General features: G+C 34.2%; 2 protein-coding genes across 2 annotated transcripts; one reads left to right on the forward strand and one right to left on the reverse strand.

Annotated features, from left to right (window-relative positions):
* Window positions 1-25,114: 25,114 nt before the first annotated feature.
* On the reverse strand, window positions 25,115-86,244 carry LOC124537606 (G-protein coupled receptor dmsr-1-like). Its single transcript, XM_047114482.1, has 7 exons — window positions 86,121-86,244; window positions 50,507-50,874; window positions 40,408-40,566; window positions 34,231-34,367; window positions 32,747-32,849; window positions 26,039-26,610; window positions 25,115-25,440 (listed from the first exon to the last, which is right to left on the reverse strand). The coding sequence occupies exons 2-7, from the start codon at window positions 50,822-50,824 to the stop codon at window positions 25,419-25,421; spliced, it is 1,311 nt and encodes a 436-aa protein (XP_046970438.1). The 5' UTR covers window positions 50,825-50,874; window positions 86,121-86,244; the 3' UTR covers window positions 25,115-25,418.
* Window positions 86,245-103,761: 17,517 nt separating this feature from the next.
* On the forward strand, window positions 103,762-104,367 carry LOC124537568. Its single transcript, XM_047114442.1, has one exon. It carries the CDS (start codon window positions 103,762-103,764, stop codon window positions 104,365-104,367), a length of 606 nt encoding a protein of 201 aa, XP_046970398.1.
* Window positions 104,368-136,253: the final 31,886 nt, after the last annotated feature.

Consider the following 136,253-nt stretch of genomic DNA (forward strand, 5'->3'; position numbering starts at 1 on the left):
ATTTATTTTATTAATTAAAATTTTAGAAAATGCCAAGTTGAAGCGTTATACTAGCAACACCGACATAAATTAAGTGGGAAATGGGTCAATGGCACGGAATTTAGCGAATTGACACTTTTTTGACGTTTTATATAATTATAAAAAAAAGTTAAAATTATGAAAATAATTTTTAATGTAACAATATTTAAATATAATTAAATTAATAAATTTTTGTAATATCTGAGAATATAATTTTGTGTTCGTTTTGTATTTTTTTTTAATTAATTTCACTTCTGGTCGATAATAATATCATTTCGACTTCCAAGTGAAAATCCGCTCCAAACGAGATGTACAATGATCTCTATTGGCGAGAAACCATTTTCAAAGTAACTGCTTATCACTTTCTCACCATTTCAGACAATGGTTAATAACATAAACGTAAATATTAGCCGCATAGCACTACGACGGAATTCCTGCTGAAAATTGGATCACAAAATTTCCATATAAATTTCATATGTTTTCGGCAACGGCCTAATTTTACTTTTATTAAATTTAACAAGCTGTAGATAGTGTGTTTGTCTGTGAAAGATTATTTTTATTAATTCTTCTTAGGGATTCAATTCAGAATAATTTACAGCAACGTGAAATGTAATTGATTATAAAATATTCTTCAGGAGATAAACATTTCCTTAAGATTCTTTTAATCTACAATTGAATTATTTCAAATACAAAACACATTGAAAATCAAAATCAAAATAAACTTTATTCAAGTAGGCTTTTAAAAGCAATTTTTTTGAATCTTCATTTAACAATTAAGTGAAGCTACCACTGGTTTGGAAAGTAGATTCACGCACGATTCAGGCACGAAACTCAGTAGTTACTCTTTTTCAACATTTAAAAAATATAGTATACTAATGTATCCTGCCTTGAAGTTAACAGGTATTAATTTTACCCTTTTTTATTATATATAAAATCCTGTAGCGAATAATATGCCTTTTTTACCAATGTATTTTTTACAAACGATTTGAATTTACGAAACGGCAAAGTTAAAAAGTTTTAATTTGATTTAGTGTATTCTATAGAATTTAAAATTGAGTGATACATTAGTATTGTGACAACGCGAAACATACCCCAATATGTGATAAAGAAATTTTAATAAAGAACATGATTACAAACAATGACTAAAGAATCAAGTACGAAATTACAAAACTATAATATTGCGTTCTGCTGTCGATAGTCTCTGCAAATGGATGTGGACACCTGCAGTAACAATTATCTAACAATGAAGATCTCAGACAGACTACGGGTGAGAACTACTACGTGTTTTCGCAAGGATATTTTACCTCTTTATTTAATTTTACTAGGTGGTAGGGATTTGTGCAATCCCGTCTGGGTAGGTACCACCCACTCATCAGTTATTCTACTGCCAAATAACAGTACCTACTCAGTATTGTTGTGTTCCGGTCTGAAGGGTGAGTGAGCCAGTGTGACTACAGGCACAAGGGACATAACATCTTAGTTCCCAAGGTTGGTGGCGCATTAACGATGTAAGGAATAGTTAATATTTCTTACAGCGTCATTGTCTATGGGTGATGGTGACCACTTACCATCAGGTGGCCCATATGCTCGTCCGCCAACCTATACAATAAAAAAAAAATTCTTTATGACAGAAGTAGAAGGAATAAAGGCTAACTAATTATAACTAATAGTACCTATAGACAATGGTACTCTGTAAGAAATATTACTTATTCTTTCTTACATAAAATCAATGCACCACCGATCTTGGGAACTAAGATCTCGTATATAATTTAGCTTAATTTGTCAATCCTTCTCAGTCAATATTTTAATTTTTTTATTTTTATTAATTGGTTTAAGGTATGTTGAAACAAACATTTAATGTTAATATCTAATAGCACAAGATTTTCAATTATTTAAACGATTTTCTACATCATTAAAAATAATTTGAGCTTAATTTTTAATATCAGCTGCTACTTAGTTATATGAAGTGAAGTCCAATGTGGATTTGAGTTTGAGGTTACTTAAAATTAAAGAAGCACACACAAATACAAATCATATTTATTATGTGTGAAGTTACATTAACGCTTCAGTAGAAAATATTACTTTTGTATGATATGTATGCACAAAAAAAACAACAACAACAGCCTGTAAATTCCCACTGCTGGGCTAAAGGCCTCCTCTCCTTTTGAGAAGAAGGTTTGGAACATATTCCACTTCGCTGTTCCAATGCGGGTTGGTGGAATACACATGTGGTAGAATTTCTATGAAATTTGTCACATGCAATGTATGCACATTATCTTCGAGATTGGATTCAATCTCGATTCGAGATTGAATCGAGTTCCATGAGTAAACATTTATAAGTGTGAGTGACATTCCCATCACGAACTGAATTCGCACCCTGGGCACGGGGCAATTTACATTTTCTTCAATTTAGTCAACTCCGACTTGAATTTCTTATTGATTCACTTAATCGGAAACAGAGCAACATGCTTAGAAAATCACTGATATGGAAATTAAAAATATCGATAAAAAAAATTTTATCGATATTTTAAATTCGAAAAGTGACACTATTATATGAAAGACTGCCTAGTCTTATAATATGTTTCATCACGTTTAATTAACTTATATAAGGGTGCCATTAAAAACTCAAAACAGATTTCATTATAGGATGATACACCTGTGGCTGAAATATAATACTTTAAATAAAAAATATACGAAAGAATGACATTTATCGATAGAAAAGGGACGTAACGTAGCAACCGGTAATACAATTTTTTTGTTTTTTTTTTTTTCGATGATCATGGCCTGGATACTAGGACGTTTTTTTTCTTTTGTTAATGTTCAAGTTTATGAAGTCTCCAAGACGGTAAAAATAATCTCGAAAGATTCCGAAAGATACATAGATAGATAGGTCAATAATTACAAAAGAAAGTAATTTCTCTCGTATATTCAATTTTAAGCATATAGGTAACAAAGTGGATATTAATTAGTCTTCAAGGATTTTATTCGTCATTAATTTCTAATGCAATTCATCCCGTTTCATCCGTTGTGGTAAAAGGAAATATCAGTAAGAAAAATTCAATCGTACATAATCGTATGAGCCATAAGACGTTCCCTTGTTGTCTTATTTTCCCCTCTTAATAAGCTTTGGTTTAATTTTAATATCCATTTTACTGTACATATTTGCAAAGTATACTTATATTATGGGATTTTTTGTTGTTTATACTTTGGATTTATAATGAATATATATTAAAATTATATTTATTCGTATAAATTCAGCAGTATTGTTACATTCTTATGTAAATACGTAGGATGTATGTATTTAATATTATTAAATATAGTTTGTTAAACATATTCTGTGATAAAAAAAATATGTCGTCATGGAGCGCTCTGTTGTATTAAAAATGATTATTATTAAATTAATTTATAATGAAACCGATAATCACATAATATGTAGTAAAGAAACGTGTATGTGTGTTCATGTACATGTGTGCGTTGAATTTTTTTATCATGTCTCTTTTGATGACGTATTTTCGTTTCAAATCACTACCATTCCAAAGAAGTCTTACTTTAAAACTTTTAAAATAAAATTTTATTTTCTCATTATTCACGCAAAAATTTTTGTAAAAATGTGTGACATTAAAATAGATAAATAATATTCAAAAGACAATAACTACTGAAATGGCTTGTGCAGTTCAATAAAAGTCAACGCGAAACAAAGTAAGAAATCTTTTCATAAAGAAATTAAATCCAAACAAGACGATAAATCTAACAAATTGTTGCCAAGAATATAATCATTAAACTCAGTGATTCAATGCACTGAATACTTATTAAGTTTGAGATCGTAACTTAATATAACAGACGATTCAAAGCTCGAGGATTACTTATGTTATTGATTCAGTAATAAAACGCCGTGTTTTATCATGGTCCATAACTTTTGGGGAATAAATACGCAATTTGGGCACATTTATTGTTCGTTTCGGGGTAGTTACCTGTCTAGGTGCGGCATAGCTCTAATAAATTGTGGTTTGGCTGTCACCTCAGAGTTCTATTAAAATGGCATTCAATATGCTTTATAGTCCAAACTATTACAGTAATATTTTGAAGAAAATCATATACGAGTACAATGTCGACGTTAGATAACTATTATATATGCTTGTTTCAGAAAACTATGGATTATTGTTATTGTTGAAAATATTTTCCATACTTGTAAATGAACAAATAAACAGTCAAGTACAATTACTAACATTAATACTGCACATCTTAATTAATATGCACTCTAGGAAATTTTAATTAAAGAATAATAATTGCTCACTTATGATCATTTGAAAGTTTGTTTGCTCCGAAATAGTACATTAATTTAGTTTCAATTAATTACAGACAAACAGTTATAAATAAATAAATATATATTTGTAACAGATATTAATAGTTAATTAATTTGTCTTATATATTTTTCTTCGTTCGTCTACAACAATAAAAAATTATAACCCGGAATTTCCCGTGAGTACAAAATTTAACCTTTTTTTATCCTCTTACTTAAAAGTTTATTACCTATTGTGTAAACTATTTACAAAAATATATTTTATGATGTAAAAAACGAGTTAAATATTCCTATTATGTATTATTAGCATAGCATGAAATAATAATAAAATATATTTTTTACTTGCTGATATTATTTTGGTTATATAATTTAAGGTTAGGTTAATTTTATTTGAAAAAGTATATAACGTGTCATAGACGTATACATATATAAAAATGAATATTAATGAGAAAATATTAGAAAGAATATACGGAAAAGGAACCTACATCGAAAACGCAACACAAATGCCAATAATAGCTGTAAAAAGTCTCGACTCCTATAAAATATTTAACAACTTATAAATAATAAACAACCAGTACAATTTTTGTATAACATTTTATCTTAGTAGTTTTTCACAGTATAATAGTCGTCTCACATTGGAACACAGCATTATAAGGCATCTTAGTTTTATAGAAAAAAGTCGTATGACCTTAGATTTAAGTCTAACAGTAAAAATGTTTGATATTATATACTTATACGGGAATGATTAAACTTTGCATGTATATTCTAATTTGCGCATACAAACACTTGACTGACGGTAGAGGTTTTTTCTGTTGACTTCGACACAGGATATATAACATATATATATAATTGTATTTAAATAACATGACTGTATTTTTAAATGTCGAAAAAGTGTAACTACTAAGTTTCTTTTACTTTCCGGTGGTAGCTTCACTTAATATAGTTTTATAATAGTTGAATGACGATTGAAAAGTGCTTGTAAAAGTCTACTTGAATAAAGTAGACTTTTACAAGCACGGGAGCCAAAGTTGCTCACGTTCGTAGGTCTCACCAAAGAAAGGTTTCATCCCTCATTACCCTACACGTGGCCCCTGGGTAGCGCTAATCGAGCAACATATTCTAGGTGGGAGGCTCCGGCCGTAGCTAGCATTACCACCCTGCGAACAAAGCCGCACCATCATTACATAGCGATATGTCAAGTGGCTTAATTCACATTGTCGCGCAGCATTTCGTGTTCCGATATGAAGTTTGCAGCAGCTGACCATGGGGGATTGGGTCTGTATAGTTGTGCTCTGCATTTGGTGACAGGTTCTGACCGTAGTCACAGTGACGCCGGGTGGCTCAATCTGGAGGGCAGCGGGATCCGAAGCACGGTGCACCGCTGGCCGACCGCAGTTAGTAGGGGGCCCAATTAGTAGGTTCGCCATCTACGAAAGGCTGCCACGCCAACTTGCGAAAAATCCTGGGATAGGAGAGGTCCCGGTGGCGATTCCCAGGGGGTTCGGGCGTCGCCGCGGTCTCCAGTTGAGTCTACCATCTCCGTCTCTGCGGTAAAAGTCACGGTGTCCAAAATGCGGCACCTCGTACAACTTCCATTTCCCCATACCTATTCACGCCCACAATCTCTCTCTCATTTTCAGTGCATCTCTCTAATATACAAGGTTTGCACTCCAAATCTTTGCGGTCCACCACCACCTTGAGACCGCTATGCCGCACTTGCTCTTTCTCACGGAGACACAAATCACCAGTCCAGCAGATATAGCGTACTTACAGTATCCCGGATATACTCACGAGCACAACTTCAAACCTCGTGCTGGGGTCTGTATGCACGCTCGTAATGATGTCTGCTGCCGGCGTCTCCGAAACTTGGAGGTACCCGATTTTTCGGTAATGTGGTGCGTATCGGATACAGGTTTGGTGCAGATTGTATACGCCTGCGTCTATAGGTCGCACAAAGGTGACCAGGAGACAACTCGGATGTTTGAGTATCTCAGCGTGACGGCTGATGCCGTCCAAAGTCGTTACCCGACTTCTCAAATGGTATTTCTGGAGGATTTCAACGCTCACCACCTAGATTGGCTGTTTCCATACCAGAACACCGACCACGCCGGGAGAGAGGCGCTCAAATTCGTAATATCCCTAAACCTCTCTCAGCTGGTACATGAAGCAACTCGGGTACCGGACGTGGACGGTCATAACTAATTGTCTGGACCTTCTGCTGACTACCGTCCCTGACCGGTTTTCAGTGTCAGTTGCAGCTCCCTTGGACACTTCTGATCATTGTGTGATCAGGTCGGTTTTCAACTTCCACCCTCTGGACTCGGGTCCCACTGGAACCAGACGGTTGTGTCGATACAAGTTGGCAGACTGGGACGAGATGCGACACTTTTTTGCATCCTACCCTTGGCGGCAGATATGCTTCTCTTCCACTGATCCGTCGAGCTGCGAACAAGCCATATCTGAAGTGATATGTCAGGCTATGGAGTTCTTTATTCCATATGTTGACGTATCACTGGATGGCAAGATCCCTAGGTGGTACAACGCTGAGTGCGTCACAGCTGAGGTCCGTAAAAATTCAGCGTTTGTAGCGTGGGCAGCAGCCCGCACCACCAAAGCTCCGGACATTGCGACTAAGAAGAGAGCCTTTAACTCTGCTGCCAAGTCCTACAAGAAGGTTATCAAGAAGGCTCGTTTCAACCGAACTAGACGTCTTGGAGCCAAATTAGCTTCCTACCCCCGTGGTAGTAAAGCATTCTGGTCTCTGTCCAAGTCGGTTGAGACAAACTTCTGTCGTCCATCGCTGCCTCCACTGCTGAAGCCTAACGGATCCTTGGCCTTTACGGCAACTGAAAAGGCTAACTTATTAGCGGCCCTGTTTGCCGAAAATTCGCGTCTCGATGCAGGAAGTGCCTCACCGCCAAATATACCACCATGCGACTCAATGATGCCAGAGTTACAAATTTGCCAAAGAGAGGTCCTAAAAATTGCGCACCTTGAACGTGAATAAGGCCAGTGACCCTGATGGGATTCCAGCAATAGTCCTGAGGAATTGTGCACCTGAGTTGTCCCCTGTTTTAACACGCTTGTACCGCCTCTCTCTTAAATCCGCTCAAGTCCCTAAAGCCTGGAAGATTGCCAACGTACAACTAGTACCTAAGAAGAGTAGCCGTACTGACCCAGCCAACTACCGACCCATAGCAATCACCTCCATACTTTGCAAAGGTTTGGAGCATGTATTAAATAACAAACTTCAGGCGTACCTCGAAGAAAACGATCTCCTATCGGACCAGCAGTACGGCTTTCGTCGGAATCGATCAACAGGAGATCTCTTAGTATACGCTACTCACATCTGGGGCGAGGCCATGGACAAGTATGGTGAAGCGTTAGCCGTTTTACTTGACGTGTCCAAGGCTTTCGACCGGGTCTGGCATGCGGGCCTTCTTAGCAAGCTTCCTAGCTACGGGATATCTGTTGGCCTTTGCAACTGGATATCAGATTTCCTGAGTGGACGATCGTTTCGAGTTGTCCTAGATGGCTTCTCGTCTTATCTAATGGCGATTAATGCCGGTGTTCCTCAGGGTTCAATTCTCTCCGCCACACTCTTCCTGCTGCATATAAACGATCTGCTGAAACCCGGTATCTTTGGGTACGCAGACGACAGCACTGTCACAGAGAGATACATATCCGGTCCCCGAGCTAGTGCCACAGAAACTCGAGAGCACAGGGAGGCCTTGGTAGAACGCATCAATTTGAGATTGGAAGAGGTTTCGAATTGGAGCGATGATAACAAAGTCAAATTTTATCCTGCCAAGACTCAAGCGTGTTTGTTTACTACCAAGAGGAGTCCATTCCACCTGACTCCGACTTTCCGGAATGTATCTGTACCCATCACCGACAGTATTGAGCTTCTAGTAGTTACATTAACATCCAAACGCAACTTTGGACAATACATTGAATCCAAAGCTAAAACTGCTGGTAAAAAACTTAGCATCCTCAATAAGGTCAAACAGTACTTCACACCAGAACAGCTTCTGACTCTTTATCAAGCCCAAGTCAGATCGTGCATGGCGTACTGCAGCCATTTATGGGACGGCTCTGCCGAGCCAGCTTGATACTTTGGATTCAGTGGATCGTCGTGCTAGAAGACTCATTGGCGACCTGACACTGGTTACAAAACTCCAGACCTTAGAACATCGTCGTAAGGTTGCCTGTCTGTCGGTATTCTACAAGATATATTTCGGCGAGTATGTTCAGGAACTATTTGATTTGGTTCCCCGTCACCTTTTTACCAAAGAACTGCGAGGCATCGAAAGGATCTGCACCCGTACGTGGTTGACGTATTTAAGATACGTACGAAACGTTTTGCTTCCTCGTTTCTGATACGCACCGCCAAGGTCTGGAATACCCTCCCGACCTCCGTTTTGCCCACCACCTACAATATGGGTACCTTCAAGTTCCGAGTGATTAGGCACTTTCTAGGCAAGCGCGCTCCATCTTAGACTGTATCTCACTTTCCATCAGGTGTGATACAGTCAAGCGCTAGCCTATACATAAAAAAAAGTACATTTTGATTATAGTATAGTATGATTTGATTTGAATTGCTGTGCTGTTTATTTTGTCTCTATCTCACCAAATTATTTTGTAAAAATTACATTCATTAAGAATATTATATCTTGATTTGTACGGTACGCAAGCTTCTATATTATTTTAATGCAAGAACTTACCAATCCTTTTATAAAATAATAGATAGTAGTAAAGCACTCTAAAGCAGTCTTGCAAAACACGTCCTGCGTTATAATAACATCTTACAGTTCACTCAGCCAATCAATTCAAAGCCTCGTCTCGCCTAATCTATTATATTAATATTATTAAATACTAGTTGCTACGCTCCAGTGTAAGTTATACGTTATACGTTAAGTAATGTTATTGAAATTTGAAACATCTATTGGTTTAATACTCACATCGGCATTAGTGGGTTGTATTGATAATTTTGGATGCTTCATGCAAATGACTAACCCTGTCAGTATGTATGATTGAAAGACAGGAGAAATTAATACCGTATCTACGTTTCGACTAAATTACGTATTAGTTCCTAGTTAAAATGATGACATACACAAACATATAAACAGATGACATGTGTTATTTCCATTAGTAAAAGTGTTTGCACTTAAAACGAATAATGTTATATTGTTGAACACCCATCCCACAAATTCGACGTTATTGGTACAAGCCTCCTCAATGAGTTCCTTGAAAATGTTTTAAAATTTCTCCACATACCATTGTTATATGTAATTTCAGTAGTTCGGAATGGCAGTATAAAATTATGTTTTACAATGATGCTCCAATTTCTCTATCTTTTGTTACAATCCCCGCAATCGTCCAACTGTTTTTCTAATCACAGCTCAATCATATTTAAAATAAGAAATAGTGTTATATGCCAGTATTAAATGCTATGCCATATAAAGTAATATTAATTACAGTTTTATAAATTATTGATGAATTAATTACAAACTCAAACTCAAAAACTCAAACTCTATATTCATAATATGCTACAACAATGTGATACAGTCAATAATACAGAACCAAATGACACAGCACCGTATCGGACGCTAGGGTTACTCTCTAAAATATATAACAAGTTTTTTTTTATTATTATGTTATAGGGGGCAAACGAGCAGGAGACTTACCTGATGGAAAGTGATCAACACAGCTCACCGGGGGACTTGCAGGTGAAGTTTAAATATGATTTTGTTATTTTGATGAGGCTGCTTATAATTGCCAGGCAGTAACACTATCCAAAATTTGGACTTTTCAATTGATCAAAAAATTTGCATTGAACTAAGGTTTCTTCATTGACTCGATGTTTGTCTTAGTTGAATGGATTATCTTCGTGTTATTAGTCTGTATGGGATTCTGAATTAATCAGCTGCACTGAATTATATATGACCATAGACTGATCATGTCTATTATTGATAGTTCATTATGAGATTGTAATCCAGAATCTCCATTCTACTACTAATGTGGATTGATACATTGGATACACATGCAACTGAATTTAATCCATAATTAATTAAAGTAGGAAGAATTATAACATATTTTAGTACCGAAGAGCACGAGATTTTATCAAATTTTTAAAACCCTTTTCTTCTCTGTTTGTCGATCATGTGAAGATTTGTAAACGCATCAAAAATCTTGCAACCGTAATTTTTTTTTATGGTGTAGGTTGACGAGCATATGGGCCACCTGATGGTAAGTGGTCACCATCGCCCATAGACAATGACGCTGTAAGAAATATTAACTATTCCTTACATCGTCAATGTGCCACCAACCTTGGGAACTAAGATGTTATGTCCCTTGTGCCTGTAGTTATACTGTATGCAAAAATATGTTCAATTGACGTAGATTCGCCGGCAAATGTTTATGGGTTAGTACTTTTTGAAATGACCCTTCCTATTTTATTTATTTAATGCCCAGATAAGGCGGGCGACCGCTAGTGATTTATAAGCACTAATTAGGCAAGTTAAAACTGAGATGCCCAGCTTGAACCCACAATCTACGGTTAAGATTTACGCGTTACTAGCCAGTGAGGCAACTTCATCGTTATTTATCTGTGTTATAAATCTGGTAAATTTATGTGGTGGTACTGATTTCCAGCAGTATTTATCACTACGATTTCATAATATTTAATGGCGAAGAGTCTTTGATCATTAAATTGATTATTCTATTCTAATTTCTAGTTCAACCCCAGCAGGAGCAGTTATAAGTGGCAGATTTTTGAAGTATCTCATGTTATATTTATAAGTATAGGTAGGTACATTCATATTATATATAATTGAATATAAGTAGCTATCCATACAATTAAGTCATAAAGTAAAAGATAACTCTATCCTAATATTATCAATGCGAAAGCATTTTGTCTTTTTTTCTATTGCTCTTTCACAGTCAAATCACGACCAAATCAGATGAAATTCGGTCGATGTCGAATGAATGACTAGAGCATGTAAGTGAGTATAAGTACTTTCTATATCGGCCGAGCGGCGGGTGCTTCAGAAAGGACCATCCTAGAGCACAGCCTCAAGACATCTATACATAAACGCGACATCAAAGTCGCCGAGGCTGTACTCTCTCTCTGATCAAGCGCGGGCCAGGACCCGCTTGATTGTAGTAACAAGAATATACTGCCACATATTTTTATTATATATATTATTTATTATAGATTATGTATATATTATTTTAAAATATTAAAAAAAAATAAGTCAGTGTGGGCCACGTCTTCCAAGAAGACGAATGAAATCCAGCGAAGATCTGCTGATGTTTAGTATAAAATATAAACGCCAAAATAGAATGTTGTGGTGTGTTGAAAGGCACACAGGATATTGTAAAATAAATAAAAAAAGCTACTTTTATACTTTACAACCAAACCCTGAAACGCAAGCGATACCACGGGCAACAGCTAGTATTTTATATTTACACTATTATGCCATTATTCTTCGTTTTATTGTTATCGCTGTTCGAAATATAAACACAGTAAGACTATTTTTATTTTTTAATGTGTTCATGTGTAGTTGCTAGTCAGAATTTTAATGTTACGCTTATTTTCGGATCAAGAACGTAAAATTGACAACTATCATATGTTTTTAATTTAAAGCGAATGGTGCTACACAGAGCAGCCAGTAATCTTAAAATATTTTACTAAAACCTTCTTGGAATGCGCTGCATCTTCGATATTGGTAGTATTTTCCAGTTAAGCGTTACAACGAGACTTCCTATGTTAGCATAGATTAACTTCACAATATTTTAATGGGAAGGTTAAACATATTTGTTATTATTTTATCTGTATTTTCTGTCTTTTTTTTCCACTACTCGCAGACATTAGTACTGTAAAAAACAATTATGTCAGTACTTAAACAAATATTTTCGCATGCTCTGCCACTGGGAACTAAGATTTCATGTCCTTCCTGCCTGTCGTTAGAACAGCTGACTCGTCCTTTAAATCGGAATACAACAGTACTAAATATTGCATTGTACCTACCCAGACCTCTTACATAGAGATTTATCAACAAATAGGTATTTTATATTTTAAAGTGAAAGAGATGACATCAAAAAGAAATATCATTTTAAATCTGACACGAGTAATCCTTATTTATATAATAAAAAAGATTGCCCGTATTAGACCCTTTGGTCCTTTGTCATATGAAACTATATGATAAAGTTTATAAATCTTTTTGAGTCATAAAAAAACTAATATTAGAAGAGTATTCGATTATAGCATAGAATATATTTTTGTATTTAAAAAGAATGAAAATTTGTAAACAAAAATTATAAAAAATAATAGTACGTAAAAGAAGATCTTATCGCTTAGAGACCCTTTCAGACATCGTTTAGATACACGATATGAGATTGAAAAAGGCGTTAAGTACAGTACAGTTCAAACAATTCTGCGACTTTTGTTTTATATTATGGACAGGCAATTGGGCCATCTAATGGTAAGTGGTCACCGCCGTCTATAGACAATGGCGCTTTAATAAAAATTAACTATAACAATATAAGGGGCGCCACCAACCTGCGGAACTAAAATATTACGTCTTGTTGAGTATTGTTTGGAGGTATATGATGAATAGGTGGTACATTTTTCTTGGTGTTAAAAATACCAGTGGCGTAAGGGTAATTTAATTGTTATGTATATTAGTGTTCAATAAAAATAGTAACAATGAACATATGATGATTGTTACAAATGCTAATTGCCGTTTTAAAACAAATATATTTATTATTTCTTAAATGATTTGGATATTAGGTCCTTACATATGACCACTTTGATCCTACCTAATATTACGTTCAAATAAAAATGTACTTTGGCCATTTAGATGGGGATCAGAACCAAAGAATTGTGTAAATTTTCAGCTTAAACTTTTATACATACTTTTATAACCTAAAACTAAGTTGCTAGACGTAACCCACATATATTATCAGGTGAAGTTAAGTGCAAGCTTAAAAAATGTATGAAAGTTTTCTTAAACAGTGCTTCGTTTTTCCCAGACACGAGGGTGATGCTTACTCAATTGAAAGACTAAGCCTCGAGATTTTGAACCTCACTAGCGTAAACGATTCTGTTTCATAGAATATCAGGTTGTAAAATAAAAGGCAGAAGCGACGAAAAAACGCGTCTTTTTGTTAATACGTCAAAAGTGATACAATTTTAATTGTTGTTGTTGTTGACTTATTAAAAAATTGTAAATGATTATGCACACGACTGGAAATTCGCTTTTGTTTTTGTATTTTTCTTTTGCTTCTGCGTATTATTTTATATTTTATAATCTGTGCTCAGTAAAACAATTTTAATGCCATAACAAATTGTCGTATGTCATAAGTTCTTATTACATAATTTATATGAATAAGATCTTTTTAAACCCTACATTATGCAAAATTTAAGTGTTATTTTTATCGATGAAAAATATTCAAAAAATGTATCAAGCTTGGCGGGTAATAAATCTCCCTATCATATTTGACACATATTGTATGACATTGGAATTTTGACGTGTCGAAAGTCATTGCATTCGTGGAATTTATCCACCGAAGCGGTTCAATACATAATTGTTTTTCTTTGTTCTGCTACACACAGAGCCAATCAATCAAAAAGTTTTCAATATATTATCTAAATAACATTATTTTATTATTCTACCGCCAAACAACAGTACTCAGTATTGTTGTGTTCCGGTTTGAAGGGTGAGTGAGCCAGTGTAACTACAGGCACAAGGGACATAATATCTTAGTTCCCAAGATTAGTGGCGCATTGACGATTTAAGGAATAGTTAATATTTCTTACAGAGTCATTGTCTATGGGTAATGGTTACCACTTACCATCAGGTGGCCTATATGCTTGTCTGCCAACCTATACAATAAAAAAAATTAGTTAAACGTTATTTTTTTAATGCAACACACATATAACCTCTCATAACCTTAAAACGAGGCGTGACGATGAATCTTGCGGGCGGCATGGCGAGGGCGACTAGTTCGGCTCTTCGCGTTTGCACTCTGGGCTTCAATTAACATTAGGTGGAGTGGAGTTAAATGCCCCGGAAAGCAGAAACTAACTCGGTTTAAAATATCATTTTCTTATTGTTAAAACAAATTACAAATGTAAAATAAATTATATTTACATTCAGCTAATGTCAGTAATACACGTCCTCGGGCACGACGGAGTGACGACTTACGCAAGACGGCTGGCAGGAGCTGGATGCGAGTAGCCCAAGAACGATCTCAGTGGCGTGCAATTGGAGAGGCCTATGTCCAGCAGTGGACGGAAATGGGCAGATGGATTGGATACATCCAGCAAAATATTTTTACTCGCTCATTAAGACAAGCCTTCATCGACAACAAATTAATGTGATACTGGTTGTTTCCTGCGGTTTATTTTTAGGAATTAAGAAAAGTTTATATCCTTCATTGAAGTTAACTAACATCCTAAATTGCTTTCGCATTGATTAGTTTAAACATTAAAAGTCCGAAAAAAATTATCTTACTTAATTCTCAATCAATGTTTTAAAGTTACCTTTTTTGTTATTTTTCTACACACACAAGAAAATTAAGAGTAAAATACTGAAAATCAAAATTCGTATCGTATCGTAGCATTAGTAGATTTTTAACCTAGGTTTTATAAGACTTTTTATATATACGGCACAAGTCACATTTATCTATCTTTTTTATCCTTCTTGATTGTAGAGTACCATATGTAATCTATTCGAGATGCGCAAGCTTTTTAATACTGTAGCATTTTTGTTTCTATCATTTTCATGTATGGTAATTCAATAACGTGCTAATAAATAAATAAGATTGATATCAGAGACTAACCTTTTCATAAATGAACAGGTTTATTTATTAGCTGTGCGCGTTACTCGCGTTAAATTTTTATTATTCATGACTCTTTCAGAGCATGCCAAGACTTTGCAGGATTGGCCGACGTTTATGATTACCGCTCCTTTCCTAAGGGCCGTATCGTGAAGTTATATTGGCTATAATGTTATCAATAAACGGGCTATCTAACAAAAAATGTTCATATCGGACTAATATTTTAGGACTAATTTAAACATATTATAAACTCGTTCAAATAGCTGCGATGGCCCAGTGGTTACAATGCTTGCATCTTTAACGATGATTTCGGGTTCAAACCCAAGTAAGCACCGCTATATATATACAGGCTGTTACTGTTACTATTGTAAACTCGTGAGCTTACGTATTTAGAACTTCCGATTCGATTGAAATAAATCTTCAATATCATTATACTATTATTGTTCGGATATTTTTACACCAATATGGTAGGGGTTTGATTATACTCGTATGGATCTACCTATCCATGTTTTTGTTTGAGTCCCGGGTTTAAAAGATAGTAGATGAAACCATACGTTATAACTGTTTAGAATTGAATCTATGTGTGATTAACCAGAAGTTGAGATGGCCCAGTGTTTAGAACGCGTGCATCTTAACCGATGATTGCGGGTTCAAACCCAGGCAAGCACCGCTGTTTCATGTGCTTAATTTGTCTCTATAATTCATCTCGTGCTTAGCGGTGAAGGAAAACATCGTGAGGAAACTTGCATGTGACAAATTTCATAGAAATTCTGCCACATGTGTATTCCACCAACCCGCATTGAAACAGCGTGGTGGAATATGTTCCAAAACCTTCTCCTCAGAGAGGAGAGGAGGCCTTTAGCCCAGCAGTGGGAATTTACAGGCTGTTGTTGTTGTTGTTGTTGTGTGATTAACCAATAAAAAAAGTAATTCCGGGACTTCGAAATTGTCGAAATATGCCCAAGGCTTTTAGTTACCATCTCACTTATCACATACCTTCATATACCCTTATATTATATAACCAATTACAAACATCAATACTTACAGTATTGTTTCACTTTAATGGGTACGGAGCCAGATTATTATAATTACGAGGGACATAAAATTATAGTTTCCAAGGATAATAGCGGAATGCCTAATAATTATTACAGTGCCAATCAGTATGAGCAGTAGTGAACATTTAAAATTATGTGACATGACCATTCTACCTATGCATGTGTAAATATAAGACCTTTTTTTAATGTTTTTATATTTTTTATCCTTTGTTATATTACAGTAATGTCATGTAAAAATTCCTATTCAGGTTATCTGGTGTACACGTGGCCACGACTCCATCATCCTTACTCACACACGAATTCCTCATCGTGTAATTTTAAACGTATATTAAAATCTACTTCATTTCAGAAGGTTATTATCAAAGCTGTTAACAATGAAGCTACTAGATCGACTTTAATGAAACGTACACTGTTTCTTAGTATAACGTAATATAGATTAAAAATGATCATGAGATTAACATACAAATACACATACAAACATACACTTACGATATTCAGCACATATGCTTGGAAGCCTAAATCATCATACTCAAATAGAATTTATTTCTAACAATGTTACATTGTTAGACTTTGTCATAAAAAATATATATAAATGTCGAACTGGTAAGCTCCTATTTTAGAAGTCGGTTAAAAATCACGTAATTAATTTTCTCGCTTCGAAATCGTTCGGAATGTACAGTCTAGGATAAGAAAAAGTTCGTCACCTTAAGATCTATTTTCGTATGCTCAGTAAGAGCGATAATCTGCTTTACCGATCGAGAATGACATATCCCATCACAATAATTTGATGTTTAGATTCAAAAGGTTTAAGACTTGATTAAGGAATTAATTTGGAAACTGACGAAAGTTTTCTTACTCTGACTGTACATTCTAACAAGACAAATATGGAAGAAATTCAATAATTACTCTTTTCCAAGAGTTGAAGTGCTAAGTTATTTTAATAAATAATAATTATATTTATTAAATATTATACCCTACTCGAAACTCGACAAGTATTAACTCCAATATTTGTATAATATTGTGTTTAATTATATGCCTTATTTATTGATGTTTTGTTTACAAACAATTTTCGAATTGGCAAAGATGAAAGTATATTATATTAATTATATATAATTTATCGTTTATAGATGGATGCTAAATTTGAAATATGTTAAATTTGTATGTTTATTCAAATCAAATTATTTAGATCCAAATTAGTGTTAATTTTCGTTTATTTTAATTATATTATACATATACTATTGACAACTAATTATCGCCCGTAGGTTTTTCGTTTTAAAGGTAGATCGTCAGGTATATTATATAAAAAAGTTCATGACCATAATCTATACATATAATAAAATTGGAGTGTCTGTTTGCAATATTAAAATAGCTCTTTTTTACTCAATGCATATGTATCTACATAATATGTACGGTACATATACCAAAAGAACATTTTTTACATTTTTTTGTCGGTCTGTCTGTCTGTTTGTTACGGCTAATCTCTAGAACGGCTGGACCGATTTTGACGGGACTTTCACTGGCAGATATATGATATAATAGGGAGTAACTTAGGCTACAATATTATTATTTTTTGTTAAATTCCAACGCGTACAAGGTCACGGCCACAGCTTATATATTTTTAATAGCTGCATGTCTCAACTTAGTCTGGTTGAAGTATGAATATTATAAATATTTACTTAGTGATCGCATAGACTAAACAGCTATAACTTAATCCATTCCAATCTATTCAGGAATCCTCTTAATAACACACACAAATAATCACTTCGAAATCGTTTAACAATGAATGTATAATGCTGCTTAATAATTAATGAAACAAATGACAAAATAAATCTATTACTACAGTCACGTTATCTAGTTTCACGGTAATCCGAAACAACAAGGTGGCATCTCAATAATAATAATAGAATTCCGAGAATTCATTAGCTGTTGTATCAGTAAAAAATGAAATATAATATTTCACGTTTTTCTGATTAATTGCTCACAAATCTATATCAGGCGTTTTTATATATTATTTTCAGTGTGTGTTTTAAATAGTTGTAAAAGTCAATCCGTGATTAATAACGTATATCTATATATTGTGTGTTGCATATGAAGGAATTGATCATAATCGCCACGCTGGGCAGGCGGGTTGGCGATCGCAGGACGTATGTAGCTTCTCGCACCGGTGACGCTGTTGCCCGTCACCGGTCTGTGGTATTTAGCTATTTTATTTGATGGTTATACCGCCATCAGTCGTTACAGGAGCTGGATGCGAGTAGCCGGAGAAAGACCACAGTGACGCCACTTGGAGAGGCCTATGTCCAGCAGTGGAAGGGTACAGGCTGATGATGATGATGATCTATATATTTGTACATAGTTTTTTGATACATCTAAGGGTCATCTTCACGTGAAAAAGTAAATTTTATATATATTTTGTTACAGGATAACTAACTATATGGCCGTGATTCGCTCGCGTTTTAGGGGTTTGATTGTCATGTGTTAGGCAAAAAAGTACCCTATGTCCTTCCTTACTGTTCAAATTTGCTTCATACCAAATTTCATCAAATTCAGTTCAGCGGTTTGGTAGTGAAAGAGCGACAGACAGACAGAGTTACTTTCACAATTTAAATATTAGTAGATTCAATAAGTCCTTATAAAGCCAATTTATGACCTAAAAAAAGTTATGTTATATAATATTTGCATACTTTTCAACCTACTTATGATGCTTACTATTATGATCATGCCAATTAAAGTAGAGTCGTGTGCGAGGAAGATGAAAATTAAACTATTCTACCATCGACATAAAATTTCGACCATCAACAAACGATTTTATTTTTTTGTTATTTTAGTTTTTAATTTAGTATGTTTTTTTTTTGTTGTTTTTGTAACTTTTCTCCTTTTGTATGATTTTGCCTGTCTACCTTTTGACTTTTCTGTCTATGTTTCTTCTTTCTCGGGTATACTGGAAGAAATCTCTTCTAGGGATAAGTATACCTTTTAAACTTATTTTTCCTCTTTACACATTTTCCTTTTCAATGTATCTGGCAAGTTTAATAAATGGTTAAATAAAATTAAAATAACGATAAACACTAAACACAAATACGCTCGAGCGCTGCCAAAAAAAAGAGCGCGATGTATATTTTAATGATACTGGCATGTAAGTACGTTTATATTGTAATCGAGTACTAGGGGCTCAGTTGAATCTAAACAAGAGCAAAACAAAAAAACAATAGTCCTGCCCAGTCTGTCTATTCTTGCGCCTCCGAGAGTCTACGCCCTGTGCCTGGGCATCGGTGGCACCGCCCAGTTTACGCCGAAGAGCCTATTTAAATAATAAGATAAAAGGTTTGAATAAAGGTTATTAGACAGTAAGGATCGTAATTACACATCAACCTAACCACAACTTCTAAATAATCGATTTAATCTGTGCACCCACCATTGATTCTTATCAAAGGGTGAATGGTGAAATACATTTCTTTAAGCGTGTTTGATAGTTAAGACTCTTCGGTTAGTTTTTAAAACCAGCCGTCAGATTCTGTAAGAATTCATTACACGTGAAAAGCTGACAGCTGACTTATATACATACATATGCCATTTTTAACTGATTTCTAAAATAAGGAGGATTAGTTCGACTCTAACATACTATGGTATAATACATCTACATACTACAACTATTAATACTATAACGAATTCAATTTTAACAATGTTATATACATATATATAGCATTGTTAGAATTGAATTATATTTGAGTATGATGATCCATTTAGGTTTCCAAACACGTGTGCTTAATTTGGTAAGTGTGTTGGTGTGTATGTTTGTACACCGATTTCTCAAAAACTGAAAGTCTTGTTGAGGTGATCATTTTCACTTTGAGTTAGGTAAACTTCAACATGGGAAAAAGTGTATGTTTCATTAAAGTCAGTCAAATTTCATAGAAATACTTTTTTATTTTTACTTCACTAGCTGATTCTAATTGTAAAGTCAGTTTATATTTTTTTAATTATAACACGTGTTCTATGTATTTTATAATTATTAAAATCTATGTCACATGTAACATTCTGACATTTAATTCTAAAACGTTATAACTTTTAATATCATATGACCTAATATATTCGTCAATTTGACACGTCGATTTATATGCACTTGTTTCCTAGGGTTGAACTGACGCAAAAATCTATAGCGTCGAAGAGCATCGAATGGCGCGATAGGGAACTATTTCTATTGGTTGTATAGTTAGGCAGTAATCGGATTTATTGAGTTTACCCATGCTACATCTAAGTTGTGTCTTGCTATACATTATATAGATAATTCGCTGTTACTTATAATAACGACGTCCGTGGTCGAATGGTGTGTACACCGGTTTTCAAGGGTACGCCACTCCGAGGTCCCGGGTTCGATTCGACCCGACCGAGTCGATATATACATTATCATTAGTTTTCTATATTGTCTTGGGTCTGGGTGTTTGTGATAGCGTCGTTACTTCTGATCTTCCATAACACAAGTGCTTTAGCTACTTCCATTGGGATCAGAGTAATGTATGTGATGTTGTTTCATATTCATATATTTATTTATTAATATATTTAATAAAAAAAAAACACATATTTATTTTATTAACGAAAGTATATTACATTCCATATTTATGTATTGGTTTTCATTATAATTATATTTAAATTTTCATTATTAGTTTAAAAATATATGTACTTAGAAGTAATATTTTATTTTAATATAATGACATACATATCGCTCAGTATCATAGATATCTATGCAGGATAATCTCTGAATATTGCTTGAAATTAAACGTCATAAGAACCCAGACAAAAGGGGATCAATATCGGGCTTTCAACAAAGAACTCATTATTCTATGTATTTTTTTCAAGTTCAGTGACATGTATACAATAATTAAATACGAATTAATAACCTACAATTTATCATAGCACTTAATTTAATTAGGTTTATATAATCGAAAATTACAAATATAATGATAATTTTTGTACATTGTTCACATTAACTTACAAAAGTATTTTTTTTTAAATTTTAATCAAATTACTAATGCGTATTTCTTATAAATAACTTTGTTTATGATATTTTTCGTGGTGAAAGTTAGTACATAATTAATTTTCATGAAACATTTATAGTCCCGATAGATAAAGATATTCTACCGCTAAACAACAGTACGCAGTATTGTTGTGTTCCGGTTTGAAGGGTGAGTGAGCCAGTGTAACAGGCACAAGGGACTTAGTATCTTAGTTCCCAAGGTTGGTGGCGCATTGACGATGTAAGGAATAGTTAACATTTCTTACAGCGTCATTGTCTATGGGTGATGGTGACCACTTACCATCAGGTGGCCCATATGCTCGTCCGCCAAGCTATTCCATAAAAAAAAAATCTCAGTCTATTGATATACGATATACATCGAAGTGTATCTTGACAGTACTCGACTTTGTACATATTTTCACAATGCCTGAAGCGTGATTCCTCATATTTTATTAAAAAGTATGACTAATACTCCAACAGCGATATATGTATATACTTGTAGGTTCAAAAACTATTTATCAAGTGGTAGTGCCACGCTGTATACCTTTGGGTTACAGCCGAATGGGCCGGCACGCCCGGGGAAGTACCACTCTCTCACTTAAAATCGGCGCAAAGTGGTGGCTATGCTACCGCGTTTCGTCCGGTAAGTGAGAGTTCCGGAGGCCCAATCCCCCTCCCCCCCAAAACTTGATGGTTGTGCAGAATTTGGTTAAATTACCCCAGGAGGGTACCATCAGCGACAGCGGTGGAGAATCCCTCTCTGGGCATCCATGCTCAGGACGTACACCGCCTGAGCAGGGATGCCCAGGCTGCCCTCCGAATTCTGGGGGGGGCAATTTTGCGCTCGCCACTGTTCGGGGCAAGCGGAGCAGGCATCATAAGGCAACCCCTACCACCCTCGCTGTGGACTTCTGCAACATAAGGGGACTCAACTCCAACCTCAACGCCGTTCACTACCATCTGGAAACGGCGAAGCCGACCTTGCTCTTTCTAACCGAGACCCAGATATCTTCTCCTGCCGATACGACTTTTCTCTCGTACCCTGGGTACAAATTGGAACATTCTTTTATACCACGAGCTGGGGTATGCGTTTACGTCAGAGATGATATCTGTTCTCGACGCCTCGGCAGCCTTGAAGGACAGGACCTATCGATTATCTGGCTACGTGTAGACTGCGATGATCATCCGCGAATCTATGCGTGCCTTTATAGGTCCCATAGCGGTAATGCCGAAACCGACCGACTGGTTGAGCACGTCCAAATGGCTACAGATTCCGTGCTTCAGCAGATTCCATCCGCAGAGATCATTATTCTGGGTGACTTTAATGCTCACCACGCAGAATGGCTCGGCTCACGCACCACCGATCATGCGGGTAGATCTGTTCTGGACTTCGCTCTAGCATATGATCTGACACAACTGGTCAACTCGCCAACGCGAATACCGGATGTGGAGGATCATACACCTTCCCTGTTGGACCTTCTGCTGACTTCGCATCCGGATGGCTATCAGGTTATCGTCGATCCCCCTCTGGGCTCGTCTGACCACTGTCTCGTCCGGAGTACAGTGCCGGTTGTGCGGTACTCACGGCCTCGCTTTGTTGGGTGCCGCCGAGTATGGCACTACAAGTCAGCAGATTGGGATGGGATGCGGTCTTTTTTTGCATCGTACCCATGGGGGCAGATTTGTTTCTCGCCGGATGATCCGAACGCTGCTGCTGACTCTGTTGCCGATGTGGTGCTTCAGGGTATGGAACTATTCATTCCTTACTCTGCAGTACCCATCGGTGGCAAGTCCCAGCCTTGGTTTGGTCGTTTCTGCAAAACGGCATCACGCCGAAAGTGGGAACGCTATCAAACCTGGGCTAATGCATCTGCGTCTCGTGATGTAAATACCAGCGCATTCAAAAAGGAATATAACTCTGCCTCTAGGTCCCTCAAAAACGTGATTGCTAGGGCGAAGACGGAGTACATTGGCAGAATTGGCGAGAGACTGGTGCGTCTCCCTTCAGGAACACGAGCGTTCTGGTCTCTCGCTAAGGCTGTCTTAGGGAATTTCTGTCAGCCCTCTTTTCCATCTCTGCACAGGGACGGTGAGTCATTGGCCCATACCGCGAAAGAGAAAGCTGATCTTTTAGGCTCTCTCTTCGCGTCGAACTCGACTCTGGATGACCAAGGAAAATCTCCACCAACAATTCCGCGGTGTGATACCACGATGCCGGAAGTTAAATTCCGGCAAAGTGCAGTTCGTAAAGCACTTCTTTCCTTGGACATTCATAAGTCGAGCGGACCCGATGGTATCCCTCCAATCGTGCTACGGACATGTGCTCCCGAGTTGGCACCGGTCTTAACGCGTCTTTTCCGGCAATCCTACACATTAGGCGTCGTCCCGAATTCCTGGAAGACAGCTTTGGTGCATCCGATCCCTAAAAAAGGCAACCGCTCAGACCCGTCCAATTATAGGCCTATAGCCATCACCTCCTTGCTCTCCAAGATAATGGAGTCCCTTATTAACTGCCAGCTCCTGCGGTACCTAGAGGAGAATCAGCTGATTAGTGACCGCCAGTACGGTTTCCGTCGGGGTCGCTCAGCCGGTGATCTTCTAGTTTACCTTACTCATAGGTGGGCTGAAGCAGTTGAGAGCAAGGGGGAGGCATTAGCAGCCAGCTTGGACATAGCGAAGGCCTTCGATCGCGTATGGCACAAAGCGCTTCTTTCGAAGCTTCCTTCCTATGGGCTTCCCGGGAAATTATGCAATTGGATTACCAGCTTTTTGGCAGATCGGAGCATCAAGGTCGTTGTCGACGGTGCATGCTCTGACTTAAAATTCGTCAATGCTGGTGTTCCACAAGGCTGCGTTCTATCACCCACTCTGTTTCTTCTGCATATCAATGATTTGTTGCAAATCGGGAACATTCATTGCTATGCAGACGACAGTACCGTTGACACCTTATACACCGGCCGCGCTAATATTTCTCGGGAAAACGTCGAAGAGAACCGGAACAAACTTGTGTCTGAAATCGAGTCTTCATTAAACGAAGTCTCGAATTGGGGCCGGCTAAATCTAGTCCATTTCAACCCCAAAAAGACGCAAGTTTGCGCGTTAACCGCTAAAAAAACACCATTTGTCGTATCTCCACGATTTGAGAACATTCCGATAGCCGCTACAGGTAGTTTTGGAATACTTGGCGTTGATATTTCGAGCCTCGTTCAGTTCCGCGGTCAATTGGAAGGCAAAGCCAAATTGGCTTCAAAAAAGCTGGGCGTGCTCAGCAAGGCGAGACAGTATTTCACGTCGGCCCATCGCCTAAAACTTTACAAGGCGCAAATTCGGCCTCACATGGAGTACTGCTCTCACCTCTGGGCGGGTGCTCCCCAGTACCAGCTCCTTCCATTTGACCGCATCCAACGTAGAGCGGCTCGAGTTATCGACGATCAAGCCCTTTCCGATCTCCTTGATCCTTTGGCTTTGCGTAGAGATGTCGGATCACTCTGCATCTTCTACCGAATTTTTCACGGGGAATGTTCCGAGGAATTGTTCGGATTAATCCCGGCTGCTGAATTTCACCTTCGGACATCTCGTCAAAATTCTAAGTTTCACCCGCATCATCTTGATGTCCGAAAATCCACAACAGCGCGATTTCTTAGACATTTTCTGCCTCGCACAACCACTTTGTGGAACCAGCTTTCGCCGGCGGTTTTTCCGAACCGATACGACATGGGAACCTTCAAGAAAAGAGCCTACTCCTTTCTCAAAGGCCGGCAACGCACCTGCAAGCCCCCGGGTGTTGCAGATGTCCATGGGCGGTGGTAGTCACTTTCCATCAGGTGAGCCTCCTGCTCGTTTGCCACCTATGCCATAAAAAAAAAAAAAAAAAAAATCTTTGATAATATTTGTAGTTACGCACCACACTGTTGTTGGAAATGAATATTTACATTAAAATTTTAAGACATTTATTTAACATTTTGTACTTAGAAATAATTACGATCTACGACTAGATTCAAACTTTCCTTATTCTAGAATAAATATCAACACACAAGATTGTCTTAAACGATTAATTACATACTTAATTTATATTTTAAACCCAATTTATTTTAATGTAAATTTGTAGTAACAAGAATTTGTATCTGATTTTTTTTCATACAAATTGTTGTAAAACGTAAGCCTGCCTCTCTTGTGTCCTCCTGTTTCAAGGAACCGATGTTTTAGCTCTGTAACAAAAAGAAATAATAATCAATATTTTATAATATGTATACACTACACATTAAATAGCTCAACGTATGTCGTATACCGGTGTAAAGTCTATTGTCTTTGAACATTTCGACTACTCTCTTTAGGTAAACCTTTCTTTAAAAAAAGGGATTGCTGTGATGAAAAAAATGACGCAACACTAATTAACTAAACAATCATATTACGCATATTTTTTAATCCTGTCCTCTAGACAAGGTCACTTAGTTTTGGCCGACTTCAAAAAATTAGTTTTCAAAGTCTGTTGATTTTATTTTGTTTTCACCTTTGCCGCCTTTGTGAATAAACAAAAAAATGTAAATTGATTGATTTAATGAGTATTTTTCGTAGTTCGTGTTCAAATTAAACTTTAGGATAATAAAGTTTTTTTTTTAAAACATATATATATCATAATATTTTTAACCTTACATTATTTTATATGTAATTGTCGTAATCAAAATATAAAGGCTCTCATTTTAGAAAACTGTACTGAAGTATTATTAATAATTACAATAAATTAATAAATACAGTTTTTTAAAAATGATCTAAACTCTGTAAATATTAAGTCGTACTTATACTTACGTATTCAAACCATCCGAATGAGAAGCCTGCGGTGGCGGCCACCGATGAAGATGCGCTCGCCACATCATCTGTCTAAACGTCATCCGAAACTGTCTTGACATGGAACAGTACAGCACGAAATTAATGGCTCCATTCAGCAACGCCAGCGCGTCCATTAGCTCGCCGAACAAATCGTAGCAACGCTTAAAGAAACATCGACCTAACGCTCCACTCAGAAGGCCCAAAATCCCTTGCGGCAGTTCTGTCACCAGAAATAATAGCAATACAGCTACTAACATCTTCGTCGTTCGATTTGTTCTTTTGTCTCCTTTGCATTGACGTTTCAATAATTTGTCGTTTGTAGGGCACGTGTTGTAGACTCGAATCCTTTTCTGGTGTTCATTTGCGCTGTATACTTCTCTTATCAACCACAAGCTAATTACTGTTAGTATGAAGCAAGGTAATAACTTTATAACTACAGCGTGTACCCAAAAGTTTATCTGATACAGCTGACCTTCTTCATCTGAATCCACGTGGTACAGGATCATAGGTCCATTCGGTTCTAAGACGACGGCCGTGTGGATGTCAAATACCTGCACAATGTATAAAAGAAAACATTAGTTATTTACGGTGCACATAACTTCAAGTTAAGGCTTGTCAATTGTTCAATTTATAAAACATTTATTGGTCGTTAGTGAGTTTTATTATATTTTCTAATACTTTGTACAGTGAAAATATAAAAATACAGTTTTATAGCGACTAGATCTTTATCGGAATCGTTTTCATATTAATAGTATCATATTATTTTTATTACATACAGCATGGAATAAATAAAATATGAACAACTGTGGTACATTGAGGAAATTGTGTGTAATCAATTGAAAAATATCTTTTGTTTTCGTAAGTATCGTTATACTGTATATATATTTTTTGTTTCTTTTAAGTTACATAATATAAAAGCTACGTTACGTTATAATAAAAATGGAAAACATTTACAACCTGTAAAATGTATCGTGTTTGCGTTTTAATTCTTACAAGGTAGTTAATTTATTAGTTTATTTTAAGAAGTAAATCCATTGACTATTTATTGAGGAGCTGTTAAACTGTCCAGTTTATTTAACGACTTTTACTTTTCTGTACTATTAAACCCAGGTGAGAGAAGAAATGAGTTTGCCCAGTGGTAAGAACGCGTGCATCCTAACCGATGATTGCGGGTTCAAACCTAGGCAAGCAACACTAAATTTTCATGTGCTTAATTTGTGTTTATAATTCATCTCGTGCTTGGCGGTGAAGGAAACCTGCATGTATCTAATTTTATAGAAATTCAGCCACATGTGTATGTCACCGACCCACAATCGAACAGCGTGGTGGAATACGTTCCAAACCTTTCAAAAGGAGAGGGGCCTTAGCCCAGCAGTGGTAAATTTACAGGCTGTTGTTGTAACATTAAAACGGTCATGAGAAAGAAATCCAGTTTATCGTTATTGCGATAATATACTCACATACAATGTGGATAATATATTACATTACGATATCTTAAGATGCAATATTAATTATCTTAAGATATCACATTCGTTGAGATGAGAGAGACGTAAGTCTTATTTAATCCAAAATACTTACAAAGTATTAAGTACTCAAATAAAGAATTATTTGCCAAACAATTCAAAGGAAGATCACAAATAATAAAAGAAATATGAAAATATACATTAGTTTCGCAGTATTTTAGATATAGTATAAGGAAATTTTATCTCAACATGCAAAATAAATCGTCGATACTTATACCTCATATACGTTTAAAATAGGGTAAGCACTGAATAATATTCTAGTTTAACTATCTAATGTATATTTATGTGTTATGTTAAGGAAAACTATAAAAACTATTCAGAATTTGTTGTTGTATTAACCGATCTGAAACTCAAATACTGAAAGATATATTTAAAAATACATGAGCACAGGTTGAAACCTGATCTTAATTACAGATAAGAACTTTTACACAAAATGACGAGAAAACTTACAAAGATATCAAAGAGTAATAGAAAGGAGAATGAGAGGAATAAGAACAAAACTAGGAGACAAACACACAAAACACGTGTAACTAACAACGCTACAAGATATAAAGAAAAACAATTAAACGAATCACTAGGAAATGTTCTGGAATTGACACATTAAGTGACGAAAAGTAAAGTAAAATAACAACATCATGGTTTCCAATGGAACAATAAACAAAACGAGAACGACAATATAACAGATGGGGTGATGGAATCGTTGCGGTTGCAAGGAAAACAAGGACAACGGTAGGACAGGGGATAATGGAAACCATTTAGGGAGGCCTTTGCCCTTAGGTAAACAATCAAATGTATTGTCCACTGGTCGTCACATGTAAATCTTTGCACAATAATACGACTATGTACGAAAGCCTTTTATTGTAGACAAGGCTTCTTAAATAGCGCGTATAAAGTATTGTTGGCTATACAATTTAAGGGGACTACATGAGCTAAATGCAAGTTTTAAAATGCCAAAAAGTATATAATCCAATGCAATAAACCAAATGAAAAAAATATATGTTAATCTTCAGGATAGATGCTAGTTATTAATTGTGTTGAAAACATGATGTAATTAATTTGGTACGATAGAAAAAAATCGCAAAGTTACCTCTAAAAAAGTCTTTTTTGTTTTTTAACTACACTTATATACCTTCAATAATTTTGGTCTTTTGTCAGATTTTTCTACAAACAATATACTAAAAATTTATTATCTTAATTATTTAGTAAAATCAATAGATTTTTTTTAAATCAGATTTTCTTATTTTCGACCAAAATGCGTAAGCATGTTTGCGTGAGCGCCTCGTACAGACATTGCCGGCCGAGGCCTGTTGCTATACAGACGTGTCGCTCTTTTCACCGCATCGTTGCGAATAAAATCTCGTAGATTTTATTTTTGTGTAACTTTAATTGTAAATGAATTGTCGAATATTATTCTTTTTTGTAAATAAATATATTAAGTTATAATAGTCTAGTTGTAGTTAGCCATTTATTTTTTTGTTAAGTTATTTTTTATAAAGTTTAATTTTGTACACATGGGAAATAAAGTACAATCTGTGAAGAAAACTAAAAAACGTTCATATAAATTAAAAAGCCGAACATATGAAAGATAATATGAAAAGGTAAGAGTATTTAATTTGTAAACATATATATATATATTTTATAAATAATGATTTTTGGAAACATTTATTAAAAACAATGCAATTAGTTCGCATAGAATCAGATTTTTCGACAGATTTCTTACAGTCACCATGGAGTATTTGGTCAATGCAAGCAAGTCCAAGAAGAATGTGCGGGTTCGATCCTCGCACTCTGAACTAAAATTTAATTATTTTTAAAGGACTATATTTAAATATATATATATATATATATATATATATTTTATAATTATTAAAATTTAATTCCTAACAACTATGCATTTATTTTTTCAGAATTAAGAAAATCGAAAAAAATAACACGGAAGCTATTTCTATTACGTTAGAGTTTAATTTTATCAATTTTGTTTATAATAGGAAATATAGTTATGTATGGATGAAATTTAATAATAAAAAAATAAATAAATACAAATTAGCACATCACATGAATATTTAGTGGTGCTTGCCTGGGTTTGAACCCGCAATAAGATGCGCGCGTTCTACCCACTGGGCCATCTTGAAATATGTAATTGTTATGAACCAAAGAACTAAAATATTTAGAAGTGTCATATACGTAATTCAATATTTTTTAAAGATTGGAAATAGTATCGATTGAAAAATTTTAGCTCGTAGCTTCAGTGAAAGTGGGTGAAATATTGATTGCAAGTATCCAAGATATTTTAATAACGAACGACGACGAACGAATAATTAAAAAAAATATTTTAATAAAAAAATTGAAACGAAATTTATTTGTATTTTTTTGTTAAACCAAAAATAAATAAAAATATTTGAATTTAATTGAATCAGTTTTATTTCAAATATCAGTCAAAAACTATACAAATAATTCTAATATCCAAACTATTTTTATGAGATTTATGACTAAACCCACTGTGATTGACCGAGTTAACCAATAATTCTACTAAACCGACTTGACGATATTATTTTTATAGTAACTAGTTGATGCTGACTTTTTTAACTTAATTTTTTTTCTTTGTGTACCGATATTAGTAAAACGAACAAACTCTACGCTTTTTGTCAATGTACAAATTACGAACAGTTCCAATTTTATTTAATAAATCGCTTAACAAACTTACAAAATTTAAAAATAGGTACGATTTAATATTTAGTATTACAACTAATTGAATTGATACAGTAAAAATTAAAGAAAAAAATGTTTAAATTAACTATTTTTTGTACATAAAATAATAATAATTTAAGTTTAATTAATTCAATTTAATTTTATCATAATTTTTTAAATGACACAAAGAAATTAAAACAATTCTGTTGTCCTGTCTATTTATATGAAATCTATGATTGATAGAATTGATAGAATTGACTTCGCTTTGCTTTCGCTCGGCGCGGCGCGCGGCGGTTCGGCGCCATCTATTGGAATATTCAGGCGTAACCTCGCCGCCTCGCTAAGCGTAGTGCGCGCGGGGACATGCCGTTTTTGTCGTTAGTGTAAGTGTGTGCGCGTGATTCTCAAGGGCAATTAGCTCCTGTAGTCCCCTTAATGGTACTTCTCAAACGGTAAAGGTTATTTTATAATGTACTTTAATCCTTCAGTATTTTAGATATAATATATGGAAATGTTGTCTCAAGATATGAAATAAATAATCGATACTTATACCTCATACGATAACAGTTAAGAATTAATTTTAAAAAAAATGACGATACAAACAAAGACGTCTAAAACAAAGGCTATTATTATTATTATTATTTAAATCGAAAGCTGTTATTGTTAAGTTTCGCTAATGTTTTATTCAATTATATTCCATATATTATTATCATTTATTACAAAAATTTATAAATGTACTAAATAAGCCACAAATATATTTTTTCAAATATGTCCACACACTATAAACCTAAAGAAATATTTATTTAGTTACTTAATATAACATTAAGTTCTTTTTCTCTCTAAAATATATTATATTACTTAGTGTCGCACCCATAAACATTATGAACGAAGATAATGAAAGAAGACGCTAATTGCGTCTTGCTAGACAGCAACTAGACCAGTAACTCGATACCTATTTTATAAGAAAATATCTTTTCATATTTCAAAAATATCTACAATGAAATGCAAAACAATTATAAGATTTATTTTTCAATATTAAACTGTACAAAGTTGTATTTAGTTTTAATTTATTTCAATTATAATTTTGAGATGAGACGATCCAGTGGTTAGAATGATAACCGATGATTGCGGGTTCCAACGCAGGGAAGCAGCACTGTTTATTCATGTGCTTAATTTGTGTTTATAATTCATCTCGTGCTCGGTAGTGAAGGAAAACGTCGTGAGGAAAGCCTGCATGTGTCTAATGTTATCGAAATTCTGCCACACGTGCATTCCACAAACCCGCATTGGAACAGCGTGGCGGAATGTTCCAAACCTTCCCCTCAATGGGAGGGGGAGGCCTTAGCCCAGCAGTGGGGAATTTACAGGCTGTTACTGTTTACTGTTTGCGTATAATCCACAAATATAATTGCCTTAAATAAAATAATTATATACATAACATTTTATATCTCATAGGATTTGATAAAGGTGTGTAATAAATGATACAATACATTTATTAAGTACTTGACATCTTCTTATGGTCGTATTATATTGTATATTATTAATATGTTTAAAAAATAAATATATTAATATGTAAACCGTTACAATGGATATCTTTACTAGATAGTAATATAAAGAATACTACAGTAAATTGAAAAAATAACTAATTTTCTTTTTAAATAAGGTTTCTTTCGCCGGTTATTCGCACGTCTAAGTACATCTTTTCGGTAGCAAATATTATGTTTATTTTGACTCTCAATAAGTAAGCTTGATACTCAATGAATATTTGAATTTAAATGGAAATTTAGTACCTAGTTGTATGTTAGAACACAACAAAGTTGCCAGCATAATTAAAATCTCTCAATAAATGTGCCAAATTTCATTAATCAGTCAAACGACGTTGAAGCCGTTGATTAATGAATCTCCAAAAAATGTACCAACATACATTATTATAAATATAGCATACATTATAGATTAGTTATCACCCACGGCTACGCCTCCCATTTTAGGGATTGTTTATTGTCTACTAGATAAAGAGTACTCACGCAATTCCATTGAAGTCAAACGTCCTTCAAATTTCATCAAATTCAGCTCACTAGTTTTGTTAGAAAGAGAAACCTTCTCATTTATAATGTTAGTATAGTAAGACACAAATTAGATGTAGCATCGGAAAATGCAATGGAATGAAAATAAAACCGATTAGTGCCGATTTACACAACCAATAGAAATAGCTCACTCTCGCGCCATTCGACGCTATTCGTCGCTGTAAGTTCACACGTCAGAGAAAGCAAGTGCATGTACATCGACGCGTCAAATTGACGAATATATTAGGTCATATGATATTACAAGTTATTACGTTTGTGCAAAGATCATATTCGCGTGAGAAATAAATATTGATAATTTGGGATAGCGTACTTAATTCGGATGTGATCGGTTTTACGAATTTTGCCGATGCGACATCTAAGTTGTGTCGTACTATACATTAAATTTTGCTCACCATAAACGTAGGAATACAAAGGATGGGCGGTAGAATGAAGCTGCTCAGTATGGCCGTGCTGCAACGTCTCTCGGTGCAGAGAACGTGGTTTCTGTCCGAATACCTGTGGTCAATGAGTTATTGTGTGAATTATACTGAGTGGAATACTAATAAAGCTAATGTAGCTGAGTGCATAGAATGTATTTAAGCCGAAGCTAATGGGTTCACACGCCATAATATTTGCTTTACAATTACTTTTGTGTGAGAGAAATTGTCGTTATAATAATTAATTATAATACAGATAACAGTGTAATAGAAGTTTGTGGAACGAGATCTTTTTAAAATCGTACCAGGAAGAAAATGCTAGAAAAGTCTGAATATTAATTTTATTTTTTAATCAACATTCCTTGCGCGTGTACACTAGGAGTTGACCTCCTAGTGTACACTCCTCCTTGTTTAAACAATACTTTTTTTGAATACATATTTTTTTTAATTTACTCTTTATATTTCTAATAGCAATAATGTTTGTGTTTATAATTTTTTACCATATTAATAATATACTGTAACGAACTTATGATACGGTTGACGATGAATAATATTAAAATTTAAATACAGTACTTTTCGACCTGAGCTATAGAAGAAAAACAATTTAGTTTTATAAAGCGTTATTATTATTAATAAGCATTTATTTATTACCAGTGTTAGTGTAAAACTGGAAGAAAAAGTATTCTAAACTATTTTGATTTTATACTTGAGCTTTGAATTAAGTTAACAATAAATTGTATTGTACAAAATTTGTGCAATATACGTTAGCTAAATCAGTTGTGTCGAAATTGTTTAAAATTGCATACAAACGGATGAATTTTAATAAAAGTTCGTAAAACAGGTTTTTTTTTAAAGGCTATTCCTACAATGCTCACAATTTTGTATTTTCGCAATAAAAGGTTCCGACATGTTATGTGATCGTCACAATTCCACTATTGACGAATTATTTATTTGGGAAATGTTTACGTTATTTATATTGAATGGTGTGTTTCAGATGGGATGTTTGCATTGAGATTCCCAAAAATGATGTGTACTGCATTCAAAATATACATTTTTAGTTTATCATAAAATTAAAGGTAAAAATGATAAATAAATTGACATACATCACTAACAGCTCAACAAATGCTGTATAAACAAAGTATGGCATGTGGACGTTTGCATTGAGATTCCCTAAAATGATATATACTGCGTTCAAAATACACATTTTTAATTTATCATAAAATTAATAGTAAAAACGATAAAGAAATTGACATATATCACAAACAGCTCCAAAAATGCTGTATAAACAATGTATGACAATATACTTTTCGGTCTGATCGGATAGACCAGCTTAAAATTAGTTAAGAATTTACGATGAAATTGTTACCATGTTCTTTGCCATGCCAATAAATGCAACAAGAAAATTCAACTCAATTTAATCAATGACGTAATCGAAGGTTTGGTTTCCAATTGATACTTACTTGATTGCAACGTATCTCCAAACCGCTAAAGAGAGTGTGAGGCATATCGACGCTGTATGGAATATCTGAGCAAAGTGCATATGGAAGAGTAAATAGGCAGCCCACTTGTACGGCATTTCACGCTGTCCCGGTAATATCTGGAGGACAAATGTATCGAATTAGAATCTGAAACATAATTAAAAATACTTGAAAATTTTTCGTTACAAAATAATCACTCATAAACAAGCCACATGTACACGAACAATTGAATATTCTAGATATATTGTATTGTAATCAAAACGAAATTCTGGTTACAAGACAATAGATGGTGTGGCGAAATTTTACCTGAATTGATCGAATAGATTTGATACATGATTGAATTGCAAGAGTCCCATGAATATATGAAGAGGAACAATGATTCTTATTTTGAAATTAACATGTATTAAATAAATCGAGCCGAGATGGCCCAGTGGTTAGAACACGTGCATCTCAACCGATGATTTCGGGTTGAAACCCAGGCAAGCACCACTATAGGTATATATGTGCGGTGGTTTCGGCGGTGAAGGAAAATATCGTGAGGAAACCTGCATGTGACTCATTACATTGAAATTCTGCCACATGTGCATTCCACCAACCCGCATTGGAACAGCGCGGTGGAATATGTTCAAGTTCTCTCCTTAATGGGAGAGGAGGTCATTAGCCCAGCTGTGGGAATTTTACAGGCCGTTACTTTACTTTACTTTATGAATCAAATAATATTAACATAAATGAAATGAAATGTATACACTTTTATACGGAGGCTTAGGTCATCCCTCTGTGTTACGTTCAGACATTAATTGTCAGACTTAATGGGGAGGAAACTAATGCCTTGTAGCCCCCTCTTTCCACAGCCTTTCCGATTTCTTGTCCTCAGTAAGTTAGTAATAGCGATAAGAATCTCCTCAACCCTTAAAGTAGCGTCCCTGATAAACAAACACATTTGTTCCAAGGAGAGTCTATCGTCCAGAAGAAAGTAAAGTAATTGACAAATTACTATGGTCTCACAAGTTTTAGTAATTTACGCGGTCAACAAGATGATTACTATTACGAGTCTTTCTATACTGATGCTGATGATGCTTCCGAAAAATGTTTAAAAACTTTTGGACAAATAATTAACAATAGTGGATTTTTTTTTTTTTTTACAGAGTATACAGAAAATTATATAAATGAAAAATGTGTACATAGGGATAACTTTTTCTACTTATCTACTATTATATAACTTTATCTACTATTTTCTACTTTAGTCAAAATTAAAAGCGTCAACATTTCAAGTATATATATATATATACTTTACTACGCAAGTTTATTATTAAACATAAAGCAAAATATAACCAGTACTCCTGTCAAAAAGGCCTGCATTTGTGACAGAAGTACTGGTTATTATTAAGATACTGGTTAAAATTAACGCCTCTAATATCAGAATATTCGAGCCGAATTTCATAACGTACTAATAAGCTTCAAATGCCTTACCCAGAGTCATAAATAATTTATTGAAACAGCAATAGCCTATAAATTCCCACTGCTGGGCTAAAGGCCTCCTCTCCCTTTGAGGAGAAGGTTTGGAACATATTCCACCACGCTGTTCCAATGCGGGTTGGTGGAATACACATGTGGCAGAATTTCTATGAAATTTGTCACATGCAGGTTTCCCCACGATGTTTTCCTTCACCGCTGAGCACGAGATGAATTATAAAGACAAATTAAGCACATGAATCAGCGGTGCTTGCCGGTTTGAACCCGCAATCATCGGTTAAGATGCACGCGTTCTAATCACTGGGCCATCTCGACTAATATATTGAATGATGATCGATAATATTTATATTTATGTACAGTTTATGTTATTTTGTAATGGTTATAACGCGGCACATTAAAGTCATTAATCTAATATGACGTATTTGATAACGTGCTCATCCAGCGGCTTTATTCAACACAAAGGCTAAACCTACTTTGAAAGTATTTATTATCTTAATATCGATTCAACTGAAGTACTTGATGAGTTCCAATGAAATTTGGCTTGGCGTAGACTTTAGTTATTTAGCATATATTGTATGATATAACTTTAATTTTATAGCAGTTTATTATTTAATAAGTTTAAAATACCTTTTATACCAGTGATTTTTTTTTTTAGAATTAGATAATTTGTTGTAGCTACCTACATATAAAAATACCTTCTCTATAATATTAGTTAATAAGGATTTCTCGAGAGCAAAACCTACATAAATTTATCTTTTGGAATTCGAATTCAAAAAAGGAAATTAATTATCCGTCGTGCACCCACTTATTACGTCAAAATAAGCGTCTAAAATATAGGAATAATAAATATAGGAAGGTGTCTATAGGAATTTGCGTTTTTATCACTACCTTTTAAAGATTAAAAAAAAAGTTAAACATTAAACTGAAAATTGATATCGAAACGCCATTTTTGTACTTTTAAAATAAATAAGAATAATGGCATTCCACAATAATTTACGATCTGGACACATTATGATGGAATAATTGAAATGAGCTGATACCTTTTGTATCGAATACAGTAAAAATCACTGCATTGGGAATATTTCATCCTCTGTCTTAATAAATTTACAGTAAACGAAATATAAAATTGAAGTATCGTGATTTTAAACGTAAATTTCAAAAATATACACAGACTATTATTTAAAGTAGCGATCTTCAGCGAACAATAGAAGCTGTATATATAACTTATATAAAAGTAAATTTATATGTAGCGTAAAATATAGGTTGCATATTTATTAATTGAATGGATATAAAATATCAATTAATCTGTCAGTTGCTTCACTGGTGTAGTGACTTGTAATGCCGCAGATTCCGCAGTCCTGAGGTCAAATCCTAGGTCGCCCTGATATTTGGGAATTGTACGTGCCCGCGATTTGGAAAGAAAGATAAAGTGGTCTACCTGATCGTGTTGGATTTACCGTCTTATCAGATTATGAGAGATAGATTTGGAAGCTCATCCATTACTGCACATAGAATAATAGAATAGTAAAATAATAATAAAATTCTGCATAGTTGGTTAGACTCTCTTAACATTGGCTGCCGACGGGACGAGATGATTACACCACTTAGACAAGGTCGTAAATCTTTAAACGTAGTAAGTAACTGGTAGGTTTGTCTCAACTTAAATGTTTCCACTTTTTTACACAATTAACAATGAATACCCAGTGGCTTTATAAATGTCGTAGATCAAGAACAAAACTTTTATCGTTTGTACAATAACAGCACTAGCTTATGTATCAACTTTGTTTATTGATAGCTGTGCGTGATATGAAATAATGAACTGTTTTTACTCTTAGCACTAAGCGCTTCTAAACTTTTTTTAGAAATCCGATTACGACTGTACATTATAACATTATATATACACACTTTATATATGAAATAAAAAAATATAAGTGTGCACTTTAATTTAAGTATGGTCTCGTGCACTGAGGATTTTGGGTGGAAGAGTTCCAACATCACCTTTTCGTACACTAAAGCGAGCGCTATTTAACATGTGCGAAACATCGAGTTCAGTTTACCACGGGGCACGAGATTAATTATGAACATAAACTAAAGTATATAATAATTTAGAATTGTTTGATTGTCTTAACTCGAAATTATTACCATCGTGGTGAGGTGTCAAATACAGTGGTATTATCAGAGGTATTTGATTTGTCGTATGGCAATATGATGCCGTATAAAGCTTTGTTCGACGTGTGTGTCAATATGTTTTCGATTGCTGATGTAATAGTATATATATATTTTTTTAATAACCGGTTAGGCATATGACTCTACTCCACCAGTTAAAATAAAATGAAAATATGTTATAAATTATATATAGTATGCCTATATAAAAAGAAAATTTGAGACTTTCATTGTATTAACATGAGTTACAGACAAAAAATCTGTAAAAGCTTTAAAAATCGTGAACTAAATCGAATGGAATATATTTTCTAAATTGCTTGTTAAGACTCTTAAAAAAATAAACACAAAAATTGTTAAATATTTCAGTGAAATTTACTAGAATAGTTCTTAAATAAATTTTAAGCAATCCCCAATGATTATGGTTGGTTCGGCCATGTGTACAGACTGCTTTATGATCACGTATATCCCAAAGGGCCAATTAGATACTTGTATGTAAGCTTGTTTTTTTCAATTTGACAGTTCTAATCGAAGTTTCTTATTTATGTCTTAAACTTATTGTTATTGAGTCTATAGGTCGTATAAAATAGTTATGACATGTCATTGACCCTAAAATATATTTTGACTAGTAATAAGATGAACGTAATAGTTCTTGGTGGTAGGGCTTTGTGCAAGCCCGTCTGGGTAGGTACCACCCACTTATCAGTTATTGTACCACCAAATAATAGTTAATATTTCATACAGCGTCATGTTTTATGGGTGATGGTGACCACTTACCATCAGGTGGCCTATACGCTCGTCCACTTACCTATACCATAAAAAAACCTCGCGACTCCAACTAGGCTATTTTTGATATAATGTTCATTCGATCTTTCATTCAAAATCAGTCAAACGTTAGTTTTTATTTAGATAAACAATTTTGTTTCTGCTCTGATTATTTTTCCATTAACAATATGGAGTACTGTTATTTTAAGTACGTGCAGATTAAATTTAAGCTCCTTAGTGAATAATTATGTTATGCTCCAAATTATTATCAAAGTGATACAAACGCCAGGTAGTTACGAAGTTAAGTGGGTTTATTCATAAACACATTACGTGTTAATCACCTTAGAAAACATAATAATGTTTATGATAATAATATAGATATTTAGCTGCATAAATAGAATAGGTGGAAATGTATATTTAGTTGTATTATGTCACAAAGTATTACATCATCACAATGGTGTTCCTTGGTTTGACTATTAAAATAATTATTTTATTTTTCTCAATAAATTATAAGGCGGTCATAACTACATATTATAAAAAAGAGTACCCAAGCCACGTCCCTCTATATGTTTGCGATAAACTCCAAGATTATTGAACGGATTTTTTTTAAACAATGACAATTTTTATTTAAGGTATTTATGCAAACAAATGGAAATAGAACGATTATTGTTAAACATGTCGGATAAAATCAACAAAAAATATATACAACGACGAGTTTGGCATATACTCGTTATCAGACAAGATGAAGAAGTATCAAAATAGAAGTCTAGTCGTTCACGTTCATAATATATTTCATTCAATTATCCCTTTTTTCGCCGTCATTCGTTCAACGTCATAATGACGTCGCCAGTATGTACGATAAAAAAAAATCCTAATTAAAGTCTTGATGCTTCGACATATAAATAAAAAACTTATATCGACGCGCGTGGAATTATTGGGATATTCAATTCAAGTTTACTCTATTTCAAATAAATAGCGATACAGTATGTCATTAAATATTCGATTTCATAATTATAATGCAATTATCGATATACGAAAGCCATGCAACGTATTCATAGTTTTCATTGAGTAATTAGTTGACAAGTGGTATGTATATCTATTGAGGCGAGTTCGTACAAAATTCTATCGTTTCTAAAATTCTGCATGTAATAACATGTTTATAATATTTTAGAATTAATTTAATTGTTCAATATATATGAATATGAAAGTGAAATATAAATCACTGTTTAATCACGAAATCTTAGAAACTATAGCACCATGAAACTTGAAATTTCGCAGGTAGGTTCCTTATAGGGTGTAAGCGTCCAATGTGAAAGGACTTTACGAACCTCGTGTTATAAATTTCGCGCAGGTAAAGCCGCAAATTTTGTTCCAACGAATTGAAACGAGCTTATGAGCCCTTTTCTAGCATTAACACTGACTACAAGTTTAGTGGTTAGTACAAGGTTGTAGGAAACCAGAATAAGATAAAAAATAGGGTACAAATAATAGGTGTTCTATTATTTGTACAGATATATTAAATAAATTTATTAATATATTCAAATTTTGTTATACATTTTACATGTAGGTACTCTATGTGAATTTTTATATTTATCTGGTAGATATAATAATGATATCGTTATTTAAAACCATTATTTTTATTATTATTTTAACGAAGAATCCATATCGAAACATATATATTCCTCTACAGTACTTTGATGTGTTAAACATGTGTATTGTTTTTAATAAGTTAATTACAACAAGGAACCAAAATATACTCACCAAATATCTATAAACAGCAAATGGTACGTACTCCATCATAACGAATACGTCTGCGACCGCCAACCATTTCAGCAATCGGTTAATGGGCGCAGCGGCGAGGTCCCTTCTCGTCAACACCGCAACGTTCAGGGAATTAGCCAAACTACCAAACAGGCAAACCTGTACAATGACAAATTATTATTTTAAACTATGTATTATAGCTAAAGATTGACGACCTCCATGGTCGAGTAGGGTGTACACCGGTTTTCATGGGCACGCCACTCTGAGGTCCCGGGTTCGATTCCCGGCCGAGTCGATGTAGATTACCATAAGTTTTCTATGATATATTGGGTCTGGGTGTTTGTGGTACCATCGTTACTTCTGATTTCCATAACACAAGTGCTTTAGCTACTTACATTGTGATCAGAGTAATGTATGTGATGTTGTCTCATAAAAAAAAAAGATAAGTAACAAACTGTATTACAACAACGAATTATTTTAGTTCACTTTTCATTTAGAGGTCCTTAATTGTGATTCAACGGGATAGTGCTAGTATAGTATTTCTTTTGTGTGAAGTATTGCTGTTTACCCCACTGGCCTCTACAGCGTCACCTGACTTTCGGGCGAGTACTAATGTCCTCAGCCCTGAAATTGAGCGCTGAGGTCGGATTACAGTAACTATTAAAAGTATTTATTTCTATATGAATTAAACAGGCATTAATGTAAATAAATAGATAAGAAAAAAATATAACAAATAATAATATAATATTGTGTATGAAAATAGTATAATACAAATGTAGACAAGACATATTGCACAAGTTTCACTTCCAAGATATATGTATATAATGGAAATGTATCTCTTTGATGTTTGTACTGTAGTCTGTACACTGAAACTACTTTTTCGTGCCCGTTCTTCTCGGTAGAAACTACATGTAAATGCTTTGGTAGTTTTTAGATATTGTAAGATAATAATTAAAAAAGTGTTGTTAATAGATATTAAAGCACGTAAAATAACATATTTTTTGTGTAAAATCCAAATTATGAGATTCAAAATTGAGACTACCTGGACTCAAATCCCGGGAGCAAAGAATATTTATTAAGTTTTTTTATCTGCAGTCGTAGCCCTTAGTAATAATGATTTTAAGGTGTATCTGAAGTCACGTAGAATATTGCCATCTAATTTATATACGACTAGCTGTGCCCGCGAATTTATACGCGTTTGAATTTACCAAAACAAATATTATTGTAGCCTAAGTTACTCTTTATTTACTATTTACTGCCACTGAAAGTCTTGTCAAAATCGGTCCAGTCGTTCTAGAGATTTGCCGGGACAAATAGACAAACAGAGAGAGTGACAGACCGACGAAATTAAAAAAAATGTTATTTTGGTATTCGTACCATGTATACATACAGATTAATTGAATAAAAACGGGTTTTTTTAGTATTACAAACAGACACTCCATTTTTATTATTTGTAAAGATATGATTTTGAGATTAAAAAAAATTACACTAGTGTTTTCACCTACCTTAAGCTCTATTATATATCCTGATCACTGTATTATACTTAGTTATAAAGATTATCGATTTATATACTGTGTATCAATATCTCTAGCAATTACGCCGATAAGTTACATAAAGGATTCAACGCTTCATAAAACGTTTATGTAATTTGCAATGCTTTTGACGTGGAATTTTGCAATCTGACGTAAAGTTAAATGTCATACGGACCTAAAATTTTACATGTAGATTCAATTTTAAAGACAGTACAGTTGAGTTTTAGTAGTAAGTATGAATTAATCCTATTTCAGGATTGGTCAGAAAACTCTTAAACTTTTAACTGCATATACAGCACGTTTTATACGTAAAAGTTTAAAAATGTTTACCGACAAATGTTTCATATCATACAAATAAAAAATGTATACCAATGCACGGTTTGATTTTCTTTGAAGTTTATTTGTTTTCTTTTAAGATCTATATGATCTAAAATAAAGTTAATATATTAGATATATATACGAGACATAATTGATAAACTGCTCAGAATCGAGCAGTTTCAATAACGTACTTAATATACTTCCAAGTATATTATTCAATTACTTTTAAGCAGTATTTACGTGTTTTCTTACTAGGTTTAGTATTATGTGCTATCACAAGAACAATGGACCCCACGCTGTTTTTATTCACTATAATTTTTAATTATTATATACAATTAGTCGAGGTGGCCCAGTGGTTAGAACGCGTGCATCTTAACCGATGATTGCGGGTTCAAAACCAGGCAAGCACCGCTGTTTCATGTGCATAATTTGTCTTTATAATTCATCTCGTGCTCAGCGGTGAAGGAAAACATCGTGAGGAAACCTGCATGTGACAAATTTAATAGAAATTCTGCCACATGTGAATTCCACCAACCCGCATTGGAACAGCGTGGTGGAATATGTTCCAAACCTTCTCCTCAAAGGGAGAGGAGGCCTTTAGTCCAGCAGTGGGAATTTACAGACTGTTGTTGTTGTTATAACCACTAAAAAAATAAATCAAAATTCAAGAATTTAGGCGTGGGATTAAATATATACTTATATTTATACATACTTTTTTGTGTTGGTAAGTGTCAATATAATACAAAAAGATTAATTTCACCCCTGTCACGTTCATATGTAGTTTCTATACAAAGCGGGTGAAACCGTGAAGGGCACTAACATAATAATTCTATGTAAGTAAGTGCCCTTTGCGGTTTATTTATATACATTTTCTCCTATAAGTAATATCGATTTAGTAGCATCTTTCAGTTAGTACTAATAAAAAAAACCTCACCGCACTTATTCCAGTAGATAGATAAATAGATGACATGCCCTTAACGACTTATTCACTTAATAGTTTTGCTCATGAATCGTCTATATTCTGTTTGTTATGAAGATATATCTAGCACAATCCGATTATAACTAGATTTGTAACCGGTTATAACCAGTATGTTTTATCATATTAAATAGTAAATTGACGAACCATTTCAACAGATAAAATCTGATATAAACATAAAGAATCAGCCCACAAGTCACTCCCATTGCCAAAGCAAAAGCCTTTCCTTTTTACGGAGCTTATTTCAGTACACTGTTATATTCTGGATTAATTCACCTACGAATATGGAATGAATCATTATTATAAATATAGCTCTTCAAAATTCAACGGTCCTTGTACGGATTTGAACCCACGTATTTTGATATGAATACTCGTACTCTCCTCAAATCATTGATTTTTCGCTGATCTTTATCTAGACACGTGTATGTTGATTTATTAATAAAATCTTGTAAACGAAGTGAGAAAATGACTCAATGAAATAAAATACAAATTTTAAATAATAAAAATATCTTGCATTATGCAGTAAATACGAATGCGTATAGCGAAGATAATGAAGATTAATTTGTTATTTATTTATTGTTAATTAGACCCCAATTACTAAAACAAACTGTTCAAACAATCGAAGGCGTAAAGATCAACAAACCTTAGATCTACGTGTTCCATGCGGTTTGTTAGGAGTTCTACATTATCCAATATACTTCACGATTAGTATAACTTCGTTTAAGTAACCCTATTTCATTAATTTCCTTATAAAATTCCATTCTGCTCAGTCGAAATTCCAAACGATTTTTTTCAAATATCGAATACTGAAGATGGGCTGTGGTACCATTCTAGATGTCGACCAATGATAACGCCACAGTGAAATACCTTAGTTCTTTTGTTACCTTTGCTCATTTGTTCTTAATATTTTTTTCATTGGAATACGCTATACGAACTAAATTACATGAGGTGCAATAACCAATCTTACGTTAAAACTGCTTTTATTAAAATAACAAATAAATCTGTTTACAACGAATCATTTTAATAGCAAAATTACCAAAAATGTATGACGTATTTTGTTTTCTAAAACAAACATATTATTTTGTAATATTTAATTCTGCCTCAGTAATTGACGTTTCAGTGACATATCAGTATATCAGAGATATACACTGTGTCATATTTTAATGGATTTAGTTTGTTAAAATGGTTGATTTCAGTTTTCATGCAAAATTGAAGACATATTACCATTTTAATAGGCGAATTCGATATCATTCTATTATTTTATCCAGCTTTGTATATGACGCCTGGATAACTAACATCTATTCATCGTTAATTCTACAAACAGACATCATTACTTTGTTTCATGTAGCAAATACGGAGAATAATATCATTCATATTGATATTTCGTTCGTAACATTAATGTGCCAGAGTAATAATATGTATATTACATAACATAGGCATTGCATACACAGTATAAGCTGTGTTGTGTAATGTACTTTTCCTTAAATTTAAGGGCTTTTATGTTATAGGTGGCAAATGAGCAGGAGTCTCATCTGATAGAAAGAGCAATCGCCCATAGGCATCTGCAACATCGGGAGGCTTACCGCCCAGAGATGAGAGCAGTACTCCATTTGTGGCCGAATTGGCTCCTGGTATAGTTTTAGGCGATTGGCGACATGAAATACTGTCTTACCTGGCCGAACACATCGAGCTTATTTGATGCCGATTAGGCTTTACCTTCCAATTGACTGTGGAACTGGACGAAGTTCTAAACATCAACACCAAGTATTCCTATATTATTTATGGTGACATTGAAATTGTTCTCAAATCGTTAAGATACGACAAATTGTGTTTTTTTAGTGGTGAGCACGCAAATTTGCGTTTTTTGGGGATTAATTGGACTAGATTTAGCAGGCCCTAGTCCGACCTGGACCTGGACTTTTTTAAGAAAGACTGATTTCTGGTACAAGTTTGTTTCGGTTGTCGTCGACGGTTTCCCGAGAAGAATTGTCTGCATAGAAGCTGCAGTGAATATTCCTGCTTGGGTGATAGAAATTCCACAGCTTTTTGGAACATGGGAATTAATAAATTTGAAATCAGAGCATGCACCGTCGTCAACGAAGTTGATGCTGTAGTCTGCTAAAAAAACTGGTGATATAATTTCATAATTTTCCGAAAAGCCCAAAGGTAGGAAGCTTCAAAAGAAACGCTGTGTGTTACAAACAGTCGAAGGGTTTCGCTATGTCCAAACTGACTAATAATATCTCCCCCTTGCTTTCTACTGCTTCAGCCCATTTATGTGGACATTATAATGTTTTCCATTACCATGGACACGTCTGAGTGGTTGCCTTTTTTAGGGATCGGGTGCTCACGTCCACGTTCGTAGCACGATTGGAAGGTCGGTCCACTCAGCTTATGAATATCCAGGGAAAGAAGTGCTTTACAAACTGAAATTTGCCTCAGAATTTAACCTCCGTATCACTAATTTCAGATGTAACCGAAGGATAGTTGATGGGATTTTCTTCGATCATCCGAAGTTGAGTTGGAGGTGATAAGTGAGCCTACAACAACAGTTTTCTTCTTCGCTGTATGGGAAAATGATTTACCATCACTGTGCAAAGATCGAAAATCAATGCCCCGCCAACCATGGGAACCAAGATATTACGTCACTTATGTCTAAAGTTAGTTCATTTACCACTCAGAGAGGAATGTAACAATCTATACTAAAATTATAAATATGAAAGTAACTCTGTTTGTCTGTCACTCTTTCACGAAGGCAAGCCATCTAATATATATTATTTTGTTAGATAAAAAGTTAAACATAAGTATAAATTAATGGTACCCTGATCATTGCATAAAAGATGTTCAAATTTGTTAAACTCCACTTATATTTTCAAAAGTAGCAATAATTATTGACACTAGCATATTACGTATTATGTTTAATACGTCAAAACTGACTTTAAATGCAGTCCAATCAGCGTGAACCTTATCGTGAGTTTACCAATCAGGGAAAAGGAAATCCAATTGATCAGGATAACACTCAATAGACGAATTAAAATGTAATTTACTTAAATTTGATCCACGATTTCATCCAATGTATCGAATTAAGATAATTGGCGAATTTAATGCAATTATCATCTCAAAAATGAAATATTAATGTTATACATAGCAATAATAATTATGCTAACTCGTAATTCTCAAAAGCACACACAATTAAAATTTTGGCACGCATCGTAATAAGATAAAACGTTAATATGAAATGATCAACATTTTCAAGAATTTCAGTTGGTGGTAGGGCTTTGTGCAAGTCCGTCTGTGTAGGTACCACCCACTCATCAATTTTTCTACCGCCAAACAACAGTACTCAGTATTGTTGTGTTCCGGTTTGAAGGGTGAGTGAGCCAGTGTAAATACAGGCACAAGGGACACAATATCTTAGTTCCCAAGGTTGGTGGCATATTGACGATTTAAGTAATAGTTAATATTTCTTACAGTCTCATTGTCTATGGGTGATGGTGACCACTTACCATCAGGTGGCCCATATGCTCGTGCGCCAACATATACCATAAAAAAAACATTTTCAATATATATTTTATTTCATGTTCAGCGCACCTCTATTGTTCTTTTGAGGATAATTCTATTAACCTTTAATAACTTGTTACAACTTACGATATTAAGCACATGTGCTTGGAAGCCGAAATGGATCATCATATTCAAATATAATTAAACTCTAACAATATTACATATATACATGTCGAACTGATAACCTTCTTTTATTTAGAATTCGGTAGTAAAATTACTCGGACATACAAAAATCTACTTCAATTCTCCGTGACCAATATATTCCGTACGAGAATAGAAGGAGTATAAACAACCCGAGATTTACATATTCCATTCGATTTGCTAATAACTCTGCTATAATATTATTCATTACAAGCAGTTTTTGATTAATATATCTCAATTTACATAACAAAACTACGGAAACATAATTTTACCCACTTTAATTTTACATCCAAACTTCCAAAACCAACTACACCAACATTTTCATATTTCGAATTTATAATGGATGGATAATTTTGAATTTCGAATAATGATATCGTATCACTTCAAAGTCAAACTCTTTTCCTACTATAAATAAGTTATTAATAACTAAATATAAGAACAAAAGGAAAAATAAATGAAACGACAAATCTTGTTATGATAGCAGGTGGTATGGACGTGACACTTGAATTGACTGAACACATCAAAAGAAATTGTTTAGGTTGTATTACTTTTTTGCTGAACTTTTAGGAAACGTATAATAATGTAAACGTAATTTTGTATAACAATGTTACCAGTGGTAATAGCGACATTTAATCAGAAATCCTTCAGCTTTTTTCATTTAAAGTTACCACAACTTTATTTAGCTTTTAAACTTGTTAGCCCTGTTCCCTGACTAAATACATTAAGTCACCAAGTATTTTATGTACAAATATAAGTATACGTACTTACAACAAGAGACTAGATACTTTTGTAACTTTTTCAGTAGCAAAAATTTAATGAGCTATTACCAAAAGTCTTTTAGCTAATGTTTACTACGTAAATACTTTATACAACAAATTGAAAATTAAATTAAGAATATTAAACTTTTGTGTAGGACATTTTAAAAATAATAATCAAATGAAAATATAAAAAAGAATGGCTATATTTCGCTTTCTTTAATTTCTCCCAATTCACCATCACTTTATGAAATTCATAATATTTATAGATACCATAACATGGTACCATCCAGTTGTCAAATATTCTACCACCAAACAGTAAAATTTAGTTTTGTTTATATTTCGAATCAAAGAGTGAAAGAGCCAGTGCAAATTCAAGCACATTATGCATAGCGTCTGAGTTCCCAAGGTTGAAAGTATGTATATAAAGCAATACAAGGAATGGTTAGTATTTATTCCAGCGCAAATGTTTATGGGCGATGGTGGCCATTTACCATTAGTCTTAACCTGGAACATCTAAAGGCTAAAATATTCTGAATACACAAAGAACATAATCTATTTGCGTCTTTTCTTCAAAAGTTGTTTTGCAACTATGTAAATATTTAACCATTACGTTTGGCATAAACATTTTCCTCTCGACGAGATTAAAATTTACTAAAGTGTTAAACAAAATAAATTAAATAATCGTACGATGTAAATTTCGTACATGAACCTCGACGCTCGGTTCAACCGTTAAATCTATTTTTAATATAAAAAACAAATCTATTGACGAACGTTTTCCAAGAAAACCAGACATAACTCCTCGTGCCGTGAAGTACCTAATTATTTTTTTATTGGTCAAAGAAAGAAATACGAGTGTGTTTAATGATATTAAGTAGGCCAAGCGGAAATACATCACTGTTGAAAAATTGGTAATCGATGATCAGTCGAGTGGCAAATATTAATGTTACTAATTGACGTTTATTCACAATACATTAGCCAAGTAATGTGAACAGCCGAGCTTTAAGGGGCAATAATTAATTGATGACTTAAATATAAATAAATCATGTTATATGTTTGTGATATCTATATAATAAAGCTGAAAACAATGTTTATTTGATCTCACAAAGGCAATACTAGATAATATGAAAATATATAATTCTATTACGTAGCGTATTGATTCGGCTAAATAACTCCACAATAACGTAAGGACCGCAGCTGTTCCAGTGACGAAATCAATCTGAAAAATTACTTATAAATGAGGAACATTTATATCAAGATTTTGCTTTTTCATACTTTATTTGTTTCACGTGGACAATGTCATGCCATTGAGTAAACAAAATTTTAAAACTTATTTATTTTATTTCGAATTATTAATTTTATAATCTCAAAATAGACTTTAAGATTTCCAATGCTCCAATATTTCCTTATTCCTCGAAAACTTTGGATTCTGATTATAACTACTTTGAAGATCATTTTCACTAACGATTGAATGATTTAATATCTCAGTAACTTTATAAAATAAAACTGGGGATAAGTTGTAGTAAATTTCGTTTATGTAGCTGTTTCGTTTTACCTTGCTGTATTTTTTTCATAGTCCAATAAATGTTCCATAAATTGAATATGGTCGTAAAAACGTGACTGAAAAATACGATAGCAATAATTTTCACGCTTTCTTGTTTCGTTTCTTTTTAAAATTTAAAGTTTATTTATGCATGAGCAAATACAGAATAATATTTTTTAAAATTACATCATATATTATTGCAGTTATTAATGACGGGATATTTACCATTTTTTTATTTTTATCCGTTGAAGCTCGATATTTCGATATTATTTACGAATGTCTTGTTCACGAGACATTATATACATCTGAATATCTTGATGTATGTATGTGTATTCGACTTTTGTAAAAGGCGACACACTTTAACATAACTCGCCATTAGATCAGTGGCATATCACCGCTGTAATTTTTGGTATAGTATATTCATTTATTTATGGAAATACTATACCAAAAATTATTTGGAAATAATCATAATGTGTGTGAATAAGAACGACCGAACTAGCGCTGGTCCTATTATTTTAATCCCATTTCAACTAATATTTGAAGGTAGGTAAGAAGCATTTCATCAGACATTTTGCCACCAAAAATTACTTGGTAAATACCAAATTCTGTTCCGGTTTGAAGGGTGTGTCAGACAGTGTTACTACAGGCACAAGGGACGTAACATCTTAGTTCCCAATATTAGTGGCGCATTGGCGAATTAAGGGAATGGTTAGTGTTTCTAGCAGCGCCACATTTTATAGGCGACCACTTAACGTGGAGACAACTTAACATAGAGAACCATATATCGGTCCGCCCACTTATTTCATAAAGAAACAACGGTAACAATAGTTAGCACGTATGTCTTATGCGTTTTTATATAGAATATTATTGTACTGTGTGAAGCTGGTAAGAATAGCTTTAATTTAATATTATCATGGGATACAAGACATTTACCAGCATATGCTTTTATCAATATTACATTTACCAAATAAATATGGATAGATTAACTTAAAAGATAAATTGTTGGAAATAAAAGTTTTGAGAAAGTTTGCAATTTATGCATTTCGTTTCTAGGAGTTTTTAGTTGACATTACTTATTTTTGAATTTTTTTTTTTTTGTAATAAAAGACTAACTTATTTTGCGGAAGATCAAGCATAAGATAAATGGCAAATGAATGAGAAGCATAATAAGACATATCGATAACATGTAAATGAAATCGCCCATTGGAAACCCTCAAACATTTCACATATCATCATAAACGGATTTACCCAAAGCAAGATTAATGATACTCACAATTAAGCTGACGTATCCGTGTATGCTATTATACGCTAGAATGATATCTCGGATGTTGCCGTCACAGTAGTTACATGTCGCTTCAGACGGCTTAGTGAGATTTAGTTTAGAACGCCAGCCATCCACTAACTTCACTAGAGTGCCGAAATCCAACGCGTCGTGGCTACTTTTAGTCGACTTCTCTTTCAGGGCTGTCAAAAACTTCGAAACGTCAACGGTCTTGTTCTCGCTGGATTCTTCGGTCGCTAGTAACATTTCCTCAAACAAATTTGTTAACGTCTGCGTTATGTTCGACGTGACGTTTTCTTCGAACGACATTTTTGCGAACTTCAAATCTTCACAAGCTTGACAAGATACTTCTGCGAATCCTGCAACAATTTTTAATATAAAAGATTTAAAAAGATGTCTAGTGGACTGTACGAATGGAAAGTAAGAGGAGGAATAATATTGTAGTTCTCAGACAGGAATATGTATAGATCTAAAAAATGATAATGCAAATGTTATATGTTTCTATACGCAAAGTGTAAACTGTAACTTGATTATATTACTACCAAAAATAAGTCAAAAATTCAGCTCCATTTCAAATAAACACTAATTTATCAATTAGATATACATTTTTTTTATGTTATAAGTTGGCGGACGAGCATATGGGCCACCTGATGGTAAGTGGTGACAGACATTGACGCTGTAAGAATTATTAACTATTCCTTACATCGTCAATGTGCGACCAACCTTGGGAACTAAGATGTTATGTCCCTTGTGCCTGTAGTTACACTGGCTCACTCACCCTTCAGACCGGAACACAACAATACTGAGTACTGTTGTTTGACGGTAGAATAACTGATGAGTGGGTGGTACCTACTCAGACGGGCTTGCACAAAGCCCTACCACCAAGTAAAAATGTTAAATAAATGTAAAAAAATAGAACAGTAATTAAAAACAATATTTACAAATTAAGTTCTACTAAATATTAATACAGAACTGTATTGTGGACTACATAAGAATAGTAGATACTAAAGAATGTAGCGAAACCAATTTATCTTGAACGTATGAATGTATCTTTAATTGAACCTCGGAGATTTTTATTGAACTTAAACTAGATATCTGACTTATATATGATCTATGCAAAGAATGTCTTGTTACTAGCATAGCGGAGTATCATGTCAATGGTAGAAAGGCAGCCAATTTGTCAGCAGGCAAGACAAAGCAGCCATATCTAGTCAAATAATAGATAGCGAAAAATAATACGCTAAATTGCAATCATATTTCACAGTTCACAATCTATCCCGTCAGTAGTCTTCTAATCTAACGAATTTTGTAATATTAAGGTGACATACATTTCGCTTGGTGACAATATACCTAATCATGATAAAAATTACAATGAATGCCATAGATTTTTACTCCCCAAGGATTTGTATCTTGGCGTATGCCCAAAACTGGAATTAATATCGACATCTTGTCATGTGTCATATTTTGATAGTCGTTGTGACAGGTAATTGATTATGTGGTACCACTTATCTAATTGGATATCGTTTCACAAAAACTAACTAATACGTTATTTTTTAAGATTATATAGATTGCTTCAATTGTCTCACAAAAATCCGCTAGTGGGTTTTCAAAATGTTCTCACTAACATATAAGAATCATTTCAAATATATTTCAGTGTATGAATGATTTCATTTCCTTCTTCCAATATAACTATTTCTTTTCAATGATATTATTCAGTGCAAATTGAATTTATAAGGTCATCGCACACCGAGTCGCAAAAAGAAATATCTTCGTCCGTCGCCCGTGGACGTTGTCTTGTATGAATTATTTCGCATCATTTTTTTCTATTTTAATCAGATTGTGAGCTGAATTTTTATTTGGAATAGAAAGAAGTCTACACATATTGAATTATAAAAATAATAATAATTTGATTATTTATCACATTATATCAATTCCAGGTTTTTTGTTTACAGAAAATCTCGTTCAATCCAAATTCAAACCTTTGTAATTTTTTTTTAATACTAATGTAATATAATAATATTTTGAATTTGGAACAGACGAAAATTTCTGAAATCAATACCTGAAATTCACGCTCAAAGAATCAACTAAATTTTAGTCCTTGCTAATTTCAGTTATCACAGCAAATTAGTCTCAAGAGAGTACAAACACGCAGTATATGTGCATAAGTGTGCATTAACACAGTACAGTGCGTAACAGAAATGCAATCACAAATTCCTCGCTTTCATATTCCGATATGAAGGAAAATTCGTCACGTTCGTAAAGAATTCATGCGCAGGATTAATTGTAATTCGTATTTTCCGAGGCACAAGATCAGACACAATAACAACTTCTAGACACTCGGTTGATACATAATTGTCTTTCGACGAAAAGCCCAATAAAACAAAGCTGGGTCTATTTTTCATAGAATCTATTGAAAAAATCTTAAAAGAGTTTTAATAGCTAATATTTGACAATTGAATGAAGATTTACCCATAACAAAATAGTTTTAAGTTATTTATGAAAGCACTGCAAGCTATTAATTTTAATTTATGATTATTACAATTTATGATACTTGTTTTTAACAAAAAAATATTCTTATGATAATACATTTCAACCGACTCTATCTTGTATAGAACTAGGTCCATAACACCTAACATAAATGAAAAAAAGGAAATCCTTTGTTTTTAAATTTCTTGTACCTATTCATTTATGAACTCATAATTAAGTTGTCATTTATAATAAGACTGCTAAAACAGTTAATTTATGTCATCATCGCGGCTTGGAGGGCTCTCATTCACTTAAGTGAATGTATATAATATATTAATATAATGGACAAAATTCACTATTTATGCATATTTAGTCCAAAAAAGAAATTCCGCTAAAAATATTGTTCAATATTTCTGATGATGACCATCGATTATGTCTAAAATTTTTTACTCATTATTTTTTCAATCAAATAAAAATATTTACGTAACCTAAGATGGTTACAGTAAAGTTTCAGTAGGATAAATATTTTCGTTTCAGTCTGATATTTCGCGAAAAGTTTTCTCATTGCCTTTGGATATAATAAATAACAACATGTCAATGATTGATTTATTCACAACACCGATTTACTTATCACAACAACTATCGAAGTAACAGTTTTCAGTACTCACGTAGATATCATTGTCACCATCGAGTATCGACCGAAATAATTTGTAACTGTTGTTAAGATAAGGCAACGGTAATGAGTTCGAATTTCGGACCGAAAAAAATATTATTAACATTAACAATTTAATATAACTCTTATTTGACATTTATAAGTTATATTTAATTGTGTTATTGTGTTATAAACCCTATGATAAAGCATTGTTAATTTTCCTTTGCGTGGATTACTTTATATATGTAATAAGGTCATACCACCTACTCATAAGTTATTCTGTCACTAAATGATATTGCTGTCTACCTATTTAAAAAAATATATTTCAGCGAGTGTAATTACAGACACAACAGATTATCGAAGCAAGGCTTTAACGGTAATAACTTTTTTTAGTGATTTAAGTGACTATTTACCCTTAGGTCATTTTTCTTGTCTGCCTTCTGAGAATATTTAAAAGTAAAACAAAAAACAAAGTTAAATACATCGACAAAAAAATAGTAACACTGATACATTTTAAAACCATTTAAAGAAAATTAAAGGGGCTGTAATGTAAAAAAAAGGTCTACGAATATCTCAATACAAAAGTTGCTTCGACTCGATTTATTGAGTGGAAAATTCTAAAATAACTAACTTATAGCGACAGAACACTATGCAACCCAGGTGGACACCTGGGTGGATACCTTCCACTCACACGCAAGAGACTTGACATCTTGGTAACTAAAGTTGGTGGCCAATAAGGATACAAGATGACAATATAAGAATGTAAGGCATTTCTTAAAACGTTAATGACCACTGAATAACTTATGGGTATAAGGACAGTACTACCAGTACTACTCGCGAAAACACGAATGCATCTACCTACTTAGTAAGAAAATATATGTTTCAGTTAGTAGCAGTGACAACTTTATGCTACCGATAATTAATATTAGTAATTGAAAAAAAACTTTGAATGAGATTGAATAAAACAGTCTTATTTTGTAGCAAAGTTGGAAAATCAATTTAATGTTGGAATGTCTTATTTTATTTTGATGTTTTCAATAATTATGTAATTAACGTATTCTACACAATTGATTTGACGATGGTTAAGTGTTGAATCAATTAAATACCAAAAATCAAAATATACTTTACTAGCTTTTGCCCGCGACTTCGTTCGCGTGGACTTCAGGTTCGTCCCGTCTAGTCTAGTAATCGCTTAAAATCGCTTCGTAAATAAGTCATTATTTCTCGTACAAAGTAAAGGATAAAAAATGGTTATTGTGGGTTATTCCTAAGAGATAAACATATACCATCACGGACTTTTTTGTAGACCTTTTTACGTTGTACAATACTGTAGTACATTGTTTTGATCTATCTTGTAGGATTCAGTCAGCGTTTGCAATGTAAGCGCAAAAAATGTGTTTTTTTACGACCTCACATTAGAAACCTCAAAAATTGTATCCTATGTGTTATTCTGATGTATAAGCTATATTGTGGTAAAGTTTCATTCAAATCCATTCAGTAGTTTTTACGTGAAAGAGTAACAAACATCCATACATCCATACATACAAACTTTCGCCTTTATAATAGTAGTAGGATTCAAATCTTTACGAGCACTTTTGAATCGTCATGTAACAACTATTTTAAGTGAAGCAAACACCGGTTCGGAAAGTAAGTTCTACCGAGAAGAATCGCCCAGAAACTCAGTAGTACTCTTTTTCACCATATAAAAATACAGTCATGTTAGTTAATTACAATTATTACTGTATGTTATCCTGCCTGGAAGTCTACAAGTATTAATTCCACGATTTTTTATCGTCCGCATAATCTGTAGTGAATAATATGCCTTCTTTACTAATATATTTTTGTTCAAATGATTAAAATTTCAGAAACGGCAAAGTAAAAAATTACTGCGGAATTGACTCGTAAACTGTGACGGCAAACGTCATACCCCTTTCACCGAATCCCCTTTCTACTCCCTATGTATTTTCATGGCGTGTATGATAACATACATCATAAAACAACAACGAATATAAATCCTTTCTTGTCGTTTTTATTAAATTTATTCTTTATACTCTCTCAATAAAAATCAATTTCTTATTCCTTTTTTTTAAATATAATAGTAAATGGGTCATCAGTCAATCTTCATCAGCAGAAATAATGATTAGTAGATATAGTATTAATATTTATTGAAAGAGTATATACATTTTTATCTTATTTTTATAAAATCATTCAGCATATCTTATTCATAATATTAATATATATTTTATATATTGTATTCAATTTATCGAAACGTACAATTAAAATTGTAAAATTATGTCCACTACAGATGATGATATATTTTTATCAGCATGTAGTAGTAGTTGTTCCTCTGACGTAGACGATGATTCTTTCCATGTTCCTGAAACGCTAGGGTCCTTGCTTAGTAGTTCTTTTCTCAATTCTCCTCACCTTTTTAACGTATGTCATATTAACGCTCAAAGCTTACCTTCTCATTTTTCTGATTTTCTTGAAGCCTTTTCCAATGCCCCTGTAGACGCCATTTTAATATCCGAAAGTTGGTTAAAACCTTCTCTTAGTTCCTGCTTATACAGTCTTCCTGGATTTGTGCTAATTCGGAACGACCGTATAGGCAAAGGTAGCGGAGGTGTGGCTATTTACCTACGCTCTGAGAGTGTGAAAGTGGTTCTTGGAGTTATTTATTGCCCTCCTGCTGTTGACTATTTCTCTTCACTTGAATCTGTCCTTGAGTCCCTTTCATCGGATTACACACAACATGTAATCATGGGTGATCTGAATACAGATATGTTAAAAATGACACCACGTTCTTTAAAACTTTCTAGTCTCTTAAATTCTATTAATTTCAACATTCTCCCTTCTGGAGCCACACATCATAACTTTGACTCGCCTGATACTTGGTTGGATGTTATTATAGTCTCCTCAACAAATGATGTCATTAAATATGGTCAATTATCAGCTCCCGGATTCTCTCGTCACGATCTTTTATATGTGTCCTACAAGCTTAAGCCTCCTAAAATTAAACCTCCTACAGTGTGGATGCGCAATCTTGCTAAAATTAACTTAGAAAACTTAAAAAATGATGCAGTAGCGCTTGACATGTCTTTGGTGTATAATTCGTCAACAATTAATGATAAAGTTTCTCACTTCAATACATCCATTTCATCACTTTTTGATAAACATGCACCAATGAGTCCTGTCAAGATATGAAGACCGCCCGCTCCTTGGATTACTAAAGGGGTGCGTATGGCTATGTTTCGTCGTGATCGTGCTTTCCGCAAATATAAACATGACAGGTGCAAAGAAAATTGGGAATTATATAAGGCTGCACGCAACCGGTGTAACTTAATGGTAAGAACAGCCAAACGCCACTATTGTCATATTAACGTAAGTAACTCGTCTCCGGCCTCAATATGGAAATTTCTACAAACATTAGGCATAAATAAGCGTAACAATAATTTGAAATTTCTACAAACATTCATTGTCTCCTGATAGTTTAAACTCACATTTTTCTTCTTGTACTCTATTATGTCCTAATATTAAATTACGTACTATTTCAGAAATTGAATCCATGGCCTCTCCTTCTTTTAACGACTTCGTCGTCCTTTCTCCAGTGTCTGATGAAGAAATTCGTAAAATTATACTGTCAATCTCTTCTAATGCTACTGGTGTTGATGGCATTAATCGATACATGATAACATCTATTCTAGACTATATACTGCCAGCTATAACTCACATTGTAAATTTTTCTATTTCATCAGGAGAGTTCCCTGTACTATGGCGTAGAGCTTATGTTATTCCTCTTCCTAAAGTTTCCAACCCCTCCCAGTTAAATCACTACAGACCCATTTCCATTCTTCCTTTCTTGTCAAAAGTCTTAGAATTATGTATTTACCAACAAGTTTCTTCCTTTGTTTATAACAATAATATTCTCAGCTCATATCAGTCAGATTTTCGACCAGGCCATAGTACAGCCACTGCTCTTCTCAAAGTAACTGAGGATATTCGGATTGGTATGGAGAATAGATTGATCACCATACTGGTCCTTATTGATTTTTCTAACGCGTTTAACTTGGTTGATCATGATATTGTTCTTGCCATTTTTAAGTATTTAAACTTTTCTTCATCAGCTCTGGACTGGTTCTCCTCATATCTTCGTGGCCGCCAGCAAGCGGTCAGGCTGGATCAATCTCTTTCCGGGTGGCTTGATCTATCTGCTGGTGTGCCATCCGGGTGGCATCCTTTCTCCTATTATTTTTGTATTTTTATAAATTTTCTTACTTATAACATCAACTGTTCTTACCATTTCTACGCCGATGATCTGCAACTCTATATTCATACTAAGTTGGAGGATATCGATTCAGCTGCAAATAAAATTAATCGAAACCTTACTTATATATATAACTGGTCTAATAAATATGGTATCATGGTAAATCCAGCTAAGTGTCAGGCGATCATTGTTGGTAGTTCGCGTATCATTTCCAAGTGCGATATTTCTTCTTTGCCAAATATCGTGTTTAATAACAATATCATACCTTACTCTCAAATTGTTAAAGATCTCGGACTGCACATTGATTCAACTTTGAGCTGGAAGGTGCACTTAATTACACACACACACATTAATGAAGTTATTCGCTCTGTCACCGCTACCTTAAGGTGTCTCAATAGATTTAGAAATTTTCTCCCTATTAAAACCAAAGTTTTGCTAGTGCAAGCCCTTATATATCCGATCATCGATTACGCTGATGTGTGTTATGTCGATCTCAATGAATTTTTTTTAAATAAACTCGATCGCCTCATAAATAATTCCCTGCGTTTCATCTTCTGCCTTCGAAAATTCGACCACATTTCCCACTGTCGAGCCGAACTCAAATGGCTCCCTATCCGCCAACGCAGGGATTTACGGCTACTGTGTACTCTTTTTTCTATTCTTTTTGACCCTCTTTCCCCTGATTACTTAAAAGATAAATTCAAATTTCTCTCTGACAATCACGATCGACAGCTACGCTCTATTGATTCTCTCATTCTCTCTTTTCCCTGTCACTTCTCTGGTTTCGTAACTAACGCTTTCTCTGTCCAAGCTGTCAGATTATGGAATAAACTTCCGGTAGAAATTAGAAAGGCTGCTACTAAGACATTCTTCAAGCGTCGTTTACAGGATCATCTTATTAAAAACCTCTCTTAATTTTTTCTTTTTTTCTCACTACGCTGTGTTTTTATAATTCCTATTACGACTCTGTTATTTTATATCATGTACGTATATATAATTATAAATGTGTATTCTTATGCATATATACAATATTTTATCTATGTTCTTGTTTTATTATTATTACTATCGTATTTATTATAAAATTTATTGTTACCGCCTTCATGACTTTCTGTTTGGCCTAAAGGTTGACTGGTAGAGAATGCCTTCAGGCATTAAGTCCGCCTTTTGTCACAACTTATGTTGTTGGTCAATATAGAATTTTAAATTAAATTAAAAATCTTAACATGAACAGTTTGAATTTAAACAACATAAATCTGGCGACTACACGCCACCGTTTTTATGGCCAATTTATGCAGAACCATCCTTACTCGCTTAATCATTCACAATTTATTTAAATTAAATTTCGAAACTGCATACGAAAAATAGCTTCATTTGAAAATGTATTAATTCATTCGCGCGGCTCATTTCACGCTCAATTTAATCTGAATATTAAGCTATTTTGATATTTAAACTACATTACACTAATATCAAAACCATGCAGGCATCGAATATACAACGAATATACAATTATAAAATGTCTACGGCTAAAAATGCAACACATATGTAGGTATATTTTATATAGGTTTTTATTTCTTTGACTTTACACATACAGTCACTTGTCTACTTCTTTTGACAATAAAGTGCAACCTTCGATAACGTTTACACAGAGCCCCAAAAAATATTTTTCTATGAAATGTGAACTGGAAATAAATGTCGAAAAGCTGAACTGAAACACAAACAACTGTACTGGACGTATACAAACATTCAGCTTCAACTTTTTGAGTGTTATTTGAATGTTGTAAAGATTGAGAAATATACGTGACTTTTTGTCATAAAGGTTTCAAATAAGAAATTTCAATTCTTATTTTAACGTTCTGAGACAGTAAAGAACATGCAGCGTGACACGTGAGAGCAGAGACAAGTAATAAGCTCGAAAACTTCTACATAACACATGAAAATACCTTTTAATATTAAGTTCATTCACAGAATCAAAAAGGCGTTTCAACGTGAAAATACAGCAGGCATTCGTGCTGCCGTTTTACGCTTTTGTCTTTAGTACAGATATTCGTTTTTAATTTTAGTTTGTGTGTCTTTTGTTAAGTTTTTTTTATAGAAAAGCAAACATTTGCCTTAGAGCCGCTAAAATACATCATATTCAGAGATTATGACGCAAAGCAATCTACATGCATATAATGTACTGTAGGATAATCCTTTACCATCTGTGTAATAACTCTTTGTATACAAAGAATGAGTAATTGGATAAACAATCAATCAAGGTAAAATCAATCAAAGGACCTTCATGAGCAACCCTTAAATATCTCTAAGGGAAGGCATTTTATTATGAATAACCTCTTGTTACTTCTGTCTATTCGACAAATTTAGCCCTTTTGTTATTTATGCTTCACAGTCCTTTTGCCTTTGTTCTTGACTGACTTCCTATTATAAATCACAAAATATGATACTTTATAAAAATGGAGAAATGTATCAGAGTAGATTTTTATAATGAGAAAAAAGTCGTTGCTCGTCTTAAAAGTTTGTTGAAACATCTGATGGTAGAGCTTTGCTTATACAAAAAAAAAAACATAAGAGAAATAATTAAATGATAAGACTCCGTAATACGGGCTCAAATGTTGTTGTCTACTAAGATGCATTAGATTATTGAATTACGTATCACATGTTTGTGTGTGTGAATACGAGCGCGCGAGTGTGCGTTTGCATATAACTCGCAAATGTAAAACATGACAATTTTATAATGTTGTTAATTAATACTTTTACGCATAATAAAGCTATAATTTCATATTAAACGCCTCATACAAAAAGTGCACTTATATATCACACTAAAATAAAAACAAAACTTATTATCTAGTTATAGCACCTAGCTATAAAATATACCACGAAATTCTTATTTTTAATTTTCAACCGACTTCCAAAAGGAGGAGGTTATCAATTCGTCTGTATTTTTTTTTTTTTGCATCTAAAGTTTTTTAATTCGTAAACGTCATAAAGGACGTATCAGTTTCTTAACACAAAAAACGTCGTTCTTCAGTAATTGGTGTTTTTCGGGGATTTGGAATGACCTCAGATAAATTTATTCTAGAATACATTATAATTGTAACATTTGTGTACTAGCAAGTATCTGTTTAATTTTTTTAAAACCATACTAATATAATCGTTAAGTAGGTTAACATTAATAAAAAAGGTATTGTAATATTTTCCATATATAACTACCGTCAAAATTTTACTTTTGGTAATAAATGAAAATAATCGAGGCAATAAATAAAGGTAGAACGGATAGGTAGGGATATTCAGTATAATGTTACGTTCAATTTGAAATAAGACGACGTCTTCCAGCGCCGCTAACAATTGGAGCCGCCACCCTATTAAATTACAATATCCTCTAACCCTCACGTGTTTCTAGGAGAGTGCTTTTAAATGTTAAATCAAATGATAATTGTTTCAATATCATCAAATACGATCCCTTGTTAATTTTATTGTAACATTAATTGTTTCTAAACGTAAAACAAGAAAATATAAATGAGAAAGGTAAATACAGTTTTACGAAATGCAATGCAATAATAGCAACTGTATATCAAAACTATGTCCTTATAAAACTAGTGACTCCCTCCGGCTTCACACAGATGCAAAACTGATACTAAATATTCTACATAATTTGTATTAAAAACTTTTAAAATTATCAGAATTTCTTTACTATAATGTCCATATATTATATACAAATATCTTCCTCCCGATTTACTCTGTGCATTAAAAAAACGGCATCAAAATCCTTTGCGTAATTTTAAAGATCTAAGCATACATAAGGAGAGACAGCAGTTACCGTTTTTATTTTATACTATGTAATGATGAAAACCAATAATAATTACTCAATTGCCAACCAATAATAATATTCAGTGGCATAGTTATAAAAAGTTCGTATTATATATAAATCATGTGGTATTCTTGTGAATAATCAGACCCGACATCAGAGATGTCGAGGCTGTATTCTCTCTGTGCGAGGGCGGAGCAGGGCCTGCTAGATTCCAGTAAAGTTTTTATTAAATACCTAAACGTAGAACCAAATGTACCACCACTCGTTTATATTATTATTTACACTTATTTATATATATACATATATAATATATAGAAATAAAAAAATATATAAAACTTAAATAAAAATTTTAACAAAAAGAAAAACCGATTTCAAACAAAACACTATTTTAAAACAACCTTTGGACCACGTGGAAAGCACTAGCCTTTAAACAAAACAAAAATTATCAAAATCAGTCCACCCAGTGAAAAGTTATGAGGTAAGAAACATAAAAAAAAAACATATAGACGCATTGATAACCTCCTATCCTATTTTTTGAAGTCGATTGAAAACAGGCGACTTTGAGCCCGTGGTTGTTATAAAATTAATCAGTCTAACCCGCCGATTGATTTGGTTTTCCGAACTTTTGACACACCCGAACCGTTGTAGAGCTCGTTAATATAATGACGTAAGAGATAAAATCCTATAAATACTTACTGTATCAGATCAGCATGAACATACATTAACACAATTCTTTAGGATTTCCGAGTATTCTCATGTTTCATAAAAAAATATCGACAACAATTAACAAAACGTAGCTTTACTTTAATAAGAATCAAATAAAGTAAACTCTAATTGATTATACCTTCGATCAAATCATGTATTTGCAAATCGTAACAATTTAAACAATATGATTCAATGTGAAAATACTACATGCATTCTTGCTATCATTTTACGCTCTTCTCTTTTGTACGAAAATTCATTTTAAATATTAGCTTGTACGTATACACTTTGTGAAGTTTATTTTTATAGAGCAGAGAAACCTTTTGTTTTGGAGCGATCTAACAACATATCATATTAAGTCTTACACATAGTATACTTTAGGAGAAACAATAACTAAGAAACTCTTTATCTATACTTATAATAAATCTGTAGGGAGGTCAATTCTGTACATGGAATATTTTTCCAAAATAACTATCAGAGGTTGAAAAGGGGTCGATACTGATGGCAAAAATGCAATCAGTAAAATTTTTGTCTGTCTGTCTGTCTGTCCATATAACCGTTATAGAAACAAAAACTACTCGATGGATTTTAACGAAACTTGGTACAATTATTTTTCATACTCCTGAGCTGGTTATAGTATACTTTTCATGACGCTAAAGTCCATAGGAGCAGAGCACTGAAGGGAAATGTCTGAAAACCGGGAGGGTTACCCCATATTTTGAGCTTCCGTCGCGTGTTTAGCCTTAATGGTTAAAGCTACACAAAAATCATGTATTACGGAAATGTTCTCCTTAAAATTATACAAAAAATATCCCATGACAGCCTATGTCTATCTTTTATGGTTGACTCATAATAACACGTGTCACTCCCAATACCTTAGTAGTTCGAAGCTTTCTGATTATATTTGTCTATTCCTACGTTTATATCACTCTTAATCATCCCAAATTACAAAAGTTAACAGTATTAACTATTCCATAAAAATATCATAGAAATCGGTATAGAAACACCAAAGTTATACATGAAATACGCTACTAATAAAGCTATCGCACGTGACTACTAAATCTATACCTACTACTATATAAATCTATAGAATTTGTCTGTAGTCATATTTTTGTCGTAATCATCAATTACGATAATTTTCAAACTTTCCAATTACATACATTTTTGACAATTTTGTCTGTCTGTATGTTCTGCTTTAACTAGAGAGCAGATGCACCGATCTTTATAAAAAATTGGAATACAGGAAGAACATGTGTTTGTATGTGTGTCATCGATAAACTCAGAAACTGTTTCGATCATTAAGATTAAATGAATAAAGAGATTTTTCTATCCCCATCGATGTAACCCGCCACCAGGTAGCGCTGCGATATAAATATATCTACACCGTTCAACCGATTGTCATGAAAATGAGTACGTACAAGTATTTTTTCACGGAGAAAGTGATTATTTCATCCGTATCATTAAAAATAACCAACAGATGGCCCTTACGAGTTTCACGGTGGATTTTTATGCATATCAACCGATAAGTATAAAATATGAAATAAAAAATGCAAATCATTGATCATCATTGAAGCAAATAATTTATATAAAAAGAAACCAACATGCCATTTAAGAAACAAAAGATCGGAACATCAACAATATATGCGCAGCGTCATTCAAAATAGCTACGGAAACAACACACCAACAAGAAATATGTTTAGCAACAAATAGAATCCGAATTTCTACTTTGAGAGTTGCCAAAACAGTTAGTCAACGCAATGATTAAGTTCCAGATCTTTGAACAAGCATCTTCATCAAGAGATACTGAAAAACCTGACGAGCGAGCCCAACGACTGGATGATCAACAATTAAAATAGACTAAGTCAAGAACTAGAACCAATCTCAATGTAATAATGTACAATACAACAATTTCGCGTCTACGTTTAAAGTCTATCATATGATTGATTCACTTCTTCCAGTATCTAAATAAAATCTCCAGTTCCTGGACATTTATTCCTTGGACAACGTACAAAAAGATTGATTTTCGATACATGTTCATAACTCTATCAATCATCGCTAAATTTACGATTATGCTTTATGAAATTACGTTTAGTTAAAGATTTTAAAACTGCTGTAGAAGGTGAAACAACAAATTTTTCAAAGTCATTATCAATGCAGATAGAACGCCATTAAACGCAGAGCATGAAAGGCGTTATAATGCTGCTGAAGTCACAGCTGTAGCTGTCGGTACAAAAATTACAAAACGAGGTATTGTTATCACTAAGCGACACAAAAACAATCAAGGTGTCGCTGAAACACATCAATCGTATGACAATTATAACAATTATCCAATTATGTTTATGTGAGCAGAAGATGGATATCATCTCGGACTGTATCAAAATATTCTTACGACATGCTCTGTGACTTTGTGAATTCCACCAACCCGCATTGGAACAGCGTGGTGGAATATGTTCCAAACCTTCTCTTCAAAGGGAGAGGAGGCCTTAAGCCCAGCAGTGGGAATTTACAGGCTGTTGTTGTTGTTGTTGTTGTTGTATGCTCTGTGACATCGAAGAGTTAGTTGTATGGATTTTTTTGCGTATCGTATAATGATTAGAGATAATCAATCTAACCATACTCTGAACGAACCGATTTGACGAAATTGACGACACCGTCAACTGTTTTCACAATTCATTGTTGACATGTACGCTATGGTCGAGAACGAATGATTAAACTACATTCGATACAACCAATCAAAACTCTCAGCCAAAGAGTACATTTATTTACGAGATATAATATCGAATGATAAAGTAGCTGCTGATATTGGACAAAGATCTTCGTACAGTGTAAGTCCAACACATATGCACGATTATGCTCAGGATGCTTTGACGTATGTACGTTCGCAAGTATTGACAAGTTTGTAAATGTAATAACATCGATATTTGACAGAACCGGATAAAAGAGGACGTGTTGGATTGATGCAAACTTTTACAGACTATAGAAATTTAATTAAAAATTCCTTCGTACCTATGACCAATCTGCAGCCTATCGAGAACATCATTGGAGAAGATGACAAAGATGACGAATATTAAATTATTATTTTTTAACAATTTGATTAGATCTTGCATGTTTTTTTCTCTTTATTTATTTCTTTATTATTTGTACATTATCGATGATCAGTAATTAATTACAAAGTTAAAAATTCAAATTTTTTTTCTGCGACTACTGCCCAGCGAAGCGGGCGCTTGTATAGCTAGTTTATAAATATGAATGAGTAATTGGATAAACAATAAATCGTCGTTCATCGCCAATGCGTAGTTAATGCAAATTTTTAAGGTTTGCAGTATACATATACTGTGAGTTATTTAATTGCAATACTCCCTTCGAAAATATCCTGTATCCTTTATAAGCAGTTCACTAGTATATACTATCAACTTCGCTCTGTAACAAACTATCTACAATAGATTGTGGTTCTCTAGTAAGCTCTTTCAAGAGTTAGTGAATTAGACCCTTTAAATGTTCTCATAAATAAATAATGAATAAATATTATATTATAGATACAAGCCTACCGTTAGTATTTGTTGATATCATACAGGATAAATAAAAAATAATCAAATTGTATTTTATTATACTTTGATAGCCTGTACATTTCCCACTGCTGTGTTAAGGCCTCCTCGCCTTTTGAGGAGAAGGTTTGGAACTTATTAAACCACGCTGTTCCAATGCATATTTCATTGGATTTAGGGACATGCAGAATTTCTTAGGATTTTTTCCTTCACGAGATAAACTATTAACACAAATTAACCACTGCGTCATCTCGACTTTTTAATGAATAATATAGATATTTTTGAAAGGAACTGTGAAAATCATTATGAAGACAAGAGTACAAAAGGTAAACTAATGACACCCAGTTTCCGACTGCGCAAAGTTAATGCATCCTTCCTGTGGCACGGTATTTGTTTCTATAATAAGATTCTACATTTATTGTTAACCTGACCTATTAAAAAATTTAAGGTTTATTCTAAAAAATGATCATTTATGTTTTTGATGATCCCATCAAAAACATAAATGTAAAATGAGAGCCAAGTTCAGTATTATAAAATATACCTTAGTTGTTGACTTTAACGACAAAAGAAGTAAGATCTAAATGGGTGCCAAGTTCCATTGTCCTTCCTGAAATTCATTTAATACTACAAAAATAACATTTCTCCTTATAACTTAGAATAATGTATTGTAGACTTAACTACTGACTTGGCTAGTTCGCTACCGCGTGTCTAGATAAATTAGTAAATGAGGCATATTACTCAATACATAAATAATATTAAAGAAAGGAATCATAGACAATTAGTATTTATTAGTTTTAGAGTTTTACTATATTGTCATGAGTAATTAAAATGATGAAAAACAGTAACTACTGAGTTTCTTGCCGGTTCTTCTCGGTAGAATCTACTTTCCGAACCGGTGGTAGCTTCACTTAATTGTAAAATGACGATTCAAAAGTGCTTATAAAAGCCTACTTGAATAAAGTTTATTTTGATTTTGATTTTGATTTTGAGAATGTAGTCTCCGAACCGGTAGAAGATTTACATTGAAATAAACATTGTAACATGATGCTTCAAAGTGTTTTTAAAAGTCTATTTGAATAAATAATATTTTATTTGATATGATGTCTTGTCGGCCAAACATTACATCTGTTTTTTTTTCCAATTCTGAATCGTAAGTCCTAACCGATTGTATTAGTATCTTAAATTTAAATTAATCTAGCAAAATAACCACTTCAAAAGTGCTTGTAAGAGTGTATTTAAATAAAGATTAGAATTTAGATTTGGGTATATATATGTTGTATGAGTGTGAGGTAAATGCGAATTACAAGTGTATACGAGTATGTATTTTATAATATAATTGGAATTTCAAATGAATTCCGAACGGTATAATATAATTAAATAATTATCGTATGTTTTCTAAATAAAAAACATATAATGCGTTATAATATAAATATACTATGTATTACACGAATAGCCGTTTGTGACTATGTAAATAACGTTATTAATTAGTATTTTAATTGAAAACTAAATATACCTTATTAATTATGGTTTGTTCAAATCAAGTGCCTTTGAACTAATTCAATCTAATTGAAAATTTCAAAGGTTTCGCTGAAAATCTAAAGTTTAGCAGAAAGCGGATTCAGTGAAGCGGGATTTATTTTTTAATTTAGCTCTCTATTTATTCAACAATAACGATTTAACAAGTTAGAGTTTTTTTTAGTGAAAAATTCATAAACTTATATTTAAATATCATCGCTTTTGTTTTAAATGTAGAATAACTTCACAAAAAAACTATTTTTCTTAAAAAGTAATTTTCAAGAATTTATAAGAAAATGTTAAAAGATTTTGCCATACCGAATTACTATTCGAAAGACATTTTGAACTATAACGGATAAAGATAGCTACTGACATAATAATTTCAACCTAATAGAAAAGTGACATTTTAAATATTCATTTCAATTCTCTTCAGACCGTTGTATGAATATAATCTTCTAGCTTTTAAACCCGTCCGGTACTTTGTTGCGATAAATCACAGTCTCTGTTTCGTTTAAAAACGTCATTACCTAATGATATGATAATGATGATACATCCAATTGTATATTTATTGTTGTTAATGCTACTAGCACCAGTTTCGCACGGGTCATACTGATACTAAATATACTAAAGAATTTGTTTACGACATTGTATTCGGAACTCCTAAAAGAATAACTGTAATACTATAATGGAGTATTTATTATATATACAAAAACCTTCCTCTCGAATCACTATTTATTAAAACCGCATCAAAATCCGTTGCGAAATTTTAAAAATCTAAGCATACATATGGACATACAGCGGTAAGTGACTTTGTTTTATACTATGTAATGATACCCCCTTAATAATCCTACCTGTTTATTAAAAAGTACTAACCACTGCTACTCTCAATAGTTTGTTATAACCTCCGGCGTCTTTTCTAGACTTTAGCTTTAAGTTTTTATTAATCTTGTAAGCCAAACATTTTCAAAAACATCTGAAATTTTCCTTTCCTGTCAAAGTGTCTAAAACGTTTGCGTACAAACAAATATCTCCCTTTGCTCATAATATAAATATTCTTAGTAAATTTCAGTCTGGTTTTACAAGTACGACTTCTAACGTAATGGAAGACGTGATCTTATGAAACATTTTGATTTTGATAGATTTTTCAAATGTGTTTTACATGGATTATAACATTGTATGGTATGTATTTATTATCTCATCTTAACTGATAGTTGCGGGTTAAAAACCAAGAAAATACCACTGCATTTTCATTTTCTTGCTTCTTATTTATAATCCATCACGTGTTCGGCGGTCAAAGAAAGCATCTTCAGGAAACTTGCATGTGTCATTTTCAATGAAGTTGTGCCACATATGTTTCAATCAACCCGCATTGGAGCAGCGTACTGGAATTAGTTCCAAACTTTATCCCCTAGAAAGCCTCAACCCAGCAACGGGACATCTGTAGATGGTAATTAATTTTTCACGAAAACTATCATTATCAGTAAATACGATTTTATATAAGATAATTATGTTCCACGCGAAAATTATAGATAGTGTTACCTTTATATTTGAAGTTTTAACCGGATAGCTTTCTCTGAAGAATCCCTTCAAGACTTTATGCAAAAGTCGAACTTTACTTTTACAGTGTTATGACAGTACAGTGTATAAAAATAAAAATATTTTGAAACTACTAATATTTTTTTTATATAAATTAAGAACCGTAGAGTGTAGACTAAAATTAATTTTGCTATCCTTTTCATATAAATATATTAAAATAGTGTCATAATTAAACTTTTACTGATTTATATGTGAGTCCCAAACATTTATTATTTATATTTCGTATTCAATTTACCTGACAGGAATGTGCTGTATTCCTTCCCTCTCGTAATCTGATTTGTTGATTGAAAGCAATAAACTTCTTTGGTCTGATTGGAGTTTCGAATAACAGCCTCGATATTAAATTATTAAATTGGGGGTATCTACAGCGTCACAAGTTAGTTCCAATAAGTACAACGTGTAATAAAATCAAATCAAATCTAAATAAATCAAAATATACTGTAAGTATTATACAATTAAGCGAAGCTACCACCGGTTTGGAAAGTAGATTCTACCGAGAAGAACCGGCAAGATCAACAGTAGTTACTCTTTTTTAAAATTTAAAAAATACAAAGACATGTTAGTTAATACAATTATTTAAATTAATATATCCTGCTTGGAAATCATTTGGACATATGTATGTTATATGAGCATGAAGATAATGCGAATTTCGAATGTAATACACGACATAATATATTATGAAATCATTGGATTTTAAATATATGTGCAGCTTTATATGCTAATCACACAACCATTAAGGTAGTTATTAAAAACTCTTTAGTTTCAACAGTACAGCCTATATTAAACACAAATTGGCTGAAGTAATTACAGGCACGAGCCTCCGTCATCTTGTTAAGTGGAGTTAGCAGAACATCTAACGTTACTTATCGGCTAAAATTATATGTCTTACACGATTCTCCTTCACGTATATATCTTACAAATATTTCACAATTAATCTGTCACATTTTCTTTGTTAAAATTTAGTATGTTGAGTTGAGATGGCCTAGTGATTAGAAAGCGTGCCTCTTAACCGATGATTGCGGGTTGAAACCTAGGCAAGCTCCACTATATATACATATATATGCTTAATTTGTATTTATAATTCATCTCGTGCTCGGCGGTGAAGGAAAACATCGTGAGGAAACCTGCATGTGTCTAATTTCATCGGAATTCTGCGCATTGGAACAGCGTGGTGGAATATGTTCCAAACCCTCTTCTTAATGTAAGACGAGGCCTTATCTCAGCAGTGGGAAATGTACAGGCTGTTACTTTACTTTACTTTACTTTTATGTTGTTTTCAGAAAGCAGTTCAGAGTAATACGATCTTATTATGACGAACTGGTATATCTCAATAACTAACAAGTTTAAAGATAGCGCTAACGGTTTTCCGTTTAGATAATTTTAATTTATCTGACTTGATGTTCATTTTTATTTGTTTTTTTTTATTATTTAAGCAAGAGGTCAGTAAATTTTGTGTTAAGAGTCACTATTTGTTGAACTAACCTATTAACATCAAGAGTACGTGTAATATTATCAAATTTTTTATCAAAAGCTATAAGTAGAGTTTGGTTTGAAATTTATTTTAGCTCATGAAGGCGTCTTCTTAACACACCCACAGGCACGACGCCCGGGGGCTTAGAAAATAGGGCGCAACCGTAGGGCTGTGACAAGACGAGGATACCTGATAGCGAGAAGTGCGGATAAACGAGATCACCTCCGCAAAGGAGGAGAACGAGCGTTACTACAGCGTTACACCGACGAGATCCTGTATGTGCGATCCAAGACGAAAACCGCAATTACAAAAGATTTTTAGGTAAAAATACCACACAACCCAGCTTCTTCTGAGGTCCCTTATAAAGGTTTATATTTTATTAATAGAGAGGTACTATTAACAAGACTTGTTAACACTATAAACAAGCTCTATAAGCTCATATTTTGTATTTATATAACTGGATTCTGATAACCTAGCATTGGTAAAATTTTAATCATTTAGATTAGCGTTCAATTATACTAATATACTCAGAACAAACGAATATAATATATTATGAATTTAAACTAATTTTCACGTGCCTAACACCCACGGGTTTGTTTATATTATAACATATTAAATAGAAACGTAACTTTACAAATTATTGTGTTCTTGGAATTTGTATATTTGATTTTAGCTACAATATTAATCAAATTATACAAAGCCTTTTAAATTAAAAAATATGTCTCATTTGATTTAACAAATATGCAAAATTTTATTTACAATCTAAGTACTTGTCCCAACTTCGTCCGGGTAAAATAAGATTTTTTATTGTGTACTCGATCGCAGTGCCGCCTTACAGATCCAATCTATACCAGCACAAACTTAACCAATCCGTCGTATTTACCAAACTGCTTAGACTAAGTTCAGTTGCAAAGAAAGTTACAGAAAATTAATAGTAACATAAAGATATCAAATTAATAATGTAGTGTTTCAGTCCGATTCCAGCCGCAGCAGGTATTCTGAAATGGATGGAGGTTTTAGTGCACAAGTGCATTCTCTTTAACCACATCATCTAGCACATAAACTGATATCACCAGTTAGAGTTCAGATAAAGGACATATTACTTAAAAAGGCCCGTATACGTCCCACTCCTGAGATAAGGTATTCTCTCCATATAAAGAGAAGGTTTGCAATTCCCCCACGCTGTTATATTGCGGGTAGCACGTGGGGGATACACGTGTAGCCCAATTGCAGGTAGTTATTTTTAACTTCAATTTTTATATAAGTAAAGGCTTTGATATAAATATTTCTTATAATATGAAGGCGGAAAATAATTTTTTTTTTACAGAAAACGACAAGCAATTACATAATTCTGTATGAATTATCCAACAAAATCTCTGTAAGTAAAAATAATATGTTGTTTGTCGACCTACGAGAATTTAGGTGACAAATATTAATGGCGTTTCGGCGATCCCTCGAATTTCGCCGAAAAACCGTCACAAGTATGTTTATTAAAAAAATAATCCGCTTGAAATATATACATTTGCATTGTTATCATAAAGGTGTTACAAGTCTGAAATAAAAAGCTACATTTTCAAATGTATCTATGAAAAATATTATCTAACATTTAAAAAACAGGGGGTATTTTATTTGTAGCTTTATTATCAGTAGCTCTTTGGTTGTTATGCTCAAAGGATTTCTAAGAATTTACGGAGTTATAATTTAAAAACAATAATCATTTTCTAGAATTTTATTTAATTACAAAAGTAACTGTCTCGTTTCAGATTCTGAGATAGATTTCGTTCTTAGTTTGGATCGAGCCATTAAAAAGTTACTCGGATTATACTTAGACTACTTCTCAGTAACGGCACGGAGTCTGAGTACATTCCTGTACGTCGGAAAGCATTTAAAGCTGTTGATTCATCGCTAGAACTGTTTTGTGTGACGTGAGCGTCAGCTTACAGACTTGTGAATTTGTCCTTCGTTGATGAAAATGGCTAACGTACCGAAATCGAATCGGGGGATATAAATTAATATCATTGCATTCATGGAGGAATATTTTTATATGTACGCGGACGATCAAATGAGTCACCTGGTGGTAAGTTGTTAAAACCCCCATAGACAATGGCGCTGTAAGAAATATTAACCATTCGTCGATATATATCATCGACCTTGGGAACTAAGATGCGTATTGTTACACTGGCTCACTTGCGCTTCAAACTGGAATACAACAATGCTGGGTAACACAAAAAATCTTTAGCTCAATTAAGACTGAACTCGTTTAAAAATGTAATCCATACGGATTAAATCTTACAATTGAATCTCTGTACAGACTAACACTTGTAGTTGCAACATAGTAGAAAACAGTTTCTTAGCAATTATGAAGAAGCGTTTCTTAAGAGAAAAATATAAGTTGAACAATTTAAAAATATTTCATGAACAACATTAATCAAAAAAATAATCAAGGATGAATTTTTTATTATACGAAACCATAAAGACTTTATAAAACATAAAATTGTACGCGTTATAAGTGCTCGCACTCTGATTTATGAAACAGTTCAAGCTATAGCTTGAACTGTTTCATTTATTATTGCTCTATAAATTATTTAGCTTAATTTATATATTTCTGCTTTTAACTTTAATACGAGAAGTACAAATAATCATACGCCATATGCTAATGAAAACTAAAACTAAATTTCCAACGCTAAACCGCAGCTTGACAAACTTGAAATCACACATTTGTCTTATTATACGCAATATATCTATATCTGTAAAGAGACCGAAACAAAATAACTCTTTAAAAGTATGTTGGCGAAATTACAACTATGTGTGATTTCCAGTGTTTTAAAATATTGGCACTGTAGTCATTATCATTACATAGTATAAAACAAAGTCGCTCACCATTGTCTATCCCTATGTATACATTGATGTTTAAAAATACGCAACGGATGCCGTTTTATTTTTAATAGATAATTATTCGAAAGAAAGGTTTTAGTACATAATTTTAGAAATTTCTAATGTTTTTGCAAATAAACAAATTCTGTAGTATATTTAATGGCAGTATTGCAAACGTGCGAAGCCGGGGCGAGTTGCTAGTGAAAAATAAAGTAACATAACAGTCTGTATAATATGTATATTCCACTGCTGGTATATATCAGTGGACTATATGTTCATGTTCCTCCTATTACTGAATAATAGGGACTTATAAATACGAATTAAATACAAAAAAAAATATTTAAACCTCCTCAGGTTTAGGTGAGAGAGACGTGTTCCATCTACTGAGCTATAACAACTCCTAAAACAAAAGCGGCGTTCCCCATTATTCAAATATCATTTCGTTACAATTTAGATTGATAACTTCAGTCATCTCTTAGATCTAAATATAGGGATAGAACTAAGGCTGTGTTTTGAAACGTATATTTCACTCACCGCTTTATTTGCGACCGTTCTAGTTTCAGAGTAATAACCAAACAGCTGAACTAGTGACATTGTTTTGAAAGTATTTAAATAAACTAGTGATCCGCCATTGGTCGAAATACGTCCATAAACCTTATTGAAAATTCTAAGAATATTTGTATAGTGAATTTTCATGGTTCGAATATTTTATTTTTAACCGTTATAGCTAGATCTTTTTAACCGATCCCACTAAAGTACGAAAATAACTACCATACAAAAATAACAAAGAGAATATTTTGATGGCCAGAGTAGAAAAAAAAATAGGAGACCCACTTGTCTTTCTGTTTTATTTCTGTTTATAATAATTACAGTAGCTTAAGATGACAAAATAAAATCACCTTTTATAATAATTCTTTCACAAATATATTTTTAATAATCTCCAATCATCTGATCATTTCTCATGACAATCTTTTTAAAAAAGGAAGTAAGTGTATGTTTTTGTGCCAATCTTAAATAGTGTGCAAAATGAAATAAAAATTAACAGATTATTAAACAACTAACTACAACACTAATTTTACAAGATCATAATAATGTAAAATAAATAGTTTCCGTTACAAATATATCATATTATTACATATAATAATTAATAATGAGACCCTATGACGTAACACCGTATTGGGTGGATGCTAGAGCTACTCAACAACAACAACAACAACAGCCTGTAAATTCCCACTGCTGGGCTAAAGGCCTCCTCTCCCTTTGAGGAGAAGGTTTGGAACATATGCTAGAGCTACTCGCTAAAAATAAATATATTTATTAAAAAAAAACCCTTTTTCAGTTTGCAAATTATTATTTCACCAAATCATTTATATAAAGTATATAATTCGCTAAGAGTTGGTTAGTAATGGTCCAATACGCGACCATTCGATTTCGTTTTCTATTTTCTTGATAGTTTTCTAAAGCAGAGTTCTTATGTTATTAGTTCTAAATAAGCATTTATCTTGATTACGAGTGTCATTAAAGTTTCTAGAAGAAGTTTTAGGAGCGGTCGACGTCATTAAAAATGTAATAACGATGCTGTTCACGATATGGACTTGTTCATTACGCTATAGGAGATTTTGTCGCCATCTGAACAATTGAATTTCACATTACGTATGTTGTCCATGAGATGGCCCAGTGGTTCGAGCATCTTAACCTATGATTGCGGGTTCAAACCCAGGCAAGCACCACTATATGTATGTGCTTAATTTGTGTTTATAATTCATCTCGTGCTCGGCGGTGAAGGAAAACATCGTGAGGAAACCTGCATGTGTCTAATTTCATAGAAATTCTGCCACATGTGTATTCCACCAACCCGCATTGGAACAGCGTGGTGTAATATGTTCCAAACCCTTTATTGGAAGAGGAGGCCTTATCCCAGCAGTGGGACATTTACAGGCTGTTACTACTTTACTTTACTTTACTATTTTGTCCAAGACACAACATCATAATTTTTCACCTGCTCAAGATTTTATTGTAGAATACTAGCAATGCCTCAAATTAATTATTAAATAATGAAGATTCCTATATACCCCTCCTTATAAGCTTATCTATGTATATGTTAGAAATGGTTCAGACAACATTCCAAGGGGTCAGAATCAATCTTGCGACTTTCACATCGGCGGCACGTAAACCATTGCGCTATTGACTTTCCTTGGTGTCAAGACTGTGCAAGCCTGTCTGGGTTGGTACCACCCACTCATCAGATACTCTACCGCCAAACAATAGTATTTTTGTGTTCGGCTTTGAAGTGTGTGTGAGCCAGTGTAACTAAGGCACAAGGAGCATAACATCTGAGTTCCCATGGTTGGTGACGCATTGCCGATGAAAGAAATGGTTAATGTTTCTTACAGCGCCACTGGCTATGGGCGGTGTTGACCACTTACCACCGGGTGACACATATGTTCATCCGCTAACATAAAATAAAAAAAAATTGACGCTTGAATTATTATGTCTACTCTTTAATTAATATTAATATGAGCGCTAAAAATGCTTTGAGGTTTTCCCTTGCAGGTTCGAACCTAGATATATGGTTTATCAAACAAGTTTCTTGAGTACATAAAGATACATCACTAGATAAAAAACTAAATTTTAGTTCATTAAAAATAAATAAATTTGCCAAATTTTCTTGACAACATTTTTAAGGTCCGAGAATAAATTGAGAAAAGCCTGGTGAATAATTTCACGAATGATCACCAAATTCATTTCTGTGAGAATTTTCGTGTAAATTAATTATGGTCATTGTTTGTTTGAGGCATGAAGAATAGCAATGAGCGTTGAGTCAAATATTACTTATTTCTAATGTCTCCTTCTTGTAGAAGCTTATAAGGGTATAGAGTGGGGCTCGTAAAAAGTTTATTGAATTAATTACCAGCCCAGCCCAGACTTAGGAAGTTGAGAAGTGTAATACTCCCAGAAGGACAATAAAACGCTGATTCCTGCCTAATCTCTCCATTCGTGTCCTGTTGTCATCCTATCAGATTACCAAAGATTTTAAATTTGCGATTTGATGACGTATTTACGTTGAAAAGTCACCAAACGATGGTCACTTTAATAGTATGCGTGCACTTTGTGCGTGTGTCAAAATAAATATTGCCTAACAGTTGGCCAATTTATTTTACGTAGCGTTTTCAGTAGACAATTGATAGAACGTATATGATGTTACAAGATGCATTAGTAATGGTTGGATGAGTCCACGTAGGCTGGACGCGTCCCGAATTTTACTATGTCTTTTTCTCTCTATACCGGGTTAAAGTGGCACCCCAGGATGCTTAAATTGTATCTATCAATTTATTTGGGTTCCGTGTTTTTGTTACAGGTGACAATTTATTTAGTTTTAATATTAGATAGTAAAATAAGTTATTTTATATCGTATAAGAGCAAACACAGCATGTATAATTTTTATAATTATTCAAATGTTAGGAAAACATCATATAAAAAAAGTTTATAAAATAACGATTTAACCACCATGATACCTATAATTTTACATATCATTCATGTGCTTAGTTTGTGTTTATAATTCATCTCGTGCTCGGCGGCGAAGGAAAACATCGTGAGAAAATGTGTCTATTTTATAGAAATTCCGTCTTTCCACCAACCCGCACTGGATTATCGTGGTGGAATATGTTTCAAACCTTCTCCTTAAACTAGTGGTCTCAACATTTTACTGCTGCTATATGGATTTTCTTATGAGGTTTCGTCAAGTTGTACAGATTCACGTATTTATCGTCTGTACCACGGCTCAATGTAGTACCACATTCTACTTAACTTTACTGTATTCAATACTAAAATTATAATTTTATCTACTATATGTAGCCTTTGATAACAGAATAAAGGCATTTTTATCAATCGCGATACTAAATAAACCAATACAGCAATAGAGTTTTTTCATGTACGAATATTGAATTTGATATAACACGAGTACCACTGAAGCGAAAATTGCGACATAAGCCCATTGGCTATAACATGTAAATCGTAACAGAAAATTACAGATTCGATTGTTTTACATTTTCATAAGCATATTTTGTTATAACGTACATCGTTTTAAGGTCTGGACATGCGTTTTAACGTTCAAAAATGTGTCTACAATTCTAAAAGAAATTAAGGTTCAAAGGAAGAAGAGCTTAAGGAAACAGTATGCCACAAAGTCTGTACTGAGTCTCAAAATCCGATTCAACAATACAATTATCTTCTTTAACATTCGAGCACGAGTTGATTTATTATAAATAAATGAAACAAATGAATGTTTTACGTTGATGTAGATGTTTAATCTTCTTGGTGGTGGGGCTTTGCCCAAGCCCGTCTGGGTAGGTTCCACCCACTCATCAGTTATTCTACCGCCAAATAACAGTAGTCAGTATTGTTGTGTTCCGGTTTGAAGGGTGTGTGAGCCAGTGTAACTATAGGCACAGGGGACATAACATCTTAGTTCCCGAGGTTGGTGGCACATTGACGATGTAAGGAATAGTTAATATTTCTTACAGCGTCATTGTACATGGGTGATCGTGACCACTTACCATCAGGTGGCCCATATGCTCGTCCGCCAACCTCTACCATAAAAAAAAACAAATTTTCGTAGGTATAATAACAATCTCTTGTCAAATCAATTGACATGGTGTTAATAAGGCTACTTTCTCCGTCAATAAAATGATAATAATGGCCTTTAATATCTTAGGTGATTAATTAACCTGTCACACGAGGCCCATTAATGGATTACCTATTTTCACAAAGTGGACAATACGGATCTTGAATGAAAGTACATAAAATATTTATGACAAGCCTTATATATCTTATAAACATATTTGGTACTCGACTATTTTTAATAATTGTATGCATTTAGACTTTTAATCATTCATGCAATTTGAACTCATGCATGCTGCACTATAAAGATTCAAATCAATGCGACACAATCATGAAATGTTAGAAATTGATTTGCAATATTAACTACTTTAAATTACAATTCTTTTTTTGCAAAAAAAATCGAGTCTGTACCAAAAATATGTATATTGCTGAGGTAACAGTGTGCATCTTTTCTACTTTTTATAACTATCGACATTGTTAAGTGAAAAAAAAAATATTATTAATAATTGATGTTATGATTGAGTAATGCGTGACATTCATTTGTCTATTAAATTTGACAGTTTTTTTATTTAAAATATAATCGAGGGCCTTAATCACAGCGACAAATACCATAATATGTACCATGAGGGGACCCAAGTTAAGAAACTTCGGTACAGTCATCTATGATGAGTTATGTGACACATCTTAAACACGAATTATATACACGTACATATAATGAAACGTACACAAATTATATATATATAAAACAAGAACAAACAAACTCAAGAGTAAAGTGCGGTGAACAAAGAAAAACATGAAGTTCAAAAGGACTTGGAAAGTCAATAAGTTGTTCTTGAGGCTAAATTTTCAAGTCTGTATTATAGCTCCGATGACATTTTAAGGTTTACATATATATTCATTTATTCGATGCTCAATTTGTGGTTATACTCTTCCTCGTTAATGACGAAAAGCAGCAAGTAATGTGCGTCATTATAAAAATCGAATTCTACCACTGAATCAGTGCGCTATTTTTTTTAAATGGTGAACTAGCTTTATGTTTAAGATGGAAAGTGACTAGCACTGATCCCGAGAATTTACAACAACGGAGTCTTACAGATTTCCTCAATTCCTTTTCCATGACCAAATATGACGAATTGAATGAATAAAATTAATGAATGATTTGCTTCAAAATTAAATAAGATATGTTAAATGGTAAGCCATTTAATAAACTCCATATTTTTAACGTATATCTATCTAGTTTTATAAAAAAAGTTTGGTTAAAATTCTACACATGACTTAAACGTTACTTCTTCAGAGAAGAAGTAACGTTTTGTTTTGTAAAGTTTCGTAATAAAAAAAACAATAATAACATTTCTCATTGAGTGTAACCCCATGATGATTAATTGAACTTGTTAAATAAACTACACATTCCAAACGATTTGACAATGTTTTCCTTTCATTAATTACGTAATTCAACCCCAGAAGGGTCGCCATAATAAAAACAAATGACTCGAAATTTACCGTCACTATTTCCTGGACTCTTTAAAAGATGTAATTAAATTGACAGTCATTGTTTTTAAGTATATTGGCATTAATTTTTTTTATGGTATAGGTTGGCGGACGAGCATATGGGCCACCTGATGGAAAGTGGTCACCATCACCCATAGACGTTCTATGAAATATTAACTATTCCTTGCATCGTCAATGTGCCACCAACCTTGGGAACTAAGATGTCATGTCCCTTGTGCCTGTAGATACACTGCCTCACTCACCCTTCAAACCGCAACACAACAATACTAAGTACTGTTCTTTGGCGGTAGAATAACTGATGAGTCGGTGGTACTTACCCAGACGGGCTTGCACAAAGCCCTACCACAAAGTAAATGAGAAGTCATTGATCACACATAATAAGAAATACTTACGGAAGTTTTGTATGAAAAAAATAATTTATCATTTACTAACACGAACAAAATTTATTATTTAATGTGTTGTTTTAAAGTTCTAAATGATATTTTAACATTATTAAGATAAGTTGCGTAATATAACACTATTATAAAATAAGCCACACATAATGTAATTACTCAAGTACAAGAGTGTAGGTAGGATGGTAAAGTAAAGTAAAGTAAAGTAACAGCCTGTAAATTTCCCACTGCTGAGATAAGGCCTCCTCTTCCATTAAGAAGAGGGCTTGGAACATATTCCACCACGCTGTTCCAATGCGGGTTAGTGGAATGCACATGTGGCAGAATTTCAATGAAATTAGACCCACGCAGGTTTCCTCACGACGTTTATCTCGTGCATGAATTATAACACAAATTAAGCACATATATAAAGTGGTGCTTGCCTGGGTTTGAACCCGCAATCATCGGTTAAGATGCACGCGTTCTAACCACTGGGCCATCTCAGCTCGGATGGTAAAATATTGCATGGATTTCCAAATATTCATATATATAGCAAGAATATTAAATGTTATACTGTGTGAAGATAACCTCTTTACCGCTCACGATTCAATGCAACTTAGACTCTACTACTTATAGTTTGCAAGTTTCGACTTAACTTAAGCATGGAAAATGGTATCTTCTATTTAATTCCCGTGGAAGGAAAGTGGAGCTTAGCATCTCTGACTCGACCTCGAAATCGATATTTACTTAGACAATGTGATACATGTTCTCTGAAAATATTTTCTTTTCAGAGGTAAAATATGTGTTCGAACTAGATAGTATAATTCCATTGTTCCGAGTCGCAATAATGGTCCTGCTCTCTCGTTGTGATACACACAAAAAACAGGAATATTATATTTAACTACAGTAATAATTACATTATATAATTTCTTTATTAATAATTGCTGTTTAATTTATATGTAGATTGTAGATTGGTTTATATTTAGGTCAATGTAATACACCTGTAAAAACGGATCATTCATATATTATACATATTATTCATATGGTATACATAATAAATAAATAAGTATACAAAAATTAATAGGTTTACACGTTCAACGCGGAGCTTGGTCTAATGAGCCTCGTATGCGTTTTTCTTGCGGTGCAGCTAAGATAAACATAGATTTCTGTTGTGCGGAGGCCGTAACATCTATATTAATATTTGATATATCGTAGGACTTTGATAAATATGCTTATATGATGCCTATAGAAAACAAAACGGTGTACCTACTTTAAAAGAGGGTATCTTTGATGACATACCGCACTGAAGAAATAAAATTCGATCATATCTTAAAGACTAGGAGTAAGAGCTGAAATGGCCCAGTGGTTTGAACGCGTACATCTTAACCGTTGATTTCGGGTTCAAATCCACTCAAGCACCACTATATATATATGCTTAATTTGTATTTATAATTCATCTCGTGCGCGGCGGTGAAGGAAAACATCGTAAGGAAACCTGCATGTGTTTAATTTCATCGAAATTCTGCCACATGTGCATTCCACCAACCCGCATTGGAACAGCGTGGTGTAATATGTTCCAAACCCTCTCCTTAATGGGAGAAGAGGCCAGCAGTGGGAAAATTACAGGCTGTTACTTTCCTTTTTTTTATAACGAGTAGTTTCTTTAACGGCATGGGGTCTAATAAGCCCTGTAGTGGTATTATAATAGTTTTCAAACGAGGTTTTAAATCCCTTGTACCACAGGAATAGAAACATAAAAAAATGATACCGCTGCAAGCGTGTTAAAGAAAAGTTTCTACCGTTTTTTTTTTTACATAATTAACTGCCTCTTTGGCTCAAACTGAAAGAAAAGTCTATTAAGAAATTCTCTGTAGAATCTTTGAGTTACCAAGTTGGAAGTTTAGATACACGTGTCTCTTAAAGTGCCTGAACTCTTCAGGTCTTGTCGGGATATGAGACTGCAATTCTTGTTTATCCGCATTATATTAACATGCCCTGGGCACGTGGCTAGCCTCTCTTGAGAATCGCTGCCTTGACCGAAATCGGTCAGTAGAACTTCCAAATATATATAAATTATATTACATACATTATTAATTATATATTAAGGCCTGATATATTATAGAAATGTATAACCTAATCAAACGTGATAATTAGATATTATAAGTAACTTATTTATTAAGCAGAATTATTCTGTGAGTAAACTCGAAACTCGTCGTCTCAAAACACGAACGTGAGGGGTCAGAATGTGACAAGCGATATTGACTCTAATAATTGTAAAATTATAGGATAAACATATCACTTTTGGTGGTAGGGCTTTGTGCAAACCCGTCTGGGTAGGTACCATACACTCATCAGTTATTCTACCGCCAAATAACAGTACTCAGTATTGTTGTGTTCCGGTTTGAAGGATGAGTGAACCAGTGTAACTACAGGCACAAGGGACGTAAGATCTTAGTTCCCAAGGTTGGTGATGGTGTCCACTTACCATCAGGTGGCCCATATGCTCGTCCGCTAACCTATACCATAAAAAAAAACAATGGCGTATCACCGTAAGGAGTATTTTCATCATTTCACGAGTGAAATATTAAATGAATTCTAACAGAATCACGAATATGACGTCTCACCTTGATAATAGCAACATCAACGTTACATCCTCTCGTAAAATGGTTTGCTACCATCTGACTTCAAACTCTATTACCTCGGGCTCTTTCGTCAAATCAAATAGCGCGCTTTTCCCCGGCTTCCTGTTACACATCGGTCCCTTTTCACGATCACTCTCACAGATTTCAGAAAATCGAGAAGAAAATAACACGTCAAAAATAATTCGAACATGGATTAAAAATGATGATTAAAATTAATATATCTTACATGTTCGTTTTATTTCGTGAATCTGAATTGATACGTTGATAGCGGCACATAATACGTAGCTATTTATTTTTTAACAAATTGCCATACCCGCTGATACTCCCCTGGGACAGTCTTAATTTCACGGTACGAAATCCTACGTACAAGCCCATGCGACAAATTTATCAGAATAATTGAAAACATTCTATAAATTACAGAGATATATTAATGTCATTAACTAGCTGTGCGTTTGAATTTAGCAAAAAAGTTATTGTTGTCTAAATTACTCCTTATAACATCGCCAGTGAAAGTACCGTCAAAATCTGTTCAGCTGTTACAAACATTAGCCGGTAAAAACAGACAATTAGACAGACAGACAAAAAATTAAAAAATGTTATTTTGGTATATGTATTGTGTATACAAACATATACATTTAGTAAAAAGCGATATTATTATAAAATGTGAAAGTATCGTTGTCTGTGCCTGTCTGTTGTTATTTCACTACCAAACCACTAAACCGAATTTGATGTAATTTGCTATGAAGCAAATGAACTCCAAGGCTTGACTATCAACCCCATTAATGGCGAGCGAAGCCTCGGATGAACTAGTTTTATAACATGTATAGATCACGACTTTTGAATCTGTATCTGCATGGTTGTACATTAACAGTTGTCGGTATTCTCTAGCGGTTACTCGGTGACAAATGGTACCCGTGGTGATTGTGAAGTTGATTTTAATTAATTTGTAAATTAGTAAATTGAAGCGATGAAGCTGTTAATCTAAACAATATAACATTAATTAATTTAATCGTCACATTCTACCACAAAACAATACTATTGAGTATTATTGTCCAACACCTATATCGCTAAAAACTAAATTTCGAATAAATAACTAAAAACGCGAAAGCAGGTTTTTTATGTATAAATATTATATATTGATGATTGTATACATTATCTTTGCTGTGAACATACAGATTAAATAAAATATTATCCGCGTTCGAATTTTAAACAAACCTGACACTACCGTTTTGAATCTTTCTAAATTCAATTAGCACTATCAGATGTCAATGTCATTTGATGTGACATCATGAAAGAATACCGTTAATCTCGCGAGCCTTTTTGCACTGGGAATTTGGGAGCGATGGTTATTGTTGTGACGGTAGGTATTTTTTACAGTTTTTTATCAAAGTTATATGTATTTTTGTTCAATATAGTGGAAAAATTCACCCATGCCTTAGATTTATGAATCGTGGAACTAAAAATTATTTTTCAAAATACTTTTTTTATAATGTTCGTAATAAGTTATTAAAGTCATTGGTGAATTAAACACGCACTGTCTTATGAAGATTGATTGATTGACTGTCTTTTGAGTTGTTTCATTAAGTTGTTTCATACGTACGTCAATAAAAATATGAATTAAAAATAGATACTCTTTGAATCTTGACCGCGTGCAATGGTTGTAAGAATGCTAGCATTATATATTTAAGAACCTTTATTATTAATATGTTACCAACAATATATATATAAATTCAAAAATTATTCTGTACGTCTGTTACTGCACACAATTCGATGAAAATTGGTAAGAAGCGAGCTTGAACCCCAAAGAAACATATGGGCTCGTTATTATATCTTATAACCCCTAACCCCGCTCGACAGCTTGTTAAATATATTTTATTTGCTAATATACCAACAAAAATACACACAGCGCCATAAAAATTTGAAAAGCACTGCGAGGTAACCGGAGCCGACATTGTTAGAACACAATATAGCGTGTTCGATGCCAAGCAAGCACCACTGAATTTCCAAGCACAAAATTTTTGTTTACAATCCATCTCGTGCAAGGAAAACTTCGTAAAGAAACCAGCATGTATCAGATAAAGAGCTACCGAACCTATAAACTCTAGATGAAACAAATATAGAGTCTATGTATTTTTAAGTGTGAATGGAAGAAATTATCGTCCTGAGTTCTTATTTTAACAACTCCTTTTTTATATCTAAACACAATATTTAAACAATTATCATTTATATAAGTGACTGAATCAATTAAATCAAAGTGTATAATATAAACTAAGTAAATATATTTTGAATCGTCATTTTACACAAATGTATTAAATGTAAAGTTACCCAGAATATTCAGAAAAGTTTTTAAGAAATTTATAACGTTTAGAAAAAACTCAGCTGTTACTCTGAACGTTCGAAATACAAAGTTATGTCAATTAAATTAAAATGTATAAATGGTCGTCTAGACCTTATTATCGGGTACCTTTTTGATGTTTGCTTTCAGTAAATAACTTTGTAACAAACATTATATCTATTAGAACTCACAGTTTTGCTAAGGAATATCATCAAAAAGGAATATAATCGCATCGCTGTGCACAAACACGCTATTGAAAATTCTTACTTTTCGATCTAAACGAGCTATGTAACACTGGAAATGTGAGAATCATACCGCCGGTGCATTTTCCAGAACGCCATGTACTGAGAATGATAATAAAATGCCATTCCAAATTTGAAAATCGATTCAATGTTATTGTTTAATAATTGAGTGAATGAAATGAATGATTCAGTGATATGAAATTATTAACATAAGCTTCTTGCGACGTATTTTGTGCAAATATGTTTCGAAGAGACTTAATAAAAATATCGGAAAGGCAGACATTCATTAGTAAAAAGCCGGTTAATTTAAAATGAGAAAATAATGCTGACGCCACAATTTACCGAGAAGAGCTGTAATATTAGCTCGTCGATAATAAATTCGAAATAATTCTATGGAACGTTATATAAAAAAAAGTTATCCAGTAGGTTAATTTATTTTGTTCAGTCAGCGGTAATCAATAAAAATCAATTACGATTTTATATTAATCATAACAAATAGTTTCAATATAATATCCCGTTTATTGTTTTTACAGCTATGTCAAGCCATATCATATAATATTGTCTTGTGAATCAAAGTAGTGATTGAAAATTAAATAAAAAAATATATATTGAGCGATTGACATTCAAATCGATTTTTTTTTTCTTATATAATCTTTATCAAACCATTTTTTTACACTTTTCACTAATAGTGTTTTTTTAGAATACCTACATTGAATCAAAGATGACTGAAATAATTAATCGATATAAAAAAGCGAGTCTTGTGAAAAGTTAAAATATTATAAAATACATATTTTTAAAATAACAAAATATCTGTTAAATTATTTTAACTTAACAACACGATTGTATTAAATTTAAACACTGAAACAATACATCGTTAAAGAATATAATTGAAAAAACAAAAACCTTTTCGCATAACAAAATTTATCGAATTTAATTTAAAATGTACAAAATACAGATAATAAAAAGTTTTTTTTTTTTAAAAAAAAACATACTCACATGATCGATCATTGTTTACACATTTTTAAGTAACACTATTCAAACTGAACATGATTTGAATTAAGAATGAGACAGCGACGTTCAAGGAGAACCATCAGCCCTACACACCGGGCGCCTGTCCGTGATCAACTGAGAAGTTATGTATGCCGGTATCATATCGGGCTAGACTCTGATTTTGTAAATAATATTAACCGTTGTAATGTTAAGCAGATATCCGATTCACGTAAACGATAATTAATGTTTGACGTTAAAAGTGTACTGGCATTTTTTAGTTAAGTCTTTTTAAGTTTATTGCGGCCTTAGGTCATTGTCGTCTGATGTTTGAAGGATATCTCTTTGAAATTATATTATTTAATATTTATAGGCAGCATTAAGTATTACATATCCATTTAGGAACTAATTTAATATAATACATGATAAATGGTATATAAATCATATTAGTAATATGTCATAAGCGTTGATCGTTTTAAATAAATACAAAAGTTACTTTGATTTATGTATTCATTTTTTAATTTAATCTTAATAGTAGATTTTCTTCCTGAATCTGTTCGGATGAAATTAGAGTTTTATTTATTTTAGGCTCAGGCTCTAATTGAAAAATCCAAATATTCTTTATTAAAACTATAATCATAAAAGCACTTTTGAATCGTCATCACTCAAATGAAAATAACCAATCATCGGAATGGTTGCGACCGTTTAGGAGGATTACAATTACATACTGACGTGCAGATGATTTTTATATATAAAAAAATAGGCGGAAAATTAAATACCATATTCAATTTAAATTTCGAACGTTTTTAATATGTGTGATGTTTGTCTTTATTCGATGTCATGCATTGTTTTGTTTTAAACGTAATTGTATCATTTACAATATCGATTCTGTAGACACAGATCTGCTAATAAAATTATCGCTCGTATCACCAACGATAATTTATATAAATATCAAAGATACAAAAATGTTATATATACTTGAATACTACCTAGCTGGAATTCCTCCGTTTGTATTAAGATTAAGTCAGAAATTCTGAGCTAGGTTTATCCACTGTGAACGCTAAAGACTTGAGTACCTATTAATCATTTGAGTTAAGCAGATTCTTATTTACTTAATTAATTACAAGTTTTATTTTAATACGAACTAGACTATTCTAAGAAATTAGTTACTTAGTCAAGGTAAACATAAATTATGAATATTTTTATAATTCATTGCTTTTATTGAGAATTTGTGAGCATTTTTTGTTTCGATATATTTTTTTTTATTGAAAGTCAAACTGATAATATTTATTCAATACAAGAACAAACAATAAACTTTTTTTGTTGTTTGTCAAAAATCTAAAAGAACCGGAGTCCGAAAGAAACACAGCGGGACATTTTTTAATCAACAATTGTAAATTACATTTACAAAATTATTATTTGTTTTATTTGAAGCCATTGGAACGTCTATAACGGCCGTTCAGTTTTAAATAAAAAATGACCATTTGAATTTTATTAGTTTTAATAAATAAAATTTTAACAAAAAGAAAAACCGACTTCAAACAAAACACTATTTTAAAACAAATGAATATGCACGAAAAAGTAATAAAAATAATTGCGTATTCAACATATTTTTTAGTCTTCCTAAGTTAAATGAAATGAAAAATATTAGACTACTTAAAAGTCGATTAACGATTATATCATGTAGATATAATTATTGGTATATTTGGAGCCGGTGTCAGCCACGGTGCCCTTGCCCCAACAATCAAAAGAAAGAAGCGATACGAGCCCCTTGATTGATCCAGTATATTATTGTGTAAAAGGTAATTTGTAAAAAACATATTTGTTAAAGTATTCTCGTATTGTTTTTTGATAGATATACTGTAGGGTTTTATTGGCTGACACCGACTCCAAATATAACAATAATTATAACTACATGATATAATCGTTAATCGACTTTTAAGTAGTCTAATATTTTTCATTTCATTTAACTTAGGAAGACTAAAAAATATGTTGAATACGCAATTATTTTTATTACTTTTTCGTGCATATTCATTTGTTTTAAAATAGTGTTTTGTTTGAAGTCGGTTTTTCTTTTTGTTAAAATTTTATTTATTTTTTGATTTTAAGTGAAGCTGATGTTGACTAACTAATTTTTTTTAATATGGATAGATTAAGCGTTCCGTTTATATGAGTTAGCAACTACTTCGAGGACAATTTCAAAGGAAACTTGCGAATAAAGCAAAAATAGACTTTCGAAAATGCGGATTTAATACGTCACGCGGCGTAAACTACAAGGATCCCTCGAAAGAGCTGTAATCGAACTCAGCAAAAAAACTTTGAAAAAGACCAACTATATTTCGTACATCATATGACATCACATCACATACACAAAATTTGATTAAAGATAGTAAGAAATTCTGCCCCATATCGCACCCTAACTGCGAGCCGTATAGGAGTTCCATCACTACATAGTATAAAACAAAGTCGCTTTCTCTGTCCCTATATCTTTAAATCTACGCAACGGATTTTGATGCGGTTTTTTTTAAAAGATAGTGTGATTCAAGGGGAAGGTTTGTGTATATAATACATGAACAATATAGTAAAGAAACACTGATAATTTTAGAAGTTTGCGATGTGATGTCGTATATAAACAAATTCTGTAGTATATTTAGTATCAGTATTGCACCCGTGCGAAGCCGGGGTGGGTAGCTAGTTGATTATAATATTCGACTATGATAATTACATAAACATAACCACATTACGGAAGGTGACTCAAATATCCAAATAACCTATAAATAAAAGATTCGACCGAGTATCGCTAACGTGCTCCTCAGAATTGTTCCGTTCCCTTCCGTTCCGTTACTTTGTCATGGATCCTGTGCTCAGAACCTTACCAAACTTTCACCAAATTACCCTTGAAGTATATATTTTATAATAAAAAAAAAATTATCAAAATTGGTTAACGTAATTTTCAGTTTTTCACCTATTTGTCGCGCATATACATAATGCAAATTTAAGACTTATGTCGTTTTCACATGGATACCATCATCGGAAAAAAAAATAAAAAAAATGGGACCCCACGGGAAGCACTACCTTTCAAACAAAAAAAAAATATCAAAATCGGTCCACCCAGTGAAAAGTTATGAGGTAACAAACATAAAAAAAAAAAAAAAAAAAAAAATAAAAATACAGACGAATTGATAACCTCCTCCTTTTGGAAGTCGGTTGAAAATAAATTGACGAAAAATTAAATCATACACGTATTCTATGCTCTGGTCCAATTCGTGGCAGATGTCACACGTCAAAATTTATGGTTATTGAAATATTTTATTATGAAAGCCAATAAATTAATTCGGCCAACCAGAATATACCTACTGCGTTACTAAAGCATTAGCTTGTCATTAGTAATTTACGAAAGCTTTGGTAACTTGAGAGATGAGTGGGCGCTAACAGTATTAAAGAATATGAACACGTTGATATTACATTACGATCAAGTACAATTTACACTTTGAATAGTTTATTTCAAACGTATTATTTGTCATTGTAAAGTCCTTAACATAGATATTTATAACAGTAATAAATTAATTACCCTTTCAATCGAGGAGAAAGCCGCTTACTTAATTATCATAAAAGATTTAATTCAATAATTTTAAAGCAAAATGTTTCGTTATAATTGTTAATCAAATACAATAATTTTCAGTAAATACCTTATACTTTAATTAATTATTAATTAATTTATTATTTACCACAAATTTTTAAAGATTTTAGAAACGTTATACTTAGTGGAAGGTCACCTGGGTAGGTACCACCCAATTATCATATATTCTACCCACAAACAGCAATATTTAGTAATGTTCTGTTATGGTTTGGAGGGTAAGTAAATCAGTGTAAATACAGGCACAACGGACATAACATCTTAGTTTCCGAGATTGGTGGCGCATTGGCGATGTTAGGATTGGTTTATATTTCTTATTTACTTTACTTTATTGCTTGTAGTTTAATTTAACATTAAAGACGTACAATTCTTAATTTCTATGAATATCCGTGATACTAGATTTGTTTAGTGTTCAATTAAATTAAGTAATATTTTCCAGGCACTTCGTAACTAGTTCAATCTAAAACTATCCTTTAATCGATTTTTATTTTTAACATCGGTTTTTCATTCGGTTCAATTTATTTAGAAGGCAATAAATGGTCTCAGTAAAAAAACGAATGTACAAAGCCATTTGATATTTCGCCAACTTTTGTGATGCTCTGGGAAGTTGGTCCTCGATTTAAGGTTAACAATCCGTTCCGTTAACTTTGCCAATTAATAAATTGAAATGCTGTTTTAAAAATGAAAGCTATAAAATAGAACCAATCGCTCGCGGCGGTGCGCTCTTAAATTCATTATTTTTTAATACTATAAACTTAACAACTACAACTAAACAAAAAAAATATCATTGTATTGTGTATTAATAATTTCACGCACATTAAGACGAAGTAGAGTCGAGATGGCCCAGGACGCACTTACATATGCCGCTTAGGTATATTTGCTCTACCTGTAACGTTTTTGGCAATACAGCAGCTATATCGCTATATCAATCGGATGCGTCGAGTGGTTAGAACGCGTGCATCTTAACCGATGATTGCGGGTTCAAACCCAGGCAAGCAGCGCTGATTCATGTACTTAATTTGTCTTTATAATTCATCTCGTGCTCAGCGGTGAAGGAAAACATCGTTAGGAAACCTGCATGTGACAAATTTCATAGAAGTTCTGCCACATGTGCATTCCACCAACCCGCATTGGAACAGCGTGGTGGAATATGGTCCAAACCTTCTCCTCAAAGGGAGAGGAGGTCTTTAGCCCAGCAGTGGGAATTTACAGGCTGTTGTTGTAAGACGAAGTACGAGTACACGGTCTTATAAGCTCAAGCAACATTCGCTCATTGTAATGTACGCCGATGGGCGCGCTTTCATGAGTAAATCATTACATGGTATAAAACAAAGTCGCTTACCGCTGTCTGTCTGTCCCTATGTATGCTTATATCTTTAAAATTACGTAACGGATTATGATGTCTTTTTTTTTAAATATAAAGTGGTTCAAAAGAAAGTTATATGTACTACAGTAGTACACCTTAAAAATATCTACAAAAAATCTGGGATGGTATATTTCTATTTCTTACGGATAATTACCATTTTAATCCTTTACTTTTTACAAAAAAAAATTACTTATTTTTGAAGAGATTTTAAGCAATCCAGTATTAATCCTTATTCAATAAAGTACATTCAATATATTGTGCATTTCATATAGTTTAATAGATCCTTTTTCAGCATGCAGGTAATTTACATGAGTATATTCAATATATTTCATACAGGTATAGAAGAATGGTCTAGTGATTTAAAATCTATGAACTTAGTATCAGTATCAGTTACCAGTAATTTGTAAAAGAATCTATGTTTGTAATTCTTAACTGAAAAAACTGCTAAAGAAACAAACATACATAAAACTTATATCAGAAGATGCAGCGCATTACGAAGACGGTTTAAGTATGCAAATTGCTGCGCTTTGCAGTTTTACCCGCATTTAAATTAGACTACTATCACGACATTACGAATCGTCTGTCTTGTATCATATGAATGATAAGAAGCACGGAATTAATATTTGTTCATTTAAATAAAAGCGAAAAAAAAGCACTTGGTGTAGGACTTTGTGCTAGCCCGTCTGGGAAGGTACCACCCACTCATCAGTTATTCTTCCGCCAAATAACAGTACTCAGTATTATTGTGTTCCGGTTTGAAAGGTGAGTGAGCCAGTGTAACTACAGGCATAACATCTTAGTTCTCAAGGTTGGTGGCACATTGACGATGTAAGGAATAGTTAATATTTCTTATAGCGTCATTAGATAGAAGATAGAATATACTTTATTGTACACCACGAACAATAAACTTTACATGGAACAAAAAAAATAATAAAATAAAATGTACAAAAAGGCGGTCTTATCGCTAAGTAGCGATTTCTGCCAGACAACCTTTGATTTAGGGAAATTGTGCAGCGAAAAGGTAGGTGGTGCCTAATATATACAATAATACATATATAAATAAACATACATACATATATACATAAATAAATATATACTAATAAAATAAATGAACAATTACACATATAAATATAAATGAATATATTAAATATATAATATATAAGTCGTCTCAAATTTAATTATGTCATTGCGTCATTGTCTATGGGTGATTAGTTCCACTTACCATCAGGTGGCCCATATGCTCGTCCGCCAACCTATAACATAAAAAAAGCAAAACGATTATGTTTCTCGTAGGTAAAATTTAATAAATGTATTATTTCACATTAATTCAATATTATTTTGATTCAAATGATCGCCTAAGAGCCGATTCAAATAAGTCACCCCGCGGTATTTATTGATGAACAGCTTATACTCAGCCATAATCTAGGCTATTATGTCTTATTTATTTATTATACCAATAATTTCTATTTTTGTATGACACAGGTAGGCCAGAGCAAATGGGTATCCTGTAAGTAAAGTGACGCTGTTAGAAATGTTAACCATTCCTTACAATTGCATCACCAACGTTGGGGACTAATATGTATCTTGTGTCTTTAGTTGCAGTGGCGCATTCGCCCTTCAAGCTAGAACATAGGTTGTGTTGCCTGGCTAGGGCCAGGTAGACTGGCACAAAACTCTATCACCAAAACTAAAAATATTCCTTATCAATTTATCATGGAAACTGGTTCGTCTTTTGTTTTTTATTGTTAAATGCAAGCCTAGATCAACAACTAAAATGTATAATGATTATTAACCTACCTAGTCTCTGTAAGCTCTTCAATCAAAACGGCATATTTGCAATTTTTATACAGCGAACCACTTGAACGAAAATTGATGTAGCGTTCCAGAAATCTATAAGTACCCATTTAAGAAAGGTCCTCTTATACTTAGGAATAGCTGTCGATGGTACTCAATTGATCCAGGGACCAAATACATACAAAAATACAGCTTAACTATGTGTACATAATATATTATTAAAACATATTAAAGTTTTATTGTAATGAAATATTTAGAAATGGTAAATATTAAATTAGGAAAATTAGTTAAACAATGCAATTATCTTTTTCTTCCAAACATCAAATCAACATAACAGAAATAATAAATTAATGTTTATAAATTACTTTGAAATTGTTTATATAATGGCTATTACAAAGGTTGAAGAAATGAAATTGAAACCCAAATTTATAATCAAATTAATTGTGCGTGGCGCTCCATAGGCTGATAGAAGTCACTGTATCGCTTGAAATGCGTAGTATCCCCGATCTGAAGCTGCTTATAAATACTCAAAGGAGTTCTATTAATTTATTAAAAAAAGAAATTAAGGCAAGCTACATCGAATGACAATGTGTCCCTAAGTAAAGAAATGAAAATTTAGTTAATACAATTGAACATTGATTCAGTTGTACCTGAATATACAAGCGTAGCAAAGCTTAATGGAGAATCGTCACACTCTCGATCAGTACTTGTTTAATTCAGTATATAGTCCTCTGATTCCAGTGTTTTGCTAGGTGTGATACATTTGAATGAAACAAATACAAACAACAAACTAAATACAGCACATCTAAGAATATCTGGAGTGAGAAAAAACTTCTTTACATTTCGAATCATTTAACTTCTACAACTATAGATATTTATGCTGCAACTCGCAAATTTACGAAAGATAATCAATATATATATTTTTTTATGGTATAATTTATCTATGGAAATCGATCCCAAGTGACGTACTAATAATAATCGAATAAAATAAGGTTTAAAATCATTAAAAAAATATTATTTTTTAATTTAAAAAACTCATTAAAATTCTTGTTTGCTTTTGTAAATTGTAATTTATTATACGCGTGTGATGGGATATAATTAAAATATATTTCATCAATATTTAAGGTGTATACGAATAAAAACAGAAGACATATACTAAATTTTGACTCAATTTCATTACTGAAACTTGGCATAATAAAATAAATATTGAGACGCAACTCAAGTAATAAATTAATATATAAGAAAATCGCTATATTTTTCGTAGATACTGTGAATCTAGCAATACCTATCTACTGGAGGACGGAGACGTTTTGATTGTGGTTTCTAAGAAATACTAACCTTGCAGAATTCAGTCATGGAAGACGATATATGAATCTGAGGGTAAACGTTTTATATGGCACAAAATTTATCTCTATGTGTGCAGTCTATATTCATTTATCGTTAAAACTTGATTTGCTCATAACGTTGGAAAGATGAAAGATGAGCAATCGTCTACCTTCTATTAAAAAAAAAATTCAGCAGGTACTCCATTATAAATGAATTTATGTCATTGACATGTCTATTTTAATACAATGGCATCTGTAATACTTAAGGATTCTTTTTTAGGTCTGGTATTTAGTAAGTTAGATAACGTTAAAGAAGTAATAGTATTTATTCTGCACATTCGATCAGTAGGTACCATACTAGAAGAGAAATCTATGTAATCTATAAAAGTAATCTCAATGATCATATAATATAATAAGTTACTATTTCTTTCATGTGAACTATAAATTAATCAACCAAAATCTTGCCACAATACAATAGGATTTTACAAGTTGTAAGGATACAAAATCAATTATCTAATGTATTTGATATGGAATTAAAAAGATCATACAAAATATGTACCACAGAAAATTGTTAGTAATAAAAATCTTATTGTACATGATACAATGTATGTATGATATGATATGTATGATATAGTACCATCTTTTATATCAATAAAGTAAGCTGATTTCTGTCCTAGTGTTTGAGAGACGTTAGCTGCACGTAGACGATCGGTCATGGTCATTTTGAAGAGCTAGATGTGCAAATTAAAAAGGATTCTTAATTGCAACTTACTTTATTGTTACAATTTAACAAATAATTAATTTTTAAGAAACGAAAAATTTACTGGCCGGTGAGAGCGGCGCTATGTTTGAATAAAAAAAAAACAAATGTGAAACGTGCGAACAGACCTTGTCAGTTTACAACGAAATTAAATCAAAACAAAACCTGTTATACATCGTTTTCGAAATTTGTAAAAATCAGTTGAATAAACGCGAAGTTTCGCTTGCTAACCACTCGTAAATGGTAAAGATTTTTATTACTGTATGCATAGAATTCGACTTCTCTTTCTCTCTCTACCTATTGTGAAGTGTAAGGGAGTTGCTTTAAAGCGAAGCGTCCTTAAATTTCTCTCTATCGTCTATCGATAATATGGAATTCAAAAGAGTTTCTATTCCAAATAGTTGTTATTACATTTTTATTTTTGGTAACATCAATTAATGTTTATTTTAATTGCCTTAATTAAAACATTTGGTATGTTTAGACAAACGACCTACGTTTTATTTACAATAAAAAAATAAATATCTTCGTAAAAATATTCAATTAAATGTTAAGAATGTTTTCTCATTTATTTACTCAAAAATATATTTCCTTTACCGTTATATTTGTTTGTCGTAAAATACATTTTATGTTAAAAAGCTAACAAATAACATAAATAATGACATATCGAAACGGATGGAGTAGAAGAAATTGTTGATTATATTTTTACAATTTGTATTGATATGTCAAGTCTGTCTTATTTGAAAAATGTGTATGATCATGTTATTAATTTTTCTTTGTGTACTTATTAAATTCATGATTGAAGACAATGGAATGACAGCATGATAATGGAAACATTGAGCGAAATCAATAATTCATTCAAGGGAAATTATGTCCCCCTTAAATTCAAAGTTACGCACAATCTTAGTGTATTTCTACACAAAAAATAATCAAATAGGTTGTTCTTTAATTTTACAGGATTATAATAATCGCAGAGTGATTATCAAATGAAAAGTTTCCCCAAACAACAAAACGTGTATTTGTTTTTAATATTAAGTTAGTTTGCCTTTTACAAACAAATAGATGAAACACGATATGACCCATTTTCGTTGAAACTGTATCCGGACATTGTTGATGACTACGTACTTTGTGTTTCTATGTAATTTAACCTATTCACAGCTCGGAGTCTCGAGGAACGAAGTAATCCCAAATCACTTAAATCCTTTGACACGTTGTTACAAAATAAACCAGAAACTACACTCATTAAGGCGAAAATCAAGACTTCAAAGAACTTGAATTTTAAACGAATATATATTCATATACATAATTGTACAGGTAGATGTATCGCCATGTAGGCTACCTAATTTTAAGTGGTCACCACCACCCATTAAAATTTTCGCTATAAGACATAACTTTTCCTTACATGGTCAATTTTGCTGGTGCTGGAATGATACAGGCTCACTTACTGTTCAAAGCTAATACTAAGTAGTGGTGTTTATCTGTACAATGAGTAATTTGCGAACAGTTCCTATCAAGATGGCAAGTCCTATCCCCAAGGAAAATGTATATGATAAGTATTGTGATACAGGTTTACATATTAGGTTTCAATGTGTCTGTTATAGTAGAGAATTATTAACGAAAACATGATGTTAGATGTTTGTGGTGTTGATAATATTTAATTTATTCATCGGTTACACATATACTCAGAATTACAAATATATTAGTTTGCCGAACCAACTGAACAACATTTACTTTAACATATCTAGAACCAAGTTTAGAGCTAATCCAGAATGGCTTATATATTAAGATTAACCTTTATACCCTTTTGTTTTCACATAGTAGAAACCTTCAAAATGGTACTGTCGAGGGTTACCCAGCAACTCGGGTTATTAGAGATTTAAGCTGCGAGATCACATCGATAGAACGCATCCGCGATCTTTCACGTGCTGTGCTTTGCTTAGTCAGAGCTCTTCTCAAAGGGAGATTTTGCTCCGCAAAATCCTTACTAATGATATTCCGGCTATCATCCTCCTCAGGTCTATTTGAAACACTTGACCCATGACTCTAGTCAGACTAGAATAGTAGACCCTAGAAATTAGCACTTTTTAGTTACAGTTTACAATAGTTCTTACAGTTCCTAAAACCAACACAGTCATTCAATTAATTTCAAAAACTATTACGAATTAAGACACTAATATAATTAAATGTTAAAATGATAAGGACCATTAATATCACAAAGGGAACTATCAACCTGCAAAGGCCCGTACAAAAGTGAGTTAGGGGACATCGTGATCCCTCTGAAGTAGCTTTTTGTGCCTTGACAAATAATTAGAGGTCAGGAAATTCTGGCTATGTATGTTTCCTTGAAAGTGATCTTAGGCTATATATAAGCGAAGTACTACGGGCTAACTCATGACGAGATCTATGTAACTATAGGTGTGATTGACTTGCCATTGACGCTGTATTCTTCATTTAGGCGTTCCATAAGAAAGGATTAGTGGAAATTATAACTGTAAAGGCTAATGTGGGAGGGATAAGTGAGTAATGTGTATACCGAACTATGTTGGGACGGACCACTTGTATAGTACGACACAAATTATGTAGCATCGGAAAATGCAATGAAATGAAAATAAAACCGATTACTGCCGATTTACACAACCAATTGAAATAACTTCCTATCGCACCATTCGACGTTATTCGTCGCTATAGATTCCCGCGTCAGTTCAACCCGAGAAAGCGAGTGCATGTAAATCGACGTGTCAAATTGACAAATATATTAGGCCATATGATATTAAAAGTTATGACGTTTGTGTTAAGATCATATTCGCATAAGAAAGGGCGGAGATGGTCTCGCCTTCCCCGCACCCCTCGCTGGTGCGTACACCGGCAGTCCGGGGCCATACCGGACTGCGGTCCTCCTCTCGGCCGTATGAAAACGGATGCGTGAGACCCCCCACACACCCACGGCCGGAGCCGGATTGCCCTATTTATTCCGCCCCGGGCACTGGGGCTTGGAGGCCGTGAAGGCGACCCGCAGGTCGCCTCCACCGGGCAGGATCGGCCCTCTCCCGAGCCCGCCCCGCAGTCTCCTCCTGGACCATGATGGTCTCACAGAAGTTGACTACGATGACTAGACTAAGTTGACTATCGCCGACACACGACACATCGCAGGGAGAGATTTCGCCCGATTTGCTGGACTAAGACTTGCCTTTCCGCGGTCCACGCGGGACACGCCTCTAGCGTGTGTTGGGCATCGTCTTGGTCCGCCCCGCAGTGGTGGCAAACCGCCGTCGCCTCGCGTCCGATCCTACACAGGTATTCTCCAAAGCAACCGTGACCGGTCAGCACCTGTGTAAGTCGGAAAGCACGCCAGAAGGGTCGCCGCCTCGGATTGTAAAAGCCTACTTGAATAATATATTTTGATTTTGACTTCGATTATTATTGTTTTATACATTCATAATTTATTCATAAATTATGAATATATAAAACTAATTCTAACAAATTAATTTAATTGAAAATAGCATTTAAATGTTAATCCTTGTTTTATATAATCATTTGATTTAATAATACATGTGTAATTTCACAAGGTTTACCCTTTTAGATTCCGATAGCTCATCATGTATTCTGTCGCCAAACAGTAGCACTTAGTATCATGTTCTGTTCTGTATACAAGGAACATCTTAGTTTCCGAGGTTGGTGATACAGTGGTGATATAGGGAACGTTATTATTTCTTACAGTACCAATATCCACGGACAGTTTTGACAAATGGTTTGAGATTTTTTTTATTATTTCTGTATACACAGTTAGTTATTCTACCGCCAAACAACATTACTCAGGATTGTTGTGTTCCGGTTTGAAGGGTGAGCCAGTGTAACTACAGGCACAAGAGATACAACATCTTAGTTCCCAAGGTTGGTGGCACATTGACGATGAATGGAATAGTTAATATTTCTTACAGCGTCATTGTCTACGGACTTAATATCAATTAGCCCATATGCTCGTCCTCCAACCTATTACATAATAAAAAAGCTGTATCTATGTTCTCGGGCAGTGCTTATTCACCATCCGATGCTTCATATGTCATAGAACGACAAGTAATTAAATCTCACACTACCTTATGTTATATACTAATGTAATTATTATTAAAAAATAACATATCTCAATATCTCTGGATTATTCAATATTTTGTATTAATATTAAATACAGTCAAAATAATTATATATCATTATTATATAATTTTTTATCATTATTAGAAGGCACCTACTCAGTATCAACAGTAGATTAAGAATCACTTGAAAAAACTGAATTATATCTCAAAATGATCATGGTTATAATAATTTTTGTATGTTTATTTAGCTTTTTGTTTGTTTGTCTAATCCTCTTTTAGTTAATTACGAAAAGAGCCTATTGACAGCACGATCGGTTATAATTATAGTGGATGAAATGGCAGTTACGTACATATAAACATACTAATGGTTCAAGAAATAGACGATAAACACTACTCGTACGTTGTTGGTATCGAGTTTCTACAACGTACGTAACTATAGTGTAAGCTGATATGTTTGTGTGTGTGAGTATGTGAGCTTGTGTATTTATTTGTTTAAAGAGGTACAAAAATATATATATTTTACACTAACTAAGAAAAACATAAAATTCGTAGCATTCTTATATCCAATGTTCTATTTATAAAAATATAGTATAGGAAAAAACAAATCAATTACTCATAATTATTATAATAAAGTTTGTTTGTGTGTTCATATATCTACAGTGAATACCTATTTCACGTAGCAACTGTTGACCTCAATATTCCCATCCAATTTTTAAATTAAATATTTCTACTAAATGTTTCGTTCGTTATTAAACTTCCTCTTTTCTCTCAGTTAGATAAATATAATGTACGAATATAAGTTGGCATGTCATTTTTATTGATATAGTAGAAAAGCCTGGCATAGCTTTGCATGAAATTAAAAATACAGGGGAATTTCTAAAGACGCAATTGCAAAATAAAATAAATATTGAAGATAATTCTGTAATTCAATATTTAAATACTAAAGATAAAAAATAAGATTCTTCATACATCATATGGCTTCATAAACATAAGATGAAAAAAGATGACTGGATCACAATATTTTTAATGATAGCAATATACCCCTTGAGTTAGGCTAGACTAAAGTAAACTAACAGCCCGTAAATTTCCCATTGCTGAGCTAAGGCCTCCTCTTCCATTACGGAGAGGTTTTGGAATATATTCCACCTTTTATGAGTCCACCACCTATAATGAGTCCTCTCACATTCGCCCAAGCTACAGCAAAACCGAAACCCTCCCAAACACCGAACCACACGTTGATCATCTCCTCAAAAGATCCTAAGGATACTAGTGATAACGTGATCTCAAAAATACGAGCCGCCCTGGACAACAAAAAAACAAGAGCAAGGGTCGACAGAGTCAGAAAGGCTAGGGATCAGAAAGTCGTAATAAGATGTGCGTCCAAGGAAGACATGACAATAGTAAAGAGCCGTGTTCAAACAGATAAATAATAAATAAATAAATATGAGACAACATCACATACATTACTCTGATCCCAATGTAAGTAGCTAAAGCACTTGTGTTATGGAAATCAGAAGTAACGACGGTACCACAAACACCCAGACCCAAGACAACATAGAAAACTAATTGTAATCTACGTCGACTCGGCCGGGAATCGAACCCGGGACCTCAGAATGGCGTACCCTTGAAAACCGGTGTACACACCACTTCGACCACGGAGGCCGCCGAGATAAACACTTGAACATCAGGGAGCCTGCAAATCAAAACCCCCTCGTTTGCGTGCGCGGCGTCCTGGCATGCTTCGCCAACGACGAAATAGAAGAACACATAAAATCGCAGAATAAACACCTTCTGCACGGAGTTGGCGAGGCAAACCTAAAAATGAAGGTCCGCTATAAAAAGCGAGCTAGGAACCCGCATGAATGCCATCCGGTCCTCGAGTTGTCCCCTGAAGTGTGGAGACGGTTAACGCAAGCCGGGAAGATTTACGTTGGATTCGGCCGATGCTCGGTAGAGGATCAGTCTCCCCTCATCCAATGCGCAAAGTGCCTGGGTTTCGGTCATACCACGAAACAATGTAGAGCTACGAAGGAGACCTGTAGCTACTGCAGCGGTGAGCATTCAGGTAAAGACTGCCCTGTCAGGGCAAAGGCAGAAGTTCCACGCTGTATAAACTGCACACGAGCAAAAAGGGACAGCTCGGAGCTGGCGCACACGGCTTACAGTCCTGAGTGCCAGGAAAAACAAAAGTGGGACCATATAGCGAGATCCAGGGTGCAATACTGCTAAAGGCTCCATTGACATTAACACACTGGTCCCACCTCGAAATCCCAAAGAAGCAACGGGCAGGGTCTTGTTTATACAAGCCAACCTGCAACGCTCGAAACTAGCCACAGCCGAACTACTAAAAACAGCTCAGAAGAAAGGGATTAGCGTGGCACTTGTCCAAGAACCCTATGTAGGACGGACAGGCGAGATGAAATACTACCCCGGCACTAAAATTATCCAGTGCACCCTGAACCGCCAAAAGCCCGTCAAAGCCGCAGTAGTCGTCTTCGGTGACAAGTTGGAAGTTATTCATGACCCGCAGATCGTCACAGAAAATGTAGCGGCAGTATTTCTGCAGGCGGGACAGCTGAGGCTAGGTTTAATCTCGGTCTACTTAGAGGGGGACCATGACTTGCACCCTTACCTAACCCAAATTAGGGCAGCCACTCAAAAGATCTCAACTAAAAACTTGCTAGTGGCAGGAGACGTGAATGCTTGGAGCCACTGGTGGGGCAGTAACTCCGAAAACCGTCGCGGAGAGGAATTCCACGCCTTTATCACAGAAATGGACCTCCACATCCTAAACACCGGCAACGTACCGACCTTCGAAACATATCGAGGAGAAAGGTTATACACGAGCTGCGTGGACGTGACACAGACCAGCCAATCCCTGGTAGACAGAGTGGAGGACTGGAAAGTGGATAGAGGTCTCATAACATCAGCCCACAACGCAATTACCTTCAACCTGCGCTTGGAGAAAGCCTTAGTACCCTTGAAGCCTGTCTCCACGCGCAGATATATAATACCAAGAAGGCAAATTGGTCGGACTTCTCCACTTTTTTCAGAACCAAGCTCTTCGAAGGTGAAATCACACTGGAACGCGTCTCGAGCCTCACAAGACCTGAGGAACTGGAGGAGGTATTAAACATCTACACATCGGTTATCTACGGTTCGTGTGAAGACACGATCCCGAAACTAAAGGTGTGGAAAGGCAATCCTAGACCACCATGGTGGTCAGCCGTCCTAGAAGATCTTAGAAAGGATGTGCTCAGGAAAAAACGCTGAATACGTAATGCTGCACCCAGCAGGAAGAAACTCACAGTCGAAGAGTACGTACAGGCCAGGGAAGATTATAAGAGTAAAGCGTGCGAAGCAACTACTCAAAGCTGGAAAGAGTTTTGCTCGACCCAAGACCGAGAAAGCGTCTGGGACGGAGTCTATAGGGTGATAAGGAAGACCTCGAGAAGACGGGACGACATGCTGCTGAGAGACTCAGCTGGCGAAACACTGTCGCCAGATCAGTCAGCTAAGCTTCTCGCGGAAACATACTATCCAAACGACTCTGTCCATGCCGAAACAGAACAGCAAAAGTCCACGAGGGCAATCACAGAAGACAAAACTCCAGCGGAGATTAAAGACCTTTCGAAAGATGACCCACCTTTCACAACCGCGGAGCTGTAATTGGTTCTCTCGAGTCTCAATCCAAAGAAAGCTCCAGGTCCAGATGGGTTAACGTCCGATATATGCACCGCAGCAATAAATTGTAACAGGGAGGTATTCTTAGCATTAGCAATCAAGTGCCTATCGCTATCGTACTTCCCCAAACAGTGGAAAGTTACCCATGTTTGCATTCTCCGCAAACCAGGAAAAGAGGATTACACCCACCCTAAGTCCTACAGACCGATCGGATTATTACCAATCCTCGGAAAGATAGTAGAAAAACTTATAGTGGGCAGGCTTCAATGGCGCTTACTCCCCACTTTGCACCCGAGCCAGTACGGATTTATGCCACAGCGAGGAACGGAAGACGCTCTTTACGACCTAATTGACTATATCCAGGAGGAAGTAAGATCAAAGAAATTAGTACTTCTGGTATCACTTGATATAGAGGGCGCCTTCGACAATGCATGGTGGCCAGCCCTTAAAAAAACAGATGGTGCGCAAACATTGCCCACGCAACCTGTATGCTTTGGTGGCATCCTACCTACAGGACCGGAGAATAATAGTTAACTACGCCAGAGCGACTAGCGAGAAGGGAACCACGAAGGGATGTGTCCAAGGGTCCATTGGCGGACCCACCTTCTGGAACCTCATCCTCGATTCATTTTTACAAAAAATGGCAACAATAGGGGTTCACTGCCACCATACCAGCGGGTTGCAGTCTACAGCTGAATCCACCTTAACGGCCGTACAGGAGTGGGGCGTCGAAAACAAACTGAGCTTCGCAGCGCACAAGACCAACGCGATGCTTATCACCAAGAAGTTAAAATTCGACACTCCAGTGATCCATATGTCCGGTACCCAGCTGAGTCTAGTAACCGAGATCAAGCTGCTGGGTCTCATAATAGACTCCAAACTCTCCTTTAACGCACATGTGGTCGCTACCTGTAAAAAGGCGGCAGAAATCTATAAACAACTAGCACGTGCAGAAAGGTGTCATGGGGTCTCAATGGAGAAATAGTGAGAACCATCTACATGGCAGTTATAGAGCCTATTGTCCTGTATGCGGCTAGCGTATGGTCTCCTGCAGCAGAGAAGTTGACGTTAAAGAATAAGCTCAACTCGCTCCAAAGAGGCTTCGCCTTAAAGATATGCAAGGCGTACAGAACAGTATCTCTCACATCTGCACTAGCCCTAGCAGGACTACTCCTCCTTGACCTCCGCGTCCGAGAGGCTGCCACCCTATTCAAGATAAAAAAAGGCTACTGCGTGGACCTCCTACCACCTGGACGCGAACTGGAGCGCAGGGTGGATCCTTTGCAAAACCCCCACCCATCGTTACTCGAAACAACTGAGTATGTGCGCTTAGAGAGCCTGGACTCACAAGCCCTTGAAAAACTTCATATAGTTGGCCCCCTTATCTTCACCGATGGCAGCAAGATAGACGGAAAAGTCGGTTCTGCTCTAACATGGTGGGATCAAGGAACAGAATCCAGATACTCCACGTTCCGTCTGGAACCGCACAACACAGTCTACCAATCGGAAATGTATGCACTCCTCAGAGCTATCAAAATGGTCAAGAAATCGAAGTACCGCTCTACCAACATCTTGAGCGACTCAAGAGTCAAGATCCTCGCTTGACCTACTAAGGTGTCCATCTATAACACATCCCTTGGCCCTTGAGATAAAGGAGTGAATACGAGAAATCCGAGAGAAGGGAAGAACTGTTCGGTTTTTCTGGTTAAGGGCCCACGTAGGAACGCCGGGCAATGAAAGAGCGGATGAGCTAGCCAAAAAAGCGGCTCTCACAAAAAAGACAGCACCTGAATACGATAAATTCCCAATATCGTATGTCAGAAGGCAGATACGAGAGGAGACTGTCAAGAGGTGGCAGTTGCGATACGAATCCTGACAAACCGGATCAGTCACTAAATTATTCTTACCAGACATAAGGAAAGCCAACAAACTGGTAAGAAAATCGGTACTAACACGAGTCGACACTCAAATTCTGACCGGTCATGGGGGGTTCGCGGCGTACCTCCATCGATTTAAAATCAAAGATAGCCCTTCTTGCGTCTGCGACCCCGAATGCGAAGAAACTATCCTCCACATAATTTTAGAATGCCCAAGATTCGGCCTAGAAAGACTGGAACTAGAAATTAAGATCCAAACCAGACTAGACCAGTCCTCTCTCCAAACCATCATGGAGAAGGAGAATACAAGAACACCGTTCCTCGCATTTGCCAAAAAAGCCGCCCAAGTAGCCGCAAAAAGAAATAGTTCGTCCGCTACATCATCTTTAACCCCCCCACAACCACAAATTCAAAACACAACGCTCTCACCAGCACAGACCACGCCACAAAACACACAGCACAACACTATCAATACAAACTCATTGTTGACTTCCCAGCCAATCCAGACCCGGGCCACCATTAACACCCTTAGACAGAAGCTACAGGCTCTCCCAAATACTCTTAGGGGATTGCTCGTAAAGAGAGACCAGCCCACCACGTCCAACCAGCCCAACTGTTGCAAAACGTGGGTGAACGCGGTACACCGGGCATCAAAATTAAAGGTGTGGCTCTCTTTATGAGTTTAGATACAGAGATGGTGGGCATTAGATTCTGTCGCCCGGAAGGCTCAGATCGCTTGATAGTATCTCCTGGAGTAGCCTTACTCATTAAAGGGAGTACTTCAAATGTGAGCATTAAGCGCACCACCATCGATGCGCTAACAATCCAAATGCCTAGATGCGACTACGAAACAAAGTGGTCGCACTCTTCGAACGGGAAGAGGAAGCCTTTGCAATGGCGTGCGAAATGCTCTCGAGGTTGGGTGAGTTGGACCATGGAGGGAACCCATGTACGATAAGCGTGGACGCCATGAGAATCGGCTATCAAAAAGGTGACATTGCAGTCCCGCTATGGCTGCCTGTTAGCCTCGAAAAAACACGAGGTCATCGTTTATGAGGATAGGGGGGAAAACCTGAGTTTCCTGAAACCAGAGGTCACAACACCTTTCCCTACCACAAAGCCGGCCACCATCGAGTCCCAATTAAGCGGATCTAAGCGCTTGCTGTTAAAAATAGCGGCGCAGAGAACAGCCCAGGCCCCGAAGAGCCCTTGGGACAGACGGCCGAGTCCTGGACCCACAGTGGCGGCGGTGACATGTTTAATCCGCGATCTGGTATCTCCAAGGAACAAGACGTCGCACTCAACTCAATCATCCCGTCGGGATCATCGAGTAGACAGGCGAAGGCAATGAGGGAATTCCTAATGGTCAAACATCCGGAAAAGCCCAAAACTACTCGCGCCCACCTAACAAGGGCCGATAAGGGTCAAGTAATACCACCAAAGCTGAAACCAGCGTCTAACCCTCGAGACCATGCAGTGAATGCTTTCCTAGAGTTCCGGGCTATTGTGACGGCCACCCGCGAGGTCCACTTAGCCACCTGTAAAAAGATCATGCAGACCTACCGACGCGGTAACGAAAAGCTGCTGGAGGTGGAGCTCGAAGAAGCCGGGGCGGCCATATACAAGAACGACACATCCCAAGTTATCAAAGGGAAAATGTCGGGGCGATACATGGCAGCCTACAGCGCTGTAGATGGATTCGTTGACCTGGTTGAAGCGGAGACGCATACCCTAGGTTCTTGATACAAACAGGAGACCCAGTGGTAGTAGTGGCCAGATGCACGAGAGTAATGCTAGACGACAGGATACTCGTGATGGCAAAGTCCGTCTCAGAAGGTCCGGGCGTCGACGCACCTCTCGTGGGTTGGGAGCTGCCACAGATATCGTGGATAAACGGGGTACCAGGATGCGGAAAGACGACTCACATTGTCAGGAATTTTGATGAGGATAACGAATTGGTTATCACCTCAATGAACCACTTCGGAGCCATAGTAATGGCGGCACAGCTGTGTGGAGCTAGTGAGGTGGTCCTTATCGGAGACATCAACCAGTTGCCTTATATCGACAGAGAAAATCTGTTCGAAATGAGGTACTGCCGGCCAAGCCTGACAACAAACATCACCCGCGAGTTATCCTGTACGCACCGAAACCCCCTGGACGTCGCATACGCCATTAGTGAGGTTTACCGTACCATCTACTCTGCAAGCCCTATAATCTACTCCCTCAAAATGAAGGGTTTCACTGACGCCAACATACCATCCGACCAAACCGAAAACCTATATCTGGTCCATACGCAGGAGGAAAAGAAACTCCTGATGGACCAGGGATATGGAAAAGGAGAAGGATCAGGCGTCATGACCATCCACGAATCTCAGGGACAGACCTACGGCGACGTTATCATAGTCCAGTCGAAAAATGTGAGGCTCCGTATTCACGAAAGTGTTCCTCACGCAGTTGTGGCCAATACTAGACACACTAACACCTCTGTGTCTACTACACGGACGATGGTGACGACGCTATCGGCAGATTCATCGGCCGAGCGGCGGGTGCTTCAGAAAGGACCATCCTTGAGCACAGCCTCAAGACATATATACATAAACGCGACATCAGAATCGCCGTGCTTTCTCTGATCAAACGAAAAAACGAAAATCAGTGTGGGCCACGTCTCCCAAGAAGACGACAATAATGATTTCCAGCGAATATCTGCTGATGTTTAGTATAAAATATAAAACGCCAAAATGTAATTGAATAGGTAAAAAAAGGCACGGGCATCTGCGAGCCTGTGGATGTAGTATATATATATATATATATATATATATATATATATATATATATATATATATATATACATACATACATACATATATATATATATATTCCACCACACTGTTCCAATGCGGGTTGTGGAATGCACATGGCAGAATTTCGATGAAATTAGACACATGCAAGTTTCGTCACGATGTTTTCCTTCACCGTCGAGCACGAGATGAATTATAAACACTAATTAAGCACGTATATAAAGTGGTGCTTGCCTGGGTTTAAACCCGAAATCATCCTATATCAATATCCTATAACCTAATATCAATCAAACCTAACCTAACTACTGGGCCATCTCAGCTACACTAAATTTCCTCCTTTAAAAATAAAATAATTCTTTTTGTAGTCATAATTATAACGGAACACTTTAATACTTATATTAAGAGTTGTACACGTTTGAAGTTTCTAGTAATGGGGCTGATTTGCAAACTTACTTTTGGTTGCTACTAACTCCTTCCCTAAATGCACTACTCTTCTTGATCTAATTCTTGTATCTCCCAGTGACGTAAAACAAGCGTTGTAAAACATGATGAGTGCTCTGCATTTTCCTATCACGATTTACTCAATCTCTCAAACCAATGTTTATTAATCATTTAAGGGATTTGAATGGATAAGAGGAGGATGCTGTTTACCTGTTGACTATGTTTGAAACCGTCTATGCTGAATCCGTTAAAGAAAAAACATGACATTCTTTTTTAATACACCTATATGACGTCCACGTTTCAATCCGAAAGTAGTATTAAAATACTACTAAATATTAATTGGTTTAATAATTCATCCCATTATATTCCGTAAGAATCTAAATGAGCACCCTAGTTCACCATCACTTAACACATATATCAACCTTTTTAACATAAGTGGATGACAAATGGTCACCACCGCCGTACATTAGAGTTGAGAAGTATGAATTTATATGACTTGAGTCGGTGTTTATATTACCTTTCAACTCAGAACATAAATATTAATTATTGGTCTTTGACGAAAAATGTTTATTATGAAATAATTATTCGTGTGTCCGCTACAATCTGGGTTTTTCTTAGAAATATCAATACGAAAAATCAAAATATACTTTATTCATGAAGGTTTTTACAAACACTTATGAATCGTCATTTACTAACTATATAAAAAGTTAAGCTAACACGGGCTTGAAACATAGATTCTACCGCGAATAATCAGCGAATAACTGGATACTGTTATCCAATATTTGAGATTCACGATGTTATATATAATTATATATTATATATCCGGCTAAAAGTCAATACGTATTATTATCTGATAAAATTGTGTTGTATCGTAATAATAATTACTAATAATCAACTTATGATGCTTCGTTTAGTAAATGAGATGTTCTGAGAAAATATATCTTATCATATTGACGCGATAAAATACTCCAGCGTGATATAAGGATTGCAAATTACAGACGATGAAAACATATGAGGCGATAACTGGCCCTTTATAGGGTCATGAATTTTAGATAATAGTGCGGAATTTTTGGCTTCGCTTTGGGGTCTAACTTAGACATATTAGACATCTATGATCAAGAACGATTTTCTAATAAAATTTATTAAGCCGAGATATCCCATTGGTTAGACCACGTGAATCGTGAACAATGATTACTCGTTGAAATCCAGGCACAACTGAATTTTGATGTGCCCGATTTGTGTTTATAATTCATCGCGTTCTCGGCGGTGAAGAAATAAAAAATGTTGAGTAAATCTAAATGTGTTTTATTTAACTGTAATTCATATAAATTCCATATGTATACATATAACATGTATAGTTCTAACCATGCAAGCAAGCTTCACACTTCTCAAAGATAGAGAAGACCGTAGCGAACTGGGTGACATTTACAGGCTGATTTAATGTGAGTTCGTAAGTTAAAAGTGTTCGTGTTCGTGAAAAGATCACCAAATATGTAGGTATATTATGGGTATATTATAAGATCCTAGGGTTCCAACCACCTGGTCCAAATTCCAATTCACAAAAAGTGGTCTTATCACCTACTAAGAACTTATTTAAGTAAACAATTCGAAAATTGATATTAGGATGGGTAGTTTATTTATTTACAAGCATATGATAATGACTGATATAAAAATGAGAATGCAAAAACAACTTGATTTATTACATCTTTATAAAAAGTTAATTTAGTTCTAAAATAAATGTTTTACTTTCCTCATTATAAGTAACGATAAATTACATTACAATTTCCTAACATAATCAACATGAATCACGAAAGATTTATTGCCCTAAATACCAGAGGACAACAGAGAGATCCATTAAGCATTGCGTAAGCGAGTTTCGTCAAAAAACATTTAACATGACACAATGCAGAAAGAAACTGCCATCTGATAAATCTATACTAATATTATAACGGGAAAACATTATTATTTCTGTACGTTGCTTTAAATACTTGGTGGTAGGGCTTTGTGCAACTCCGTCTGGGTAGGTACCACCCCCTTATCAGTTATTCTACTGCCAAACAACAGTACTCAGTATTGTTGTGTTACGGTTTGAAGGGTGAGTGAGCCAGTGTTACTACAGGCACAAGGGACATAACATCTTAGTTCCCAAAGTTGGTGGCGCAATGACGAGGAATTGTTAATATTTCTAACTTAATCTTTTCTTCTTCATCAGGTGGCCCTTTGGCGCTCGTCCTCCAACCTATTCGATAAAAAAATATATAAATCATTAAACTGAATTAAATAAAATCCTTTATTATGATAAAGAAGGCTATGTCCTAAGGCTAAGAAGTGATAGGTATGCCTATCACTTTAAGACCAACCTCTAAAACACGATAATCTTACGTAAGCATGAAAAGCCGTCATTTCATTGAAAGATAATTTGAAACTTATTTCGACACGCTGCTCTAAAGCATGTCATACACGTAGCAGATTTAATTCGGTGCTTACATGCGATGGTTCCGCAAGCGCTATATAAATAATAATTATACACCTGAAATTTGGCTAGGATTAACCCACATTTAAACCCATTTGAACAGTAAGAACCCTGTAGGTAATACTATACGAAAATAACATTAACAGTTTATTTTGAAGTTACGGTTGGTTTGTGATACAGAACGAAAACAAATTACATATGTAATTACGGGTTGCGGTAAGGCTGTGTTATCGACAAAAAATTAAACCTCATTCCGTTCGGCGTAAATTTCTCTTTTCATTTAATTAATAACGCACCAATTAGTTTATTGTTTTCTAAATTTTATTGTTCTCGAAATTCTTCATTATCCTAGATTTCAAATAGTCATTACTACATTTAATTATTTATATAAACGAGCCCTCAACACATGCACACAAACATAAAAAACAAACACAGCTTACTTTACTTTAATTTTCCAAGTAAATTGAAAATTATCCTGGTTAGTTATTCTGTGTAACTGTCGGTATTCTTAAAATTAATCTTGCTATTTTCTTTGATACATTTTATTGTTTTTCCATAATAAAAATAATTGCAAGAAATGTCAACTAAATGACAAGAAGTATTTTATTAAAAAGATTATGACAAATTTAGGTTGACCTTAACCAATAGGACTTCCTGCAGATTTTTCTTTAAAAATTTTGGTAAAATACAGACATATTTACATTGTAACATAAATAATTATAAATAATATCATTACCCTCACAAATAACGATAACATATATAAAACTTAAACAGCACTCTGCTTGAGCTAATTAAATTAATTAAAGATCGTATATTATTGAAAATTAATTTGAAGACACGATACCAAACATTAATAATTACGACGGCAAATTAGGCTATAGATATCAACAACAATTTAAGAACATATTAACCCTATAATTGGGATGATTTATAACGTAACCTCAAATATGAACCGAATAAACAGAATTGTCACAGAATTAAAGTCTTTTATCACGATTATAATATAATGTGAGACAACCTCACATACATTACTCTGATCCCAATGTAAGTAGCTGAAGCACTTGTGTTATGGAAATCAGAAGTAACAACGGTACCACAAACACCCAGACCCAAGACAACATAGAAAACTAATGGTAATCTAGGTACATCGACTTTACCGAGAATCGAACCCGGAACCTCAGAGTGAAAACCGGTATACACACCACTCGACCATGGAGGTCGTCATTATACACTGGATCTAACATTATAAATTATTCTCTGCCTTCTATTTCTAGTTATCATCAAATCGCTCGTGTTTTAGGGGTTGCTCAAAAGCTTGCTGGAGGTTTTCCACTGCGGGGTCCATCTCCTTTTGAGGGGAAGGTTTCAAGCACACTGCTCCAATGCGGTTTGGTGGATACACATGTGACAAAATTTCGTTGAAACTAGTCACATGTAGGTTTCCTCACGATGTTTTCCTTCACCGACGAACACGAGATGATTTAAAAACAAAAATTAAGCACATGAAAATTCAGTTGTGCTTGCCTGGGTTTGCATTTCTACTGAGCCATCTCGGCTCTTAGTGGTTGCTCGTCATGTGTTAGCATAAAAAAGTTCTATATATTTATATAACTTTGAGTTTAAGTTTGCTTGATACCAAATTTTACTAAATTCAATGCAGGCTGCGAAAGTGCAACAATTAGGATTATATACATATCAATATAGACATAAAAAGTCTCACTGAAAGCATTTTTATTTGTATATTATAATACTTTTATTTAAAATACTAACTAATGAAAAATTGTTTCTACCTGACTGAACTGACGGTCTTCGCGTTTGGACTCTACAAGAAATTTCAAAGTTGCAATTGACTCATATGCCTACCCTAAAAAGTAATTTTGTAATAAAAGTAATAATTTTCTTAAATATTTAAATGTTTAAGTAAGTTTTTTATACTTATTATATGCTTCCAATACATAATGTCATGTTTGAGAATGTATAAATAAACTACTTTAACATAAATAACCTCGTGTAACAGCACAAACATGCTCTAACATCAACTGCATGCAAACGTTATAATAGTTTATTTATTTAATAATTTAATGGTCTGAGCTTCTAAATGAATATAAGCGCAGAATCCGTCTTTGAATATACAACTTAAGGCTTACAACAAAGTCAAATACTTATTTATAATCACCATTCTATAAAACATTAATCGTATATATTCAGACTTATTGTATGTACATATATGGTGTGTATTTATATTATATACTTGTATTTTATAATATATATGGATAATATAATTAATTTATTGATATATAACTTGTGTATTTTATATTTAAATTTATTTATTAGTTGTAGTTATAGATTCGTTATGTTATTTATTATTTCAGGATCTCTCACCTCATATTCTTTGAGCTAACCTTACCTAACCGACCACCGTTGGATACCTGAAAGAGATCTGTACCTAGCGATAAGGTTGCCTAAATTGAAAGCCTCTTTTATTTAGGTTGAATCCATGTTGCATTCATTTATTTTCTCTGTGTAGTATACAATATAATAATAAAGTTAAAGTAAAGTGTAGAACTTTCATGATGATTCAATTATGTTTCCTTTCGCTACATTCGTAAGGTGAGAAAAGTACCCACTGATGATAATTTTATGTTATACAAGAGTTCTTGAAGTAACGAAACGGTGAAGCTGTTTTGACTAAGGTAGCTAGTTTGTGAAGTTAGGCCTTGTAGAGTTACAGTGAAAGTTAGAAGCTTGCGACTACATAAGATCTGAAAACTTATTTATAGCGAGACTCATATGGTCTGGGCAAAGATTTATATGAAAATGTTTTCGGTGAGATTTCATTTCTTTTTGGAAGTTGCTTATAGAAACACTTTATTTTTTATGGAGTTTTTATATTATTTATAATAATAAAGAATACTTATATAAATTTTGTGACCTCTACTTTTATACAAACTAATTTGAGGGGCAGGTCGATAAAAGTTACAGGTTTTATAAATGTTTTGTTTTTTGTATATTAATATAAAAATATTTTTCAGTATTCTGGGTACAAGGAACCTTAAGAATTCTGATGATCATCAGACAATGACGTAATCAAGTTTTTTAGATATCAATAAAATCTTGGATCTAAGAGCTATGCATTATATTCGTATATGTCGTATAAGTCCACTTTGACAACATATCTTGGTGAAGTCACAGGAGACATTATGTGAAATTAATATAAATTAAGTAATTGCTTTTATACAAACCATTTTTAATAAATAAATCGTATAGAAAGTATATATTTTTTGTTTTTCGAAATTAAGAGTGTCGAAATCCATGTCTGCTGTTGGCATTGTGTTTCATATGTAATCGTAACATTCATTCATTCGTTCGTAATTCGTTCTATTTGACGTGTTTCCCCTTGTTTTGTTCTATTTTTACTCGCTTTGTAATCTGAACATGGATTTCGAGGTGACCATTAAATTAATTTACTAGCTATGCGTGCGACTTCGTGTGCATTTGAATTTACAAAAAGTATAGTCACTTCGCAGATTTTACTATAACATATTAATATTATGTATTAGGTAGCTTTTGAGATATTAAGTCGTTGTTAGAAAGTACCTGACATGATATCTACGAGGAGGTGGCTGGCATACACAAGAGCAGCGCGCAGTACTGCACAGTACGTCTAATATAGTGTTTATTACTATTTTATATATAAATCTGTTATAAAATCTAAGTAGATCTAAGTTACTCCTTATTACGTCAACTAAGTGAAAGCCCCACCAAAATCGGTCCAGCCGTTCCAAATATTAAGCGGAACAAACCAACAAGTAGAAAAAAATGACAACAATATGCACGGTGTATACATATATATGCATTTTATGAAAAAGTGGCTATTTTAATATAACAAACTGGCACTCCAATTTTATTATACGTACATAGGTATAGATTCAAGTGAACATCAACTATAGGGAATATAGAATAATTTATTCATAAAGTTAAAATAACTGTTTTACCGGTTGAGGTTACAGCTCGAAGTACTTAAATCGATCCGAGATAACTTCTTGGTTATACTATAATAAAGCGCTTTTAAACCGATTTAATTCTATTTATAATTTTAATTATAATATCATTAATAGGAGACCTTAATGAATGTGTATACATACATAATATTTATAATTTTATTAATGAAGATATTATTGTACATTTGGTGGTAGGGCTTTGTGCAAGCCCGTCTGGGTGGGTACCACCCACTCATCAGTTATTCTACCGTCAAATAACAATGCTCAGAATTCTTGTGTTCCAGTTTGAAGGGTGAGTGAGCCAGTGTAACTACAGGCACAAGGGACATAATATCTTAGTTCCCAAGATTGGCGGCACATTGACGATATAAAGAATAGTTAATATTTCTTACAGCGTCATTGTCTATGGGTGATGGTGATCACTTACCATCAGGTGGCCTATATTGGCACTCCTGCCAACTTACACCATAAAAAATCAGGAGACCTTAATAAATATATATACACAAACTTTAATTTAAAAACAATTACGAAACAAATCGTGAATGATGGCATGAATGCTATCAACGTTTCCCCATGAAATACAAATATTGATTCACCTGATGGAAAATTACCTATCGCTCCATCCCGGATGGATGCATTCAAATTAAAAGTTAAATTAAAAACAAAGTTTCTGATATTTAATTTTTGATATTTCAATCTACATCTGTCTAAAAAATGCTTACTATAGTTACTTACTTACTACTTATAAATATGCGTTCCTTGCTTTTCAAAAAAGTATTTATTTTATATATTTTGTATATAGTATAGATAAGATAGGTATATGTAGGACGAGCAAGTAGGCAACTTGACATAGACATTAGCGCTGTAACGAATATTAAACATGCCTTGCGTTTCGAAAGCGCCAACAACTCTGCGAACTAACTAACTTGATTTGTACTTGTAGTTACACTGGCTCACTGATAAATATTGCTGGTAGAATACATGACAAGTATGTATCTTCCAAGGCGGGTCCGTATAGAGCTCTACCATCGAGTAAAATCACACGAGCTTTTGCAATTCAAATTAAAACGTAATAAAGCGAAATCCTGTCAGATCCAATTTAATACGGGCTCCCTTTTAACGATTATAGGAACGATGTAAGTGTTGCTAAACTACATTCTTACTTGTAAAGTTTAGCGTGGGCCAATATCCACTCATAAATTTTTGTGAGTTTCATATACCGATACCAAGTATGAAGAATTAATATTTAAATATTACTCGGATTTCAACCTTTTAATTATTAACAATATATCGACAGAAATTCTCGGACACAAGCTGAACATAATAATATAATATAAGCATATTATCAATAATGAAATTATAATATTTTGTAACATAAGTTTATCATCATTATCATTACATAGTATGAAACAAAGTGCTTACCGCTGTATGTCCCAATGTATACATAGATCTTGAAAAATGTATGTATATAATTAAATATGACAGATACAAACTAAAAATTTGGAAGCTTGAAGAAACATGCTTGCCATTTTAAGGTGCAATTTCCTTTGAAGACTCAGCCTGGATATTCTACTACCGTTACCTCTTATAAGCTCGTATATGGATAGTGGTATATTTACCACTTGTAAATCTCGCTTGGTATATACAGGCAGGTAAATAAAACATAAAAAAAACAAAAGGGGCGTCAAACAAAAAAATGGGAGGATGACCTACCAAAAGGTTGGAGAAGATTTGCTCGTGTCAGACACGAATGGAAATAACTAGGGGAGGCCTATGTCGAAAGACAGTCTGACCAACGATTCGGTTGCTGTAGAATTTAACATATCACTTAAATTAATTATATTTATTGTAACCATTATTAGTTATCATAGTGTTATACGTTATTTATAAGTATTTTGGTCAGCGAATAAAGGCTTTTATTATTATTATTATTTATGTTTCTCTTCTGTTTTTTCTCCCTTTTAGAGGGCTAGTGGAACTGATACACGACCCTAAGCCAAGTGTATCGGCCTTTAAATTAAGGATCTGATAATGCTAAGAACTTACGAGTGAGACGACAAGTGTTGAGGATAACTGCTTTCTGAATGAGTCTGATGGTGGATGAGGGCATTTGCAGGGCATTTAGGTTATTCAAGAGAGTTTTCGAGACAACGCCCGTTGTAGATATTACAATGGGTAAGATTTTTATGTTATCTACTTGCCATTGCCTTTTAATCTCAGTAGCCAGTTCTAAGTATTTTGTAATCTTTTCAGTGTGTGTATTAAGGAGATTATGTGTGTTGCATACTGCTATGTCTATAATAATTACTATATTTTTATTTTTATCTATTACTGTAATGTCCGGTCTATTATAATGTATTGCCTTATCTGTAATTATAGTTCTATCCCAATATATTTTAAATGTGCTGTTTTCTAATACGGTGTCAGGTGTATATTTGTAGTAGGCAACCTTTTTAGTTATTAATGAATGAGCATGAGCTAGGTTCTGGTGGATGATTGCTGCTACTTGCTCTTACACCTAGGGGTAATTCCCGGGGTACTGGGACCCCCCTAGTCCCTGCGGCGCCTATTGAGGCGGTGGGAGAAGGCCCGATTTTTAGTGGTGAGGGCATCTTTCCAGATCGGGGCACCGTACAGCGCCATCGACCTCACTACGCCGGAATAGAGACGCCGGCATAGTGACCCCGGCCCCCCCACATTCGGAAGGAGGCGACCAAGAGCGGCGGCGGCGTTGATGAGCCTCGGGCCGAGATGGATAAAATGCTGCCCGAAGCTCCATCGACCGTCCAGGATCAGGCCCAGATACTTCATCTGGGCCTGCACCTTGATCACCGTCCCGTGGACGGTGATACTCGCACCTCGTGGGGGTCCTTTCCGTGGACCGTGGAAGAGGAGGGCCTCCGTTTTGGATATGGAGACCCTCAAGCCCAGCATTTCCATGCGGTCCACGGTGAGAGCCGTTCCGACTTCGGCGAGGCGAGCCGCCTCCCGGAAGTCCCGCCCAATCGCCGTGACGAGGGTGTCGTCAGCGTAACATAACACCCCCATCCCGGGAAGGTCGGGAGCCCGCAGAATTGGGCCGAGAACCGACCCCTGTGGAACGCCGCAGCTCACTCGATGCCGGATGAGCCTCCCATCGACCCCCGCCCAGAGGATCTCCCTGTCCTGGAGGTACGCCTCCAATAGCCTCCTGAGATAGGACCGCACCTCATGATATCGAAGTGCCTCTCGTATAGTCTCAAAGGGGAGACTGTTGAAGGCGTTAGCCTCGTCGAGCGAAACCGCCAAGACGACATGACCCTGGGCCACCGCTTCCGTCGTCCGAGTCTTCAGGGCGTCCAAGGCGTCGACCGTCGACCGGCCTGCCCTGAACCCGTACTGAGCCTACGAGAGACGCGGACCGACCTCCTCGAGGTGCTGAACGAGACGGGCTGCGAGGATCTTCTCGAAGAGTTTTCTAGTCTCGTTCAGCAGCACGATTGGCCTGTATGCCGAAGGGGAATCTAACGGCCGACCTTCCTTCGGCAACAGGACCAATTTCCCTTCTTTCCAAGGCTTCGGAAACTGCCCACTGCACAGACACTCGTCGAACAGCTCCCGAAGCCTTGCACCTAGGTATTCCTGGGCGTCGCATAGAACACGCCCAGGAACCCCGTCCGGACCCGGCGCCGTCTTCTTGGCCTTCAAGCGACCGAGGGCCATCTCCATTTCCCGCTCCGTGATCAATGGTGAAGCCACTGCGTCTTCGGTCACGGAGCTGGGGGCCATCTGTGGAGGGACATGCTCGCCTGGGTGGGGAAAGAGTTCCCCGACCAGGCGCAGAAGGAGTTCCGGCGGCAGCGTCTCGGTGAGAGGGGCGCCTTGGGTGCGGAACTTCCCGCGCACACCGCGGTACGGACGCCCTCACGGGTCTCGATTGAGACCCTCCAGAAGCTCCTCCCTGGCCTCCTCTTTAGCCTTCCTTATCGCCAGCTGCAGATCTTTTTTCAACTGGCAATAAATGTCTAGCAACTGTCCCTCCAGATCCGTGTCGAGGCCAGAACTGCTATGGCATCGTCTGCATAAATCAGTTGGTAAGTTTGGTAAGCGGATGACGTGCTTTTGGTAATTTCGAGTATCTATTACTTGATCCTGAATGGCGATCATAAAAGCCTCTTTTTCATTCGTTCGACGCATCTTTGTCGACGTGTGACTGGCCAAGATCGGCTAGATGCCTTCCGTGTAGAGACTTTTGAGACCACAAATCAATTTTTTCTTATCTATGAATGAACTTTGGTTGAATACTTCTATTGCTTAGATTAAGAGGCGTTAATTTTTTGTCTATTTCGATTGCGTGCTTGTGAAGTTGTGAGTGATCAGCCTTAGAATAGAAATAGGTGCGCAGTTTGTCTGTTAAAGTGTTATGTAAATTTCTAATATCAATTAACCCTTGTCCTCCGTCCTGACGAGGTAATGTTAAGCGTTGTACGCATGACCTGGGATGACATTTTATATGGTGAGACATATGTGTGCTTATCATACGCTGTAGTTTTAGTAGATCCGTTTGAGACCAGCTTATGATCCCAAAGGAGTATGTGAGGACCGGGATGGCGTAGGTGTTAATAGCTTTCACAGTATTACGAGAGTTGAGTTGCGTCCTTAAAATCTGGTTCAGTCGAATTTTAAACGCCTTGATCAAATCTAACTTAGTTTGTTTCTGTTCTATTTATTTTGACTGGTGAAATCCTAAATATTTATAAGTGCTGTGTTCATCCATGTATTCTATTTGCTCACCAGTATCAAGTAAGTAAGTATTTCTTTGTGATTTCCCCTTAATAATTGAGTGTATTTTGCATTTGTCTACGCCAAACTGCATTTGGATGTCTGTCGAGAATGATTGTGTGATGTCAGCAAGTTTTGTAAGTTCGGCATTGTTTTTTGCATAGATTTTTATATCGTCCATATAAAGTAAATGTGAAAGGGTATGATATGAGTCGTTATGTTTCATTTATATTCCCATTTCAGATTTATTAAGTAACTCTGACAAAGGGTTTAGCGCAAAACATACCATAATGGACTGAGCGAGTCTCCCTGGAAGATACCTCGGTGGATTTTAATTGTTTCAGTAGTAAGTGATGTATTATTTCGTATTAATTTTAGCTTAGTCTGCAAGCTTCAATAGCTTGGTAGCATGTAAAAATGTTATTAAATTAGGGTGAATTTTGTAGTGTTGCAGAATGTAAAGTAACCAACTGTGAGGGACTGAATCGAAAGCTTTTTTGTAATCTATGTACATAGTGTGAATGTTTATTTTCTTTGTGTGTGCTTGTTTCATTACTATTGCGTCTATTGTTAACTGTTCCTTACATCATTGACTATTTTTCCTGCATCCTTTTTGTTGCTCTACTAGTATGTTATGTTGATCAATGTGTGAATAAATTAAGTGACTGATACATCCTGTTATTATTTTGTATATAGTTTGAAGACATGCAATAGGTCTGTAATTAGCTAGATTTTTGGGATCTGAACCTTTCGAGACCATGTAAGTAATTCCATGAGATATGAATGAAGGCATAGTGTGTGGTGCATGAATAAATTGATTTATGTGGCTGTGAATGAATGGATGTACGCATGTGAGTTTTTTGTACCAATAATTGTGAATGTTATGAGTCCCAGGTGCTTTCCAATTGTGTGTGCGTTTTATAATTTGAGTGAAGGTATCTATGGGAATATTTTCAAAGTCCATAGCGATAATATGTCCTGTGTTTGTTGATTATAGGAGCCACTCAGCATTAGTGTTATGTTGTACTGGGTTTTCCCAAATACTTGCCCAAAATTTCTGAAGGCCTTGAGGTGTTGGAGTGTTGGAGTTCTGAATAGTATTGTCTTTATGATTAGTATTCATGGTTCTGTAAAACTGTTTTTCGTTATTTATAAAAGTAAGATTCTGTTGTTTACGTTTAGTGCAATTTAAATATATTTTTAATCTATGTGAAGCTGCGTTTAACTTCTGTTTCAGTGTATCAAGAAAATGTTGGGCTCTGTATTGGGTTCTTCATGCTGTGAACGAGTTTTGTGTTTAATTTTTATTTCATCAACAGTTTTTATTATTTTGTGACTTCTATTTCCTGCTATTTATTGTGTTAGCCTACCTATTTCTAGTCTATATTTTTCTATTTTATTCTCAATTCTCCTTTGCCATGTAGGTTTCTTATTACGACTATTTCTTACCGTATTTTCTGCTGCACGAAATCTAGTGTCATTACACAGAGCTGCTGTGTACGCTGCTGAATAAATTATTGTATGGACTGTGTTGAAATGTTGGTCATGATTTAAATGTTTCGGTACTATTGTGTTATTCGGGTAATAAACAAATTGAGAAATTTTCGTGATGATTTTTGTTTAAGTATATATGGTCTTGCCTCTGGATTTGTGTCATTAAACTGTGCCATTGCATTACTAAACTCTGTTTCAACTTTTTGTAGTAGATGGTATTCAAGATCTGTATCTTTAATCAATGTTGGAAGTTGTGCCTGTGGTTGTATTTGCGTGAGTGCGCTTGACGTATCTATTGAAATTTCTGGTTTGTTATTATCTAAATTTTGTAATGTTATATGTTTTTCCGTTGTCTGAGGTAGGTGTACATTTAATTCGGCTAATTTTTGTTCTACTTCTCTTTTTAATATATATAACTTATTGATGTTTGTTTTATTATTGAATAGTAGTCTTCTTTGATCGGCAATTCTCTGTTCTGTAATATGTGATAGATGTGGATATTTTTTTACAAATAGTTCATGCATTTTTTTTTTCGGTAAGCAGTCTTATTTATTTCCAACTCAGTAACTAAAAAATAACAGCTAATAATTTCTTCATTAATTTCGTCCGTCCATTTCATTCTAGTAGTTGTAGATTTAATTTGCGTTAAAGTATGTGTAAAATCGATAGGACTGTTAGTTTTGTGTGCGTGTGAATGATCATGTGAGTCTGTCTGTATTAGTTATTTTACTTCACCACGTATATCATCAAGCGTTCTTTGTGATAGTAGTTTTGTTCTTAGGATTGCCCTTCTTTGATCTCCTAGTCGTTGTCGACTGGCCTGCATTTCGGGGAACTTGCTATCAAACTCTTTATGTAGGGACTCTAAATAGGTATTCATACGAGTCGTCTCACACTTGGTTATTATTAGTTATGTGCGTCATATGAATCGGTTCATATCTTGAGTCCATTTTTTTCGCGCACGTGGGAGATCACCTGGATGAGATGCTCCGAGGATGAATTGGATGATGTTGAGGATGATCGTTCGGCTGTAGTAGATTTTTCGAGGGGAACCCGCCTGCTCAGTCCTCCGTCGCCAACGGTTCGCATGCTGTGACATCCAGCGTTAGCTCCAGATGTGCCCCGGCGACCCCCGGGCAGCGGCCGTAAACTATATATCTTATTTCGACTTTCCATTGTTTTCTCCATAAGATGGGTTTGGGATCGTTAGTTTAGGTAGGTATTAAATTTATTGGTAAGATGTTAAAACCAAATAACTAGTGCCATGTACTCGTAAGCCCCCCCACCACGACAAGGTGATCCCCTGGGGGTATTATTATTATTATTATAAATAAAACATCCTGACCAATTCGTTGCAAAGCACCAAAAATAAGGACAGAAATGAAACTAGAACAACCAGTGTAGAATGGAGTATACCAGAGAAAATTTGGCTGTGTAAGAGGTTGAAAGTTATGTGACTCGCAACGCGACAACGCGACGTTATATTTTGAAAATTTGAATAGTTATATATTAAATTTTACCTGAAATTAAACTCGTCTATGAACATTGTTTGTTAACGGATTGCTGAATACTATGCATGTAAACGCCATATAGTTACAAAGCACATTTGTGATTCGTATGCGGAAAAAAATACATATACTTCAATTCGATATTTAGAATTATAGTTTTCAATTTAATATACATTAAGACACGGTAACAGTTTTATGTATCTTCAATTTTACAAATTAAAAAATTAAAAAAAGAAACTTTTAATTGCGCATAAAACTTTACACAAAATGTTTTCTTTGTACAAAATTTTATTTCCGAATTAAAAGTTTAAGATAACAGGCCGAGCAATTAATTGTTGTCTCCAAACTTTTGAAATGTTTCTCTTTTAATTATTTACACTTAATTTTCCGATAACAAAGACCTTTTTGTTCTTTTTAAAGTAACAGCCTGTAAATTTACCATGCATAATTTAGAATGCCGAGAGATCGCCTAAACATGCGTAGCTGATACCACCCCTGTGCCGTACTCCGTAGCTCTCATCAGAAAATGAAAGTGACACTCTACACAGTCTTCAGTAGACCATATGGCAGAGCAAAGTAACCAAGGTCACTTAATATAGGACAATGCTCACGGCCCTTAGGGTTACGGCCCATCTCTGTTGAATAAGGCTGGTTTTACGGTTTCGGTCCGACAAATCCTTTAATATCATGATAGGCCAATAAGAGTACTAAACGTCCTAAGTTTGTCCGTAAAGCCGGTTTTACTAAAAAACTTCGTATAGATGTTCTTACTCTGTGAAGCAATAAACATGAGATAGTCAGCTACGTTTATACAGCGCTATTAATATCGCTCTAGTGATCTCGTATTTGTAATTTAAGAAATGTTTTGCATTTACTAATTACGAGATAAAATTAGAGTATTTTTATCACGCTGTTTACATTTTGATGAATAATAACTCGAAAGTTCTAAGCGATGTTATGACGTTAAAGTAATTTTAATAAACCTCGTATGATAGTAATTCATTCTTTACCTTATTTTTAATTCGAGACTTCATATTTACTTTTACTACGTTCTATACAAAATAATTTCTCACTAATTTGGATAGAGTGAAATGAGCTTCGAATAATTTTGGCTTCAATAAGATAATATTTGCAACTTATTGAGTACCTAAATAAGTAAGTTGATGATAGTAAATCTATTTAAAATACATAAACAACAGAACTATTTAATCGACAATGATAAAATTTTACATTTAATATACATGCATTTACCCTGGAAATGATTTTAGTGTTTTCCATTCTATAACTCACCAATAGATGGCGCTGTAGCACGGTATTATAGCTCGAACGGATCTATATCTTGTAAATAAAGCAATGTTCATTATTAGTAACTTTAAATGGAGTAAGACTTTAGGTTTCTCCTCTTGAGGAGATGGCTTGAAAAATATTCTACTACGCTGCTCCAACACGCTGAATTTGGCATGTTTGTTTAATCATAAAAAATTACTAGATCAGGTTTCAGACTAAAAATTACAATTATAATGTATTCTAAAAACCCAGAGTCCATGCATGCTTACTCCATTTAAATTCGAATTTTCCAACGTTTCAAACGGAATTCAAACGCTTCATGTAAAACAGAGAAGCTTTAAATAGATCCGAGCGCGTCTTAAATTTCCTTTTAAATTGAAAATGAAAGAAGGATTTTTTGCAAGACAAAGAATATAATATATAAAATCAGTTTTTGATTACAGTAAATAAAATCTTTAGAATATAAACATGTAATTCTCCTAAAATATTCAATGACAAAAATTAGATATGATGAAATGTCATAAATTGATATAACTTAATTTTATCCCTGGTTTTAATTTGCTATATGTTCGGTATAAAATCTTCATCATTGGCCGTGTTTGTCCTCAGCTGGACTGAGGTGTTTTCCACTGCATGATGAGTTACCATTGAACCCGATCTTATTCCCATTTTTTCTCCAATTGCCACCAACTAGTTATTAATGCGTTTGCTAATAATGGAACAAAATGTTTGGCCCATTCCGTGGTTTTTTCCAGGTATCATTTACGGATCAATGATTCAAACAAATAGTTATGATATTTGTATCATTTTGTAAATATATAATTGATATAAACATTTTACATGGGAGTTATGACATTTTATAAATTAATTTTATACATTTATCGCCGACTGCATACAAAAAAATTGGTTATTGTCATTTTGAAGAGCTAGTCGTAGATGTACAGAAAAATAAGAGGATTCACAATTTCAATTTACTTAATTGCTACAATGTAACAAACAATTAATTTTAGAGAGCGGAAAAACGTTACTGGCCGGTTTGAAAGCGGTCCTACGGCTGTATAAGAAAAAAAAATTAAAAAACACAAACAAAAATATAGTAAATTGTCATCGGAAAACTCCAATTCTAAATGAACAAATGTACCTATACTTACTCTGACATTTAAATTTTTGTTTTTATGAAAGGTTTCCTCGTTGGCAAGAAATGTAGATGAGTGTATTATAGTTTACAATAAAATTAAATCAAAACCGGTCATAGGTTTCGAAATTCCGTATCAATCTTTTATATAAACGTGAAGTTTCGCGGGCAATCCACTTGTAATGTTCTAATTTTGTTTTCATATGCTTTTCAATTGTAATATATTTTATGAGCTACCCTCAAGGAACAATATACGTCCAAATAATGTCAATATTATACTGAAGTTACACAGAACAAAGTTAATTCCAACTCAGTGCAAGTTATATCACCTTCATTTAACATTCATTGAAGTAATTTCCGAAAATTCTATTTGAGGAAACTTTTAAAGATAAATTAATTGTAATGTTAAAGTAAAGTAGCAGTTATACATGTCCCACTGGCTGGTAGGACTAAGGCGTTCTCTCTCTTTAAGATTTATTTTTTAAGCGTTAAAGTCCAGTATTATAGCACAGGTTTTGTGGATTGGTGATGTGGTAGTATTTTAGTGAAATTTGGGGGATTGCATTAGAAATTTTTAGAAATTCGGGTAAGGGGGGGGTGGTGTAGTACCTACGCCACCACTCCCCCCGCGCGGAAATCATTAGGTTTTTTTTTCAATTTTTAAATTTCAAAACTAAAATCATCAAAATTCGTACTGTAAGTTAAATTTTGGAAGGGGAGAGATATAAAATTCCAATTATTGGTATACAATGTGATTTCAGAGTTTGGTCATAAAATCTAACCTAACCTAACCTAACCTATCCTTAGCTACTATAACTATCTACTATTTTTGTTGCCGGAGTGGCTTCGCCACTGCTGTGTCCCTCACAGCTGTTAATTTTGGGTGAAAAATAGATACAACAATAGGTATATTTTAGAAATTTATAAAAACCATTTATCTGTATATATACTTGACTACATCTAATAATGCGATAAATGGATCTTTTTTATATTTTATGTTATATTGTATTCTATTATAATGTTCGTAAAATCTTCTGGGTGATTATTATTTTCTTTACACAAGAATCACTTCACTACAAAATTAAATTTAATTTTTACACGTTTTTTTACTATAAATTAATACAGTATTTGTTAAAATATAATACAGAAAAAAGCTAATAAACATAAAAATAATGATTTAAGGTTAATTATAATGTAAAATATCGATCCGTTACACGTAACTTTAAACGCACATTAAAAAAAAACTATGGGTTTCCGCGGGTTGGGAGTGGTAAATTTCGAGAGAGGGGAACAACCCCTTTAAGAAACAACCCCTACTATCATCAAATTCGGGATGCGAATTTCTAATGTCGACCCAAATTTGGTCCATGGTGAGGTGTTTTCTTTCACCACAAATCACGAACAGAAATGCAGTACATTTAAATCGTCACGGTTAAAATTATTGTAAAATGTCCAATGAATCGTTAAATTCACCGTGCCCTTATCAGCTTTTAGTATAATCGGATTAATAAATGAATATGAAACCGTCAATTCATAAACGTGCACTTTCATGTAGTTCGAATAACAAATTATAATTTGATGAGTGAATACAATTCCATCCTACACGTGTAATCCTATATGATAAATGTATCCTAAATGATAAGTAAATTTATATATTTCGTACATCACATACCTAATATGATATGTGTTTACTTATCTTTAAAAATATAATAATAGACATAAGTGTATGTTGTTGACGGTTGAAGCTTGAGTGATGTTTTCCACGGCGTTAGCATCCTTCTTCCCTCGCCTTTAGCGTCGCCGAGACAATGAAATTAAGGGGGTACGGTATCCCACCAGCCGTTGGGACTATAGGTAAGTTTTTCATGCAATCTCGTGACGCTCTCGAAAAAACAGGAACAGAGACAAAAACAGGCGTTAATACTGCTTGTTGTATTCCGGTCAAATTAGCGTTGGTAGGTGTCGCATAGCATTTCCTGCATGATGGACATATGATGATCGAAGCTTTCAATGGATTGTTTTTTTTTTGATGAGCCAAAATCTCCTTAAAAATGTATTTATATTGAAAAATGTCGGATTTTTGCATTGTTCTTGTAAACATAGCGGATGGAATAATAATCTCATAATTTTTCCTGATATCTCCCTATTATAAAATATCACAATTCTAAAACTTAAAGATAGTTTAACGCAAATATTAAAATATTCCCGCTAGTCTAACCTACGTACTCCACGCGCTATTGTGAAGGAACTTATCAAAGTAGAACGGATTTTCGTTAATTCTAGGAATATATTAATCTGACTGTACTTCAGATGCTTCATCCTTAATCTTATTTACTTCCTTTTTTACTGGATACCGGCTATTTAGTCATTGATATGATTATAATAATCATCTGTTGAATTTGATTCAAGATGGGAACATACATTTTCTTCCGATTTACATTAAATTACTACCAAGGAACGTAACTCAAACAAAAGGTCGGCTAAGACACGGATTTATATAAAAAATAGTCTATATTATCAATAAAATATAAGAATATAGTTTATACTTTAACAAATACCTTCATGACGAAACTTACAAATAACACATAAGCACAAAACGTCGCACACCAAATCAGCAGGTATAATATTTATATTAATTTTGACGACCTCCATGGTCGAGTGGTGTGTACACCGGTTTTCATGGGTACGCCACTCTGAGGTCCCGGGTTTGATTCCCGGCCGAGTCGATGTAGGTTACCATTAGTTTTCTATGTTGTCTTGGGTCTGGGTGTTTGCGGTACCGTCGTTACTTCTGATTTCCATAACACAAGTGCTTCAGCTACTTACATTGGGATCAGAGTAATGCATGTGATGTTGTCTCATATATTATTATATAATAATATAACTAATGTTTTATGATTTGTTGGCATACACATTAATATGTACATATAAACCTACAATCACACACATAAATACACATGAAATACTTTTTCCACACGACGACACGATAATGACAAATTTGAAAGATTAATATTAATTGAATACATGTCATATAACATTTAAATATGTTTTTTTAAAGGAATCACACAATTCTCGTCGTCAAGCGGCTGCACTTCCACTCTGTTACCTAAATACTTAAATATTTCAATTCTACAACAACAACAAACAACAACAGCCTCTAAATTTCCCACTGCTGGGTTAAGGATTCCTCTCCATTTAAAGAGAAAGTTTTTGGAACATATTACATCACGCTGTTCCTATGCGGCTTGGTGGAATACACATGTGGCAAACTTCTATGAAATAAGACACATGTAGGTTTCCCTAGTATCTAGTATCACATAAAAAATAACGTGGTACTTTTCTTTTATTTTATCCAGAATTTGTATAAAAATTGTCAGAGATTTCGAGTCGTAGGGCATTCTATATAACGTCAAACAAAATTACGGCCATTGTCATCGTCATGTCTATCCTCTTTTATAATATGACTTACTCACTGCCTTACCCTAGAAATTACCAACGGGGATATATGCGGAAAATATGTTTTACCTCCCCAGGGAAAAATTTGGTACAGAAAGTTAAAAAAGACAAAGAACATTTCACGTGTATTTTTTTCACGAAATTTTCCAAACTTTGACCGTATTTAGTATTTTTTTATAACATAAAGAGAATTATGCGAAGTATTCGTACGGAAAGCATGCGGAATTTATTTCAAGATTTTTTTTTAAATAATGTTGGAATACATAGTAGAAAACCAGCACAAACAAAAATATATTTTAATACAACATTATTAATGCGAAATATTGGATGGATGGATGCTTGTTACCCACAAACACTCCTGCTCGTTTGCCACCTATAACATCAAAAAAAATTTACTGCGTGATAACATATATACATAGGCTATGTACATATTGAAACGATTAATTATTATAATGTTATGTAATATTCATCGTATAAGTACTTTAGGCTGAAAACAAACAGAATCGTATAATATTAGGTTAATGGCGACGTTAGTACTCTACATTACTTTACCTAAGGAGTGATTATAAAATAGAAAGAGAAGCAGAGAGAGAGAAAAGAAGATTATTTATATAATCTAGTTTTGAATTAAAAAAAAACAACAACAGTCAAAAACTAAAACAGAGTTCTTGTTACTCCTCTAATCCTTTCATAAGGACGAAATTTTAAAATTCCAAATCAAATTTTCATGATTAAAAAAAAGGAAACTTTTTTCTTATTTCCATCCTAGAAGAAGTAAAACAGTTTAAAATTTACCTTTCAACTGTTTCTCGTTTCCGCTTTACAATATTAATTAAGTTGTTCGCTTGTTCAAACGATTGAATAGCGCTGTGCAGCAGCAATGAATGAGCGGAACACTTCGTGAATGTGAATGAATCAACAATTATTGAATCCATACTAATATAAAGAGATCGTTTGTTCTGTTGTTTGTTCAATGCTAATCTAATACACTTGTATAATTCATAAATATTTATAAATGGAACTGCTATAGGAAATTTGCGTACGTTTTTTCATAAAATCGAAAACATTTCTCTCTCATTTCTCGTCTGTGGAGTCGAAATCTTGATAGAAGTTTATCGTGACTTCTCGTGTCTATGCGACGTTTCAACCAAAGTAATCAACTCGAGGAGCTATTTCACATTAGTACTGTAAATACGCGGAGTATTTACATCACTAAAGTGAAAATACTGTAGAAGAAGAAGTACGCAGTTCGCAGTTCTTAAAATACTATATATGGTGTTACATTTCAGATTTATTATAATTTACTATTATTAATAAATACTTGTCTAACTTCATAAAAATAAACTACTATGGTTATTTGAAATAAAAGATAACAAAAAATTGGTACATTTATGATTCAGGTCTAGTCTATACACAATGAAAGATATTTAAAATAAAAATCACGAAACACTTAATAGTTCAAGTAACATCTGTTTCTTTAATGTTTTAATCGATATTCTTATTTCAAATTACTTTTAACGCTCATTAAGGTGCAGTCAAAAACAAAAGGAATTCCTAGCAAACTTTCTTGGTAATGAATCTCTGTGTTTCGAATCTAATTTCCTTCTCGAATAATTTATTTAAAGTAATAGCCTGTCAATCCACTTTAGGGTTTACGCAACCATCTTTCAATGCTCTGAGTCTTTCCATGGACTTCATCATGTTGTGTTCTCAGAATCAAATCGTCTCTAATTCTTGCTATTCTTTTCCTTCACAAGTCTACCCTTGCTAGATCTAGATGTCAACGCCTAATAGTGAAATAAAATCTATCACTATCGAAAAAATATGGGAACTCTTTTCTTTGTCACACCGACGAAAATAGAATTCTCTACCACCACACGTGTTCCTATTCATATTACCTCTGTGAAAGATTTAAGAGGCATCTTGCGGAATGGCAATTCGAGGACGGCTATTACAGTTCATTCTTCCTAACTGCCCGTTTGACTTTTTTCGGGACATAAAACTGATCCATCTCAATTTTAAATTGATTACGCGAAAAGCGTTTCTCATAAAGTACACGTTACATTTCCCAGGGTGGTTACTAAAATACTTTTATTATTTTATGTAAATAAATAAAGTATTCTACCAATATCGCGTTTGACAGGGGAAAAGGGAAAGTCCGCTTTCATAAAAGATGAGAAACATAACAAAATTTATTGTAAACTCGAATGGGTCCAGACAATATGAAATGAAAAGAGGATACATATTCCCGGTGGTGAGAAATTAATACTTTTGTTAATATGATATTATTTTAGAATTTGTATAATATAAATTTAGCAAAACCGATAATTTATATTCGCTTTAGTTACTTCACTATTATGTTGCTCGTGCTCCATTTGCCTTTTTCTTTTATAAGCTGAGATTAATTTTGATATTTCCGTATTATCCTAAAAAAAATAAAATGTCATAAGAAAATATAATCTTTGAATATATGTTTAAATAAATACCCATAACGAAAACGCAGTTAATTTTTCTAAAAGCTATGCAAATAAATGCACGCACTAAGGGGATCTAAGATAAAATATACTTTATTTTAAAATATATTTTATAAAGTTTGATTAGCTTTTGTATTCAAAATAAAGATTTTTATAATAACGCATAATCTGATTGAAACCTTTGTTCCTAAATATATTATCTACGTATAGTACGACACAACTTAGATGTAGCATCGGAAAATCCAATAAAACCGATTACTGCTGATTTACACAATCAATAGAAATAGCTCCCTATAGCGCCATTCGACGCTATTCGTCGCTATTGATTCTCGTGTCAGTGCAACCCGAGAAAGCAAGTGTATGTAAATTGACGTGTCAAATTGTGTAAAGGTCATTTTCACAACAGAAATTAATATTCATAATTTGAAATAGCGTACTTAATTCGGATGTGATCGATTTTACGAATTTTGCCGATTTTACATCTAATTTGTGTCGTATTATATTTGTTCATTACGTGCGCGATTTTTTTGCTAATGGAAATTATAATAAATCTTGAAAAAAAAACAGGAGATAACATCAACTCCCTCCACTTAAAATATGATATATTGTTGAAAGAAAAGTATTACATCACCTACTTCAGCTACACCTGAATGTATATTTATCATTAATGAAACAAACATGCGTTTACGTCCATACTAAAATTATGGACGCAAACGCATGTTCGGCTCAGTAAATCTAAACTATTTTTTTCTATTTTTTTAAATAATAACTTAAAAGAGCCTTCAATTTTAAAAAGTAACAGCCTGGATATTACCCACTGCTGGGCTAAGGCCTCCTCTTCCATTAAGGAGAAGGTTTGGAACATATTCCAGCACGCTGTTCCAATGCGGGTTGTTGGAATGCACATGTGGCAGAATTTCGATGAAATTAGACACATCCTTGCTTGCCTGGGTTTGAACTCGAAAACATCGGCTAAGATGCATGCGTTCTAACCACTGGGCCATCACAGTTCTTAAATTTTAGTACATAACATCAAAAAAATATTAGGTAATACATTTGATTTAAAAACACTTCATTAAAAAAAAAAGTTAACTTGAATAAATTGATTTGATTCGGTTGTACTATAATGCAATAATATTCCTTCAAATATAAAAAAAAATCATAAGATAAAAAGCGCAATGATATCTTTACTATGTTCGCGTACATTTCTTAATTGAAGTTATTAAGAAAATATTCAGATCGGCCACTGAATATTTTACATTAAATCCTGATTAAATAATTTGTATAAGTAAATAGGTATAGTACGACACAACTTAGATGTCGTATCGGCAAAATTCGTAAAACCGATCACATCCGAATTTAGTACGCTATCCCAAATGATCAATATTTATTTCTCATGCGAATATGATCTTTGCACAAACGTAATAACTGTAATATCATATATTCGTCAATTTGACGCGTCGGTTTACATGCACTTACTTTCTCTGACGCGTGAATCTATAGCGACGAATAGCGTCAAATAGCGCGATAGGGAGCTATTTATATTGGTTGTGTAAATCGGCAGTAATCGGTTTTATTATCATTCCATTGCATTATCCGATGCTACATCTAATTTGTGTCGTACTATACCTACTTTATTTCATTTATATTCTTTTAAAGTTCGAAAATGGAAAAGTAACCTTTGCTGCGACTCGTAGCTCCACTGGGAATGTAACAATTATTTACGTATAACAGTTAGACAGTATAATGTCTTATGGGAGAACACAAAATAGGTTGCAACCAATTATGCATCACCTTAATAACACAAGGTCACGTCGTAATGTATAACAAGCTTTAGTCAGCATATTTAAGACGAATAAAACAATTTAAGTGCAGTAACAATTTTACCCTAAATATATATACAAATAAGAATTTAAAATACAAAGTTACTGTAAAAATCATGACTATGCGGAATAATGGCAAGAACACAAGCAGCATTTCCACGTTGAATCTCTCCTGTGTTGGACGACGTGTTATATTTTTAATTAAGCTTTTTGCAATTCTACTTCACGGACTAAGTGTTTTAACAGCAAAAACTCAAGCAAGGTCCAAGTATTAGAAAAACAAATGGGATAGTAATGTAATTTGAATTAGACCAAATATTTGGATCATTTGTTCGGCTTTCTCCACAGAGATTCCAAAGACGGAGCGAGCGTGTCAAAAAAAATTAAAAAAAACTACAAGATATAATAATACTTTAAATAGACAGTCCAGAGAGATTCCAAAGACAAATAAAAATATCAACTCAATTAAAATTAAAAGCGTCCAACCCACTCATGAAAATTATAAACAAAAATGTAAAATTTATTTAAATGAGAGAAAATGTTCAAGATTCTATTTTTAAACAGTTGTTAAAAATGTCAACGGTACGGTTAATTATGGTAGGAACATTATGCAGGTTGTGTATACAGACGACAGATTTGAATAAGAAAATAACCAGACCTGAAAAGAACCGACGATCGTAAGCGGTTTTTTTATATATCAATACATATAATATAATTGTAAGAGGTCGGTGTCTGTACATGGAAGATAAATATGAAAAACTTTATTAGGGGAATTTTATATATACAATAGAACCCAAAACAATGATTTTTAGAATTTTTGTCTGTTTGTCTGTATGTCTGTATGTCTGTTTGTCTGTACGTTTGTTCGCGCTAATCTCAAAAACGGCTTAACCTAATTGAATGACGTTTTCACTATTGCCTTGCGGTATGCTGGAGTTAACATTTAGTCTTTGTTTTGTTTCAATCGGTTAATAAATAAAAAAGTTATGTCAATCTAAAGAATCGCATTACCACATCAATGAATCAAACAAAATTAAAAATAAAATGCCACAATATGGTATTTATCCTTACGGTAATAAGTAATATTATAGTCAAGTTTGTTTCAATACCTATTAATATATTTTTGAATTACTTAAATCGGACATTCCATTCAAAATATATTAAACCCAAAGCGCAACGGTTTAAATTTCTTCGAAGTTTCCGTTTAATTTACCTAGATGGCTCTGTACCGTCTGCCACAGTTTCAAAAACGCAGTGTTACGATTTTTGTGAAAATAATGATAATCCCCTTTGATAGAACCTGCAGTTCTATCCCTGTTGAAAAAGTGTTTAGATGTCGATGCGTTTGTGATAAATATTGGGTCGTTTGGTCAATAACAAAAAGTAATCAATTAATTCAGTAAGTTAATTAATTGATAATTGTTTACTTTCACTCCTTGCAGGTTCTATCCCTAATTCGATGTGTGTGGGGTGTCGTTTCGTATGCTTATGAGAGTAGGTCGTGAACTAAAATTAAATACCCGCTCAGTGTCAGCTCAGGTCCTATCCCTGACTCGAATTGTACATGGAGTCCACATACACTGTGGAGCGGAAGTGGTTTCGCAAATTTAAAAACAGTGAGTGGAAATCGCAAATTAAAATGAAATCACGACATAGTAAAAAATAAAGTCGCTTTCTATGTCCCTATCTCCCTTTGTATGCTTATCTCTTTAAAACTAAGCAACGGATTTTATTTTTATAATACATAGACAATATAGTAAAGAAACACTGATAATTTCAGAAGTTTGTACCTTGATGTCGCAAATAAATAAATTGTATAGGCACCGTGCAGAAACAATAGAAGGCGTTATAATTTCAACAGTAGAGACACCGTGCGAGTAAAAACAGAAACTTCCCAGGCACATTAGTGCAGACTGGCAGCTGTCAAGTCTGTAAATATGATTTTACAATGATTAAAATTATAAAATATGGTTTTTACCAATAAACAACGATCGGCTGCAAGGTCAAAATGTATAAAAAGCCAAAAGCTATTTGAGTCAGGACATGTTTTAGATGTCACAGAAACAGTTGGCCAAGAACAAGAAACAATATGAATTGGAAAAATTGTTGCTCAGACAAAAATTTCAAATGTATATAATGTTATGATAAAGTACTTTTTAAAATTAATTGTTAATACAGTATCTTTAGAAAACCATTATTTCTATTTTTTATTTTATCCCTCTCTTTTCAGCTTAATTGCAATAGGAATCATCAAAGTTGCAATTTGTCAATGCAAGGAAGGTCTATCAGGACAATGTAAGCACGTCTGTGCCTTAGTTTATTACGTGAATTCTGCAGAAGGTCGAATATAATATCGAAAACTAATTACGCACAAGAATGGGGCAAACCGTACGACAATTACAGGGTTATGATAAAGGAGTGACAGTAAAATTTTACACCCTTAAAGTTGTTTTTGGATGTATTACAGCATCCAGAACCACAACAATACATTTCGATAGCTCAAATTAACAAAAATTAACACGAAAATTCAGAATTTTTTTTCGTGGTTTGACAGTAAAATTTCGGACATGAGGATAAAAGTTTTGAATATGAGTCACGAGATGGCAGAGTCATCGCTACGCACGGTGCCTGTGCGAAGCCGGGGCGGGTCGCTAGTATAATAATAAGTATATAGATATCTTAATCGGTACTTATGATTAATATTGAGCAGCAACATATGGGTATCTATTTCTGAGTGAATAATCCTATGTTTAATTTATTAACATAAGAATTAACAACATTAAATGCTTAAATATATATATACAAATATTAACTAAAACTAGTTACTGTATAAATCTTGACCGCGTGGAATGGTGGCAAGAATGCTAGCAGCATTTCCCCGTTGAATCGCAATTCCGATCCTCTGGGCAAAAAACGAACTAGCCCTCCTGTCACCAGTGGAGACAATGAGGCGAGGTGTTATACTTTTGATGAAGCTTTTTGCACCACTACTCCAAGGGCCAAGCGTTTATGTTTATCCTATCATGTTAATTTCATATGACTGATTACTATACCAATTCTCAAAAGTTAGATCCAAACAGGGAAGTTCCACGCAAGCGAAGTTGCGAGGAATCTCGTATCTTACAAATCATTGACAGCGCTCTGACAAGTTACTCGCTGAACGGAGAATTAATCAGAAGCGGTCTCGATAGCAAAACCAATACTTTATGTCATTGACTTCCGCGGAATAACAAATTCGTCTGCGGTTTATTTATCTGTATCGCTTTCGATAAATCCATATGAAACATTTCATTTCATCCAATTATATAAAACAAAGAACAGAAGTATGTATTTTATAATATTTTGCGATTTTACTCGCGTTTAATTTGGAATTTAAAAGCCTATTTCATAGTAGCCATACAAGACGACCTCACGGAGGTCGTCTTGTATGGATTTTGTATGGATATTGTCGAGTGGTGTGTACACCGGTTTTCAAGGGTACGCCACTCCGAGGTCCCGGGTTCGATTCCCGGCCGAGTCGATATAGATTATCGTTAGTTTTCTATGTTGTCTTGGGTCTGGGTGTTTGTGGTACCGTTGCGTCGTTACTTCTGATTTTCCTCAAAACAAGTGCTTTAGCTACTTACATTGGGATCAGAGTAATGTATGTGATGTTGTCTCATATTATTTGCTATCTGTACCATATTTATCGTGGATTTATAAAACGAATAATTTAAAATAATAAAGTAACTCTCTATTACAATCTGGACTGAATGGATGTCTTGACAAAGTCATGATAAGGTATGTATAAAATAATTTCACATCAAGTTTTCAAAATTTCATTATTTTCACGTTATTAATTATGTGAAACTTCATATTGGTGCGAAGTTTGAGTTCTTGGAACATAATAAATAACAAACAAATAATAAGCAATAATTGTGTAATCAGAAGTTATTTGTTATTCTTCGTTTGAATTAATTAATT

The sequence above is a fragment of the Vanessa cardui genome, chromosome 18 (genome assembly GCF_905220365.1).
Source record: "Vanessa cardui chromosome 18, ilVanCard2.1, whole genome shotgun sequence".
NCBI classification, from domain to species: Eukaryota; Metazoa; Arthropoda; class Insecta; order Lepidoptera; family Nymphalidae; genus Vanessa; species Vanessa cardui.

What these genes read in the sequence shown, in the direction of transcription:
- LOC124537606 (XM_047114482.1), bottom strand. Translation starts at nt 50,824, where the DNA reads ATGTCGTTCGAAGAAAACGTCACGTCGAACATAACGCAGACGTTAACA. An exon ending in TTGCTGTTTATAGATATTTG is followed by an intron (nt 34,368 to 40,407) that starts GTGAGTATATTT and finishes TTTGTCCTCCAG; the next exon opens with ATATTACCGGGACAGCGTGA. An exon ending in CATTCGGATGGTTTGAATAC is followed by an intron (nt 25,441 to 26,038) that starts GTAAGTATAAGT and finishes TTTTTGTTACAG; the next exon opens with AGCTAAAACATCGGTTCCTT.
- LOC124537568 (XM_047114442.1), top strand. Translation starts at nt 103,762, where the DNA reads ATGGCAGTTATAGAGCCTATTGTCCTGTATGCGGCTAGCGTATGGTCT.